At 45.9% G+C, this 144179-nt stretch overlaps 8 protein-coding genes and 1 long non-coding RNA gene across 10 annotated transcripts; 4 read left to right on the top strand and 5 right to left on the bottom strand.

The window, feature by feature from the left end:
• The first annotated feature begins 36291 nt into the window (after positions 1–36291).
• LOC147985918 (uncharacterized) lies at positions 36292–41695 on the top strand. 2 transcript variants are annotated; one of them, XR_015616942.1, is made up of 4 exons: positions 36292–36720; positions 37918–37992; positions 40648–40824; positions 41491–41695. It is a non-coding gene; the product is annotated as an uncharacterized LOC147985918 (long non-coding RNA). The 2 variants fall into 2 exon arrangements; XR_015616941.1 differs by having other exon boundaries at positions 40640–40824.
• Positions 41696–53006: 11311 nt separating this feature from the next.
• On the top strand, positions 53007–55750 carry LOC125531474 (uncharacterized). The gene is made up of 2 exons (XM_048695866.2): positions 53007–53144; positions 55097–55750. The coding sequence occupies exons 1-2, from the start codon at positions 53052–53054 to the stop codon at positions 55748–55750; spliced, it is 747 nt and encodes a 248-aa protein (XP_048551823.2). The 5' UTR covers positions 53007–53051.
• Positions 55751–61496: 5746 nt separating this feature from the next.
• On the bottom strand, positions 61497–66437 carry LOC147985917 (BAG family molecular chaperone regulator 3-like). Its single transcript, XM_087539958.1, has 2 exons — positions 66121–66437; positions 61497–61726 (listed from the first exon to the last, which is right to left on the bottom strand). The coding sequence occupies exons 1-2, from the start codon at positions 66407–66409 to the stop codon at positions 61497–61499; spliced, it is 519 nt and encodes a 172-aa protein (XP_087396084.1). The 5' UTR covers positions 66410–66437.
• Positions 66438–72820: 6383 nt separating this feature from the next.
• On the bottom strand, positions 72821–87636 carry LOC147985916 (uncharacterized). Its single transcript, XM_087541797.1, has 6 exons — positions 87595–87636; positions 73697–73791; positions 73494–73604; positions 73344–73410; positions 73125–73229; positions 72821–73023 (listed from the first exon to the last, which is right to left on the bottom strand). Exons 1-5 carry the CDS (start codon positions 87634–87636, stop codon positions 73212–73214), a joined length of 333 nt encoding a protein of 110 aa, XP_087397923.1. The 3' UTR covers positions 72821–73023; positions 73125–73211.
• LOC125533656 (BAG family molecular chaperone regulator 3) lies at positions 87342–89202 on the bottom strand. The gene is made up of 2 exons (XM_048697031.2): positions 88840–89202; positions 87342–88026 (listed from the first exon to the last, which is right to left on the bottom strand). The coding sequence occupies exons 1-2, from the start codon at positions 89117–89119 to the stop codon at positions 87797–87799; spliced, it is 510 nt and encodes a 169-aa protein (XP_048552988.2). The 5' UTR covers positions 89120–89202; the 3' UTR covers positions 87342–87796.
• Positions 89203–93352: 4150 nt separating this feature from the next.
• Positions 93353–94837, bottom strand: LOC125533655 (BAG family molecular chaperone regulator 3-like). The gene is made up of 2 exons (XM_048697030.2): positions 94555–94837; positions 93353–93582 (listed from the first exon to the last, which is right to left on the bottom strand). The coding sequence occupies exons 1-2, from the start codon at positions 94835–94837 to the stop codon at positions 93353–93355; spliced, it is 513 nt and encodes a 170-aa protein (XP_048552987.2).
• Positions 94838–105789: 10952 nt separating this feature from the next.
• On the bottom strand, positions 105790–107681 carry LOC125533653 (BAG family molecular chaperone regulator 3). Its single transcript, XM_048697029.2, has 2 exons — positions 107241–107681; positions 105790–106518 (listed from the first exon to the last, which is right to left on the bottom strand). The coding sequence occupies exons 1-2, from the start codon at positions 107521–107523 to the stop codon at positions 106289–106291; spliced, it is 513 nt and encodes a 170-aa protein (XP_048552986.2). The 5' UTR covers positions 107524–107681; the 3' UTR covers positions 105790–106288.
• Positions 107682–111714: 4033 nt separating this feature from the next.
• LOC147985915 (uncharacterized) lies at positions 111715–113586 on the top strand. Its single transcript, XM_087541796.1, has one exon. The coding sequence runs from the start codon at positions 111715–111717 to the stop codon at positions 113584–113586; it is 1872 nt and encodes a 623-aa protein (XP_087397922.1).
• A 21995-nt stretch (positions 113587–135581) lies between these two features.
• Positions 135582–138512, top strand: LOC125538753 (uncharacterized). The gene is made up of 3 exons (XM_048702034.2): positions 135582–135863; positions 135982–136116; positions 138183–138512. The coding sequence occupies exons 1-3, from the start codon at positions 135594–135596 to the stop codon at positions 138360–138362; spliced, it is 585 nt and encodes a 194-aa protein (XP_048557991.2). The 5' UTR covers positions 135582–135593; the 3' UTR covers positions 138363–138512.
• The last annotated feature ends 5667 nt before the right edge of the window (positions 138513–144179 follow it).

Raw genomic sequence — 144179 nt, 5'->3', positions numbered from 1 at the left:
CTACATGTTCCATGATGATCTCATCGGATGAACCACGATGTCGAGGATTCGATCAATCCCGTATACAATTCCCTTTGTCTAGCGGTACGATACTTGCCCGAGATTCGATCGTCGGTATCCCGATACCTTGTTCAATCTCGTTACCGGCAAGTCTCTTTTACTTGTTCCGTAACACATCATCCCGTGATCAACTCCTTGATCACATTGTGCACATTATGATGATGTCCTACTGAGTGGGCCCAGAGATACCTCTCCCTCACACGGAGTGACAAATCCCAGTCTCGATTCGTGCCAACCCAACAGACACTTTCGGAGATACCTGTAGTGTACCTTTATAGCCACCCAGTTACGTTGTGATGTTTGGCACACCCAAAGTATTCCTATGGTATCCGGGAGTTGCACAATCTCATGGTCTAAGGAAATGATACTTGACATTAGAAAAGCTTTAGCATGCGAACTACACGATCTTGTGCTATGCTTAGGATTGGGTCTTGTCCATCACATCATTCTCCTAATGATGTGATCCTGTCATCAACGATATCCAATGTCCATGGTCAGGAAACCGTAACCATCTATTGATCAACGAGCTAGTTAACTAGAGGCTTACTAGGGACATGGTGTTGTCTATGTATCCACACATGTAACTGAGTTTCCTATCAATACAATTCTAGCATGGATAATAAACGATTATCATGAACAAGGAAATATAATAATAATCAATTTATTATTGCCTCTAGGGCATATTTCCAACAGTCTCCCACTTGCACTAGAGTCAATAATCTAGTTCACATCGCCATGTGATCGCCATGTGACCAACATCCAAGAGTTTACTAGTGTCACTAAACTAGTTCACATCATCATGTGATTAAGACTCAATGAGTTCTGGGTTTGATCATGTTTTGCTTGTGAGAGAGGTTTTAGTCAACAGGTCTGCAACATTCAGATCCGTATGTACTTCACAAATCTCTAGGTCATATTATAAATGCTGCTTCCACGCTCCACTTGGAGCTATTCCAAATGGTTGCTCCACTATACGTATCCGGTTTGCTACTCAGAGTCATTCGGATAGGTGTTAAAGCTTGCATCGATGTAACCCTTTACGCCGAACTCTTTATCACCTCCATAATCGAGAAACATGTCCTTATTACTCCAAGGACAATTTTGACCGCTATCTAGTGATCCACTCCTGGATCACCTTTGTACCCTCTTGCCAGACATGTGGCAAGGCACACATCAGGTGCGGTACTCAGCGTGGCATACCGTATAGAGCCTATGACAAAAGCATAGGGGACGACATTCGTCCTTTCTCTTTCTTCTGCCGTGGTCGAGCTTTAAGTCTTAACTTCATACCTTACAACTCAGGCAAGAACTCCTTCCTTGACTAATCCATCTTTAACACCTTCAAGATCATGTCAAGGTATGTGCTCATTTGAAAGTACCACTTAGCGTTTTTGATCTATCCTCATAGATCTAGATTCTCAATGTTCAAGTAGCCTAATCCAGGTTTTCTATTGAAAAACACTTTTCAAATAACCCTATATGCTTTCCAGAAATTCTACATCATTTCTGATCCACAATATGTCAACAACATATACTCATCAGAAATTCTATAGTGCTCCCACTCACTTCTTTGGAAATACAAGTTTCTCATAAACTTTGTATACACCCAAAATCTTTGATCATCTCATCAAAGCATACATTCCAATTCCGAGATGCTTACTCCAGTCCTTAGAAGGATTGCTGGAGCTTTGCATACTTATTAGCATCTTTTAGGATTGACAAAACCTTCCGGTTGTATCACATACAACCTTTCCTCCAGAAAATCGTCGAGGAAACAATGTTTTGACATCCTATCTGCAAGATTTCATAAATAATGCAGTAATCGCTAATATAATTCCAATAGACTCTTAGCATTGCTACGAGTGAGAAAGTCTCATCGTAGTCAACTCCTTGAACTTGTCGGAAAACATCTTAACGACAAGTCGAGCTTTCTTAATGGTGACACTTACCATCATTGTTCGTCTTCCTTTTAAAATCCATATGTACCTAACAGCCTTACGACCATCAAGTAGTTCTTCCAAAGTCTACACTTCGTTTTCATATATGGATCCTCTCTCGGATTATATTGCCTCGAGCCATTTTGGAATCCAGGCCCACCATCGTTTCTCCATAGCTCGTAGGTTCATTGTTGTCTAGCAACATGACTTCCAAGACAGGATTACGTACCACTCTGAAGTAGTACGCATCCTTGTCATCCCACGAGGTTTGGTAGTGACTTGATCTGAAGTTTCATGATCACTATCATAAGCTTCCACTTCAATTGGTGTAGGTGCCACAGGAACAACTCCCTGTGCCTTGCCACACACTAGTTGAAGAGACGGTTCAATAACCTCATCAAGTCTCCACCATCCTCCCACTCAATTCTTTTGAGAGAAACTTTTCCTCGAGAAAGGACCCGATTCTAGAAACAATCCCTTATTGCTTTCGGATCTGAGACAGGAGGTATACCCAACTGTTTTGGGTGTCCTATGAATATGCATTTATCCGCTTTGGGTTCGACCTTATCAGCTTGAAATTTTTTCACATAAGCGTCGCAGCCCCAAACTTTTAAGAAATGACAGCTTAGGTTTCTCTAAACCATAGTTCATACAGTGTCATCTCATCGGAATTACGTGGTGCCCTATTTAAAGTGAATGTGGTTGTCTCTAATGCCTAACTCATAAACTATTGTGGTAATTCGATAAGAGACATCATGGTATGCATCATATCCAATAGGGTGCAGTTATGATGTTCGGACACACCATCACACTATGGTGTTCCAGGCTGTATTAGTTTTGAAACAATTTCCATAATGTCTTAATTCTGTGCCAAACTCGTAATTCAGATATTCATCTCTATGATCATATCATAGATATTTTATCCTCTTGTCACGACGATCTTTCAACTTCACCCTGAAATTACTTGAACCTTTCAATAATTCAGACTCGTGATTCATCAAGTAAATATACTCAACATCTACTCAAATCATCTGTGAAGTAAGAACATAATGATATCCACTACACGCCTCAGCACTCATTGGACTGCACACATCAAAATGTATTACTTCCAACAAGTTGCTTTCTAGTTCCATTTTACTGAAAATGAGGCTTTCAGTCATCTTGCCCATGTGGTATGATTTGCATGTCTCAAGTGATTCAAAATAAAGTGAGTCCAAACGGTCCATTTGCATGGAGTTTCTTCATGCATATACACCAATAGACATGGTTCGCATGTCTCAAACTTTTCAAAACGAGTGAGCCCAAAGATCCATCAACATGGAGCTTCTTCATGCGTTTTATACCGATATGACTTACGTGGCAGTGCCACAAGTAGGTGGTACTATCATTACTATCTTATATCTTTTGGCATGAACATGTGTATCACTACGATCGAGATTCAATGAACCATTCGTTTTAGGTGCAAGACCATTGAAGGTATTATTCAAATAAACAGAGTAACCATTATTCTCCTTAAATGAATAACCGTATTGTGATAGACATAATCCAATCATGTCTATGCTCAATGCAAACACCAATCTCGATGGTAGAGGGAGCGTGCGATGCTTGATCACATCAAGCTTGGGAAAAACTTCCAACACATATCGCCAGCTCACCTTTAGCTAGTCTCCGTTTACTCCGCAGCCCTTTATTTCGAGTTTACTAACACTTAGCAACCGAACCGGTATCTAGTACCATGGTGCTACTAGGACTACTAGTAAAGTACACATTAACACAATGTATATCCAATATACTTCTATCGACCTTGCCAGCCTTCTCATCTACCAAGTATCTAGGGTAATTCTGCTCCAGTGGCTGTTCCCCTTATTACAGAAGCACTTAGTCCCGGGTTTGGGTTCAACCTTGGGTTTCTTCACTAGAGCAGCAGCTGATTTGCCGTTTCATGAAGTATCCCTTCCTGCCCTTGCCCTTCTTGAAACTAGTGGTTTCATCAACAATTGATGCTCCTTCTTGATTTCTACTTTTGTGGTGTCAAACATCGCGAATATCTCAAGGATCATCATATATGTCCCTGATATATTATAGTTCATCACGAAGCTCTAGCAGCTTGGTGGTAATGAGTTCGGAGAAACATCACTATCTCATCTGGAAGATCAACTCCCACTCGATTCAAATGATTGTTGTACTCAGACAATCTAAGCACAAGCTCAACAATTGAGCTTTCCTCCCTTAGTTCGCAGGCTAAGAAAATCGTCGGAGGTCTTATACCTCTTGACGTGGGCACGAGCCTGAAATCCCAATTTTAGCCCTCAAAACATCTCATATGTTTCGCGACGTTTCAAAACGTCTTCGGTGCCTCAACTCTAAACCGTTTAACTGAACTATCACGTAGTTATCAAAATGTGTATGTCAGATGTTCGCAACATCCACAGACAACGTTCGAGGTTCAGCACACTGAGCGGTGCATTAAGGACATAAGCCTTCTATGAAGCAATGAGGACAATCCTCAGTTTACGGACCTAGTCCGCATAATTGCTACTTTCAACTTTCAACTAAATTTTCTCTAGGAACATATCTAAACAGTAGAACTGAAGCGTGAGCTACGACATAATTTGCGAAGACCTTTTGACTATGTTCAGGATAATTAAGTTCATCTTATGAACTCCCACTCAGATAGACATCCCTCTAGTCATCTAAGTGATTACATGATCCAAGTCAACTAGGCCGTGTCCGATCATCACGTGAGACGGACTAGTCAACATCGGTGAACATCTTCATGTTGATCGTATCTTCTATACGACTCATGTTCAACCTTTCAGTCCTCCGTGTTCCGAGGACATGTATGTACATGCTAGGCTCGTCAAGTCAACCTAAGTGTTTCGCATGTGTCCCGAGGCCATGTCTGTACATTCTAGGCTCGTCAACACCCGTTGTATTCGAACGTTAGAATCTATCACACCCGATCATCACGTGGTGCTTCGAAACAACGAACCTTTGCAACGGTGCACAGTTAGGGGGAACACTTTCTTGAAATTTTAATGAGGGATCATCTTATTTACTACCGTCGTTCTAAGCAAATAAGATGCATAAACATGATAAACATCACATGCAATCAAATAGTGACATGATATGGCCATCATCACTTTGCTCCTCTTGATCTCCATCTTCGGGGCTCCATGATCATCATCGTCACCGGCATGACACCATGATCTCCATCATCATGATCTCTATCATCGTGTCTTCATGAAGTTGTCTCGCCAACTATTACTTCTACTACTACAGCTAACGGTTAGCAATAAAGTAAAGTAATTACATGACGTTTATGTTGACACGCAGGTCATAAATAAATTAAGACAACTCCTATGGCTCCTGCCGGTTGTCATACTCATCGACATGCAAGTCGTGATTCCTATTACAAGAACATGATCAATCTCATACATCACATATATCATTCATCACATCCTTTTGGCCATATCACATCACATAGCATACCCTACAAAAACAAGTTAGACGTCCTCTAATTGTTGTTTGCTTGTTTTACGTGGCTGCTATGGGTTTCTTGCAAGAACGTTTCTTACCTACGCAAAACCACAGCGTGATATGCCAATTGCTATTTACCCTTCATAAGGACCCTTTTCATCGAATCCGATCCGACTAAAGTGGGAGAGACAGACACCCGCTAGCCACCTTATGCAACTAGTGCATGTCAGTCGGTGGAACCAGTCTCACGTAAGAGTACGTGTAAGGTCGGTCCGGGCCGCTTCATCCAACAATGCCGCCGAATCAAGATTGGACTAGTAACAGTAAGCAAATTGAACAAAATCAACGCCCACAACTACTTTGTGTTCTACTCGTGCATAGAAACTACGCATAGACCTAGCTCATGATGCCACTGTTGGGGAACGTAGCAGAATTTTAAAATTTTCTACGCATCACCAAGATCAATCTATGGAGTCATCTAGCAACGAGAGAGAGGAGAGTGCATCTACATACCCTTGTAGATCGCTATGCGGAAGCGTTCAAGAGAATGGGGTTGAAGGAGTCGTACTCGTCATGATCCAAATCACCGGAGATCCTAGTGCCGAACGGACGGCACCTCCGCGTTCAACACACGTACAGCCCGGTGACGTCTCCCATGCCCTGATCCAGCAAGGAGAGAGGGAGAGGTTGAGGAAGACTCCATCCAGCAGCAGCACAATGGCGTGGTGGTGGAGGAGCGTGGTACTCCAGCAGGGCTTCGCCAAGCACCGCAAGAGACGAGGAGGAGAGAGGTAGGGCTGCGCCAGGGAGAGATCAAATCGTGTGTATTGCAGCCCTCCTAACCTCAAGTATATATAGGGGAAGGGGAGGGGCTGCGCCCCCATCTAGGGTTCCCTCCCTAGGGGGGCGGCAGCCCCCAAAACCCATCTAGGGTGCGGCCAAGGGGGGAGAGAGGGGGGCGCACCTAGGGTGGGCCTTAAGGCCCATCTGGACCTAGGGTTTGCCCCCTCCCACTCTCCCTGCGCCTTGGGCCTTGGTGGGGGGGCGCACCAGCCCACCTGGGGCTGGTCCCCTCCCACACTTGGCCCACGCAACCTTCTGGGGCTGGTGGCCCCACTTGGTGGACCCCTGGGACCCTCCCGGTGGTCCCGGTACGTTACCGATAAAACCCGAAACTTTTCCGGTGACCAAAACAGGACTTCCCATATATAAATCTTTACCTCCGGACCATTCCAGAACTCCTCGTGACGTCCGGGATCTCATCCGGGACTCCGAACAACATTCGGTAACCACATATATCTATTCCTTATAACCCTAGCATCATTGAACCTTAAGTGTGTAGACCCTATGGGTTCGGGAACCATGCAGACATGACCGAGACGTTCTCCGGTCAATAACCAACAGCGGGATCTGGATACCCATGTTGGTTCCTACATGTTCCACGATGATCTCATCGGATGAACCACAATGTCGAGGATTCGATCAATCCCGTATACAATTCCCTTTGTCTAGCGGTACGATACTTGCCCGAGATTCGATCGTCGGTATCCCGATACCTTGTTCAATCTCGTTACCGGCAAGTCTCTTTTACTCGTTCCGTAACACATCATCCCGTGATCAACTCGTTGATCACATTGTGCACATTATGATGATGTCCTACCGAGTGGGCCCAAAGATACCTCTCCCTCACACGGAGTGACAAATCCCAGTCTCGATTCGTGCCAACCCAACAGACACTTTCGGAGATACCTGTAGTGTACCTTTATAGCCACCCAGTTACGTTGTGACGTTTGGCACACCCAAAGTATTCCTATGGTATCCGGGAGATGCACAATCTCATGGTCTAAGGAAATGATACTTGACATTAGAAAACCTTTAGCATGCGAACTACACGATCTTGTGCTATGCTTAGGATTGGGTCTTGTCCATCACATCATTCTCCTAATGATGTGATCCCGTCATCAATGACATCCAATGTCCATGGTCAGGAAACCGTAACCATCTATTGATCAACGAGCTAGTCAACTAGAGGCTTACTAGGGACATGGTGTTGTCTATGTATCCACACATGTAACTGAGTTTCCTATCAATACAATTCTAGCATGGATAATAAACGATTATCATGAACAAGAAAATATAATAATAATCAATTTATTATTGCCTCTAGGGCATATTTCCAACACTTTCCCCCTCCGGTTCGCCTGTCTAAAAACGCAAAACACCGGGAATACTTTCCCGGATGTTTTCCCACCTTCATCGGTACCACCTCGTACCGCGTTAGGGCACACCTAGAATCACTCTTTGTCATGTCATGCATCGCCATGCTTTTGTTTGCCTTATATTTATTGTTTCTTCCCCCTCTTCTCTCGCTAGACACCGAGACCAACGCCGCTGGTACCCAGTACGACTGCGGTGTTGACGACCCCTCTCTCTTGCCAGAGCAACCAGGCAAGCCCCCCTTTCATCACCAGATATCACCTATTCTTCTCCCTACTGCTTGCATTAGAGTAGTGTAGCATGTTACTGCTTTCCGTTAATCCTATTCTGATGCATAGCCTATCATTGTTGCTCCAGCTGTTGATACCTTACCTGCAATCCTAATGCTTAGTATAGGATGCTAGTTTATCATCAGTGGCCCTACATTCTTGTCTGTCTGCCATGCTATACTATCGGGTCGTGATCACTCGGGAGGTGATCACGGGTATATACTATATACTTTATACATGATACATGTGATGACTAAAGTCGGGTTGGCTCGAGGGGTACCCGCGTTTGATTAACGAATTTGTTGGAAATATGCCCTAGAGGCAATAATAAATTGGTTATTATTATATTATATTTCATTGTTCATGATAATCTTTATTATCCATGCTAGAATTGTATTGATAGGAAACTCAGATACATGTGTGGATACATAGACAACAACATGTCCCTAGTAAGCCTCTAGTTGACTAGCTCGTTGATCAATTGATGGTTACGGTTTCCTGACCATGGACATTTGATGTCGTTGATAACGGGATCACATCATTAGGAGAATGATGTGATGGACAAGACCCAATCCTAAGCCTAGCACAAAGATCATGTAGTTCGTATGCTAAAGCTTTTCTAATGTCAAGTATCATTTCCTTAGACCATGAGATTGTGCAACTCCCGGATACCGTAGGAATGCTTTGGGTGTGCCAAACGTCACAACGTAACTGGGTGGCTATAAAGGTACACTACAGGTATCTCCGAAAGTGTCTGTTGGGTTGGCACGAATCGAGATTGGGATTTGTCACTCCGAGTAAACGGAGAGGTATCTCTGGGCCCACTCGGTAGGACATCATCATAATGTGCACAATGTGACCAAGGAGTTGATCACGGGATGATGTGTTACGGAATGAGTAAAGAGACTTGCCAGTAACGAGATTGAACAAGGTATCGGGATACCGACGATCAAATCTCGGGCAAGTATCATACCGATGGACAAAGGGAATTGTATACGGGATTGACTGAATCCTTGACATCGTGGTTCATCCGATGAGATCATCGTGGAACATGTGGGAGCCAACATGGGTATCCAGATCCCGCTGTTGTTTATTGACCGGAGAGTTGTCTCGGCCATGTCTGCATGACTCCCGAACCTGTAGGGTCTACACACTTAAGGTTCGATGACGCTAGGGTTATAGGGAATAGATATACATGGTTACCGAATGTTGTTCGGAGTCCCGGATGAGATCCCAGACATCACGAGGAGTTCCAGAATGGTCCGGAGGTAAAGATTTATATATGGGAAGTCCTGTTTTGGTCACCGGAAAAGTTTTGGGTGCTATCGGTAACGTACCGGGACCACCGGGAGGGTCCCGGGGGTCCACCAGGTGGGGCTACCTGCCCCGGAGGCCTACATGGGCCAATAGTGGGAAGGGACCAGCCCCTAGGTGGGCTGGGGCGCCTCCCACCAAGGCCCAAGGCGCCTCCAAGAGGGGAAGGGGGCAAACCCTAGGGCAGATGGGCCCTAAGGCCCACCCTAGGTGCGCCTCCCCCTCTCCCCCTTGTGGCTGCCACCCTAGATGGGATCTAGGGCTGCCGCACCCCTTGGGGTGGGAACCCTAGGTGGGGGCGCAGCCCTCCCTCTCCCCTATATATAGTGGAGGAAAAGGGGCAGCCCAACACGCGATTCAATCTCCCTGTTGGCGCAGCCCTACCCCTCTCCCTCCTCGTCTCTCGTAGTGCTTGGCGAAGCCCTGCTGGAGTCCCGCGCTCCTCCACCACCACCACGCCATCATGCTGCTGCTGGATGGAGTCTTCCCCAACCTCTCCTTCTCCCCTTGCTGGATCAAGGCGTAGGAGACGTCACCGGGCTGTACGTGTGTTGAACGCGGAGGTGCCGTCCGTTCGGCACTAGGATCATCGGTGATTTGGATCACGATGAGTACGACTCCATCAACCCCGTTCACTTGAACGCTTCCGCTTAGCGATCTACAAGGGTATGTAGATGCACTCTCCTTCCCTCGTTGCTAGATTACTCCATAGATTGATCTTGGTCATGCATAGAAAATTTTGAATTTCTGCTACGTTCCCCAACAGTGGTATCAGAGCTAGGTCTATGCGTAGTTTCTATGCACGAGTAGAACACAAGTTGTTGTGGGTGTCGATTTTGTCAATTTTCTTGCCGTTACTAGTCTTATCTTGATTCGGCGGCATCGTGGGATGAAGCGGCCCGGACCGACCTTACACGTACTCTTACGTGAGACTGGTTCCACTGACTGACATGCACTAGTTGCATAAGGTGGCTAGCGGGTGTCTGTCTCTCCCACTTTAGTCGGATCGGATTCGATGAAAAGGGTCCTTATGAAGGGTAAATAGAAATTGGCATATCACGTTGTGGTTTTGGCGTAGGTAAGAAACGTTCTTGCTAGAAACCTATAGCAGCCACGTAAAAACTTGCAACAACAATTAGAGGACGTCTAACTTGTTTTTGCAGCATGTGCCGTGTGATGTGATATGGCCAAAAGGATGTGATGAATGATATATGTGATGTATGAGATTGATCATGTTCTTGTAATAGGAATCACGACTTGCATGTCGATGAGTATGACAACCGGCAGGAGCCATAGGAGTTGTCTTAATTTATTCATGACCCGCGTGTCAACTTAAACATCATGTAATTACTTTACTTTATTGCTGAAGCGTTAGCCATAGTAGTAGAAGTAATAGATGACGAGACAACTTCAAGAAGACACGATGATGGAGATCATGATGATGGAGATCATGGTGTCATGCCGGTGACAACGATGATCATGGAGCCCCGAAGATGGAGATCAAAAGGAGCAAAATGATATTGGCCATATGATGTCACTATTTGATTGCATGTGATGTTTATCATGTTTTACATCTTATTTGCTTAGAACGACGGTAGCTTAAATAAGATGATCTCTCGCTAAAATTTCAAGAAAGTGTTCCCCCTAACTGTGCACCATTGCGAAGGTTCATTGTTTCGAAGCACCACGTGATGATCGGGTGTGATAGATTCTAACGTTCGAATACAACGGGTGTAAGCCAGATTTACACACGCAATACACTTAGGTTGACTTGACGAGCCTAGCATGTACAGACATGGCCTCGGAACACGGAAGACCGAAAGGTCGAGCATGAGTCGTATAGAAGATACGATCAACATGAAGATGTTCACCGATGTTGACTAGTCCGTCTCACGTGATGATCGGACACGGCCTAGTTGACTCGGATCATGTTTCACTTAGATGACTAGAGGGATGCCTATCTGAGTGGGAGTTCATTAAATAATTTGATTAGATGAACTTAATTATCATGAACATAGTCTAAATTGACTTTGCAAATAGGTTGTAGATAAATAGCTCACGTTGTAGCTCCCTGTTTCAATACGTTCCTAGAGAAAGACCAAGTTGAAAGATATTGTAAGCAATGATGCGGACTGGGTCCGTAGTCCGAGGAGTGTCCTCACTGCTACACAGAAGGCTTACGTCTTTGATGCACCGCTCGATGTGCAAACCCCTACAAAGTCGTCTGTGGATGTTGTGAACACCTGACACACACATCCTGATGACTACTTGATAGTTTAGTGCACCATACTTTACGGCTTAGAATCAGGATTCCAATGACGTTTTGAACGCCAAAGAACATATGAGATGTTCCAAGAGCTGAAATTGGGAATTCAGGCTCATGCCCGTGTTGAGAGGTGTGAGGCCTCTGACAAGTTCTTTTGCCAACAAGATGGAGGAGAATAGCTCAGCTAGTGAGCATGTGCTCAGAATGTCTGGGTGCTACAATCACTTAAATCAAGTGGGAGTTAAACTTCCAGATAAGATAGTGATTGATAGAGTTCTCTAGCCACTATCACTAAGCTACTAGATCTTCGTGATGAACTATGACATGTAAGGGACGGAGTTGATCCCGGAGCTGTTCGCGGTGCTTAAGACCGCAAAAGGTAGAAATCAAGAAGGAGCATCAAGTGTTGATGGTTTGACAAGACCACTGGTTTCAAGAAGGGCAAGGGCTAGAAGGGAAACTTCATGGATGGCAAACCAGTTGCCGCTCCAGTGAAGGAACCCAAGGTTGAACCCAAACCCGAGACTAAGTGCTTCTGTTGTAAGGGGAACGATCACTGGTAGCGGAATTACCCCAAATGCATGGTAGATAAGAAGGCTGGCAACTTCAACAAAGTATATACGTGTTATTAATGTGTACCTCGCTAGTACTCCTGGTAGCACCTGGGTATTGGATACAGGTTCAGTTACTATTATTGGTGACTTGAAGCAAAAGCTACGGACTAAACGGAGACTGGCTGAGGGCGAGGTGACGATGTGTGTTGGAAGTATTTCCAAAGTTGATGAGATCACCATCGCACGCTCCATCTGCCTCTGGGATTAGTATTGAACCTAGATAAATGTTATCAGGTGTCTACGTTGAGCATGAATATGATTAGATCATGTTCATTGCAATACGGTCATTCATTTAAGTTAGAGAATAATGGTTATTCTGTTTACATGAATGATACCTTTCAAGGTCATGCACCCTATGTGAATGGTTCATTGAATCTCGGTCGTGGTGACACACATGCTCACGCCAAAAGATGTAGAGTTAATAATGATAGTACCACTTTCTTGTGGCACTGCCGCTTAGGTCATATTGGCGTAAGATGCATGAAGAAACTCCATATCGATGGATGTTTAGAGTCACTTGATTTTGAATCGCTTGACACATGCGAGCCATGCCTCATGGGCAGGATGACTAAGACCCTGTTTTCAGGTACAATGAAACGGGCAAGTGACTTGTTGGAAATCATACATGCAGATGTGTGTGATCCAATGAGAATTGAAGCATGCGGTGGATATCGCTATTTTCTCATCTTCACAGACGATTTGAGTAGATATAGGTATATTTACTTAATGAAGCACAAGTCTGAGACGTTTGAAAGGTTCAAGTGATTTCAGAGTGAAGTTAAGAATCATCATAACAATAAGATCATGTTCCTGCGATCTGATCAAAAGGGGATTTTCTGAGTTGTGAGTTTGGCAATCACTTAAGACATTGTGGAATTGTTTCACAGTTGAGGTCACCTGGAACACCATAGGGTAATGATGTGTCCGGACGTCGTAATCGAACCCTATGAGATATGGTGCGATCTATGATGTCTCTTACCGATCTACCGCTTTCATTTTGAGGTTATGCGTTAGAGACAGCTGCATTCACTTTAGATAGGACACCATCTAAGTCCGTTGAGACGACATCGTGTGAACATTGGTTTGGCAAGAAACCAAAGATGTCGCTTCTTAATGTTTGGGGCTGAGATGCTTAAGGCTTCAGCCGGAGAAGCTCGAACCCAAAAGCGGACAAACACATCTTCATAGGATACCCAAAGGTGACAGTTGGGTATACCTTCTATCTCAGATCCGAGGGCAAATTGTTTGTCGCTAAGAACGGGTCATTTCTCGAGAAGGAGTTTCTCTCGAAAGAATTGAGTGGGAGGAAGATAGAACTTGATGAGGTTGTCGAACCTTTACTTCAACCAGAGAGTGATGCAACACAGAAAGATGTTTCTGTGGCACCTACGTCTGTTGAATAGGAAGTTAATGATAGTGATCATGAAGCTTCGGATCAAGTTGCTATCGAACCTCGTAGGTCGACAAGGATATGTACTACTCCTGAGTGGTACGGTAATCCTGTCTTAGATATCATGTTGTTAGACAACAATGAACCTACGAGCTATGGAGAAGCAATGGTGGGCCCGTATTCCGACAAATGGTTAGAAGCCATGAAATCCGAGATAGGATCCATGTATGGACTTTGGTGGACTTGCCCGTTGATCGGCAAGCCATTGAGATAAATGGATCTTTAAGAAGAAGACGGACGTGGGCAGTAATGTTACCGTCTATGAAGCTCGACTTGTGTGAAATAGTCTTTTCACAAGTTCAAGGAGTTGACTACGATGAGAATTTCTCACCCGTAGCGATGCTTAAGTCCGTCGGAATCATGTTAGCATTAGCTGTATTTTTCGATTATGAAATCTTACAGATGGATGTCAAAACAAGTTTTCTTACCAGTTTTCGTAAGAAAAGTTGTATGTGATATAATAAAAGGTTTTAACGATCCTAAGGATGCTAAAAGGTATGCTAGCTCCAGCAATCCTTCTATGGACTAGAGCAAGCATCTCGGAATCAGAATATATGTTTTGATGGAGTGATCAAAGCTTTTAGGTTTATACAATGTTTGCAAGAAACTTGTATTTACAAGAAAGTGAGTGGGAGCACTACAACATTTCTGATAAGTATATGTGGATGACATATTGTTGATCCGAAATAATGTAGAATTTTTGGAAAGCATAAATGGTTGTTTGAAGAGTGTTTTTCAAAGGAAGACCTGGATAAAGCTGCTTACATATTGGGCATCAAGATCTATAGAGATAGATCAAGATGCCTGATGATACTTTCAAAGAACGCACACCTTGACATGTTTTTGAAGGAGTTCAAAATAGATCAGTCAAAGAAGGGGTTCTTACCTGAGTTGTAAGGTGTGAAGTTGAGTAAGACTCAAAAGCTTGACCACAGCAGAAGAAAGAGGAAGGACGAAGGTCGTCCCCTATGCTCTTGTCATAGGCTCTATACGGTATGCCATGCTGAGTACCGCACCTGATGTGTGCCTTGCCACATGTCTGGCAAGAGGGTACAAAGGTGATCTAGGAGTAGATCACCAGATAGTGGTCAAAATTATCCTTAGAGGAATAAGGAAATGTTTCTCGGTTATGGAGGTGATAAAGAGTTCGACATAAAGAGTTACGTCGATGCAAGCTTAACACCTATCCGGATAGCTCTGAGTAGAGATACCGGATACGTATAATGGAGCAATAATTTGGAATAGCTCCAAGTGGAACGTGGTAGCAACATCTACAATATAAAGTTTTGCGAAATACATAGGGATCTGAATATGGCAAGACCCGTTGACTACAACCTCTCTCACAAGCATAACATGATCAAACCCAAAACTCTTTGAGTGTTTATCACATAGTGATGTGAACTAGATCATTGAGTCTAGTAGACTCTTGGATGTTGGTCACATAGCGATGTGATCTGTGAGTGTTAATCACATGGCGATGTGAACTAGATTATTGACTCTAGTGCAAGTGGGAGACTGTTGGAAATATGCCCTAGAGGCAATAATAAATTGGTTATTATTATATTATATTTCATTGTTCATGATAATCGTTTATTATCCATGCTAGAATTGTATTGATAGCAAACTCAGATACATGTGTGGATACATAGACAACAACATGTCCCTAGTAAGCCTCTAGTTGACTAGCTCGTTGATCAATTGATGGTTACGGTTTCCTGACCATGGACATTGGATGTCGTTGATAACGGGATCACATCATTAGGAGAATGATGTGATGGACAAGACCCAATCCTAGGCCTAGCACAAAGATCGTGTAGTTCGTATGCTAAAGCTTTTCTAATGTCAAGTATCATTTCCTTAGACCATGAGATTGTGCAACTCCCGGATACCGTAGGAATGCTTTGGGTGTGCCAAACGTCACAACGTAACTGGGTGTCTATAAAGGTACACTACAGGTATCTCCGAAAGTGTCTGTTGGGTTGGCACGAATCGAGACTGGGATTTGTCACTCCGTGTAAACGGAGAGGTATCTCTGGGCCCACTCGGTAGGACATCATCATAATGTGCACAATGTGACCAAGGAGTTGATCATGGGATGATGTGTTATGGAACGAGTAAAGAGACTTGCCGGTAACGAGATTGAACAAGGTATCGGGATACCGACGATCGAATGTCGGGCAAGTATCATACCGATGGACAAAGGGAATTGTATACGAGATTGATTGAATCCTTGACATCGTGGTTCATCCGATGAGATCATCATGGAACATGTGGGAGCCAACATGAGTATCCAGATCCCGCTGTTGGTTATTGACCGGAGAGTTGTCTCGGCCATGTCTGCATGACTCCCGAACCCGTAGGGTCTACACACTTAAGGTTCGATGACGCTAGGGTTATAGGGAATAGATATACGTGGTTACCGAATGTTGTTCGGAGTCCCGGATGAGATCCCGGACATCACAAGGAGTTCCGGAATGGTCCGGAGGTAAAGATTTATATATGGGAAGTCCTGTTTTGGTCACCGGAAAAGTTTCGGGTGCTATCGGTAACGTACCGGGACAACCGGGAGGGTCCCGGGGGTCCACCAGGTGGGGCTACCTGCCCCGGAGGCCTACATGGGCCAATAGTAGGAAGGGACCAGCCCCTAGGTGGGCTGGGGCGCCTCCCACCAAGGCCCAAGGCTCCTCCAATAGGGGAAGGGGGCAAACCCTAGGGAAGATGGGACCTAAGGCCCACCCTAGGTGCGCCTCCCCCTCTCCCCCTTGTGGCCGCCACCCTAGATGGGATCTAGGGCTGCCGCACCCCTTGGGGTGGGAACCCTAGGTGGGGGAGCAGCCCTCCCTCTCCCCCTATATATAGTGGAGGCAAAGGGGCAGCCCAACACGCGATTCAATCTCCCTGTTGGCGCAGCCCTACCCCTCTCCCTCCTCGTCTCTCGTAGTGCTTGGCGAAGCCCTGCTGGAGTCCCGCGCTCCTCACCACCACCACGCCGTCGTGGTGCTGCTGGATGGAGTCTTCCCCAACCTCTACTTCTCCCCTTGCTGGATCAAGGCGTAGGAGACGTCACCGGGCTGTACGTGTGTTGAACGCGGAGGTGCCGTCCGTTCGGCACTAGGATCATCGGTGATTTGGATCACGACGAGTACGACTCCATCAACCCCGTTCACTTGAACGCTTCCGCTTAACGATCTACAAGGGTATGTAGATGCACTCTCCTTCCCTCGTTGCTAGATTACTCCATAGATTGATCTTGGTGATGCGTAGAAAATTTTGAATTTCTGCTACGTTCCCCAACAGAATTGGGGGCTGGAAGTACATACTTTCCCGACGGCCCTCTGTGTGGATCTTTGTGGCGAAGAGACAGGGCAGGTTGAGACCACCTAGGAGAGAGGTGGGCCTGGCTCTGGTCGGCGTTTGAGGTTATTCAAAGATAACACATTTAACGAGATCTTGGTATTTGATCTGAGTCTGGCCACTGGCCTATACGCACTAACCATCTACGCGGGGGCAGTTATGGGCACTCGACGTCGTGGTATCAGCCGAAGCCTTCGTGATGTCAGCGATTGAGCGTCTCGTGCTGGGTTGGACTGGAACGCCTGTTCTTGTATAAGGGAGGCTAGGTCCGCTCACCGGCCGCGTACGCAACGTGCAGGTGTGCAATGGGCGATGGGCCCAGACCCCCGCGCCATAGGATTTAGACCGGTGTGCTGACCTCTCTGTTGAGCCTAGGTAGGGCTACGACGTGTTGATCTTCGGAGGCCGGGCATGACCCAGAAAAGTGTGTCTGGACAAAGGGGATCGAGCGTGTTGGGAAATGTGGTGCACCCCTGCAGGGAAGTTAATCTATTCAAATAGCCGTGATCTTCGGTAACAGGACGACTTGAAGTTGTACCTTGACCTTATGACAACTAGAACCGGATACTTAATAAAACACACCCTTCCAAGTGTCAGATACAACCCGGTGGTCGCTCTCTAACAGGGCGACGAGGAGAGGACCGCCGGGTAGGATTATGCTACACGATACTACTTGGTGAACTTACCATCTACTCTCTTCTTCTGCTGCAAGATGGAGGTTACCAGAAGCGTAGTCTTCGAAAGGACTAGCTATCCCCCTCTTATTCCGGCATTCTGTAGTTCAGTCCATGTATGATACCCTTAATCCATTTGATACCAATGCATACATATGTAGTGTAGCTCCTTGCTTGCGAGTACTTTGGATGAGTACTCACGGTTGCTTTGATCCTCCTTTTCCCCTTCCTATACCCGATTGTTGCGACCAGATGTTGGAGCCCAGGAGCCAGACGCCACTGTCGATGACGACTACTACTACTCGGGAGGTGCCTACTACTACGTGCAGCCCGCTGACGACCACCAGGAGTAGTTTAGGAGGATCCCAGGCAGGAGGCATGCGCCTCTTTCGATATGTATCCCAGTTTGTGCTAGCCATCTTATGGCATCTTGTTTAACTTACGTCTGTACTCAAATATTTTTGCTTCCGCTGACTCGTCTATGATCGAGCTCTTGTATTCGAGCCTTCGAGGCCCCTGGCTTGTAATATGATGCTTGTATGACTTATTTTATTTGTAGAGTTGTGTTGTGATATCTTCCCGTGAGTCCCTGATCTCGATCGTACACGTTTGCGTGTATGATTAGTGTACGGTCAAATCGGGGGCGTCACAAGTTGGTATCAGAGCCGACTGCCTGTAGGAATCCCCCTTCCACACTCCTTGGCCGAAGTCAAGTCTAGACATTGCAAAACTTTTTACTAACTTGGCTGTGTGTCTTACGGACCCACGTCGCCATTTGGGTGGTCTTAGGATCTTTTATTTCTCATCTATACTCTGGGACTCTGATCTCTCTTCTATTTGGGTTAAATGATTTTGCTAAAATCTAACATTAGGATCTCGTTATCACTTTCACCCAGAGAGCCTCTTATTACTGATGATCGTCTGCTGCACGTGAAGACCCTGAAGATACTCTCCTCTGTTAACCCGAGAACTTGTGTTCACCGCGTTTGCAATTCCCCTCCCACCGTCAACCCTTATGGATAACTACTTGCAGTTGTTATTCTTACATTCATCCACAGTTGGTCTTGTTATTACAAGATACCCCAAAATACTCGTCGTTGTTTCGATATTCCTTTGAGCTTACCGCCTTGCTGTTCTTTGTCACCTGAATACCCCTACGGATAATTCCTCGCACTTATCGAGTATCCGCTCATTCCCAGTTGTTCATGTGTTTCGAAAAAGACTTCGAAATACCATTCGATCTCCCAAAAATCTTGAGCAGCCTATTTGCTCTTGAAATTCTTGCTTGCTTGCATTATGGTTAATCCCATAAGTCTCGTAATCTTATTGGCATCCCTTGTATTTATCATTTTAAGTCCGTTGATTCAATATGTTGAGGATGCTCGCATCCCTCAATCGAATCCTAGAATTCATCCTTCCGGCTCAGTGTCAGTTTGAACATGAGCTGGTTCTCAACCAATTAAATTGCCGTCGGTTGTACCCCTAAGTCTATTCAACTATTCCATCCTTAATCAGAGCATTTGCTTCTGATCCCTTGAATTGGAAATCATAAATCCTTTGCGATTGAGCTTTGAATTAGTCAGTTTCTTCTATCATATGATCTCCTTGCATTCTTTCTTCTTCTGGTTGAGTACCGATGCTCACATCAGATCCCTTATGGACCACCAGATCCTTTGTTGGATTTTATTTGACAACGCCCTTCATATTCAATAACCTTGTGAGCCTTTCCTCGGATACATAATGCCTTTGGTAAATTGTATCCTCTGCTTTCTCAACCATGCTCTGCCTTCGAGCTTGAGTTAAATTACTCCTAAAGATTGTGGTATATGATTCTAAGATGCCCCGATGTGTTGAACCTATACCTTTTCTAATCTGTGTAAACCCAGAAACTTCTACGGGTCATACTGTACTGGTGTTATGCTAGATAAAATTTCAACACTGCAACTTCGTCGAAAACGAGAAGTGAATGAAAGTTTATGCATTGGAAAAGTGGGAGTCGACCTTGAACTTTGTGTTCATTACCATGGACACGATGTAGATCTTATCATGAAAGCTTCTCTTAAATTAATTATTCCCCGGGTATAAGTTCATCTTATATCTGGGATCTGGCCTTTGCAAGCGTGGTTCCGGCCATGTTCTCCTTTAAATACCATTTCTCGTGCAAGTTTAAACACTTCTCTTCTGCAGAGCAATGCCCTAGTCCAACCTCTACCTTGATCTGTCGTCGAGCATTACCCCCTGGTATCTCGAGATTATCATGGAACTGCATAACCTCTTATGAGTTCTTCATCAAGTATTACATTCTCACTGATTCCAATTTTCACACGCTCTGAGTTATGAAACACTCAAAGACATCGGTAACTGAACCGAGTCCGACTACGGTTCAACAACTCTTAGTAATCTTATTTACATACGAGTTTCTACCCGATCACACCATTCCTAGCCTGTTTGGCTATAATATTGTCATGATGATTTTAACTATGCTACCTGGTCCTTCTTCTCGGAGCACAAATTTTGATGATGAGCTAATCTTACGTCGATCTTCCTCGTCATATCACTTCTCCTTGAACAATAAACTTGATTTCGAGTTTGTGTCGTACCCATGGTTCCAATAACATTTTGCTTCATCATCCCTTCAACTTGATGTCATCGCCGATCAATTACATCTTCATGAGGTCTCTTGACAAATGTGCCGTGATCATCATTAGCATTCTGAGCTCTTCTAGTATATCAATTGAATTCTTGATGAGAAATACCATCCTTGCCCCTCGATGATTTGTGTTATCATGAACAACATTATTGCCTTCCCTACAACACAAACTTGTTCATGTTATGGAGCTCCTTGCTATCCAGAATTTGTTCTTTACCTTGGAGTATTACCATCTTTTATGTCAAGAATGTCATGAGAATTTCACCACCTCTTAAGAATTCTTGATACAGGTGATACTTCTTGCCATATCCGTTCACTTCTAGTAACCCTATTGCTTTGAAGATTAATGGTTGATGTTTCACTCTAAGTCTATTGCTTATTGAATCATAATTCAAACATTGATCGTGCTACCTAGTCCAGATTTCCGGGTGCACCCTTCTATCATTGTTAAATTGTGTATGTTTTCCTCGAGCATACATCATTATATCATTTGATCCGACAAATGTTATCTCCTTGTTCACATAATTGTGGAAATCGATCCTTTGGAAATCTCGATGATTTGTCGCCGAGTCCATCAGCCATCTCCTCATCCTCTCCTTGGTTTACTGATGAACTCTTATTTCGGAACTCACTTCCATAGTTCATTTCCCGAGAATCTTATGCCGACTTCTCGTCAATTCATGTCGCACCTTTCTATCTCAGGTTCCTAAGTCTGAGGTATCCTGACACCAATCAGATCTGAATCTCGGTCAGATATGATGGTTGGAACATATTTCCAATAGTTATAACATTGGTCTTTATATGGCCCGGTAAGGTGATGTCATGCCTAGCACACCTGGCCAGAGGACCTATTGTTATAGTTTCCTTTTGGCAAGGTTAGTCATTCTTCCGTGAGGAAATTGTAAGACTTATTCTATAAGTTGTTCCTGATGGATCCTTTTTGTTTCCAAAGTCTGATCTTCACCTGTTGACCATGTCAATGCTATCTCGAAGCATGCCTATTGTCGGGGATATACCAATTTGTGTAAACCGCTCTGGAGGGGCCGGGTTATGAAAAGAGGATTATCATACAAAGCCCATGATCAATCATGAAGATGGAGGGTCAGTAAAGGGTCTAAAGCCCACGGGTGACTTATGGCCCGTAGTGATAAACCGCCGTAGTGGCGTGACTTGTATCATAAGGTAGAATTAACTAGTCACCGAGCCGGACACTGTTTATGGGCCGGCCGGGACCCTGTAGGCCACCGGGCGTCAACCCATGTTTATAAGGGGACGACCCGGTGGCGGCTTAGGGCAAGAAATAATCGATCGAGAACCAAGCCGGCGAGTTGAGCCTCTTGGAGATCGAAACCTCAGAAATACCAATCCCAACTAGACGTAGGCTTTTACCTTCATTGTAAGGGGCCGAACTAGTATAAAACTCTCTCGTGTCCCTTGTCCCAATTAACCCCTTTAAGCTTCCTAGTGCGATGGCCCTACGACTAAGTCCTGGCTCTAGGACATCTGCCGTGACAATTCCACGACAGTTGGCGCCCACCGTGGGGCCAGCGCACGGTGGATTTGAGTTCTTGAAGGGCAACTTCGAAGGGCTCAAGGGGTACGCTGTGGGCCGGATGACCAAGAGTCGTCGCGGCAAACTCTACATCGACGACGAAGGCTGGGGCCCCGAGGCCGGCTCAATCGAGTACGGGTACTGGGTCCCCTTCGGTAGAATTCACGTCTTCATCGGCCAGATCGGCGAGTCGGGCCCTGAGCCGGACTTCCACACCAACCTCATCGAAACGGCTCAGCGCGTCAGGACCAGCCGTGTTCAATCTGTCGTGAAACATGCCTTTGTAGGCTGCATCCATGGCGGTGAATACTCCAAAGGATCGGTGGAAGGTGGGGAGACGGCCATCTGCTCTAATACTGCTTCGTCAACAGGTGAGACGGACTCGTTGTACCAACTTCAAGACGGCATGCTCGGGGGCTGTTCCGATGGCAACAGTATTCCGGACCCCCTTGAGCCGCTGAATTGGGCCGGAGTCTTCATGGCGGGGACACAACCTGGGCAGAACTCCACTGCAGCGGCGGCAGCAGCTACCGGGTCGGCAGTAGCCAGGTCAGGAGACCCCGCGCGCCCCCGGCTCAGATTCTAATGGACCTCATGGATAGGCTGACGACTATGTTAACCGCTGTGGTAGAACCGACGGATAAAGCCCGGCACGACGCAAAAGTGGCACGCGTGCGTGAGGAGATGGTGCAAGCTAAGGAAAATCTAGCCGCGGAGGAAACCCGGATGGCAGCAGAACGAGCAGCTCTGGATGCTCGTGGTCAGCAACTTCAAGCAGAAACTTTCCGGCTCTCGGTGGATCTTAATGCGTCAAACGAGATCATGAGGAGGAGGCATCAGAAAACTCAGTCGCGCCTACCTTTAACGCTGGATCCGAGGAACCTGTTCCATACACCCGGGGCTGGGGGAGCAACCCGCCGGAGGCAAACCGGATCACAACACCCGGTGCACCAGTTCAGCCACGCACCATGGAGCCAGCTCGTATAAATACAACTCCTCCTTGTTATGTATCAACACCTCCGGGTCACTTCTCCAACCCTTTAGAAAACCTCATCGCAGCATCGGCTCGTTTGGCGGTTCTCCCAATGGAAGGCGACTCGCGAGCAGCCATTGAAACCCGGAGGGTGAGAGAACTACTTCAGACAGCTCTGGCCCAGCAGGATGCATACTCTTACACTGGAGACATGATTCATTCAACTCCTCGCCCAAGCCGGAGCCCGAGTTACAGTAGGCACATGGAGTCTGCAGAGATGTCAAGTAATGCTCAACGCCACAACCGGCCATACAGGCATGAGCCGATGCGGGCTGGAGCCCTTAACTTGGCGGATCAGGAGAGGATTCGTCAAGAGGCGGAGCGAGCGGCTCAAATAGCGGCAGAGCAGGCGGCTCACCAAACCTTTCCGGCTTATCCAGCAACCTCGGTTGAGGCAGGAGTGGTCACGAGAACCAGAGGCGTGCCTTGCTTAGTACCAGCCATACGCAATGAGCGGTTGCCAAAGGATTTCAAGAGGCCTCGTAAGGTGCCTAACTACACGGCCAACCTACAGCCGGGGGCTTGGATTGAGAGTTATGAGATGGCTATGGAACTATTGGAGGTGAGCGACGCTGCAATGGCCAAGTATTTTACCATGATGTTGGATGGAACAGCTCGGACTTGGTTGAAGGGATTGCCACCCAATTCTATCGGCTCATGGGAAGAGTTGAAAGCGCGGTTCATCCAGAACTTTAAAGACACATGTAAGCAACCAATGTTGATTATGGATCTGACCAATTACAAGCAAGAGGATGGTGAATCTACAACTCATTGGGTGCGCCGGGTCAACGAGATAATACATTCATCTGATAAGATGGATGCCGGCTCAGCAGTTTTGATGTTGGAGAAAAAAATGCTGTTTTGAGTCTCTGAAGCAGAAGCTGGGGCGGCTTAAATGTGACTATAATGACATGGGAATGTTGATGGCGGCTCTTGTCAAGTACGCTGATTCTGATACCACCAAGGACCCAGTGTCTGACGAAGAAAAGGCAACGAAGGGAAAGAAGAACGGCAACGACAAGGGTCACCAGCATAACCCGGCGAATCAGGGAGGTAATAAACGTAAGACTGATGAGTTTGTTGATAATACTAATGCACAGGGTGGTAATCAGCGGCACAAGGGAAGACAACCCCCTCGATCGGGCGGGTCAGGCCCTACCCTTGAGCAACTGTTGAATGAACCTTGTCCGAAACACGACACCCGCGAGAAGCCGGCCACCCACCTGTGGAAGGACTGCACGATCATGAAGGCGTTTAAAAATTCAAACATGTTTGATGGGGGACAGGACCCAGGTGGCGGCGGCTTTCATGGCCCGGGCACCGGTTCAAGTGGAGGAGGTTTTCACAGTCAAGGTCATCCTGGTCACCAAGGTGGATATAATCAGCAACCCGGCCAAGGGAATCAGCAGCAGCAATCCGGTTATCAGAGCAACCCGAAGCAGTTGAGTAGTGGACAATATCATGTATTTACTACCAGTTTATGCAAGAGGGACCAGAAGCTTCACAAGAGGGCCGTCAATGCCGTTGAGCCGGCAATTCCACGTTATCCACGTTGGTCAGAGCAGCCTATTGTGTGGAGCAGAGAGGATCACCCACCCCGGGTTGATAATCCAGGTCACTTGGCTCTGGTAGTGGCACCTCAGGTTGGTGGATACAAGTCTACTAAGGTACTCATGGATGGGGGCAGCAGCATCAACATCCTCTACTATGAGACATTCCGCCGGATGGGATTGACGGATAAGAATCTTAAACAATCCAACACTATTTTTCACGAGGTGGTACCTGGTAAGTCGGCATACCCAGTTGGTAAGATTGAGCTGGAAGTAGCTTTTGGGGATGAGTATGATTCCAGAGCGGAGAAATTAACCTTTGAGGTGGTTAAGGTCAAGAGCCCATATCATGCTCTGTTTGGGCGACCGGCTTATGCCAAGTTCATGGCTCGGCCGTGTTACGTATATTTGCAGCTCAAGATGCCGGGTCATAAGGGCACCATTACAGTACATGGGAGCCGGAAGATAGCCTTGGAATGTGAAGAAGGTGATGCTGCCTATGTTGAATCTGTTTGTGCAACAGATGAGTTAAAATTCTACAAGGATCATGTTGACCCGGCAGACATGACGTCATTAAAGAAACCAACAACAGAGCATGAGCCGGAGTTGAAATTCAAATCAGCCGATGACACCAAGATGGTTGACTTTATACCTGGCGACTCATCCAAACAGTTCATCATCAGTGCAAACTTGGATCCGAAATAGGAAAGCGCGCTCATCGAGTTCATCCATGAGAACCGGGACATCTTTGCATGGAAACTTTCAGACATGCCGGGTGTCCCGAGGGAACTCGCTGAGCACACTCTTAACATCGATCCAAAGTTCAAACCTGTCAGACAGTTTCTCCGACGGTTCAATGAAGAAAGGCGCATGGCCATTGGGGAAGAGGTAGCTCGGCTCTTGGCAGCTGGGTTCATTGTGGAGGTCTTTCACCCAGAGTGGTTGGCTAACCCGGTGCTTGTACTCAAGAAGAATGGCACCTGGCGTATGTGTGTGGATTACACAGATCTGAACAAGGCTTGTCCGGCTGATCCTTTTGCTCTCCCCCGTATTGATCAGATCATTGATGCTACGGCGGGTTGCGCATGGTTGAGTTTCTTGGATGCTTATTCCGGTTATCATCAGATTAAGATGGCAGTCAAGGATCAAGAGAAGACAGCTTTTATAACTCCTTTTGGAGCTTTCTATTATGTGTCTATGCCTTTTGGGCTTAAGAGTGCCCAGGCGACTTACCAACGGTGTGTACAGAATTGTCTTCACAATCAAATTGGACACAATGTTCATGCTTATGTGGATGATATAGTGGTGAAATCCAGCAAAGAAGAAACTTTGGTCACGGACCTGAAAGAGACTTTTGGTAATCTCCGGGTTTACAAAATGATGCTTAACCTGGCCAAGTGTGTTTTTGGAGTGCCAGCCGGCAAGCTCTTGGGTTTTTGGTGTCTAACCGAGGTATTGAAGCTAACCCGAAGAAAATCAAGGCAATTACATCCCTAGACAAACCAACCCGCGTCAATGATGTTCAGCGACTGGCGAGTCGTGTGGCTGCTTTGAGCCGTTTCATAAGCCGGTTAGGGGAAAAGGCTATGCCCCTGTATCAGTTGATAAAGAAAACGGATGTTTTTGTTTGGAGCGATGCTGCGAACGCTGCTTTTGAAGATCTGAAGGCACAGCTGGCTGAACCACCGGTCCTGGCTGCTCCAATTGAGAAAGAGCCGCTATTGTTATACGTGGCTGCCAACTCACGGGCTGTTAGTGTGGCTATTGTGGTAAAGCGAAAGGAGGCTGGCAAGGAGCATCCGGTTCAACGGCCGGTTTATTATGTCAGTGAAGTGCTAATTGAGTCTAAGCAACGATATCCACATTGGCAGAAGCTTGTTTATGGGGTGTGCATGGCAAGCCGGAAGCTTAAGCATTACTTTCAGGGACATCCCATCACTGTGGTTAGCTCTGCTCCTTTAGGAGACATTATTCAAAACAGAGAAGCCACTGGGTGAGTCGCCAAGTGGGCAATTGAGCTTGGGTCTCATGGGTTGAAGTATGTTCCACGTACTGCAATTAAGTCTCAAGCCCTGGTTGACTTCATCAATGACTGGACAGAGATGCAGATGCCAGAAGAGAAGCCAGACAACACGTATTGGACTATTCATTTTGATGGGTCCAGGCAATTGGAAGGCTCGGGGGCTGGAGTCGTGCTAACTTCCCCACGAGGTGACAAATTTTGTTATGTGTTACGATTGATGTTTCCTTGCACTAACAACACAACATAGTATGAAGCCTTGCTCCATGGTCTTCGAGTGGCAAAAGAGATGAGCTTGAGCCGGGTCAGATGTCTTGGTAACTCGGATCTAGTGGCTCAACAGGTATCTGGCAAGTGGGATTCTAAGGACCCTCTCATGGCGGCTTATCGCCGAGAGGTTGATGCTGTTGCAGGATATTTTAAAGGTTATCAGGAGGAACACATTGACCGTCGAAAGAACGAAGCAGCTGATGCTTTAAGCCGGCTGGGGTCTCAGCGTAAGCCGGTGCCACCTAACACCTTTTTGGATGTTTTGCATAACCCCTTTGTCAAATTTCCCACCGAAGAAGATTTAGATGTTCCTGACCCGGAGGTGCAGTTGGTACCGGCTCTTCATGTCATCCCAGATTGGACGGTGCCGTTCTTGGCTTACATGACCCGGGGAGAGTTGCCAGCGGATGAGACCCTGGCTCGACAGATAACCCGGTGGTCTAAGTCCATGATGATTTCAGATGGAGAGTTGTTTCATCGCAGTGTTTCTAGAGCGTTTCAGCGCTATGTTTCCCTCGAAGAAGGTCAAGAAATCCTTCGTGAGATCCATGAAGGCGATTGTGGTCATCACGCCGGGTTAAAATCTTTAGTGGTCAAGGCGTTTCGTCACGGTTTTTACTGGTTGACGGCTCACGCTGATGCAGAAGATCTGGTCAGTAGATGTGATGGATGTCAGAAGTTCGCACGACGAGCGCATGTGCCGGCTCAAGAACTCCAGATGATTCCAATCACATGGCCGTTTGCGGTCTGGGGGCTTGACATGGTGTGACCTTTCAAAAGGTCTAAAGATAAAAAGACGCACCTCCTAGTAGCAGTTGATAAGTTCACTAAGTGGGTTGAGGCGGAGCCTGTGAGTAAGTGTGACGCAGCCATGGCGGTTCAGTTCATGAAAAAAGTGATCTTCCATTTCGGTTTTCCACACAGTATCATCACAGACAATGGCACCAATCTGTCTCAAGGAGCTATGGAAGAGTTTTGTCAGCGAGAGCACATCCGGCTTGATGTTTCTTTTGTGGCTCATCCTCAATCCAATGGAAAAGCTGAGAGAGCCAATCAAGAAATTTTGAAAGGGCTAAAACCCTGGCTTATAGTTCCTTTACAGCGAACGCCGGCTTGTTGGGTAGAGGAATTACCTTCAGTGTTATGGAGTATCAATACTACACCCAATAGGTCTACAGGTTACACACCTTTCTTCATGGTTTATGGAGCGGAAGCAGTATTGCCTAGTGACATCCGCCATGACTCGCCCCGTGTGGCGGCTTATGTTGAAGCTAACAACGAAAAAGCCAGACAGGATGCACTTGATTTATTGGATGAAGAAAGAGACTTAGAAGTGGCCCGGTCAACAATTTATCAACAGGACCTGTGTCGTTATCACAGTCACCGGGTCAAGTCCAGGACATTTCAGGAAGGCGACTTGGTGCTCCGGCTCATCCAGGATCTGTCAGACGCACACAAGCTATCCCCACCTTGGGAAGGACCCTTTGTGGTCAGTAAGAATTTAAACAACGGGTCATATTACCTCATTGACGTTCGAGAGCACAAAGACTCACATAAGTCGGAGGAAGAGATCCGCCGGTCGTGGAACATTGCTCAACTTCGGCCATACTACACCTGAGCCACCGGCTCTCATCATGTACATACGTTCACGTTGTATATACTATGATAAGCAATAAAGTAAGACCATCGGTCTCTCTTTTCTTTTCAAAGACTATGCATCTTTATTATTTTTTATTCACAAATGACTATTAAGGAGCTGATCATATTTGAATCAAGTTTAACCTTTTTGGTCCAGCTCATGATCGTATCCGAATCTAGCTGCAAATCTCATGGTCACTTCGGGGCTTCCTCTTCAAACATAGGTCGTATTCGAACCAAAGAGAACATAGCTGTCATAACCCTCTTGATCGGCTCAAGGCCAAACTCACTTGGGGGCTTCTTGATCGTATTCGAGTCATAGCTTAACCCCTTTTGAGTCCGACTTGGATCGTATTCGAATCAGGGTCATTAAAAACCTCTCAAGGTCATTTGGGGGCTTCCTGTTCAAACATAGGTCGTATTCGAACCAAAGAGAACATAGTTGTTGGTACCCTCTTGATCGGCACAACGCCAAATTGGGGGCTATATGGTCGTATTCGAACCTTAGCTTAACCCCTTTGGTCCAGTTTACTGATCATATTCGAATCAGAAACCCCCAACCTTTTGAATACAGAGTTAAAATTATGTTGCTTGCCCTTTAGCTTTTGTTGTTTCAATATTACAATAAGATAGCCCGGTTTTCTTCACCGGCTCAATTATTGGACAACACAGCCGCCCGGGTTATTCAAGCCGGTGGTTCAAGGATCCAAAGGTACGAGCTACTAAGATATGATGATCATTGGGTATTCAAGAAGTATTAACTTTTCATACATATCGAATTATCAAGTTCATCACCCGGATTATTTAAACCGGCGATCTAAGGATCAACAAGGACAAGGTATGGTTCTTACTCATACGCACTTACCTGCTGCGTTAACTCAAGAGTTAGCATTAAACCTTATCCTTTATTTATATTTGTCTCTGCTTTTTATTGAGGTGCATATATGGGCTGTAAATTAGGCACGTTTGGTTCTAAACCGCCTTGCTAGTTTTTTTCCTTGTATTCACAGGAACAGAGTTCAAACATTGCAGAGACAAACATTAAACAATGCATACATTGACATCTGAAACACAGATTCACATATAAGTATTTTATGCACGATGGCACAAGAAAACAGGTGGTGTTTTAAACAGCTAAGCTATTACAAGGCTTTATAAGCCCATGAAGATGATCATTGTCCCTCCCTCGATGGTTCACCATCTTGAGTCTGCTGGAAGTTGGGTTTTGACCAATCAAAGCCGTTCATGGCGACAAATTCGGCTTCGTCGTCAATCAGGCCGACCGGGTCAACCTCCGGGGCAAATGTATCTTCTCTCACTAGTGGGATCAAGTCTGTTACTTTATATGAGGGAGGGGCCATCTTCTTATTCTCACTATCAAAACCCGGCTGATACTTGTCCACATTGGTGTCATCTCCAAGGCTAGTCGCCTGAGGCCGGACTTCACGGACGCAGGCTATAAAGTCATCCTGATCAAAAGGAGACCCGTCCTCCTTCACGGTAGGATAGCCCCTTGCCACGTCCGTTGGGTCTAGGTCTGGCACCCAAGCCTTGGAGCGGCTTAGGGTAGTCAAAGCTCCGGCTTGCGCGCAAGAGCGTTTTACTTCTTGGAACCTGGCAGGAAGGATGGAGAGCTTCTTCAGGATGTCACTGATCTGGTTAGATCCTTGATTAGCAGGAGAGATGGCAGCCAGAGCCCGTTGTGCGCCGATATACAATTGTGCAACTAAAGTGTATACTGCCTTCAGCTTAATCAACGGGTCTTGGTTCAGATTCTTACTTCGCTGACCTACATATATTTTTAACAGAGTCAATTGGCAGATTATACTCTGGTTTGACAAAAAATATATGAAAGGTCAAATCAGGAAGCTTACCAAAGATAACAGCGACCATCTGAGACACCCGGCCCTTTAAACCATTCAACTCTGTTGAAATTTCTTTCAGAGCTGTTTCGGCTGTCTCAGCTCGTCGGGTAAGAAGTGTTTTTTCATTTTCCCAAGTCTTCTCCTTGGCAGCAAAGCTGGTTTTCAAATTTTCCGTTGCAGAAAGGCTTATTTGCAGTTTTGAGGAGGAAGATTTGATTTCTGACTCCTGACTCGCTAGCCGGGTCTTGGAGTCAGTCAGTTGAGAGTTTAATTCAGACAAGGCATTCTGTGGAAACATTCAGATGAGTCAAGACTTGGTTTCAAAATCAAATATCCAAATTCAAGATTCAAGTCTCAAGTACTTTACGAATAAACCACTTGACACTTGGGGCCTAATGTATGCCAAATCAAATTTTAACGACTCGACAAACATATTTAAAGTCCCAAGTCCTTTACAAAGTAACAGCACTTGGCACTTGGGGGCTAATGTATGCAGTTCAGCAAGTATATCAAGGTTAAGCCGGAGTGTTAAGTACTTTGAAGACGGTTTTAAATTCTAAAGTACCGATTCATTAATAATCAAAATGAACCGGTCCTTAGGGACTATAGGTGAAGTTTTTTGTTCTATCAATATCAAGCAAAGATTCAGAGGTAAAAGTCTTGGCCTATATTTTAAGTCTACAGGTTATTCTGTTTCTCTCATAATCTGAAGACTTGGGGGCTGAAGGCATACTAGTAACCCGGAAACAACGTACCTCATACTTCAACTGAAGTTGCTTGACCATCTCGATCTCAGACTCACGACTAGAGTGTACATGACTCAGATAGCCAGATAAAATGTCACTGGCATTGAGATGGTCATAGTTGGCAACGTCAAAGGGAACCTTCTGCCTTTCCAATGCTTCTTGCTTTGCTGTGCACCGATCCAGTACCGTTGGGTTCCCCGGCTCAACAAAGCGGCTCCCAGTAATTTGAACATCTTGAGTAGGTGGAGACGGCGGGTTGGTTGAGCTTGACGGTCCAGCTGTAGAAGGATTTATAGTGGCTTCGTCAAAAGACAGCTCCAGAGGATTTGCTTCATTGACAATAGGCGGGTCTTCTGGAGCGTCAGTTAATGGAGAAGGCGGCCTAGTCGGGCCAGATGCCAGCACTAGCGGGTCTTCCACCGGTTTTACTGCCTTTGCCTTCTTGGATTTAGCCTGGCCGCTAAGGAAAAATATTGCAGGATTGTCAGCATAAAGATACAATTGAGCAACTCGAAAGAAAGGAGGATTTCTGATTACCCAGAAGCAGTCTTGAAAGCCGGAAATTGTGTTTGTGATGAGTCGCCCGAGGAACGAGACACCTCCTGAAAGAATAAAAGAAAAGAGTTAAAAGAAATATGAGGAGCAGGATTCATTAAAGCGAGTTAAAGATAGCAATAAGTAAACCTTGTTCGGACGTTTCCGAGGGGTCTGTTGAAGGACGACAGCCGGTTCATCTTCAATCCCAGCTTCACGGCGGCTTTCTGTTGCTGCTTTTTCAAATGAAAGTTGGGATCTAAGTGAGCTAAGGGGTTAGAAAACCTTACTTTACGGATCACTCGTCGAACTTTGTGTTTTGGTAAGGGCTCTGAGTCGTAGGAAATGATAGTTACCTCTGCTTCCCCGGCCTGACTAGCCCCAGTTTCATCCTGGTAAGGATCAGTGTCAATAATATTGTTAAAAAATTGGCCAAGGGAATCAAGGGCTACCTCTGAGTCAGACATGTCATCAAGTTTCATTAAATCTTCAGCAGTGGGTTTCTTTTCTTTTTCGACTTCCGGGTCGTCTTCTTGGTGTTCATGGCGGCGGCTTTCGCCTTCTTGGCAGCCTCGTGGTCATATTTCACCTTCCAAAAGTCAGAATTGACCTGCAAATACAAGAAGAAAGATCAGTGCTAATGCAATAATAGCTGAGCAAAACACAAAGGAAAAGAGATCAGAATATACTTACTTCTGGTACCGGGTTAAGCTTGCAGAAGGGATTTAACCCAACAATGTTTCAGTCTTCATATTTCCCATTCACCAAAAGGGTTGACATTGAAACAATGTATTCTTCAGTGAGTTCAACTGGCCTGTAACGAAGAGAATCGTCCGGGCCTCCACCGTATTCATACATCAGTTTTGACCGACGGCTTAATGGAATAACCCGCCATGATATCCAGCAGCGGGTTAGATCTACTCCGGTTAAACCATTCCGCAACAAAGCGTTGATTCTTCTGATAGATGGAAAAAGCTTCTTGCGTTCGGCAACAGTAAGTTTATCTGGCAGTGTGAACTTGGAGTCAAGATGATCGGGGCGGTAACCCGGCAGTGGCTTCTCGTTAGCGGGTGAGATGTCCTGACAGTAAAACCAAGTTTGATTCCAATCCTTTGGGTGACTTGGCAAAACTATGAGAGGGAAGACAGCACCCTGCCGGCGCTGAATTGAGATGCCTCCAAGCTCTAAACTAAGGCCATTGGTGCACTCATTTTGCCGGTTCAGATAGAAGTATTCTCTAAATAGTTCCACAGTCGGCTCTTGCTGAAGATATACCTCACAGAGCACTTGGAAGTTACAAATATTGGATATGGAATTGGGACCAATGTCCTGAGGATGGAGTTTGAAAAAATGAAGAACTTCTCTGAAAAACTTTGAACCGGGCGGTGAGAAGCCACGGTTCATGTGGTCAGTAAAGACGATCACTTCGCCGTCTTTTGGATTGGGTCGTTTTTCTTCCGGGTCAGGAGCACGATAAGACATGATTTTTTTAGGGCAGAAACCCGATGAGGAAGAACTCTTTTAAGCGATCCTCAGTTATGGTTGAGGGGACCCAATTGCAGATGGTGGGTGTCTTTGACGGCATGATGTGCAAGGGACTGAAAAAAGAAAAAACACAACATGTCGGTTCAGTTTACGGTAAAATTAACAATTAAAGGTTGAAGATGAAAAACAAGTAACGACGGCTTAACTAAGGGCTAATGACATATAAGGAAAAGAAAGCCGGAGTGGTAAGCCGCCATGACTACAGATTTTCTCAGAAAGCAGATTCTGCTAAGTGTTGGCATAAACAAGTTTCACCAAGCTATCATTATTATTTTGGATCAAATGGCTGTCTCAAAAAGAAAATATTCTAGACCTAAAGATCTAGTACAGATGAGTTCGCCAGCTATAATGAAGCATCTATACAGGAAAAAGGGATCTATTTGCATTTAAAATGGGTGTGAAACAACCACAGCAGCAGTTTTGTACTTTCTTAAGATCAGAAAGAGGCGTCGGAGGTGGAATCTATCAAGGGTTCATAACGGATGGCGACGAACACCGACGAACTCGAAAAATCCTAAAACGGATCTGAGGTACAGGAAGGAAGAAACATACAGATGCGGAGTGGTTGCGGAGGTTCGTCGCGTTTTTCTGGTCAAGTCAGGTTGATGCAGCGGCCTGAGTTGGTGAAGACGAGGAGATCTGCGGCGGCGGAGACGAAGCTCGAGCAGCAGAGAGACAGCGAGAGGAACAAGACGACCGAAGGGGGAGAATGGAAAAGACCTAGGTCGTGCCTATTTATAAGGAAGGGCCGACTGAGAAGGCGCAAGAAACGAGGAGGCCAGGAATCATTATCCAACGACTCCGACGCCTCGGTTCTCAGAATGGTCAGTAAAGATAGAGATCCGTTCAAGATATGACAAAATAAAATAGGAATTTAATGAAAGATTACGTCACGACGGGTTATCATGGATCCATAAGATGACGTAACGGCGGGTTATAACTTATCCACGGACAGAAGATAGAAGGCTTGTTTCTTAAAGGTATTTTAAGATTGACATGATCCGGTTCAAATCAATCTGGGGCCTAATGTCGGGGATATAACAATTTGTGTAAACCACCCTAGAGGGGCCGGGTTATGAAAAGAGGATTATCATACAAAGCCCAGGATCAATCATGAAGATGGCAGGTCAGTAAAGGGTCTAAAGCCCACGGGCGACTTATGGCCCGTAGTGATAAACCGCCGTAGTGGCGTGACTTATATCATAAGGTAGAATTAACTAGTCACCGAGCCGGACACTGTTTATGAGCCGAACGGGACCCTGTAGGCCACCGGGCGTCAACCCATGTATATAAGGGGACGACCCGGTGGCGGCTTAGGGCAAGAAAGAACCGATCGAGAACCAAGCCGGCGAGTTGAGTCTCTTGGAGATCAAAACCTCAGCAATACCAATCCCAACTAGACGTAGGCTTTTACCTTCATTGTAAGGGGCCGAACTAGTATAAAACTCTCTCGTGTCCCTTGTCCCGATTAACCCCTTTAAGCTTCCTAGTGCGATGGCCCTACGACTAAGTCCTGGCTCTAGGACATCTGCCGTGACAATTCCACGACATCTATGGTACTCCGATTTTCAACAGGAACATTTAAAGCCCAATGTTAAATGTTTCCTGCTCAATTATCCAAACACCGCTGTATGGGTAATGTCATGAAAATTGTCTCCCGTACCTAAAGAGTTTTCTACATTATATCCTGTCACGGATATCATGCTCTGTTTGTCCTTGGGAAGGAAATACCCCTGAATTATGTGTTTTAACACATTTTCCTTTCCACTGTTCTGTTTAATCTGATAATCATATTTTCCTTTCCATTGTTTGGTCTAACCTTTCTTGTGATCTACATGATCTAAGCAGTAATATTCTCCTGCTTAGGTAAACACCTCGTTGTACAATTCTGACAGCAAGACCCTATTACTATTGTTAATGACATTCCGGTAGCCACCGATGGACGAGAACTTTGCCTATTGGTCCGCCTCGTTCAACGAGCAGGAAAATGGTTCTCTTCGTCCCTCTCCCTTGGTATCGATGTTGTTGCCGACACAACTGACAGGCTACCCTCTGACATGCCTTGCTAACATGATCACGCAAGACGTCTCCGCCCTTCCTACTTTTAACCCACATGGTGGGCCCATAACCCACAGTTCCACATGATCGAAACCTGACTCTCCTGTACACCCCCTGTTCCCAAGGTTGTTCCTCGCGCGTGGCCTCGTATGTAATTCACGAGCCACCTTCCGAGGGATCATCAATCCTGTTATCAAATACAATACTTATCCCCGTTGCTCTGGACCCCTTTCGCATGTTGTTTCAGACATCGAACGATTGCCTATCTGTTTTGAAACTTCTCATGGTACCTTTTTACTTTACTCTCGATATTTTCTTAAGTATCAATTCGAGAGTTACTTTCTACCACATTCCCTAAGTTATCTGCTAGATAGCCAACCTTGTAAGGTCCATTCTTCCGCAGTTACCCCTACCTATTTGTAAGTATGTTGGAGTTCCCAAAGAAAATGACGAATTCACCATGATGACCTGAAGCAGAGAAATGAAGACGTCAATGTAATGGATCGACCTGTTCGAGAAGAGCAACCAAGACCGAGAAGATCCGTTAGAATTTTCGTAACCCAATCCCTTCCCCCTTACTCCCCTCCTAAATCTCAGGACGAGATTTCTTGTAGTGGAGGAGAATTATGACGTCCGGATAGTTAAGCTACAGTAATTCCCTGCAATGATGACACATCACCGCGATTACTCATGTTAGACTCACGATGATTCAATCCCGTTCGAAATCAAAATTCAACACCAAGTCAAACGGTAAAATTTTCAAACGTTAAAACTAAAAATGTTCAGAATGGGACAAATAAATCCTAAGTCATAATGGTGGAGGAACCACATTTTAGTAAAAAGATTAAAAGCACTAAAGTGATTTAAACAGTAGCAAAACAACTATTTGAATGACTTTGGTATTTTATAAAATACTAAACTATTTTATATCAGGGTAAAACTTTTTGTAGTAGTGGATTGTTCTGCAACGTTATTTTAGGGGCTATAGATATATTTTACTAAGTTAAAATTAATGTGTAACTAAAATAAAACAGAAAAGAAAAATTAATAAAAACAAAATACAAAGAAAAGAGAACACCCCCCCTCTCGCTGGGCCACGGCCCAGATGGCCTCGGGGCCAATCGGACCGGCCCGGCCGCACCTCTCCTGGCCTATATGGCCCCTCCCTCGTGACCTAACCCCTGAATGACCCACTCCCCTCACGATCCCCACCTCCCCCTCGTCTCCCACACCGCCGCCACCACACGTAACACACACACACGCACGCCTCGTGCCTGGGGAGGGGCGCCCCTGCTCGATCCCCTCCTCCCGCACGGCCGCGCCCGACGCAAGTCGCCGCGCCGCTAAGGCCACCGCCAGCCGGGCTCGGCGCCGCCCCTTAGGGACTCCTCTGCGCCCCCTCCTCTCCCTCGCGCGGCGCCCGCCTGACGCCGTGGCCTCGCCTCATCACCGACCCCGACCCCGTCGCACCTCGCAGGCGCCTCGACGCCTACCGCCGTCGCCGCCCGTCTTCGTCCTCCTCCATGACCGGAGCTCCTACGCCTCGTCGGACGCCGTCGTCCTCTTCGTCGTCAGACCTCCCTGAGCCCTCCCCGAGCTCACTCTCGCACACCTGCAGGGCCCAGTGAGCCACCACCCCTCCCCTTCTCCTCTGCCCTCTCATAGCGTCTCTCCCCATCGCCGCTCACTGTCTGAACGCGCCCCGACCGCGGTCACCCCGCGCTGGCCGCGCCCAGCGTGCGTGCCCGGCCACGCGACCCGCGCGCCCGCGCCTCGACAGCTCCACCCGCCGCAGCCGCTTACGTCGCAGCTCCCCTCCGTCGCCCCTACTACCCTACAAGCACGCCGCCTTGCCTGCACCCCGGCCTTGCCTCGTTCGCCCGCGGCACCCCGCGCTCACCAGGGCGGCCACTGCCGGGGCCGCGCCCTGCCTTCCCCCCTCCCCCGACGCGCTGCGAGCTGGCCGCCGGCGCTCCTCCGTGAATGATCGTGTGCACAAGCCCCGCTGTGGCCTGTCGGGCGGGCTGGTGCCCGACGCCCAGCATCGCCCGTTGCCCGAAAACCGCGCCCGACCCGCTAAGGCCCTTGGGGCCACATACATGTGGGGCCCGCCCCCAGAACGTATTTAAAAATAAAAATAAAAATAAATAATAAATAATTAGTTAATTAATTAATTAAAGAAATAATTAACATAATTAATTCTGATTAATTAAATTAAACAACTAATTAAACCAATTACACATTAGTTACCTAATTAACCTGATTAGTTAATTAGTTAATTAAGTAGTCAATGACAGTGGGGCCCACCCCTAACTAATCCTGATTAGGTTAATTAATGTGTTTAATTAAAATGTGCCACTGACAGGTGGGACCCACACGTCAGTTGACCAGTCAACACCTCTGTTGACTGCTGATATCATGCTGACGTCAGGAAACACTATTCTGGATAATGTTGAATTTAAATAATTAAATAAATCCTAAAAATGATTTAAATATTTTAAAATTAATATAAAATAAACCGTAGCTCGGATGAAAAAACTTTGTACATGAAAGTTGCTCAGAATAACGAGACAAATCCGAATACGTAACCCGTTCGTCCGCCACGCATCCCTAGCATAGCGAACACACAACTTTCCCCCTCCGGTTCGCCTGTCCGAAAACGCGGAACACCGGGAATACTTTCCTGGATGTTTTCCCACCTTCACCAGTACCACCTCGTACCGCGTTAGGGCACACCTAGCATCACGCTTTGTCATGTCATGCATCGTCATGCTTTTGTTTGCCTTATATTTATTGTTTCTCCCCCCTCTTCTCTCGCTAGACACCGAGACCAACGCCGCTGCTACCCAGTACGACTACGGTGTTGACGACCCCTCTCTCTTGCCAGAGCAAGCAGGCAAGCCCCCCCTTTGATCACCAGATATCGCCTATTCTTCTCTCTACTACTTGCATTAGAGTAGTGTAGCATATTACTGCTTTCCATTAATCCTATTCTGATGCATAGCATGTCATTTTTGCTCCAGCTGTTGATACCTTACCTGCAATCCTAATGCTTAGTATAGGATGTTAGTTTATCATCAGTGGCCCTACATTCTTGTCCGTCTGCCATGCTATACTATCGGGCCGTGATCACTGGGGAGGTGATCACGGGTATATACTATATACTTTATACATGATACATGTGATGACTAAAGTCGGGTTGGCTCGAGGAGTAGCCGCGTTTGATTCACGAATTGGGGGCTGGAAGGACATACTTTCCCGACGGCCCTCTGTGTGGATCTTTGTGGCGAAGCAACAGGGCAGGTTGAGACCACCTAGGAGACAGGTGGGCCTGGCCCTGGTCGGCGTTCGCGGTTATTCAAAGATAACACGTTTAACGAGATCTTGGTATTTGATCTGAGTCTGGCTACTGGCCTATACGCACTAACCATCTACGCGGGGACAGTTATGGGCACTCGACATCGTGGTATCAGCCAAAGCCTTCGTGACGTCAGCGATTGAGCGGCGCGCGCCAGGTTGGACTGGAATGCCTGCTCTTGTATAAGGGAGGCTAGGTCTACTCACCGGCCGCGTACGCAACGTGAAGGTGTGCAATGGGCGATGGGCCCAGACCCCTGCGCCATAGGATATAGACCGGCATGCTGACCTCTCTGTTGTGCCTAGGTAGGGCTGCGACGTGTTAATCTTCCGAGGCCGGGCATGACCCAGAAAAGTGTGTCCGGACAAAGGGGATCAAGCGTGTTGGGAAATGTGGTGCACCCCTGCAGGGAAGTTAATCTATTCGAATAGCCGTGATCTTCGGTAACAGGATGACTTGGAGTTTTACTTTGACCTAATGACAACTAGAACCGGATACTTAATAAAACACACCCTTCCAAGTGCCAGATACAACCCGGTGGTCGCTCTCTAACAGGGCGACGAGGAGAGGACCGCCGGGTAGGATTATGCTACACGATACTACTTGGTGAACTTACCATCTACTCTCTTCTTCTGCTGCAAGATGGAGGTTACCAGAAGCGTAGTCTTCGAAAGGACTAGCTATCCCCCTCTTATTCCGGCATTCTGTAGTTCAGTCCACATATGATACCCTTAATCCATTTGATACCAATGCATACATATGTAGTGTAGCTCCTTGCTTGCGAGTACTTTGGATGAGTACTCACGGTTGCTTTGCACCTCCTTTTTCCCCCTTCCTATACCCGATTGTTGCGACCAGACATTGGAGCCCAGGAGCCAAACGCCACTGTCGATGACGACTACTACACTACTAGGAAAAGGGCTAAAGATAGGATTGACACTAATGGTGCACCAGAGTAGTGGTGCGCCACTACTATATACTAATGGCGCACCAGGCAAACGGTGCGCCACTAGTAAAACAATTTTTTTTTCATTTTTCCAAACATACTAATGGCGCACCGGCGACAGAGTGCGCCAGTATTTTTTTTTACTTTTTGGAAAAAAAACATTCTAATGGCGCACCGCTATTGGGTGCGCCATTAGTAAGCTTCCCCCCACTCCACCTATTCTCCTCCCTCCCTTCCTCCCCACTCGACCTAACCGTACGCCCCCTCCGCCCCAACCGTACGCCGCCGCCGCGCCTGCACGCCCCCTCCGCCCCCTCCGTCCCCTGCCGCCGCCTCTCCTTCCCTGCCTTCTTCTCCACCCCGCCGCCCCGACCCCCGCCGCCCCCGCGCCCCCACGCCCCCACTACTGCAGCTCCCCCGCACCGCCGCCCCCGCGCCCCGCGCCCCCACTACTGCAGCTCCCCTGCCCCGCCGCCCCGCGCCCCCTCGCCCCGAGCCAGAGGAGGAGGACGAGTAGGAGGAGGAGACGGAGGCGGCCGACGCGGAGCAGGAGGCCGCGGAGGACACACTGCTGGACCGCGCGCAGGCCCTCATCTCCCGCGTCGTCGAGCAGGAGGCCAACCCCAACCTGCGTCTCATCCACACCCTCGCCACCATCCACGTCGTCGAGCAGGAGGCCAGGTAGTCCACCCATCCCCTCCCTCTCCCCCTTCCGCATGCTGGTAGATAGGAGTAGGAATAGCTTACTGCCGAATCGACCAGCGTAATTAGGCACACAAACTTGTGCTTGCTTGTGCTCATCTAGTTCCGCAACTACTCGCGAGCAACGCCGGGATTTCACCTGTGTAAGCCTGAAAGAAGCCATTCGTCTATGTAGGTGTGCTCTGCTTCCTGTATATCTGTTCACCCACCAGTTAGCAGTCGCATCTTGCTTCTCGTTCAAACAAGCAAATTAACGGAGCAAACTCGTGTGCGGTCAGCGATCGAGTTTCAGGCCATCCTGTTCCTATAGACACTCTGCACAAGTTCTTGGATCCTGTTCTTATAGACAGTCTTCACAAGTTCTTGGCTTTTGGGTCAATACATTGCTGCTCTAGTGCATTTTATTGGTAGTGCATTTCACTGCATTTTATATCTATAAGCAAGGTCTCAGTTCTGTAGTTATATTGCAACTGGAGTACTAATCTTGACAAAGGGAGTAACTGATAAAAAGCTCATGTTTCTGTACTCTGCTTCTAGTGTCACAGTGAACTAGCGGTAAATTGTAGAAAGTTGTAGCAGGCATTGGCTATTGCCCAGCTGGGGTGTTGGCTAAATTCTTCATTGCATCCTGGACCACCGCCTCCACCGCCTCGCCGCTCTTGGTGCATTAGGCTGAGGAAGGAGAAGGAGAAGAACAATGCATGAGAACTGAACTTTGTCAGGTATGTCAGATCTCCAAAATGATATATATATACTTAGTTACCTATGTTATCTCTAATATGCTTAGTTTCCTATAGGTTAGCTTCATTTTACCTAAGTTGGCTCTAATATGCTAACTTAGAGCTTATATGCTTAGTTTCCTATAGGTTAGCTCCAAAATAACTTATGTTAGCACAAAATGATCAAGTTTACATAATAAGCTTATAGTCTTTTTCTTATTCTTCTTCTTTTCCAAAATGACATAGGTTAGCTTCATTTTACCTAAGTTGGCTCTAATATACTAACTTAGAGCTTATATGCTTAGTTTCCTATAGGTTAGCTCCAAAATAACTTATGTTAGCATAAAATGATCAAGTTTACATAATAAGCTTATAGGCTTTTTCTTATTCTTCTTCTTTTTCCAAAATGACATAGATTAGCTTCATTTTACCTAAGTTGGCTCTAATATACTAACTTAGGGCTTATATGCTTAGTTTCATATAGGTTAGCTCCAAAATAACTTATGTTAGCACAAAATGATCAAGTTTACATAATAAGCTTATAGTCTTCTTCTTATTCTTCTTCTTTTCCAAAATTCTTCTTATTCTTCTTCTAGTGTTCTTCTTCTTCTAGTATTCTTCTATTCTTCTTCTTTTTCTTCTTCTAACTTCTTGTTTATCATTTTGCAGATTTGATTTAATTCACGGCAGCTTGCATGGATGGAGTGCTTCTTTTCCATTTGTGTTTTTATTTTGTATCAATGTGAAACTTTTGTGAATTGATGGATAACGGTGTTGGATGAACAATGTGAAACTTTTGTAATATGTAACGATGGAACTATGTGTTGGCTGTGTATGTATATATGATGGAACTTGTGTGTTGGCTATGTATGTATATATGATGGAACTTGTGTGTTGGCTATGATTGTTATATGGATGCTTGTTGTATATATATATGTTGGATATCTCATAGGTGAAATAGTGACCTGAGATTAAGAAAAAAATTAAAAAAATTGTTACTAATGGCGCACTACCATGTGGTGCGCCATTAGTATAGCAGACACTAGTGGCGCACCGTGGGCAAAACTAATGGCGCACTTCTAGGTGCGCCATTAGTATACCAGATACTAATGGCGCACCAGTGGTGCGCCATTAGTAAAAATTCTAGTGGCGTGATACTAATGGTGCACCAGTGATGCGCCATTAGTAGGCAAAATTGGTGCGCCATTAGTAGCCCTTTTCCTAGTAGTGCTACTACTCGGGAGGTGCCTAGCTACTACTACGTGCAGCCCGCTGACGACGACCAGGTGTAGTTTAGGAGGATCCCAGGCAGGAGGCATGCGCCTCTTTCGATCTGTATCCCAGTTTGTGCTAGCCATCTTATGGCATCTTGTTTAACTTATGTCTGTACTCAAATATTGTTGCTTCCGCTGACTCGTCTATGATTTAGCTCTTGTATTCGAGCCTTCGAGGCCCCTAGCTTGTAATATGATGCTTGTATGACTTATTTTATTTGTAGAGTTGTGTTGTGATATCTTCCCTGAGTCCCTGATCTTGATCGTACACGTTTGCGTGTATGATTAGTGTACGGTCAAATCGGGGGCGTCACACCTGTAGAGCACCTTTATAATCACCCAGTTACGTTGTGAAGTTTGGTAACACACAAAGTGTTCCTTTGGTATCCTGGAGTTGCATGATCTCATAGTCATAGGAACATGTATAAGTTATGGAGAAAGCAATAGCAACAAACTAGACGGTCATCATGCTAAGCTAACGGATGGGTCAAGTCAATCACATCATTCTCTAATGATGTGATCCCGTTAATCAAATGACAACTCACGTCTATGGTTAGGAAACATAACCATCATTGATTCAACGCGCTAGTCAAGTAGAGGCAAACTAGTGACACTCTGTTTGTCTATGTATTCACACATGTACTAAGTTTCCGGTTAATACAATTCTAGCATGAATAATAAACATTTATCATGATATAAGGAAATATAAATAACAACTTTATTATTGCCTCTAGGGCATATTTCCTTCAGTCTCCCACTTGCACTAGAGTCAATAATCTAGATTACATTGTAATGATTCTAACACCCATGGAGTCTTGGTGCTGATCTTGGTGCTGATTATGTTTTCATCAATATATGAGAGTTCTTGATCCTATCTTGCAAGTCTATAGTCACCTATTATGTGTTATGATCCGTTAACCCCGAAGTGACAATAATCGGGATACTTATCGGTGATGACCGTAGTTTGAGGAGTTCATGTATTCACTATGTGTTAATGCTTTGGTCCGGTACTCTATTAAAAGGAGGCCTTAATATCCCTTAGTTTCCGTTAGGACCCCGCTGCCACGGGAGGGTAGGACAAAAGATGTCATGCAAGTTCTTTTCCATAAGCACGTATGACTATATTCGGAATACATGCCTACATTACATTGATGAATTGGAGCTAGTTCCGTGTCACCCTATGTTATGACTGTTACATGATGAACCACATCCGGCATAATTCTCTATCACCGATCCATTGCCTACGAGCTTTCCATATATTGTTCTGCGCTTATTTACTTTTCCGTTGCTATTGCTATCATCACTACAAAATACCAAAAACATTACTTTTGCTACCGTTATCTTTTGCTACCGTTACCACTATTATCATATTACTTTGCTACTAAACACTTTGCTGCAGATATTAAGTTTCCAGGTGTGGTATAATTGACAACTCAGCTACTAATACTTGAGAATATTCTTTGGTTCCCCTTGTGTTGAATCAATAAATTTGGGTTGAATACTCTACCCTCGAAAACTGTTGCGATCCCCTATACTTGTGGGTTATCAAGACACGTCTCCGGTCAATAACCAATAGCGGAACCTGGATGCTCATATTGGTTCCTACATATTCTACGAAGATCTTTATCGGTCAAACTGCATAATGCTACCTCTTGAGCACTGCATTGGATTTCCCTTGAAGAGGAAAGGGTGATGCAGCAAAGTAGCATAAGTATTTCCCTTCGTTTTTGAGAACCAAGGTATCAATCCAGTAGGAGACTACACGCAAGTCCCTCGTACCTACACAAACAAATAAGAACCTCGCAACCAACGCGATAAAGGGGTTGTCAATCCCTTCACGGTCACTTATGAGAGTGAGATATGATAGAGATAATAATGATAAGATAAATATTTTGGTATTTTTATGATATAGATTTAAAGTAAAGATTGCAAAATAAATGGTGCCAGAAATAACTTGTTGACGAGAGATTAATATAATGGATAATAGACCCGGGGGCCACAGGTTTCACTAGTGGCTTCTCTCAAGATAGCATAAGTATTACGGTGGGTAACAAATTACTGTCGAGCAATTGATAGAAAAGCGAATAATTATGAGAATATATAGGTATGATCATGTATATAGGCATCACGTCCGTGATAAGTAGACTGACTCCTGCCTGCATCTACTACTATTACTCCACCCATCAACCGCTATCCAGCATGCATCTAGAGTATTAAGTTCATAAGAACAGAGTAACGCATTAGGTAAGATGACATGATGTAGAGGGATAAACTCAAGCAATATGATATAAATCCCATCTTTTTATCCTCGATGGCAACAATACAATACGTATAATTTCCCTTTCTGTCACTGGGATCGAGCACCGCAAGATTGAACCCAAAGCTAAGCACTTCTCCCATTGCAAGAAAGATCAATCTAGTAGGCCAAACCAAACTGATAATTCAAAGAGACTTGCAACGATAACCAATCATACATAAAATATTTCAGAGAAGAATCAAATATTGTTCATAGATAGACTTGATCATAAACCCACAATTCATCGGATCTCGACAAACACACCGCAAAAAAATTTACATCGAATAGATCTCCAAGAAGATCAAGGATAACTTTGTATTGAGATTCATAGAGAGAGAATAAGCCATCTAGCTAATAGCTATGGACCCGAAGGTCTGAAGTAAACTACTCACACATCATCGGAGGGGCCATGGAGTTGATGTAGAGGCCCTCCGTGATCGATGCCCCCTCCGGCGGAGCTCCGGAAAAGGCCCCAAGATGGGATCTCTTGGGTACAGAAGGTTGCGGCAGTGGAAATATGGTTTCATGGTGCTCCTGGATGTTTTCGGGGTATATGAACATATATAGGAGGAAGAAGTAGGTCGGTGGAGCCATGAGGGGCCCACGAGGGGGGAGGGCACGCCCAGGGGGTAGGCGCGCCCCTGCCTCGTGGCCACCTCATTGGTTGCTTTACGTCTACTCCAAGTCCTCTGGATCATGTTTGTTCCAAAAATCATGCTCCCAAAGGTTTCATTCCATTTGGACTCCGTTTGATATTCCTTTTCCGCGGAACACTGAAATAGGCAAAAAACAACAATTTGCACTGGGCCTTGGGTTAGTAGGTTAGTCCCAAAAATAATATAGAAGTGTAAAATAAAGCCCATTAACATCCAAAATAGATAATATAATAGCATGGAATAATCAAAAATTATAAATACGTTGGAGACGTATCACATAACAATATACGTTGTTCCCTTTGTCATCGGTATGTTACTTGCCCAAGATTCGATCGTCGGTATCTCAATACCTAGTTCAATCTCGTCACCGGCAAGTCTCTTTACTCGTTCCGTAATGCTACATCATGTAACTAACTCATTAGCTACATTGCTTGCAAGGCTTATATTGATGTGCATTACCGAGAGGGCCTAGAGATACCTCTCCGACAATCGGAGTGACAAATCCTAATCTCGGTCTATGCCAACTCAACAAACACCAACAAAGACACCTATAGAGCACCTTTATAATCACCCAGTTACGTTGTGACGTTTGGTAGCACACAAGGTGTTCCTCCGGTATTCGGGAGTTGCATGATCTCATAATCATAGGAACATGTATAAGTTATGGAGAAAGCAATAGCAACAAACTAGACGATCATCGTGCTAAGCTAACAGATGGGTCAAGTCAATCACATCATTCTCTAATGATGTGATCCCGTTAATCAAATGACAACTCATGTCTATGGTTAGGAAACATAACCATCATTGATTCAACGAGCTAGTCAAGTAGAGGCATACTAGTGACACTCTGTTTGTCTATGTATTCACACATGTACTAAGTTTCTGGTCAATACAATTCTAGCATGAATAATAAACATTTATCATGATATAAGGAAATATAAATAACAACTTTATTATTGCCTCTAGGTCATATTTCCTTCAGTCTCCCACTTGCACTAGAGTCAATAATCTAGATTACATTGTAATGATTCTAACACCCATGGAGTCTTGGTGCTGATCATGTTTTGCTCGTGAGAGAGGCTTAGTCAACGGGTCTGCAATATTCAGATCCGTATGTATCTTGCAAATCTCTATGTCTCCCTCCTTGACTTGATCGCGGATGGAATTGAAGCGTCTCTTGATGTGCTTGGTTCTCTTGTGAAATCTGGATTCCTTTGCCAAGGCAATTGCACCAGTATTGTCACAAAAGATTTTCATTGGACCCGATGCACTAGGTATGACCCGATGCACTATGTATTCCACTTCACACGTAGATCCCGCCACGACGCTCTGCTTGGAACTGCACCAACTGACAGCTCCACCATTTAATAAAAACACGTATCCGGTTTGTGACTTAGAGTCATCCGGATTAGTGTCAAAGCTTGCATCGACGTAACCGTTTACGACGAGCTCTTTGTCACCTTCATATATGAGAAACATATCCTTAGTCCTTTTCAGGTATTTCAGGATATTCTTGACCGCTGTCCAGTGATCCACTCTTGGATTACTTTGGTACCTCCCTGCTAAACTGATAGCAAGGCACACATCAGGTCTGGTACACAGCATTGCATACATGATAGAGCCTATGGCTGAAGCATAGGGAACACCTTTCATTTTCTCTCTATCGTCTTCTGCAGTGGTCGGGCATTGAGTCTGACTCAACTTCACACCTTGTAATACAGGCAAGAACCCTTTATTTGCCTGATCCATTTTGAAATTCTTCAAAACTTTATCAAGGTATGTGCTTTGTGAAAGTCCAATTAAGCGTCTTGATCTATCTCTATAGATCTTGATGCCCAATATATAAGCAGCTTCACCGAGGTCTTTCATTGAAAAATTCTTATTCAAGTATCCTTTTATGCTATTCTGAAATTCAGTATCGTTTCCGATCAACAATATGTCATCTACATATAATATCAGAAATGCTACGGAGCTCCCACTCACTTTCTTGTAAATACAGGCTTCTCCAAAAGTCTGTATAAAACCATATGCTTTGATCACATTATCAAAACATATATTCCAACTCCGAGAGGCTTGCACCAGTCCATAAATGAATCGCTGGAGCTTGCACACTTTGTTAGCACCTTTTGGATCGACAAAACGTTCTGGTTGCATCATATACAACTCTTCTTTAAGATATCCATTAAGGAATGCAGTTTTTGACATCCATTTGCCAAATCATAAAATGCGGCCATTGCTAACATGATTTGGACGGACTTAAGCATCACTACGGGTGAGAAGGTCTCATCGTAGTCAACTCCTTGAACTTGTCGAAAACCTTTTGCAACAAGTCGAGCTTTGTAGACAGTAATATTACCGTCAGTGGCAGTCTTCTTCTTGAAGATCCATTTATTCTCTATGGCCTGCCGATCATCGGGCAAGTCAACCAAAGTCCATACTTTGTTCTCATACATGGATCCCATCTCAGATTTCATGGCCTCAAGCCATTTTGCGGAATCTGGGCTCATCATCGCTTCCTCATAGTTCATAGGTTCGTCATGGCCAAGTAACATGACTTCCAGAACAGGATTACCGTACCACTCTGATGCGGATCTTACTCTGGTTGACCTACGAGGTTTCGCAGTAACTTGATCAGAATTTTCATTATCATCATCATTAGCTTCCTCACTTACTGGTGTAGGAATCACTGGAACTGATTTCAGTGATGAACTACTTTCCGATAAGGGAGAAGGTCCAATTACCTCGTCAAGTTCTATTTTCCTCTCACTCACTTCTTTCGAGAGAAACTCCTTCTCTAGAAAGGATCCATTCTAAGCAATGAATATCTTGCCTTCGGATCTGTGATAGAAGGTGTACCCAACATTCTCCTTTGGGTATCCTATGAAGACACATTTCTCCGATTTGGGTTCGAGCTTATCAGGTTGAAGCTTTTTCACATAAGCATCGCAGCCCCAAATTTAAGAAACGACAACTTGGGTTTCTTGCCAAACCACAGTTCATAAGGTGTCGTCTCAACGGATTTAGATGGTGTCCTATTTAACATGAATGCAGCCGTCTCTAAAGCATAACCCCAAAACGATAGCGGTAAATCAGTGAGAGACATCATAGATCGCACCATATCTAATAAAGTGCGGTTACGACGTTCGGACACACAATTATGTTGTGGTGTTCCAGGTGGCATGAGTTGCGAAACTATTCCGCATTGTTTCAAATGAATTCCAAACTCATAACTCAAATATTCACCTCCACAATCAGATCATAGAAACTTGATTCTCTTGTTACGATGATTTTCCACTTCACTCTGAAATTCTTTGAACTTTTCAAATGTTCCAGACTTATGTTTCATTAAGTAGATATACCCATATCTGCTCAAATCATCTATGAAGGTCAGAAAATAACGATATCCGCCGTGAGCTTCAATGTTCATTGGACCACATACATCAGTATGTATGATTTCCAATAACTCTGTTGCTTGCTCCATTGTTCCGGAGAACGGAGTTTTAGTCATCTTGCCCATGAGGCATGGTTCACAAGTACCAAGTGATTCATAATCAAGTGATTCCAGAAGTCCATCAGAATGGAGTTTCTTCATGCGCTTTACACCAATATGACCTAAACGGCAGTGCCACAAATAAGTTGCACCATCATTATCAACTCTGCATCTTTTGGCTTCAGTACTATGAACATGTGTATCACTACTATCAAGATTTAGTAAAAATAGACCACTCATCAAGGGTGCATGACCATAAAAGATATTACTCATATAAATAGAACAACCATCATTCTCTGATTTAAATGAATAACCGTCTCGCATCAAACAAGATCTAGATATAATGTTTATGCTCAACGGTGGCACCAAATAACAATTATTTAGGTCTAAAACTAATCCCGAAGGTAGTTGTAGAGCTAGCGTGCCGACGACGATCACATCGACTTTGGAACCATTTCCCATGTGCATCGTCACCTCATCCTTAGCCAATCTTCGCTTAATCCGTAGCCCCTGTTTTGAGTTGCAAATATTAGCAACTTAACCAGTATCAAATACCCAGGCACTACTGCGAGCATTAGTAAGGTACACATGAATAAAATGTATATCAAATATACCGTTCACTTTGCCATCCTTCTTCTCTGCCAAATACTTGGGGTAGTTCCGCTTCCAGTGATTAGTTCTTTTGGAGTAGAAGCACTCAGTCTCAGGCTTAGGTCCAGACTTGGGTTTCTTCACTTGAGCAGCAACTGGCTTGCTGTTCTTCTTGAAGTTCCCCTTCTTCCCTTTAACCTTTTTCTTGAAACTGGTGGTCTTGTTGACCATCAACACTTGATGCTCCTTCTTGATTTCTACCTCTGCGACCTTTAGCATTGCAAAGAGCTCGGGAATCGTCTTATCCATCCCTTGCATATTATAGTTCATCATGAAGCTCTTGTAGCTTGGTGGCAGTGATTGAATAACTCTGTCAATGACACTATCATCAGGAATATTAACTCCCAGTTGAGTCAAGTGGTTGTGGTACCCAGACATTCTAAGTATATGTTCACTGATAGAACTATTCTATCAATCCGGGCATTTGCTTGAAATATTAACGTCAACTCCTGAAACATCTCATATGTTCCATGACGTTCAAAATGTCGTTGAAGTCCCGGTTCTAAGCCGTAAAGCACGGCACACTGAACTATCGAGTAGTCATCAGCTTTGCTCTGCCAGGTGTTCACAACATCTGGCGTTACTCCTGTAGCGGGTTTGTCACCTAGCGGTGCTTCCAGGACGTAATTCTTCTATGCAGCAATGAGGATAATCCTCAAGTGACGGAACCAGTCCATGTAGTTGCTATCATCATCTTTCAACTTAGCTTTCTCTAGGAACACATTAAAATTCAACGGAACAACAGCATGGGCCATCTATCTACGACAACATAGACATGCAAAATACTATCAGGTACTAAGTTCATGATAAATTAAAGTTCAATTAATCAAATTACTTAAGAACTCCCACTTAGATAGACATCTCTCTAATCATCTAAGTGATCACGTGATCCACATCAACTAAACCATGTCCGATCATCACGTGAGATGGAGTAGTTTTCAATGGTGAACATCACTATGTTGATCATATCTACTATATGATTCACGCTCGACCTTTCGGTCTCAGTGTTCCGAGGCCATATCTGCATATGCTAGGCTCGTCGAGTTTAACCCAAGTATTCCGCGTGTGCAAAACTGGCTTGCACCCGTTGTACGTGAACGTAGAGCTTATCACACCCGATCATCGCGTGGTATCTCGGCACGACGAACTGTTGCAATGGTGCATACTCAGGGAGAACACTTATACCTTGAAATTCAGTGAGAGATCATCTTATAATGCTACCGTCGAATTAAGAAAAATAAGATGCATAAAGGATAAACATCACATGCAATTAATATAAGTGATATGATATGGCCATCATCATCTTGTGCCTTTGATCTCCATCTCCAAAGCACCGTCATGATCACCATCATCACCGGCTTGACACCTTGATCTCCATCGACGCATCGTTGTCGTCTCGCCAACTATTGCTTTTACGACTATCGCTACCGCTTACTGATAAAGTAAAGCAATTACATGGCGATTGCATTTCATACAATAAAGCGACAACCATATGGCTCCTGCCAGTTGCCGATAACTATGTTACAAAACATGATCATCTCATACAATATAATTTAGCATCATGTCTTGACCATATCACTTCACAACATGCCATGCAAAAACAAGTTAGACGTACTCTACTTTGTTGCTGCAAGTTTTACGTGGCTGCTACGGGCTGAGCAAGAACCGTTCTTACCTACGCATCGAAAACCACAACACGGTGTAGTGGTTGCTTTTTGATCTTCAGAAAGAACCCAGCTCATTGAATCCGATTCAACTAAAGTTCGAGAAACTGACACCCACCAGCCACCTATGTGCGAAGCACGTCGGTAGAACCAGTCTCGCGTAAGCGTACGCGTAATGTCGGTCTGGGCCGCTTCATCCAACAATACCGCCGAATCAAGAATCAACTAGTGACGGCAAGTAATATGTATATACCCACGCCCACAACTCCTTTGTATTCTACACGTGCATATAACATCTACGCATAAACCTAGCTCGGATGCCACTATTGGGGAACGTGGTAATTTCAAAAAATTTCCTACGCACACGCAAGATCATGGTGATGCATAGCAACGAGAGGGAAGAGTGTTGTCCACGTACCCTTGTAGAACGTAAGCGGAAGCGTTATGACAACGCGGTTGATGTAGTCGTACGTCTTCATGATCGACCGATCCTAGCACCGAAGGTACGGCACCTCCGCGATCTGCACATGTTCGGCTCGGTGATGTACCACGAACTCACGATCCAGTAGAGTGTCGAGGGAGAGCTTCGTCAGCACGAGGCGTGATGATGGTGATGATGATGCTACCGGAACAGGGCTTCGCCTAAGCACCGCTACGATATGACCGAGGTGGATTATGGTGGAAGGGGGCACCGCACACGGCTAAGAGATCAATGATCAACTTGTGTGTCCATGGGGTGCCCACTCCCCCGTATATAAAGGAGTGGAGGAGGGGGAGGGGGCCGGCCTCCTAGGCGCGCCCCAAGGGGAGTCCTACTCCCACCGGGAGTAGGATTCCCCCTTCTCTAGTTGGATTAGGGGAGAAGGAAGGGGAAGGAAGGAGGAAGGAAAGGGGGGAACCCCCTCCCAATTCGGATTGGGCTTGGGGGGGGCACCCCTGCTTTACTCCCTTCTCCTCACTCCCACTATGGCCCAATAATGCCCATATACCTCCGGGGGGTTCCGGTAACCTCCCGGGTAAATGCCTGATCTCACCCGGAACCATTTCAATGTCCAAATATAGTCGTCCAATATATCGATCTTTATGTCTCGACCATTTCGAGACTCCTCGTCATGTCCGTGATCATATCCGGGACTCCGAACTACCTTCGGTACATCAAAACAAATAAACTCATAATATGATCATCATCGAACGTTAAGCGTGCGGAGCCTACGGGTTCGAGAACTATGTAGACATGACCGAGACACGTCTCCGGTCAATAACCAATAGCGGAACTTGGATGCTCATATTGGTTCCTACATATTCTACGAAGATCTTTATCGGTCAAACCGCATAATGATATACGTTGTTCCCTTTGTCATCGGTATGTTACTTGCCCGAGATTTGATCGTCGGTATCTCAATACCTATTTCAATCTCGTTGCCGGCAAGTCTCTTTACTCGTTCTGTAATGCTACATCCCGTAACTAACTCATTAGCTACATTGCTTGCAAGGCTTATAGTGATGTACATTACTGAGAGGGCCTAGAGATACCTATCCGACAATCCGAGTGACAAATCCTAATCTCGATCTATGCCAACTCAAAAAACACCATCGGAGACACCTGTAGAGCACCTTTATAATCACCCAGTTACGTTGTGACGTTTGGTAGCACACAAAGTGTTCCTCCGGTATTTGGGAGTTGCATGATCTCATAGTCATAGGAACATGTATAAGTTATGGAGAAAGCAATAGCAACAAACTAAACGATCATCGTGCTAAGCTAACGGATGGGTCAAGTCAATCACATCATTCTTTAATGATGTGATCCCGTTAATCAAATGGCAACTCATGTCTATGGTTAGGAAACTTAACCATCATTGATTCAACGAGCTAGTCAAGTAGAGGCATACTAGTGACACTATGTTTGTCTATGTATTCACACATGTACTAAGTTTCCGGTTAATACAATTCTAGCATGAATAATAAACATTTATCATGATATAAGCAAATATAAATAACTACTTTATTATTGCTTCTAGGGCATATTTCCTTCATTTACTCCGCTGGTTCTCTGTTTTTTTTGGTCGCCGCTCATTTGTGTTCTAGGGTGTTACTAGTTCTGTTGAGTTCTGCTTGATTTGAACAAGTTTGTGTTGGATTGCCCAGATCCCAGCTACAATTGATGACCCGTTGTTCGAGCGTGCTGCTGACGATTTGATGGTGATGTGTGAGCATGGGAATCCAGGGAGGAAATGTGTTGCATTTGAGGGGATAAGCACTGGGAGGAGGTTCATTACCTATGCCACGGAAGTAAGTATGAAGTTGTAGCTTTGCAGCAGTCGAATTCATCATCTAGGGTTCATAGTTACTGTTCATGTTCTAGGTTTCATAGTTACTATTCATGTTCTATTGAGTTACTCTGTTCTATTCTTGGGTTCATAGTCATTGTTGTATTGTTTATAGTAACTCTTCATTAACTGAATCAGGTAGATTGACTTAACTGAATCTTGTAGATTAAATTAACTGAATATGGTAGATTAACATAACCGAATCTAATCGATTAACTTAACTGAATATGATGGATTAAGCTAACTAAATCTGGTACATTAATGATAACCCACAAGTATAGGGGATCGCAACAGTTTTCGATAAGTAAGAGTGTCGAACCCAACGAGGAGCTAAAGGCAGAACAAATATTCCCTCAAGTTCTATCGACCACCGATACAACTCTACGCACGCTTGACATTCGCTTTACCTAGAACAAGTATGAAACTAGAAGTACTTTGTAGGTATTGTTGGATAGGTTTGCAAGATAATAAAGAGCATGTAAATAAAAAGTAGGGGCTGTTTAGATAAAGACACAACTAAATTAATTTTAGTAAAGAGCTTTTTGTTACGAGAAATTTATTTGTCCCTAGGCAATTGATAACTAGACCGGTAATCATTATTGCAATTTTATATGAGGGAGAGGCATAAGCTAACATACTTTCTCTACTTGGATCATATGCACTTATGATTGGAACTCTAGCAAGCATCCGCAACTACTAAAGATCATTAAGGTAAAACCCAACCATAGCATTAAAGCATCAAGTCCTCTTTATCCCATACGCAACAACCCCCTTACTCAGATTTGTGTTTCAGTCACTCACGCAACCCACTATAAGCGAATCATGAACGTATTGCAACACCCTACAGCGGGGATCCCTCACGCTTGCGCAACACGGAGAGCACCATAGGACAGCACCAATAATAAAACATGCAACTCAAACCAATCACGATCATCAAATAACCATTAGGACAAAACAGATCTACTCAAACATCATAGGATAGCCATACATCATTGGGAAATAATATATAGCGTTAAGCACCATGTTTAAGTATAGATTACAGCGGGTAAGAGAGAGGTTACCCCGCTGCATAGAGGGGGGAAGAGTTAGTGATGATGGCGGTGAAGTTGTTGGTGAAGATTGCGATGATGATGATGGCCCCCGGTGGCACTCCGGTGCCACCGGAAGCGAGGGGGAGAGGGCCCCCCTTCTTTTTCTTCTTCTTCTTCTTCTTCCTTGGCCTCCTCCCTAGATGGGAGAAGGGTTTCCCCTCTGGTCCTTGGCCTCCATGGCATGGGAGGGGCGAGAGCCCCTCCGAGATTGGATCTGTCTCCCTGTCTCTCTCTGTTTCCGCGTTCTCAGATTCTACCCTTTCACCGTTTCTTATATTCCCGGAGATCCGTAACTCCGATTGGGCTGAAATTTTAACACGATCTCTATCCGGATATTAGCTTTCTTGCGGCGAAAGAAGGGCATCAACCGCCTTACGGGGTGGCCACGAGGGTCAGGGGCGCGCCCCCTGCCTCGTGGGCCCCTCGAGCATCGTCTCGCGTTGATTTCACTTCCCAAAAATCACATATATTCCAAAAAAATCTGTCCGTTTTTATCTCGTTTGGACTCCGTTTGATATGGATTTTCTGCGAAACAAAAAACATGCAACAAACAGGAACTGGCACTAGGCACTGGATTAATATGTTAGTCCCAAAAATAGTATAAAAAGTTGCCAAAAGTATATGAAAGTTGTAGAATATTGGCATCGAACAATCAAAAATTATAGATACGACGGAGACGTATCAATTAACTTAATTGAATGTGGTACATTAACTTAAATGAATTTTTCTGTAACTAATTTAATCTGTAACTTCATTGCATATGGTACATTAACTTAATCTGTAACTAATGACTTAAAGTTTGAACTGATTTTTTCTGTTGCAGGGTGCTAATGATTGTGGATTAGTGCAGTGGGTGGATGAGGAGTGGCCAGATCATCTGCAGAATGCTCTTCATGAGCTGTGGCTTATGTATGAGGATAGCCAGCATAACAATAGGATGGCATGCCTAGAGCATTCATGTACTATACACAATCTCACACCACAGAAAAATAAGTTGCAGGAGACATATGAGAAGCTTGTTGAAGATGTGAACAACCTCCTGGATTCACAGGATAACCAGCCTGAGGTAAATCATGTGAATGATGCTGAGAACATTACAATCAGTGTGGAAAGCAGCATGGCAAAGGATGCTGAGATCAAAAAAAGGAAGGCTGCTCATGACCAGTTAAAGTTAATTCATGTAGCTCAAGCCACTGTCATTAGGAATTTGAAGTTCAATCATCTTAAAGAGAAGGAAAAGATGAGCTCTGATAAGAGGACTTTGGAGATTTGCTATGCCGACCTGAAGAAAGAGAAGGATGACCTGAAGAAAGAGAAGGATCAGGTGGGTGGTTGCATTGCTGAGCTGATGAAAGAGAAGGAGAAGTTGACCATGGAGAAGAGTACTCTTGCTTCCTGCATTGTTGAGCTCAAGACAGCAGGTGACAGTAACAATAGGAAGCTTCACGAGATTAAGGTTATTTGTGATGAAGACTAATTCTGTAGCACTCCACCAAGTTGAGTTGTTGCCTGACCATGTGGGTCATTGCCTTTTGTAATAGCTTTGGACTAAAGCTCGTAATGTGTTAAGTTTGACTGTGTTGAACTCTAGTAATTCTGTAGCACTGAACCTTCGTTTGTATGTTGTTTGTTGAATCTTTTAATTAAGATCAGTTTGTAGTGTTATTTAAGGGTTGGTTTGTGATGAATTATTGGCCTGTGAGGAATTATCAGTTTGTCATGTATTATTACTAAGTTGGGTCATTTGATGTGTTCTTTCATTTATGTTATGGTTTGTGATTAATGTTGTGTGAGGAAATTTTTGGCCCAATTAAGGTGAGACCTAGGTTGTGTTTTGGCCTAAACTCACTCATTTGTGGTTTTGTCAACCTCGATCCACCCCAAATGACCAACTTACTCATTTGGTGTTCTGTCGACCTCGATCCACCCCAAATGACCTAACTCACTCATTTGGGGTTTTGTCGACCTCGACCCACCCCAAATGACCTAACTCACTCATTTGGGGTTTTGTCGACCTCTAGCCACCCCCAAATGACCAAACTCACTCATTTGTGTTTTGTCGACCTCGATCCATCCCAAATGACCAAACTTACGCATTTGGTGTTTTGTCGACCTCGACCCACCCGAAATGACCAACTCACTCATTTCTGGTTTTGTCGACCTCGACCCACCCCAAATGACCAAACTCACTCGTTTGGTGTTTTGTCGACCTCGACCCACCCCAAATGACCAAATTCACCCATTTGGTGTTTTGTCGACCTCGATACACCCCAAATGACCTAACTCACTCATTTGTAGTTTTGTCGACCTCGACCCACCCCAAATGACCTAACTCACTCATTTGGTGTTTTGTCGACCTCGATCCACCCCAAATGACGTAACTCACTCATTTGTGGTTTTGTCGACCTCGACCCACCCCAAATGACCTAACTCACTCATGCATCAAAGTCTTGAACACAACAACAAGCATCATAAGAACCATCATCAACAACAGAGAAGCAAATCACCATAACAACCAACACTCATGCATAAAAATCTTGAAGCAATGATCATAACAAGCATCATAAGAATCATCATAAGAACCATCATCAACAACAATAGAGAAGCAATGATCATAAAAACTAGCACTCATGCATCATAGTCTTCAACACAACCATAAAATAGGTATCTTACAACCATAAATAGTTCAACATAACCATAAATAGTTCAACCATCACCAGTTCCAGAGTTCCAAACAGTACTGTGCCAACATAGGCAACATGGTTCATAATGTTTTTACCATCAGCAGGTCACCACAAATGTACCTGCTTCCCTTAGAACAATTGAACCACTCAGACATCTTAAAAGATGGTTTTCTGACTCTTCCAGTACCTGCTGGTCTTGGAGGCAAGAAGTTTTTCTTTTGCCTAGCAGCAACAGCAGTAGTAGAGGTACTTGGCCCAGCAGCTATAGAGGAACTAGGCCCAGCAGAAGATGCACTAGTAGTAGCTGCCCTTGGAGCTCTCCTAGATGCAAGAGGAGCTGATGGAGCTTTGCTTGCAGCTGGTGTATCTCTTGTGGGTGACCTTGGAGCAGGAGGAGCTGATGGAGCTGTCCTTGGTACTGATGGTGTAGCTCTTGTTGGTGCCCTTGGAGCAGGAGGAGCTGATGGAGCTTTGGTTGGTGCTGTTGTTGTTGGTGCCCTTGGAATTGTCCTAGCTGATGCATCAACTCTTCTATTTTCCTGGAATTACAACATAGATAGATTACAAGATAAGAAACTTGCATAAACATAGAGAGATTACAAGATAGTCACAAAGTTACCATATGCTGGTCTTCTGATTGCCAGAGCTAGCTTAAGAGTCTTGTGGAAGTTAGTGTACCTATGCCCAGCCAGGTTGCAATTGCTACAAGTGATTGTGCCCATCCTAGAAGTATCCTTGGGAGCTGGCTTCTCAAACCTACTCTTCCTCCTCTTAGTTTGTTTCTGTCCTGGCTTTTCTTTGAAAACTGGTGGCTCTATGTCAGGGGTACCAGTCTTTCCATAGATCAGGCCTAGGCACAGGGTAAACTACTACACTGTAGGCTGCTTGGTACATGGGTTTCTTGAAAAAAACATTGCAACATCGTCTGGATGTAATTTTGCCTTGTTGATTGCAGAAACTGAATGATTGCAAGGAACCCCTATCATGTCCCATTTCCTACAACCACATGTGTGTGCTTGCAAATTAATTGCAAGGATGTGCCCTCAAATGCTTTGTTGTAACAATGCATCTACTTTCTGGATTGGTATCCAATACAGCTTGGAGGTAATCCCTTATCCTTGTATACTGTGCCTTTTGATCTCCTTGGACCACACTCTTAGCAACTTTCCTTGCTCTGTAGGCCATGTGAATGGACACTTCTATGCCATGTTTCTGCTTCAAATTCTCAATTATGGATTGGACTGGTGTGTTAATGTCTGCCCTCAACTGTTGCTCACACTCATGTGCCAACCACTTGGCAGTTACTTTGGTGCTCTCTCCTACTGCAGCACAATTGTGGTACAGGTTCATTTTCTTTATGCAAAATGTCTTCTCATGTGTTATCCGAGAGGCTACAATGAAAAAAGGACACTCTGCACTACTGCAAACTGCAATAACCCTATCAGACCAATTCCTATGAAAGGAATAGTTTCTATTCTGTGAGATGTGGAATGTTTGAAGTGCCCTCCTGAATTGGCTCACATCTAGGAAACATAGTTTCTTCACAAATTGCTCCTGTGCGTTCTCTCTCTTCTCATCATACCAAACCGTTGGTTTCTTCTTCTTGGCCCTACTCTTCCTACCACCTGGAATCTTAAAAGCTGGTGCCTGAGCCCCATCATTGTCTTCCTAGCTTAAGTCACCTGGATTGCTCTCCTCATCAGAGGAAGGGTACCAGTCCTCTTCTATAATTTGATCTAAACTTGCATGAGATCTGGTTGTTGGCCCCTTTCTCTTACTGCCTCCTGTGCTGCTTCCTCCTGTAGTGTTTCCTCCTATGCTGCTATTCACTGCTGCCTCCTGCTCTGCTGCTTCATCAACTCCCTCCTCCTCATCTGGTTCATATAGCTCTTCAACATCTGTGTCACCTTCAAAGTGGTTGAGTGGATCATGTCTATGCCTCTTCATTGCCTGTAGCCTAGCAATTATATCCTCATCTGCTGGAATCTCACTATCAGTATCACTGTCGGTACAATCTTCAGCAAGCAACTCTGGAAGTTTCCTTTTAGCTGCTATGTATTTCTCTTTTCTTTTCTTATTGCTCTTGAACTTCTCAATCTATTTATTCCTATTCTCCTCCATCTGTTGCTCTATTTGCTCTTGCTCCTGATCAATGTCCATGAAATACTCATGCCTCTCCTCACCATTGTCCACTACAAATTCTGGTTCAATGCTATCATGTGTGTGCATGACCTGGACTGGCTCTGGCTGTGGCTTCACTGGACTAGGGAAAAGAACTCCAGATGTATCTATTTCATACACAAGTGGCACACCTATTTCAGACAAGGGAACCTGGTCTTCATACATAATGCCTCTGTTCAAATCAGCTAGTGTTGGAGCATCACTTCTCATTATTGTAATATTAACCACAGTTTTTCCTTTACTAGCTAGCTCATCCAACATCTCCTCCACCTTGTCATCATCTGTTAACTCTACCATTCCTGACACCCCAACACCTGGATCTCTGACATAATACATATAATCTCTACAAGAATAGCCTTCTACCTCTACAAGTGCAACTAGAATCCAGAAAGTTATGTCTGACAGGATTATATTTCTTTCCAAGTTATCTCTATCAAAGAAATGAAATCTGACTTCCCAGACTTCATCGTCCAAATTACAAACAAAATTACAGTAAACTATTCAGTAAAAAGTTACTTTAAATGTTATATTCAAAGTTCAGTTAAAAGATTATTTATAAATGCAGTTACAAGTTAAGTCAAATGTTCAGTTACAAGTTAAGTTAAATGCCAAAAAATTAACACTTCAGACAAATGTTCAGTTAACAGATAAGTTAACACTTCAGTAAAATTCAATTCACAAATGTTTAATTACTAATTCAACTAAAACAGTAAACTTAACACTTCAGTTAACTAAAAATTCAGACAAATGAGTAAACTAAACACTTCAGTTTGCTGAATATTCAAACAAATGTTCAATTAACAGATAATTTAACACTTCAGTAAGATGTTCAATTAACAAGTGTTCAGTTACTAGTTCAACTAAAACAGTAAACTTAACACTTCAATACCCTAAATATTCAGACAAATGTTCATTTAAATATTCAGACAAAATTTCTGTTAACATATATAAAGTTTTAGTTAACCCAAGAACACTAACGCAGGAACACTAGCCCTAGAACCCTAACACAGGAATAGTAGCCCTAGAACACTAACCCTACAACCCAACCGGACGAACACCGGCCCTAGAACCCTAACCCTAGAAACCTAAACTACAAACCCAATCTAGAAAAAAGAAAGAATGCGGATGCATTACTTACCAGACGCCACCGAACGAGGATGCCCAGTTTTGACTGCCCGTCAGATCTTCCTTCACAACTCGGGCGAACACGGCGGCCGCCGCAGATTCAACTGATAGGTTTGCCACCGGCAGTTGGGGAGGAAGCTGTGGCTGAGATGGATTTGTGCTACCACAGAACTCTAGTCAGCGCCACACCTAGCATCAGCAGCGCCTCCGTCGCGGGATTTCGCCGTCGCCATGAGTGGGAGTATGAAGGACGAAGAGAGAGTGCGGGCAAGATAGTGAGAGAGCTGGTGCGGTCAGGCGAGCCGACCGCGTCGGTTTGACCAGGTAGTGAGTAACGGCGCCGTCTGCCTCGCTATTACGCCATGTCACCTGTTTTGGGTCCCACCTCTCAGAAACACCCTCAAAGGCTGCAAATCAAGCGATCAGTGCTTTTTGCAAAAGGTTTACCGAATGCGCTGTGCTTTTTGCAAATGATTAGGGACCTGGTGGTTTTCTGCAGAAGAAGCCCCAAATGTGGTGGTTTTTTGCAATTAACTCCGGCGTGAGAGAAAACCCTAATCAACGGATCGAGAAGAAGACTATCTAGGGAAGCTGGTCAACACGATAGGCGGACGAACCCTAGGTACGGGCGGCGCGGCCGCCGGCGGCGGTCATGGAGGCTGACCTCCACGGGGGCGGCGCGCGGAGCGGAAGCAGGGGACGGCGGCCAGGGTTTGGATCGGTTAGGCTGATACCATGTTAGGAGGGAGAGAGAGATTGGCGGAATATTTGTTGTTTTGCTTGAGCTTCGTGGGCATATATATAGGAGTACAATGACCAACTTGGAGTACAAGACAAGGCAGGAACAAATCCTAGTCTATCATATACTTCCTAATATACATTATACTCAACACTTGGACTTGCAACTCTCGGAGCCTAACCCTTTACATTAACTTAAAAAACTTGCAACCGGCTACAAATTGCACAATCATGCAATTAACTAGTTAAAAGTTGGTAGTACCCTAACTCTCACACGAGGAGGTTCTTTGCCCTTCCATTCCATGGAGTGGTACTCGTACTCAAGTTCAGATGATCAACAGCAGCGAACCACACCATGCATCAGCTCCCAAAAAAATTCCTCTCAACAACTTTTTCTGAGACTAACTGGCTGATGGTATGACTGATTTGATTTACCTTTTTTTTGAGACAATTTGATTTACCTAACTGTTAGCGAGGTGGGCGAGGCGGGCCGGCCTACACCTTGATAAAAGTATGATACGGGCTCTGCACAGCCCGGCCCGCGAGCGCGGCATGGAGCTTCATGTCCTTGAGGGCAGGGTCCTCGAGGAGCAGCACCTTATCCTTGTCCCTCACCCCAACCATGTGGAGGTGGTCGCTGTCCTCCTTCTCCTTGCCCCTGAAGAGCAGCCTCTGCTCCCTCGGCTCCAGCCCCGTTACCATGGACACTACCACCTTCAGCTCACCTGCACAAATAAATTTCAAAACACATATTAGACCTTGATCAACTCCGCCTATGTTGTCTCAACATAGCCGGTCCCAAGCCCGGGTAAAGGAGGAGGGTTGGGATAGTCTTGGCGAGCCAACGTAAAAACTCAGCCACTCTTATGGAGATGAAACCCAAAAGATTTTCGTTGGGGCGTAACCCTCTCAGCGACGCGCTACATCGGAACCCGGGTGTGGTGGAAAATGGGCAATGGCCGGGCCGTCACCCTAAAGGTGGCACGCTGTATCTTGATCCGGATACAGTGGCAAGTGAGCGAGGATCGGGTCGTCGCATCCTTAGTGGCGCTCTACATCGGTGCCCGGATGTAGTGGAAAATGGGCAAGGGTCTTCGCATTTGACTCGACGAGTGCGAAGGGTAAGGAAGCTAGCCGAGCCTAGGAGGATTCGCTTAGGTAGCTGGAACGTAGGGTCTCTGACAGGGAAGCTTCGGGAGCTAGTTGATGCAGCGGTGAGGAGAGGTGTTGATATCCTTTGCGTCCAAGAAACCAAATGGAGAGGACAGAAGGTGAAGGAGGTGGAGGATACCGGCTTCAAGCTGTGGTACACAGGGACGGCTGCAAACAGAAATGGCGTAGGCATCTTAATCAACAAGAGCCTCAAGTATGGAGTGGTAGATGTCAAGAGACATGGGGACCGGATTATCCTGGTCAAGCTGGTAGTTGAGGACTTGGTTCTCAGTGTTATCAGCGCGTATGCCCCGCAAGTAGGCCACAATGAGAACACCAAGAGGGAGTTCTGGGAAGGCCTGGAAGACATGGTTAGGAGTGTACCGATTGGTGAGAAGCTCTTCATAGGAGGAGACCTCAATGGCCACGTGGGTACATCTAAGACAGGTTTTGCAGGGCGCACGGGGGCTTTGGCTATGGCATCAGGAATCAAGAAGGAGAAGATGTCTTAAGCTTTGCTCTAGCCTACAACATGATTGTAGCTAACACCCTCTTTAGAAAGAGAGAATCACATCTGGTGACTTTTAGTAGTGGCCAACACTCTAGCCAGATTGATTTCATCCTCTCGAGAAGAGAAGATAGGCGTGCGTGCCTAGACTATAAGGTGATACCTGGAGAGAGTGTTGTACCCCAGCATAAGCTGGTGGTTGCTGACTTCCGCTTTCGGATTCGTGTCCAGCGGGATAAGCGTGCCAAAGTTGCTAGAACGAAGTGGTGGAAGCTCAAGGGGGAGGTAGCTCTAGCGTTCAAGGAGAGGGTCATTAAGGAGGGCCCTTGGGAGGAAGGAGGAGATGCGAACAATGTGTGGACGAAGATGGCGACTTGCATTCGTAAGGTGGCCTCGGAGGAGCTTGGAGTGTCCAGGGGGAGGAGAAGCGAAGATAAGGATACCTGGTGGTGGAATGATGATGTCCAGAAGGCGATTAAAGAGAAGAAAGATTGCTTCAAACGCCTATACCTGGATAGGAGTGCAGACAACACAGAGAAGTACAAGATGACGAAGAAGGCCACAAAGCGAGCTGTTGGTGAAGCAAGGGGTCGGGCATATGAGGACCTCTACCAACAGTTAGGCACGAAGGAAGGTGAAAGGGACATCTATAAGATGGCCAAGATCCGAGAGAGGAGGACGAGGGATATTGGCCAAGTCAAATGTATCAAGGACGGAGCAGGCCAACTCTTGGTGAAGGACGAGGAGATTAAGCATAGATGGCGGGAGTACTTCGACAAGCTGTTCAATGGGGAGAATGAGAGTTCTACCATTAAACTGGACGACTCCTTTGATGAGACCAGCATGCGTTTTGTGCAGCGAATCCAGGAGTCTGAGGTCAAGGAGGCTTTAAAAGGGATGAAAGGAGGCAAGGCCATGGGCCCTGATTGTATTCCCATTGAGGTGTGGAAAGGTCTCGGGGACATAGCGATAGGATGGCTAACCAAGCTTTTCAACCTCATTTTTCGGGCAAACAAGATGCCAGAAGAATGGAGACGGGGTATATTAGTACCAATCTTCAAGAACAAGGGGGATGTTCAGAGTTGTACTAATTACCATGGAATTAAGCTGATGAGCCATACAATGAAGCTATGGGAGAGAGTCATTGAGCACCGCTTAAGAAGAATGACAAGCGTGACCAAAAATCAGTTTGGTTTCATGCCTGGAAGGTCGACCATGGAAGCCATTTTCTTGGTACGACAACTTATGGAGAGATATAGGGAGCAAAAGAAGGACTTGCATATGGTGTTCATTGACTTGGAGAAGGCCTATGATAAGATACCGCGGAATGTCATGTGGTGGGCCTTGGAGAAACACAAAGTCCCAGCAAAGTACATTACCCTCATCAAGGACATGTACGATAATGTTGTGACAAGTGTTCGAACAAGTGATGTCGACACTGATGACTTCCCGATTAAGATAGGACTGCATTAGGGGTCAGCTTTGAGCCCTTATCTTTTTGCATTGGTGATGGATGAGGTCACAAGGGATATACAAGGAGATATCCCATGGTGTATGCTCTTTGCGGATGATGTGGTGCTAGTTGACGATAGTCGGACGGGGGTAAATAGGAAGTTAGAGTTATGGAGACAAACCTTGGAATCGAAAGGGTTTAGGCTTAGTAGAACTAAAACCGAGTACATGATGTGCGGTTTCAGTACTACTAGGTGTGAGGAGGAGGTTAGCCTTGATGGCCAGGTGGTACCTCAGAAGGACACCTTTCGATATTTGGGGTCAATGCTGCAGGAGGATGGGGGTATTGATGAAGATGTGAACCATCGAATCAAAGCCGGATGGATGAAGTGGCGCCAAGCTTCTGGCATTCTCTGTGACAAGAGAGTGCCACAAAAGCTAAAAGGCAAGTTCTACAGGACGGCGGTTCGACCCGCAATGTTGTATGGTGCTGAGTGTTGGCCGACTAAAAGGCGACATGTTCAACAGTTAGGTATGGCGGAGATGCGTATGTTGAGATGGATGTGTGGCCACACGAGGAAGGATCGAGTCCGGAATGATGATATACGAGATAGAGTTGGGGTAGCACCAATTGAAGAGAAGCTTGTCCAACATCGTCTGAGATGGTTTGGGCATATTCAGCGCAGGCCTCCAGAAGCTCCGGTGCATAGTGGACGGCTAAAGCGTGCGGAGAATGTCAAGAGAGTGCGGGGTAGACCGAATTTGACATGGGAGGAGTCCGTTAAGAGAGACCTGAAGGATTGGAGTATCACCAAAGAGCTAGCTATGGACAGGGGTGCGTGGAAGCTTGCTATCCATGTGCGAGAGCCATGAGTTGGTTGCGAGATCTTATGGGTTTCATCTCTAGCCTACCCCAACTTGTTTGGGACTAAAGTCTTTGTTGTTGTTGTTTTGTATATTAGACCTTGATCCAATAAAGTGTACTTGGTTTATATTCAGTGATTGCTTTGTATTACTCCCTCTGTCCCAAAATATAAGAACGTTTTTTACACTATACTAGTGTAAAAAACGTTTTTATATTTTGAGATGGAGGGAGTAGCAAACAAGGTGGAGGAAATTTGCACTCAGGTTCCTACTCTGAACCATCGTGTGTACATTATTTAGTGATAAAAACACAATGAGCTTATGCTTTGTAGTAAAAAACTCTGAACGATCGTGTGCACGCTGTCACAGCAGGAAGCCTGCCACATTGCAAGTCGTTGTTCAGACATGTCCGTGCATTTTCTTGAAAAACAATTTCAAGGACAACTCCATGATTTAGTAAGGAGAGGGTGGAGCTGTGAGGAAGGAGAGGGTGGCATAACACTGATCCTTGTCATCAGTTGTTTTATTACAGAAGCAAGGAGGAGACCTTGCTAATGGACATGCATATCTCCCAAGTGATATCTCCACATCAGTATTCAGTAATACTATACACAAGACGGAACTAGCCAGCTAGGCACCATAGTTGCTGTGAATCTACATGTACTACTACATGTTCTTGTAAAAATGCTCCTTAACTAGTTTCAGTGTTCAGTGAGACGTTGCACAAGATGGAAGTACTGTGAATCTACATGTACATGTTCGCAAAATAAAAATAAATCTACATGTACAGACTGGTTGCACAGTGAAACAACTGAACTAGCATTGTTGAACTTGTCTGAAAATTCGAAGTTTATCGTGCCTAACACAAGTGAATCATGTAAGGGAGTGCCATTGTGCATGGATGCCACACCCACGATCACTCCTCAAGCTTTTATCGTGCGTAAGCTTGGGGTATATTCATTCAACTTTGACGACATAAAGATGTGCTTAGTACTTTAGTATGTGAGGGAAGCCCCGAAAGGAATCATGACCAAATGAACCACCTTCCAAGAACACATACATTCTACTATAATCACACACTAGTCACATTCATATATTCTCAAAAAAATATCAAATCAGCTTTGCAAAGACTAGAGTACTCACCAAAGGTGCTGGTGGCTCCAATGGAGACCTCGTGCCAGGAGTAGCCGGTGGCCACCCTGACGGTGATGATCTCGACGTCCCCCCTCCCGTCCCTCCTCTGCACCAGCATGCCCCCCGGCCGCACCTCCCACTCGATCTCCCCGCTGCCGCCGCCACCACGGATGCCACCGGAGGCATCGCTGCCGTTGTCGCTGCTGCTCCTGCTGCTGCAGCTGCTACTAGACCTGCTGATCTTGGAGGAGCTCCTCCTGAAGAGCCTCTTGGGGTTGGGGCACCTCAGCTTCATCATCGTCGTAAATTGGATGGCTCTGCTGTTGTTCCTTGCAGTTGGTGTTGAGGCAGTTAAGCTGGTGGTTTTTTTTTGGAAAAGGGGCGCAGCCCGGCCTCTGCATCAGAAAGAAGTTATAGGAACAGGGCTTTGTTGTGTATATATAGGAGGCGAGCTAGGTATAGGGATCAAAGGCGTCAACGTAGGGGACACTGCGACAGGCGAACTTGGCACAGTCCAAACTCCAAAGCCGCAAGAGCTTGCGAAAGTGTTCCTCGACAGAAGAGAAAGTGAAGGAAAAGTGAAAGTGCGATGGAGAGCGTCCATGAAGCCACGCCGCTGACACGCGGGCCCGTGTCGACTCAACATCGTCACAAGATCGTTTCAGACGGCCAATGACAAGCGGGCCCCAACGAAATGTGATTTTATGCAGATATCAATTTATCCTTACCACAGCGCCGCCACCCCTCGAGTCTCCTCCTCCCCTCGCCGCCGTCCACAGCGCCGTCGGGCGAAGCCTGGCCGGCTGGGTGGCGGCGGGGCTTCTCCCCATCCTCTCCGTCTTGGCTGGCGCGGGACAGCGGGATCCAGAGGAACGCCGGGCGAACGTGGGGTCCGGTGGCGCGGCGGGCGGGTCTCCCATCGGCGTCGTGCGCGGCGCGGCGGTGGCGACCTGTGTGTTGTGAGGTGGTGGCTGCGTTGGCCTGAACGGTGGTCGCGGGTGCCGCCGGATCCAGATCGGATCCATCTGGATCCTATCTTCGGACTCCGTCGGCCGCCGCGGGGTGGTGATGATCGTCGCTGGCCACGTCGGATCGTTGGATTCGGCGTCTGGAGATCTACAGGAGTTCTTCTCGATCCTCCTTTCTGGTGGGTTGAGCCCCATGGCTCTTTCATCTTCGCATGTTTCGGATCGTGGCTTGCCGGATCCGGAGTACACGGAGGTTTGGTGGCATAGGATGGGGACCGGAGGAAACTTTGGTCGGTGTGTTTAGCCCGGCATCGGCGACGTCACTTGACGCCGTTACCCTTCCTGGAGGCGAAGCCGAGGTCCCCCCTATCCACTCCTGAACCCTTCCTGGACGAAAGTCCAAAATTCAGTCTGGATTGGACGGTGGCGGCGTCCTGCGCGTCGTATCCTCCATGGAGGCGCCATCTTGGGAGGAGTTGTTCGGGAGAGAGATGTTGTGGATGGTGGGCTCCGAGTAGCTCCAGCAGTGGCGATGGTGCGGAGGTTGCTAGGTGGTGCGGCGTTGTATCTACCGCGTCACTGGCGACGAGTGTTGGCGGCATGGTGCAGCTGCATTTCGATGACGGATGCGGTTGGATGGACGAGCGCAGGGTGGTCGAGCTGTCTGGCGCCATGGTGGCGTCGACGGCAGGCCTGGCAAGGTCTGTGCGTCAGTGCCTGCTCTGAAGATGGATCGGTGGAAGAAGGCGGCGGTAGCCTCGGTGAGTGCGCCGGACCGGTGTGTGACCCAGTCCCGGTATGTGGCTAGGATGGGGCATCCGGCATTAGATGTTAGGATTTGGTGTGATGTCTGTTTGGTATTAGGCTCGGACATTCGGCACCACTGCATCAAGGGGATAGGAGTAGCGACAGATGTTGTCTAGATGGTGGCTTCAGGCTCACTGATGTACTACTTTGTAAGGTTTTTTGTGCTTAATAATTAATAAAGTGGCCGTATGCATCGTCGAGATGCAGAGGCCGGGGATGCATCCTCCTTCTCTAAAAAAATAAAAAAAAATCAATTTATCCTTACCACCGGCACTCTATCCCTGGAGTTAGAGCCATAGTGTCAAGTGCTCAAGTATCTCTCAGTCACAGGGCATATGATCTAGCCCTACTTTGATTTTCTTTGAATGTGCGTGTTCACGTCAAAGTGGTCAACCGGATTTGGCCACTGCTTTGTAACCTTTTTTTTAAATGGAGGTAAACCCCTGCCTCATGCGGCCCTTTTATTAAAAATCTAGAAAGTATTTTTGAAAGGTCTTACAGCTCGTAAACGAAGCAAAATCAAAGCATATAAATCTGAAAAAATAAAAAAGGCCTAAAAACAACCGAAAAACCTAAAGTGAGTGAAATGTTTTGGGAGTTGCAAAATGGTCATGCATGCATATGGTTGGATTGTACTCCCTCTATTCGTAAATACTCACTCTGTCCGAAAAACTTGTCCCTAAGCTTGTCCCTTAAATGGATGTATCTAGCACCAATGCTAGATATATCCATTTAAAAGACAAGCTTGGAACAAGCTTTTTCGAACGGAGAAAGTATTTATCTTTTTAGAGATTTCAAATGGACTATCGCATACAGATGTATATAGACATATTTTAGAGTGTAGATTTATTTATTTTGCTTCGTATGTAGTCATTTATTGAAATATTTAGAAAGACAAATATTTAAAAACGAAGCGCGCCGCTCAGTTACTGACGTCAAGAAGACTTTGGCTGATACCACGACGTCGAGTGCCCATAATTGTTCCCGCGTACTTGGTTAGTGCGTAATATGGCCATTGGCACATATTATGTTATCACCTCTCATTAATTACTTGCCACATAAGAAAAAGTTTCTTAGAATGCGCTATGTTACTAGCTAAGTTACTCCCACTATGACTAGTCTTAAACCTGTTCCTACCTATAGGCTATAGCTAGGTATAGTATTAGTAGTATTTGGTTGGATTCTCATGTTTTGGAGCGTCTAGCGGTGGTTAGGGCGGCATGTGGGGCTTCAAGTAGGTACTTCCTCCGTCCAAAAATACTTGTCATCAAAATGAATAAAAAGTGATGTATCTAGATGTATTTTAGTTTTAAATACATTTCTTTTCATCCATTTTGATGACAAGAATTTTCGGACGAAGGGAGTATATTATTAGGGTTTGGACCTTGGAATTGTCCAAAACATCTGTTCTGATAATTGTGTGTCATTCACTTATAAGCGTAAAGGTATAGCTCGGCTTGCTTGCACTGAACAAAACAAAGATAATATGTACTGATAAGCAAATTAATTTATCTATGCAAGTCAATTGAGATTCTGAGCTTATAACAATCTTTTTTTAAGGAAGGGAAATATCATCTTGACCTCCTAAAAAAACATAATATCATCTTGAGAAAGGAAGAATAGTATGGTTAACGAAAGGTACTTCACGGTTGGTTCTGACAATGAAAAACTAACGGCATTCCCCTAGCAACGAGAGAAATTCTAGTTCTTTAAGATGAGTCATCAGCATTGCACACCTCACATGGATTAGGGGCTTTGGATTGGTTAGTCCAAAAGCAGGTGCCCTGGCCCAGGTTTTTTTTTCTTTGGAAAAGAAGAATCACCCCAATCTCTACATAGATTGATGCATGCGGCCATATTATTAAAAAGATATCCAAAAGATTTTCGTTGTAGTACAAGCTCGCTCAAAGCTTCAAAAATAAATGAAAAAGAAGACAAAAGTTGCCCCAACCATCAAAAATAGGTCGAGATTACTAAACATTTAGCCTATTATTCGACCGTCATCCAACCCGGTTGTAGATATACCGAGCTACCATCTCTCAACGGGTAATCCAAAAGCTTCCTACCTTCTGTAGGAGTGAGTAATGATGAAATCCAAATAGTGACCCTGCCTCAGGTATGAAACTGAAGAAATTAATTACCAACCTTAATAAAACACACCCCCCGGACAGAATCAAACTAGCTCGACGCATGCAAAGACCCAATTGCACATCTAGCTAGTAGAAGGCGACATCGATCGATCCTAAAGAGCAGATCGATTATCACCTAACTCATCAACACGCATGCACTAGCATCTTTCCGATTTCTGTCCTACGTGATATAGTTACCGTACTACTAGCTTCCAAGGATCGCCTCCACCAACCACATGCATGTGGTCTACAGAACGATCGATCGAACGTGTGCAGGATATACTAACTAAAAACGATGCTCTTTGGTTTGTCCTGGTGCCTCGAAATCTGCATTATCCCCGAGCTAAGCTTCTGTCTCCATGACACGGAGGCTCCCAAGCCACATGCGCGCGGGCGGCGCCTGCCATTGATTCGGATTCCCCGGCCCGTCGTGTGCGGCGGCGATCTTGGCTGGTGGCTCCATCCACCTGATGAGGATATCGCGCCACGCAGGTATGTTGATCCTTGTGATGCATGTCCCTCTGAGATTATAGAAGTGTAGAAAATAGTAGCGCAGATGGTTAGCCGCACACTGGATTGGATTGTATCAATAGCCGCAGATGAAGGGGAAGGTTAAATTCTATATTTGGTTGCTCCTGCAGAATAGAAATTGGATGGCAGATCGGCTGTTGGCCAAAAGTTGGGCACACAATGATAGGTGCAGTCTCTGCGAGCAAGAGATAGAAATAGCTGAACACCTAATTAACACTGCGATGTTGTTTTGCAAAGGAGACCTGGTTCCTCTTCCAGGGATCAAATCACACAATGTGTGAGACCCCATCTTCGGCCAGCTCTATTGGGATTGGTGGACCAAACTCTGTTCCGGTCGCGGTAATGCTTGGTGCCATGATCAGGGATGATGTAAAATTGTTTTATGATGCGAGTCGCGTGGCGGGAACGGCTATAACTTAAGGGTCTGTTTGGTTTACAGCCTAAGGTTGCCACGTCTAACCTTAGTCATGCCATAACATCTTAGGCATGTGTTTGGTTTGTTGTCACACTTTTCTAACTACATGGTCCATATGTCATAGGTTCAATTTTTTGCCAAATCTTGCCACACTTGTGGTGGCCATTTTGTTAGCCACACTTTTTGTGGCAGCCAAACTTTGCCTAAGCTTAGTTATGGCAAAGTTAGTCATGAAGCAAACAGACTCTAAGCGCCGCTTTACATACAGTGTGCGTCGAGTTTTATATGAATGGGTGTGTCTAAAACCTGGGATCTGTCCTGGTTTCGGTTTTGTAAATGTTAAACCTCATTTTCTCCTATAATGCAAAGGCGGACCTGCTGCTATTCCCGTCAAAAGTCAAAGCTCTGTCGTAGGTGCTATCAAGGATTCAAGGTCGTTGAGTTGCATGGTGACTCACATTTTTGGGCTGGCCTAATGATGTCAAAGAAACATTTCTTTCGTTTTGGGTCTTTCACAATAAAGGATGATGCGGAGATTCATTTCTGGGAAGACATCTGGATAGGCAATGGCGGCCCCAGTGAGCAGTATCCAGCCTCATATAACATTGCTCGCAAAAAGAATAATATTATTGCGTATGTGCTCAGTTCTTCTCAATCGAATATTTTGTTTAGGTGGGATTTTATTGGCCCTCGACTTGTGTCATGGCATAATCTTTTATCCCGACTGAATTCGATTAACCTGATACAAGGCCGTGATGTGTTTCGCTGGAACCTTACTACATCAGGGTCTTTTAGAGTATACTCTATGTACTCCCTCCTTCCATCTATATAGGGCCTAATGCGTTTTTAAGACCGCTTTTGACTACTGATAAGGTTGATAGTACATGAGATGTATAATGTGAAAAGTATATAATTGGAAACTCCTTTCACATACGAATTTGACGGTATGCTTTGTGTAACTTGCATGTTATATATTATTGCTCTAAAATTTGGTCAAAGTTAGTCTCGAAAAACGCATTAGGCCATATATAGATGGAATATAGATGGAAGGAGAGAGTACCTTGCACTCACGCACTCTAAGGTACCAACGTGTAATAATAAGACAATTTGGAAGTCTAAAATTCCACTAAAAGTGAAAATCTTCATGTGGTATCTTCGTAGGGGAGTTTTGCTAATCAAAGACAATCTCGCACGGCGCAAGTAGCCATGAAGTAAAAAGTATTCTTTTTGTACTCATGACGAGACAATCAAACATCTTTTTTGCCAATGCAAATTTGTCCGTTCTACGTGGTCAGTCATCCAAATAACGTTAAATTTGTATCCGGCCACAAGTCACTGGTAGAAAAAGGGCCTATAGTCCCGGTTCGTAAGGGCCTTTAGTCCCGGTTCAGGAACCGGGACTAAAGTGTCGGTACTAATACCTCCCCTCTTTAGTCCCGGTTCAATCCAGAACCGGGACTAAAGGCCCTTCACATGGGCAGTGCGCAGAGCCCAGTCAGGAGACCCTTTGGTCCCGGTTGGTGGCACCAACCGGGACCAATAGGCGTCCACGCGTCAGCACTTCTGTGGCTGGGGTTTTTGTTTTTGTTTTGAAAGGGGGGGGGGTTGGGGGTTTTGGGGGGTTAATTTAGGTGTTTCATATATTCTGTTAGCTAGTTATAATTAATAGAGAGAAGTGTCCTCTGTTATGTCCGTGCTTGGTCGACGCTACGTACTATACATACGTATATAGAGAGGACTAGACACGCTAGCTAGCTAGTAAGCAAACGAAGGAAACAGAAGATCGTCATGAACATATATGCATATATACAGAGAGAAGTGATATCGACCACCTCTCCTTCTCCGAGAGATTGGTCGAACAACAAGTTCTCGTATATCTATCTGACACTACCGGCTACATATATACAATAATTATCTCTTACAAATATAATCATACGGACTCAGGGTCCACATAGAATTCTCCGTCTTCAGGGATCACGTGGTCAAGAAAGAATGCCGCCAATTCCTCTTGAATTGCTCGCATGTGAGCTGGTGCTAGGAGTTCATCCCGCTTCCAAAACATCTAATTTGAAGAAGGGGGTCAATACATATATATATAAATGAATGAAACTCAACACAAATGATGGTAATAAAATTAAATTATGAATGTTGTTATTTACGTACTTCATATTGTTCGTTAGAGTACCCGCCCCGCTCACAGGTCGTGTGGCGGATGGACTCGCAGATGTAGTATCCACAGAAATCATTCCCTTATTCCTGCCACAACCACTTTACAAGAAATAGAGGTCAATCAAACTGATAAGAAAGAATGCTAAATGGTATTGATGAAACTAGCGCTTGAATCACTAGGAGATGCGCGGAACATGCTACTATAGTACTTACTTTCGGGTGTCTAAATTCCAGGTCCTTCGGCAGTCCCGGAACTGTTTTGGTGAATTTTCTCCAAACCCTGCCGGACAAAGAAAACAATTACTTGATATCAGGAAATGAACAAAGTTGTTGATATGGTGGATAATGATCGATTTAACTTACTTCTTGAGGATTTCAGTCATGTCCGCATACTCTTTGGGATCTTTTCGTTTAGAGTCCAAGACGGTTACTACTCCCTGCTCAAGCTTAATCTCTAGGAGAATATAGTGGTAACTGCACACACATGCATAACTCATGAATTACATTACTATAACCTTGACTAATATATAAGGGAAACCGAATACGCACAAGACAGTAACACTCACCTGAAGTTGTAAGGAAAGAGTATTATATCTTTGTTTTGATTTATTACGAACGACCGTAGCAAGCTGGCCTCGGTAGCTGCAGCATGAAGTTTAACCTGAGTTGCATCTATGAGATGTGTGTTAATGAACCCAATATCACCGACTTGTCTTTTCTTCAATTCGGCGATCTTCAATCTGCATAATATAGTGAGGATGATTATAAATACATGCAATGAAAGAGCTAAGCTATATAGAGAAACTTAATGACAGAAGTAGTACTACTTACAGACAGTAGCAGGCGACCGTTGTTTTATCAAGGGCCAATTGATTGAAAAACTGATAGAACTCCTCAAATGGAACAGGCAACAGATCAATTCCAATGAGGTCATGCTCCTTTTTAACTTTCACATACAAGGTACTCCTCCCCCCAGAATCTCTGCAGATTTTCAAGTACCAATCATGCAATCTTCGCATCATCGTTGATAGAGATCTTTCATCTTTGACGAGAGGCTTCCCGTACTCGTATCTTTGTATCTGCACCTCCATGGGTTCATAATGTACTTCGTCGGGCAGGTAATCTGCAAGATTGCTATAACCGGGCACCATCCTCGGATCATTATCGACGTTGTGGCTAGGCACCTTGAGCGGGGGGCACGATTGCTTCGCTTGTTCGCCGAGCTGGGCAATTTGTTTCCTAGCTCGTCGTTCTTTCAGCCTTTGATCACTGACAGTACTTCCCGACCGCTCCGCTTCGGCAAATTCCTTTCCAATAATGCGGTCATAGTTTCCTTTCGGCGAATCAGACTTCGGTGGTTTTGTCAGGGCAGCCAGAGTGCGCTTCACTTTCACCCGATCTACCTTCTCCTCCGGAGGTGGATGTTTCTTTGCTTTCACCCCTTCAAAGAATTTCTTCACTTCTTCTTGCGCGATCTCGGCGTTCTCCTCCTGGGTCCTCTCGTATGGTAACTTCTCTGGAGTCTTCAGAGAAGGACCAAATCTGTATGTCCTCCCGCCTCTGGTTGTACTGCTAGACGCCGACCGAGCAGACGTAGCGGTTGTCTTCTTTACTTGCTTAAGAGGCGGAGGAGAAGGACTACGACGCGCCGGAGCAGCTGGAGCGGCGGCAGGTCTTTCCGCCCTTGCTGACGAGGCGGAGAAGGAGGAGGCTGGCTGCTCGGGCGCGTCGGCGCAGGCGGAGAAGGAGGCGGAGTGCCGCCACGCGTCGGAGAAGGAGCCGGCCGAGGGCCCTGATCGTCACTCGCCGGAGGAGGAGGCGGTGGAGGCGGAGTGCCCTGACTCGCCGGAGGAGGAGGAGGAGGCGGTGGCGTCTAGTTCGGAAGGTTGATGAGCTCCTTCCGCCATAGGCATGGAGTCTTCAGAGCAGACCCCAGCCGAGTCTCCCCTTCACCGGTAGGGTGGTCAAGCTGGAGGTCCTCAAATCCCTCCATTATCTCATCCACCATCACCCTAGCATATCCTTCTGGAATCGGCCGGTAGTGAAAAGTTGCGCCGGGTTCAGTAGGAAAAACAGAGCCAACAGCCGCCTTGACCTTCAAATTCATCCATTGCGTCATAAGGTGGCAATTTTGAGACTCCGTTATAGCATCCACAGGATAGCTGGCAGGAGCCGTCAAGGCATGCTCCGGCTGAAGCAGCTCGGTGGAAGCCACGCTGCTTCTGCGCTGAGATGGCGGGGTAGTTTCGGGGGAGGCATCGGCAGCACGTTTGCTGCGATTTCCTTCTCGTTCCTCTATCGCGTCTACCCTTGCTTGCAGCGCCTGCATTTGGGTCTGCTGCACTTTTTTCCTCCTCTCATGGGATTTGTAACCGCCTGCGTCCGGAAACCCAACCTTCCACGGAATGGAGCCTGGCGTGCCTCGTGTCCGTCCAGGGTGCTCAGGATTCCCGAGGGCCATTGTGAGCTCGTCGTTCTCTCTGTCTGGAAAGAACGTCCCTTCCTGCGCTGCTTCGATATACTGCTTAAGCTTACTGACTGGTATGTCCATTTGATCGTTCGTCCAAATGCACTTCCCTGTTACAGGGTCCAGTGTTCCGCCAGCCCCGAAGAACCAAGTCCGGCAATGGTCTGGCCAGTTAATTGTCTCTGGTTCGATCCCTTTATGAACCAAATCATTCTCAGTCTTGGACCACTTAGGCCGGGCTACGAGGTAGCCACCTGACCCCGTGCGATGGTGAAGCTTCTTCTTCGCAGCATTTTGCTTGTTTGTCGCTGACATCTTCTGACTCTTTTCCAATGTCTTGTAGGCCACAAATGCGGGCCAGTGATCTCTGATCTTCTCATATCTGCCCTTGAATTCTGGTGTCTCGTTATTTTCGACAAACTTATTCAGCTCTTTCTTCCACCTCCTAAATAGTTCTGCCATCCTCTTCAGAGCAAAAGACTTGATTAATTTCTCTTTAACTGGGTTCTCTGGATTATCCTCAGGCGGTAGGGTGAAATTTGACTTCAGCTCAGTCCAAAGATCATTTTTCTGCATATCATTGACATAAGACACCTCAGGGTCTTCTGTAGCCGGCTTAAACCATTGCTGGATGCTTATCGGGATCTTGTCCCTAACCAGAACCCCGCACTGAGAAACAAATGCGCTCTTTGTCCGGAGGGGTTCAATAGGTTGGCCGTCGGACGCGATTGCTATGATCTCAAACTTTTTATCCGAGCTCAACTTTTTCTTCGGGCCTCGTCTCTTTACCGAAGTTGTGCTCGATCCGGAGGGCTAGAAAAAAGAACAAAGACTTAATTAATATGTGTACATACCAAAACAATGAATGCATCAATCATCTAGTCAGCATAGGCTTAACTAATATATATACCTGGCCGGACTCGGTTCGGTCACCGGAGCCGTCATCACGGTCTCCTTCTTGCACCGGCATTGGGTCACCGGAGCCGTCCTCATGTTCTTCTTCTTGCACCGGCATTAGGTCACCGTAGCCAGCTTGTTCATCCTCTCCTTCCAGACCATCGGTTTCGTTGAGAAACAACGAGATGGCATCACTTCCTTCTGCGATTATGTCCCTCAACAACGCTTCTTTTGTTGCTTCGTCTAGGGCGGTGTCCATAGTTTCTACAAATATTTACAACATGGCAATTATTATTCAAACATGACAGATGGATATATTAGTGCCAAACGTAGAACTAGCTACCTAATCATAGTAAGCTATCGGGAGGGGGTATATATCGACAACGACGACACTACATCTATGTCCCTCGACGACCCTCGTTCCCGATAAAAAAAAGAGGAAGAAGAAGAAAAATAAGAGGAGAAGAAAGAATAGAGGAGAAGATCTCCTCTATTCTTTCTTCTCCTCTTTTTTTTCTTCTTCCTCTTCTTTTTTTATCCTCTTCTTCCTCTCATGTTCGATAGGATCGCCGAGGGGTCGGGAGGTTGCGTAGTGTCTCAGGATTCAACAAAACCATGTCTTCATCATTAGGCGAAAGTAACATGTGCATGATGGTACGAAGCTCTTCAAAGTTGTTCTGGAACGGACTCCCAGATAGGATAATCCGCCTTTTGGTACAAAGTTCAGCAAGAGCCTTCCGAATATCGCTATTTGGAAGGCCTTTGCTGAATTGGTATCAAAAGGCGGATTATTCTATCCGGGACTCCATTCCAAAACAACTTTGCAGAACTTCGTACCAACATGCCCTGGTTACTTCCGGTTAATGATGAAGGCATGGATTTCTTCAATACTTTGACACTAGGAAACCTCTCTCGACCCCTCGGCGATCCTCGACCCCTCGATGACCCTGGAACCCTCGACCCCTCGACGGTCCTCTTCTTCCTCTCATGTTCGAGAGGATCGCCGAGGGGTCGGGAGGTTGCGTAGTGTCTCAGGATTCAACAAAACCATGTCTTCATCATTAGGCGAAAGTAACATGTGCATGATGGTACGAAGCTCTTCAAAGTTGTTCTAGAACGGACTCCCAGATAGGATAATCCGCCTTTTGGTACAAAGTTCAGCAAGAGCCTTCCGAATATCGCTATTTGGAAGGCCTTTGCTGAATTGGTACCAAAAGGCGGATTATTCTATCCGGGACTCCATTCCAAAACAACTTTGCAGAACTTCGTACCAACATGCCCTGGTTACTTCCGGCTAATGATGAAGGCATGGATTTCTTCAATACTTTGACACTAGGAAACCTCTCTCGACCCCTCGGCGATCCTCGACCCCTCGACGACCTTGGAACCCTCGACCCCTTGACGATCCTCTTCTTCCTCTCATGTTCGAGAGGATCGCCGAGGGGTCGGGAGGTCACAGATCCTCTCTCTACTTCCGGCTAATAAGAATAAGAAGAAGAAGAAGAAGAAGAAGAAAAGAAGAAAAAAAAGAGGAGAAGAAGAAAGGAATAGTGGAGAAAAGAGAAAATAGAATATATTCTATTTTCTCTTCTTCTCCACTATTCCTTTCTTCTTCTCCTCTTCTTTTTCTTCTTTTTCTTCTTCTTATTTATTTCTCCTCTTCTTTTCGGTAGAGGAAACCCTAAATAGCTAGCAAGTATCGTGGGTGTGAGATACATGTGGCCTTCGGTGTCGGACACTACATCCACGTCCCACAAGTGACGTGGGCGTCGAAGCCCGTGCCACTTGTGGGATGTGGGTGTAGTGTCCGACACCGACGGTACATGTATCTCACACCGACGATACTTTCTATTTAGGGTTTCTCCTCTACCGCTCCTCGACCTCTCGACGACCCTCGTTCCCGATAAAATAAAGAGGAAGAAGAAGAAGAAGAAAAAAGAAGAAAAGAAAGAATAGAGGAGAAGACTTCCTCTTCTTCCTCTCCTCTTCTTCTCCCTCTTCTTCCCCTTCTTTTTTCTTCTTCTTATTTATTTCTCCTCTTCTTCCTCTCCTCTTCTTCTTCTTATTTAGTTCTCTCGACCCCTCATCCCTCTCTCGACCCCTCGATGCCCCTCGTCCCTGATAACATATTTTTTCTCCCCTCGACACCTCTCGACCTCTCGTCCCACTCTCGACCCCTCATCATCATCTATCACCCCCTCGCTTTCTTTAGCATATATCCATGAACAAAGTAGAGGAGAAGATCGAAGAAAAAAAAAGAAGCCTTCCTCTTCTTATTTTCCTTTTTCCACTCCTTCCTTTTCTTCTTCTTCTTCTTCCTTCTTCCTCTTTTCTTCCTTTTCCTTATTTTACTTTTTCCTCTACACTAACCTAAAATCGATATCTACTAATTAACAACCTAAATAAAAAAATGAATACATATATGAAAAAAACATCATATAAAAAACATTTTTGACATATTTAGCATATTCTAATCCATAGTTCAAAATTTTCAAATTTCATTCAAATGAAATTTGAATCGGATTCAAATAACTTGTTGAAAACCTATTCTAAACCTCTCCAAAAATTCTGAAATTTTGCCATCGCCTTTGTCTTGCATCAGTACCTCACCACAAATTTTTCTTAAATATTCCAAAAATGCCCAAAGCCATCTAGCATTTCATCAAACACCTTCTATATGGACAAAAAAATTCCTCCTGTTCCAAAAAATTCAGAAAAGTGGATAGCGCGTTGCTGCTGCTCCACTTCTCCTCTCCTCTACTTCTCCTCGGGCGCTCGGGGCCAGCGGAGCAGGGGCGGAGCAAGGGCGCAGGGGCGGAGCCGGGGCGCTCGGGCGGCGGCGACCATGGAGCAGGGGCGGAGCAAGGGCGCTCGGGCGCAAGAGTGGCACTCGAGAGGGGGGCTCACTTTGAGGGGGCGGCGACGGCTGGAGTCCGGCGACGAGGACGGCGGGCTCGGGGACGCGGTGACGGGGACGGTAGCCGGGGCGGCGGGCGTCGGGCAAGGGGCCGGCGCGGGCGACGGCGAGGGCGGGATGGGGCGGTGCGCGTCGGGGCAGGGACGAGGGCGACGGCGACGGGGGCGGGCCGGGGCGGCGCGCGTCGCGGGCGACGGCGACGATGGGCGCGGGCGACGGCGACGATGGGGGCGGGCGGCGTCGGGGTAGCCTGGCGGCGTCAGGGGCGGCAACTGCAAGATGAGAATGAAAAATTCCAAAGTGTGGCCTTATATAGAAGAGGCTTTAGTCTCGGTTCGTGGCAGCAACCGGGACTAAAGGTGGGCATTAGTCCCGGTTGGTGCCACGAACCGAGACCAATGGCCTCTTTTCGGCAGCCCAAAGGGTGGGAAGCGAAGCCCATTAGTCCCGGTTGGTGGCACCAACCGGGACTAAAGGGGGGCAATGGTCACGGCTGGTGCCACCAACCGGGACCAATGCCACCTTAAGTCCCGGTTGGTTCCACCAACCGGGACCAATACCCTTGTGCTGTCCCGCGCCCATAAGTTTAGTCCCACATCGCTAGTTGACAGCGCCCAACACCAGTTTATAAGCTCTGCTGCCTCCTCCCTCTCGAACTCCTCTGAACTGCAGGCCTATGGGCCTAATTTGACACTGCTTTGCCTGTGGGCCTATTGGGCCTTCTGCGGGCCTGAATCCTGGCTCATGTAGGGTTTCTAGTCGTATTCAGGCCGTGGAGGCCCAGTAGGTGGCATTTTTTTTGGTTTTTTCTTTTTTATTTCTACATTTTTTTGGTTTTTTATTTTTTTATTTCTACTTAAAACTAAATACTTACAGTTTTTTAGTGATTTCTTTTTGCTTTTAGGTCACAAAAATTATAAACTTTCTGCTAGTGCCATTAGTTTTAAATTTTAAATAGTTTAAATTTGAATTTTTAAAAATTTGTGTGAATCACTAGTTTATGAATAACTTTACTATAAAATTAGAATTTTTTTCTATTTATTTTTTATTTCTACTTAAAACTAAATACTTACAGTTTTTTAGTGATTTCTTTTTGCTTTTAGGTCACAAAAATTATAAACTTTCTGTTAGTGCCATTAGTTTTAAATTTTAAATAGTTTAAATTTGAATTTTTAAAAATTTGTGTGAATCACTAGTTTATGAATAACTTTACTATAAAATTAGAATTTTTTTCTTCTTTGCTATTTATTTTTTATTTATACTTACAATTAAATACTTATAGTTTGATTTTAGGTCACACAAATTATATTCTTTTTGCTATTGAAGAATATTATAGTTTTATTTTAGTTGATCATAACATAATATTTAATTAATTGTTTTTATTTTCATAAAAGTTTTGTAGTTCATTCTGTTTGCTATTAATTCATTCTTTCAGCTAAATGACTCTGAAATTGGAAAGCATTTCAAAATGAACTCTGAAAAGGTTGAAAGTTGGCATGGTATCATCATTTCACCCACATAGCATGTTCCAAAAAGTAGAGAGGGTTACGACAAAAACTTGATGCACTTCGTGTACAAAATGGACAATCACTTTCGAAGTATCAAAGTTTCGAACCATAAGACATGAAAGCATTTCAAATGAACTCTGAAAAAGTTGAAAGTTGGGATGGTATCATAATTTCACCCACATAGCATTTGCTTATTGCGGGAGAAAGTCTTCACTTTTTCTTCGCTTGTGTCATTTGCTTATTGCGCCGTAACCATGGATAATCTTCATTGTTTATCAGGATGCTTGGGTCAGCCTTGACATTGAAGGGAGGAATTTCATGAAACTTTTCATAATCTTCAGACATGTCTGTCTTGCCATCCACTCTCAGGATGTCCCTTTTTCCTGAAAGAACTATGTGGCGCTTTGGCTCATCGTATGATGTATTCGCTTCCTTATCTTTTCTTTTTCTCGGTTTGGTAGACATGTCCTTCACATAGATAACCTGTGCCACATCATTGGCTAGGACGAACGGTTCGTCAGTGTACCCAAGATTTTTCAGACCCACTGTTGTCATTCCATACTGTGGGTCTACCTGTACCCCGCCGCCTAACAGATTGACCCATTTGCACTTAAACAAAGGGACCTTAAAATCAGGTCCGTAGTCAAGTTCCCATATGTCCACTATGTAACCATAATATGTGTCCATTCCGCTCTCGGTTGCTGCATCAAAGCGGACACCGCTGTTTTGGTTGGTGCTCTTTTGATCTTGGGCGATCGTGTAAAATGTATTTCCATTTATCTCGTATCCTTTGTAAGTCAATACAGTCAAAGATGGTCCCCTGGACAACAAGTACAACTCATCACAAACAGTGTTGTCACCTCTGAGACGTGTTTCCAACCAACTGCTGAAAGTCCTGATGTGTTCACATGTAATCCAGTCGTCGCACTGCTCCGGGTGTTTGGAGCGCAGACTGTTCTTGTGTTCATCGACATACGGGGTCACCAAGGTAGAGTTCTGTAGAACTGTGTAGTGTGCTTGAGACCAAGAATATCCGTCCCTGCATATTATTGAGTCTCTTCCCAGAGTGCCTTTTCCAGTCAGTCTCCCCTCATACCGCGATTTAGGGAGACCTATCTTGTTAAGGCCAGGAATGAAGTCAACACAAAACCCGATAACATCCTCTGTTTGATGGCCCATGGAGATGCTTCCTTCTGGCCTAGCGCGGTTACGGACATATTTCTTTAGGACTCCCATGAACCTCTCAAAGGGGAACATATTGTGTAGAAATACGGGCCCCAGGATGACAATCTCGTCGACTAGATGAACTAGGACGTGCGTCATGATATTGAAGAAGGATGGTGGGAACACCACCTCGAAACTGACAAGACATTGCGCCACATCACTCCTTAGCCTTGGTACGATTTCTGGATCGATCACCTTCTGAGAGATTGCATTGAGGAATGCACATAGCTTCACAATGGCTAATCGAACGTTTTCCGGTAGAAGCCCCCTCAATGCAACCGGAAGCAGTTGTGTCATAATCACTTGGCAGTCATGAGACTTTAGGTTCTGAAACTTTTTCTCTGGCATATTTATTATTCCCTTTATATTCGACGAGAAGCCAGTCATGACCTTCATACTGAGCAGGCATTCAAAGAAGATTTCTTTCTCTTCTTTCGTAAGAGCGTAGCTGGCAGGACCTTTATACTGCTTCGGAGGCATGTCGTCTTTTCGTGCAAACGTTGCAGGTCCTCTCGTGCCTCGGGTGTATCTTTTGTCTTCCCATACACGCCCAAGAATCCTAGCAGGTTCACGCAAAGGTTCTTCGTCACGTGCATCACGTCGATTGAGGAGCGGACCTCTAGGTCTTTCCAGCAGGGTAGGTCCCAAAATATAGATTTCTTCTTCCACATGGGTGCGTGTCCCTCAGCGTCATTCGGAACAGCTAGTCCACCGGGACCCTTTCCAAAGATTACGTAGTGTAAATCATTGACCATAGCAAGCACGTGATCACCGGTGCGCATGGCGGGCTTCTTCCGGTGATCTGCCTCGCCTTTGAAATGCTTGCTTTTCTTTCGACATTGATGGTTGGTCGGAAGAAATCGACGATGGCCCAGGTACACATTCTTCCTGCATTTGTCCAGGTATATACTTTCAGTGTCATCTAAACAGTGCGTGCATGCGTGGTATCCTTTGTTTGTCTGTCCTGAAAGGTTACTGAGAGCGGGCCAATCATTGATGGTCACGAACAGCAACGCCTTAAGGTTAAATTCCTCCTGTCTGTGCTCATCCCACGTACGTACACCGTTTTCATTCCACAGCTGTAAAAGTTCTTCAACTAATGGCCTTAGGTACACATCAATTTCATTGCCGGGTTGCTTAGGGCCTTGGATGAGAACTGGCATCATAATGAACTTCCGCTTCATGCACATCCAAGGAGGAAGATTATACATACATAGAGTCACGGGCCAGGTGCTGTGATTGCTGCTCTGCTCCCCGAAAGGATTAATGCCATCCGCGCTTAAAGCAAATCATACATTCCTTGGGTCCTTTGCAAACTCATCCCAGTACTTCCTCTCGATTTTTCTCCACTTCGACCCGTCAGCGGGTGCTCTCAACTTCCCATCTTTCTTTCCGTTCTCACTGTGCCATCGCATCAACTTGGCATGCTCTTCGTTTCTGAACAGACGTTTCAACCGTGGTATTATAGGAGCATACCACATCACCTTCGCAGGAACCATCTTCCTGAGGGGCTCGCCGTCAACATCACCAGGGTCATCTCGTCTGATCTTATACCGCAACGCACCGCATACCGGGCATGCGTTCAGATCCTTGTATGCACCGCGGTAGAGGATGCAGTCATCAGGGCATGCATGTATCTTCTCCACCTCCAATCCTAGAGGGCATACGACCTTCTTTGTTGCGTATGTACTGTCGGGCAATTCATTATCCTTTGGAAGCTTCTTCTTCAATATTTTCAGTAGCTTCTCAAATCCTTTGTCAGCCACAGCATTCTCTGCCTTCCACTGCAGCAATTCCAGTACGGTACCGAGCTTTGTGTTGCCATCTTCGCAATTGGGGTATAACCCTTTTTTGTGATCCTCTAACATGTGATCGAACTTCAACTTCTCCTTTTGACTAATGCATTGCGTCCTTGCATCGACAATGACCCGGCGGAGATCATCATCATCGGGCACATCGTCTGGTTCCTCTTGATCTTCAGCAGCTTCACCTGTGGCAGCATCATTGGGCACATCGTCTGGTTCCTCTTGATCTTCACCAGCTCCCCCCGTTGCAGCATCACCGTATTCAGGGGGGACATAGTTGTCATCGTACTCTTCTTATTCGCCGTCTTCCATCATAACCCCTATTTCTCCATGCCTCGTCCAAACATTATAGTGTGGCATGAAACCCTTGTAAAGCAGGTGGGAGTGAAGGATTTTCCGGTTAGAGTAAGACCTCGTATTCCCACATTCAGTGCATGGACAACACATAAAACCATTCTGCTTGTTTGCCTCAGCCGCATCGAGAAACTCATGCACGCCCTTAATGTACTCGCGGGTGTGTCTGTCACCGTACATCCATTGCCGGTTCATCTGCGTGCATTATATATAATTAAGTGTCCAAATTAATAGAAGTTCATCATCACATTAAAACCAAAGTGCATACATAGTTCTCATCTAATAACATATATATAGCTCTCCAGAGCATCTAATTAATTAAACCATACATTGAAACTATGTAAAACATTTCAATGCAAAACAAATGCGATCATAATCGCAACCAAGGTAACAATTGATCCAACGGCATAATGATACCAAGCCTCGGTATGAATGGCATATTTTCTAATCTTTCTAATCTTCAAGCGCATTGCATCCATCTTGATCTTGTGATCATCGACGACATCCGCAACATGCAACTCCAATATCATCTTCTCCTCCTCAATTTTTTTTATTTTTTCCTTCAACAAATTGTTTTCTTCTTCAACTAAATTTAACCTCTCGACAATAGGGTCGGTTGGCATTTCCGATTCACATACATCCTAAATAAATATCTATGTCACGTTGGTCGGCATAATTTTCATAAACAATAAATGAACCAATAGTTATGAAGATAATATACATACCAAATCCGAATCATAGACAGGACGAGGGCCGACGGGGGCGGATACCAAAACCATCGCACTATATAAGATGCAATAATAAATGTAAGAAAATGATACAAGTATCTATCTAAACAGACAAGTAAGAATATTTTTCCTTCCAGAAAGAAGATAAGAACAAGAGGCTCACCACGGTGGTGTCGGTGATGAGATCAGCGCGGGTGATCGACGGCGGTGAAGACGGGGACGGGGCGTGACGGACCGCTAAATCTAGACAAATCTCGAGAAAAATGAAGCTTGGAGGTCGAGCTTCGAGAGGAGAAAGTTTAAGTAGTGTGGCTCGGGCATTCCATCGAACACCTCATGTGCATAGGAGGTGAGCTAGAGCACCACAAACCCCTCCCCTCGCCGGCCAGAGAAAAACAGAGCACTGGAGTGCTCTGCTCGCGGGCGAGGGTATATATAGGCACCTCATTGGTCCCGGTTTGTGGCATGAACCGGGACTAAAGGGGAGCCTTTGGTCCCGGTTCAGGCCACCAACCGGGACCAATGGTGGTGGGCCAGGAGCTAGGCCCATTGGTCCCGATTCGTCCCACCAACCGGGACCAAAAGGTCCAGACGAACCGGGACCAATGGCCCACGTGGCCCGGCCGGCCCCCTGGGCTCACGAACCGGGACCAATGCCCACATTAGTCCCGGTTCTACACTGAACCGGGACTAATGGGCTGAGCCGGCCTGGACCATAGCCCTGTTTTCTACTAGTGAGTGTTGCCAATATTTTTGGTCATTGGTTGGACGGTATTACAAATAGGTTGAAAACGCTAATAAGGGTGGGAGTGTATGCCCTAATTTGGTCGTTTTGGCTATGTAGAAATGATTTGGTTTTTAATGACAAAAATGCTTCTCATCTGCAGGTTATTTTCCGGAACGCACTCGCTACGTACTGGTCTATACTACAACGGCCGGAGTATCAACCGTTGTTCATGGCGGTGTGTACGCGACTAGAGCAGGTGGCTACGGAGGTTTTTTCCCAACATGGTGGCAGCATAATCTACGGATCGATCCACCACCCCTTTGACATAGGCATAGTGTCAGTCTATAGGACTCTATTGTTGCCGATTTGTCGATTTTATTTCATGAATTTTGCCAGACTTCTGAATAATCTACGGATCGATCCACCACCCCTTTGACATAGGCATAGTGTCAGTCTATAGGACTCTATTGTTGCCGATTTGTCGATTTTATTTCATGAATTTTGCCAGACTTCTGAATTTGGCTGTGTGCATCCTAATTATATAGAGGCCGAGTATTACTCATAATGCTTTGTATCCGCTTGTTGCTACATTTTGAGGAAATAAAGTCCCCCTTTATCGAAAATGGTAAATTGTCAAGAGCATCTACGATGCGGGCGCAGGTACTGAACTCATCCTATTTGGAAATTTCTTTCAGATGAGATTTGTATGGCCCTTGGCTTTTCTATGGAAAAATCTTCTCTTTAGATTGAATTTAATAAAGAGCTCTTTTACGTAACAGTTGTGATTAACCTCACACAAAGATGATATGTCTTTGGCTGAAATCTCACCACATATGGGTCCTTCACAATTAACTTTATGGACCGTGCACTTTCGCATTTAGAAATTTTAGTAGATAATAAAAAGCAAATATAAAGGGTCAAGATTCCAACCTCGCTAGTCGAAATTGGCAAGGAGGCAAGAAGAGATCAAAACTTTCTGGTTCTAACAGTGATTTGTTAAACAACTTGACGATCTATCATAATCTCACCGGCACTTGCAGTACATGACCATTGCTCGTCCCGATCTCTCATACATTGTTCAATGAGCTTGATCATGCAAGCTCCGCTCTTCCCACTTTAATCTCATCAAAAGGATCGTCCTGTATCTCGAGGGAACCTCGGATTTCAGCCCCCACATATATCCTTTTCCTCTCTCTACACTCCTAGCTTATTCAAATGCAAGCTGGGCCGATCTCCCTGGCACTCGACACCCCACCTCGGGATTTTGCGTATTTCTTGAGATTAATTTCATATCTTGGTCGTCAAAACTTTAACTTGTTGGTTCTAGGTTGAGCGCCGAGGCGAAGTATCGGGTCGTCACCCATGTCGTTGCCGAGACCTCTTAGTTGTGCCAACTTCTTCAGGAGCTCCATCACCCATCACAAAGTATCTATTGTGATAAGATGTGATTGGTTTAACAACCGTGTACATGACACATGGGTAAGAGTTGATAAATTTGGCATCACAAATGTGAACTCTAAGCATTTATTTTACTCTGGTGTCCGATGAACCATTCATTCTGGCTTCGCAAGCAACTCAAGTGTATTATGCCCAAGATCCCGTTGACAAATCTCATCCACAACTTAAGTGTGAGCACGTCTCATGACACATTGATACATCTCATCCATCTAAGTTTGCACTCTCCGATCTAACTTGTTAACATGCATGACATCAACACTTAGACTTGCAACTCTGAGAGCCTAACCCTTACATTATCTAAAAAAGAAAGAACTTAAAAACTTGCAACCGGCTACAAATTGCACAATCATGCAGTTAACTAGTTAAAAGTTGGTAGTACCCTAACTCTCACACGAGGAGGTTCTTTGCCCTTCCATTCCATGGAGTGGTAGTCAAGTTCTGATGATCAACAGCAGCGAACCACACCATGCATCAGCTCTCAAATAAGTTCCTTTTAACAACTTTTTCTGAGACTGACTGGCTGATGGTATGATTGATTTGATTTATCCTAACTGTTAGCGCGGTGGGTGAGGCGGGCCGGCCTACACCTTGATAAAAGTATGATACGGGCTCTGCATGGCCTGGCCTGCGAGTGTGGCACGGAGCTTGATGTCCTTGAGGGCAGGGTCCTCGAGGAGCAGCACCTTGTCCTTGTCCCTCACCCCAACCATGTGGAGGTGGTCGCTGTCCTCCCTCTCCTTGCCCCTGAACAGCAGCCTCTGCTCCCTTGGCTCCAGCCCCGTCACCATGGAGACTACCACCTTCAGCTCATCTGCACAGATTAATTTTGCAAAACACATGTTAGACCTTGATCCGCAGAAATGTACTTAGTTTATATTCGGTGTACAAGCAAACAAGGTGGAGGTAATTTCCACTCATGTTCCTACTCTGAACCATCGTGTGTACATTATTTATAGTGATAGAAAAACACAATGAGCTTATGCTTTGTACTAAAAAAACTCTGAACCATTGTGTGCACGTTGGCACGACAGGAAACCTCCCACATTATTGCAAGTCCGTGCATTTTCTTGATAAACAATTACAAGGACAACTCCATGACTTAGTAAGGAGGAAGGAGGGGGTGGCACAGCACTGATCCTTGTCATCAGTTGTTTATTACTGAAGCAAGGAGGTGACCTTGCTCATGGACATGCATATCTCCACATCACCTTGCGAAGGTTCAGGAGCTCAGTATTCAGTAAGACTATATATATACACAAGATGGAACTAGCCAACTAGGCACCATAGTTGCTGTGAATCTACATGTACTACTACATGTTTGCAAGATCAAATCAGCACCATAAAGATGTGCACCAGCATGTGCTTACTACACTTTCTGTGAAAAGATGAGTGCTCGGGGGATTTTTTTTTTGAAATGATGAATAATTTTTTTTGAAATGAGCTTGGGGGATATTCATTCAACTTTGGCAACATAAAGAGGTGCTTGCTACTTTAGTACTCACACCAAATGAACCACTTTCCAAGAACACATACATTCTACGAGTTACACACTAGTCGTGTTCATAACTTCATATACATTCTCTAAAAAAAATCAAATCAGCTTTGCAAAGACGAAAGTACTCACCAAAGGTGCAGGTAGCTCCAATGGAGACCTCGTGCCAGGAGTAGCCGGTGGCCACCCTGACGGTGATGACCTCGACGTCCCCCCTCCCGTCCCTCCTCTGCACTAGCATGCCCCCTGGCCGCACCTCCCACTCGATCTCCCCGCTGCCACCGCCACCACGGATGCCACTGGCGTCGCTGCCGTTGTCACTGCTGCTGCTGCAGCTGCTGCTAGACCGCCTGATCTTGGAGGAGCTCCTCCTGAAGAGCCTCTTGGGGTTGGGGCACCTCAGCTTCATCATGGTCGCTTGGATGACTCTGCTGTTTTTCCTTGCAGGTGGTGTTGAGGCAGTTGAGCTGGTGGTGGCTCTAGGAACAGGGCCTTGCTGTGTATATATAGGAGGCGAGCTAGCCGGGGAGGCAATGGGGTGTGGCATGCAATGCGACAAGACAAGCTTTGGAAGCGTGCGGCTGTTTGTCAAAGGCGCAACGAAGGGGACACTGCGACAGGCGAATTTGGCACAGTCCAAAGCGGCGAGAGCTTGTGAAGTGGAAGTGTTCCTCGACAGAAGAAAAAGCAAAGGTGAACAGAGATTATTTTTAGTCCGAACAAGTAGCTCTACTTTGACTTTCTTTTCTTTCCCAGTAACCCAATCTCCAGTTCTCCATATTTCTGTCCCAGCTAGGATGATCCACTGAATGTGCGTGTTCACGCCGAAGTGGTCAACCGGGTTTGGCACTTGGGTCAGACCACCACTGCTTTGTAACCTAAAGTGAGTGAAATGTTTTGGGAGTTGCAAAGTGGCCATGCATGCAATGATGCATATGCATGGATAGTACTACAGAATAATACTACTGCAGTGCGCGCGCAATGGAATTATGGAACACTAGGGGGTTGGCAAATGAAAATTAAACGCATGATGCGCGCGACGATTAGGGTGGTCGGTTAGGACACAAACCTAGCGGGATTAATGTAATGGCGGTTGGTCGCAAGTTTTTCCGGCTTGTGTCTCGCGGCTGATGAGCACGCACAGCACAGCACAGCACAAGGGCAAAAAGGGTTCGATTCATGGCGTGATGATTGAGACGAGACTGTACGTGTAAACATCTGAAATTATTAACCCAGTTGCTACCTATAGGCTATAGCCGGCCAGGGTTTGTATTTGGTTGGATTCTCATGTTTTGGGGCGTCTAGCGGTGGTTAGGGCAGCATGTGGGGCTTCAAGTATATATTATTAGGGTTTGGACCTTGGAATTGTCCAAACATCTGAAATTGTTTAGGTTTCATCGTTTTTTATACTGTTCTGATCTTTGCGTGTCAATCATTTATAGGTGTAAAGGTATAGCTCGGCTGGCTTGCACTGAACAAAACAAAGACAATATGTAATAAGCAAATTAATTTATCTATGCAAGGCAATTGAGATTCTGAGCTTATAACAATCAGATCTGAAGTAGGGGGGAAAAGGAAGGGAAATATCATCTTGACCTCCTAAAAAAACATAATAGCAAAGAGAGAAATTCTAGTTCTTTAAGCACATTCATTAGTGATGAGTCATCAGCATTGCACATCTCACATTCTCACATGGATTAGGTGCTTTGGTTTGGCTAGTCCAGATGCAGGCGCCCTGGCTCAGTCGCTCAGGTATGAAACTGAAGAAACTACCAACCTTAATAAAAACATCCCCGGACGAAATCGAACTAGGTTTTTTTTTTTGCAGGTGAAGGAACCAAACTAGCTCGACGCATGCAAAGTCCCAATTGCACAGCTAGCAAACAAGCATCAACTCCACAGCTAGCAAACAAGCATCGACTCCATCAAAACAAGTAGAAGGCGACATCGATCGATCCTCAAGAGCAGATCGAACATCGCCAAACTCATCATCACGCATGCACTAGCATCTTTCCGGTTTCTGTCCTACGTGATATAATTACTGGTAGTACTAGCTTCCAAGGATCGACTCCACCAGCCACATGCATGTGGTCTAGAGAACGATCGACCAAACGTGTGCAGGATAACCCTAAGAACGATGATCTTCAGTTTGTCCTGGTGCCTCAGAAACTGCATTATTCTCGGGCTAAGCCTGTGTCTCCATGACACGGAGGCTCCGAAGCCACATGCGCGCGGCCGGCGCCTGCCATCGATTCGGATTCCCCGGCCCGTCGTGTGCGGCGGCAATCTTGGCCGGTGGCTCGATCCACCTGATGAGGATATCGCGCCACGCAGGTATGTCGATCCTTGTTGCAGAGCGATCCGTCTGAGATTGTAGAAGAAGCGTAGAAAATATTAGCGCAGTTGGTTAGCCGCAGATTGGATTGGATTGGATTGTATGGGTAGCTCTGTCGTAGGTGCTATCAAGGATTCAAGATCGTTGAGTTGCATGGTAAATTGGTAAGAGCATCTGGAATGCAGGCGCATGTGCTCAGCTCATCCTCTCCGGATATTTCTTTGACATGGGATTTGTGTGGCCTTTGGCTTTGTCATGGCAGAATCTTCTCCTTAGATTGAATTTGATTAACCTCGCACAAGGATGAGATGTCTTTCACTGGATCTCACCACATCTGAGTTTTTCACAGTCGACTCTATGGATTGTGCGCTCTTGCATTCAGAAATTTCAGTAGATAATAGAAAGCTAATTTGAAAGGCCAAGATTCCCACCTCGCTAGTCGAAATTGGCAAGGAAGTAAGAAGAGATCTAACTTTCTGCTTCTTTCGGTGACCTATTAAACAACTCGACAATTTATCATAGTCTCACCGGCGCTGTTGCAGTACAGGACCATTACTCGACCCCTCTTCATCAACGGCGGCAGACTCCGGGGTCGTGTGGGCGACTCGGGGTCTGGATCTCGAGGTGGCGATAGCCTTCTGAGGCTGGTGGCAGTATGGGACGTCCCTTCCATCAACAGATCGGGTTCAATGCGGCTCGGCAGGTGACACATATGACTCTTTCGGAGTTGTCAGGCAGTGCCTGTCGCCGGCAGGTGAAGCCACCGGTGGATGCGCTATCGGCGGATGTTATGCACGTCGTCTTATGTGGAGACATCAAGTCATGCCTGCTATCGGCATATGATGCACGGTGGCTCTGGTGGAGGGCTCATGTTTAGCCTGTTGTTATTGGATCTAAGGTGGTGCGGCAGTAGAGGGAGGCAGGCGGTATGGGACATCTTTGTCTTCCGTTGTCTTCTCCAGAGATATCTGGCTATCGAGGCGTCGATCGAAGGATAAGGGCGGATGGTACAGGAGGCTTCAACGACGATTTTATGCACTCCGGTGGAAACACAAGATCTCAGATCGGGCTATGTCGTTGCGTGCCTGCGTCGTGTCCTTGTTGAAGGTGGCGGATTGAAGCTTGACTTTGGGGATGAGAATCCGGAGTTCTACCTTGTAGTGGACTCGCCATCATCGGCGCACGTGCGGCGATTCCTTCTTGAAGGCGTAGCCTAGTAGTTATGTATTTTTCATTTCTGTTGTGTCTTGTAACATAGGGTTAGTGGATATCTGGGGAAGTTACTGTCGCGAGGTATTCGGCCTCAGAGTTTGTTTTTCATCTTATTTTCGAGTCGAGTTTGTTTAGCTGCTAGATTTTGCATTTTTAATAATATATAGCTGCATGCATCATTCTGATATAGAGGCCGGGGATTATCCTCCTTTAAAAAAAAACATTGTTCAACAAGTTTGCTTGTTCATGCAAGCTCCTCTCTTCTCACTTAAATCTCGTCAAAAGGATTGTCATGTATGGTGAAGGAACCTTGGATTTTTTTTTTTTTTGAGGAAAGGAACCTTGGATTTCTGTCCTAACACTCAACGCCCCACCTAGGGGTTTTGCGTATTTTTTGAAATAATTTCATATCTTGGTCATCAAAACTTCAACTCATTGTTTCCAGTTGAGCGCCGAGGTGGAGTATGGGGTCATCGCCAATGTCGTTGTCGAGACCTGTTAGTTGTGCCAGCTTCTTCAGGAGCTCCATCACCCCATCACTATGTATCTATTGTGATAATATCTGATTGGTTTGACAACCCTGTACATGACAAGTGGGTAAGGGTTGATAAATTTGGCATCACAAATGTGAACTCTAAGCATTTGTTTTACTCTGGTGTCCGATGAACCATTCATTCTGGCTTCGCAAGCAACTCAAGTGTATTATGTCCAAGACCCCGTTGACAAATCTCCACAACTTAAGTGTGAACACATGTCATGACACATTGATACATGTCATCCATCTAAGCTTGCACTCTCTGATCTAACTTGTTAACATGCATGACATCCACACTTAGACTTGCAACTCTGGGAGCCTAACCCTTACATTATCTAGAAAAGAACGAACTTAAAAAACTTGCAACCGGCTACAAATTGCACAATCATGCAATTAACTAGTTAAAAGTTGGTAGTACACTGATGATCAATAGCAGCGAACCACGCCATGCATCAGGCTCCCAAATAAGTTTCTTTTAACTACTTTTTTTGAGACTGACTGGCTGATGGTATGATTGATTTGATTTACCCTAACTGTTAGCGAGGTGGGTGAGGCGGGCCAGCCTACACCTTGATAAATGTCTGATACGGGCTTTGCACGCCCTGGGCCGCGAGCGCGGCCCGGAGCTTGATGTCCTTGAGGGCAGGGTCCTCAAGGAGCAGCACCTTGTCGTTGTCCCTCACCCCAACCATGTGGAGGTGGTCGCTGTCCTCCCTCTCCTTGCCCCTGAACAGCAGCCTCTGCTCCCTTGGCTCCAGCCCCGTCACCATGGACACTGCCACCTTCAGCTCACCTGCACAAATTAATTTTCATAACACGTGTTAGACCTTGATCCAACGAAGTGTACTTAGTTTATATTCTGTTTTTTTTTTGCGAATCTACTTAGTTTATATTCAGTGGTTGCTTTGTACTAGCAAACAAGGTGGAGGTAATTTCCACTCGGGTTCCTACTCTGAACCATCGTGTGCACATTATTTAGCTATAGAAAAACACAATGAGCTTATGCTTTGTACTAAAAAAACACTGAACCATCGTGTGCATGCTGGCACGGCAGGAAGCCTGCCACATTGCAGGTCGTTGTTCAGACATGTCCGTGCATTTTCTTGGCAAACCATTACAAGGACAACTCCATGATTTAGTAAGGAGAGGGTGCAGCTGTGAGGAAGGAGGGCGTGGCACAGCACTGATCCTTGTCATCAGCTGTTTTATTACTGGAGCAAGGAGGAGACCTTGCTCATGGACTAGCACATCTCCACATCACCATGCGAAGGTTCAGGAGCTCACACGGTTCAACTCGGAGAAACGGTAGGAGTAGTAAAATCAGCGCATCTGGCTGTGCGAACAGGGACGTGCCTAGTTGTCAAAATAAACGTTTAGACCTGTCTAGTTATTCTTGTAAAGATGCTCCTTAACTAGTTTCAGTGTTCAGTAAGACTACAAGATGGAACTAGCCAACTAGAACTAGGTACGTTGCACAGTGAAACAACTGAACTAGCATTGTTGACCATGTCTGAAAATTCGCTGTTTATATCGTGCCTAACACAAGTGAATTATGTAAGAAGTTTGCCAGAGTGCATGCATGGCACACCCACGATCACTCAAGCTTTTATATCGTGCCTAAAGCCCCGAAAGGAATCATGACCAAATGAACCACTTTCCAAGAACACACACATTCTAACAATCAGACACTGCTCACATTCATATATTCTCTACAAAAATCAAATCAACTTTTGTTAATTAGCTTTGCAAAGACAAAAGTACTCACCAAAAGTGCAGGTAGCTCCAATGGAGACCTCGTGCCAGGAGTAGCCGGTGGCCACCCTGACGGTGATGACCTCGACGTCCCCCCTACACTCCCTCCTCTGCACCAGCATGCCCCCCGGGTGCACCTCCCACTCGATCTCCCCGCTGCCACCGCCGCCCCGGATACCACCAGAGGCATCGCTGCCGTTGTCGCTGTTGCTGCTGCTGCTGCTACTAGACCTGCTGATCTTAGAGGAGCTCCTCCTGAAGAGCTTCCTGGGGTTGGGGCACCTCAGTTTGATCATGGTCGCAAATGGAAGCTAGTCTCACTCCGATGACTCTGTTGTTCTTCCTTGCAGTTGGTGTTGAGGCAGTTGAGCTGGTAGTGGTTGTAGAGAAACAGGGCTTTGCCGTGTATATATAGAAGGCGAGCTAACTATAGGGAGGCAGATTAAGGGGGTGGCATGCAAAGCAACAAGACAAGCTTTGGAAGCGTGCGGCTGTTTGTGAAAGGCGTCAACGAAGGGGACACTGCGACAGGCCAACTTGGCACAGTCCAAAGCGGCAAGAGCTTGTGAAAGTGTTCCTCGACAGAAGGAAAAGGAAAGGTGATGTTGTAGATCCTGGATGAGGCTCGGGTGAGAGGAAGGTCACGAGAGAGAGGAGGAGAAGATTTCTCTGGAGAACTCTATCTGATTCATTCCCAGATGCAAGATGTATATACAGGTGCTTTTACAGTTTTCACCCTCTACAGTTCCACAATTACAAGTAAGTCCTACCAACACTCCCCCTCAAGATGGGGCAAAGATATCAATAAGCCCCATCTTGCTACAATTCTTAACAAAAGATACAACATTCAACCCCTTTGTCAATACATCTGCTAACTGATTTACAGACTTAACATAAGTAACTTGCAGAATCCTCACATCTAGTTTTTCTTTGATGAAATGTCTATCTATTTCTACATGCTTAGTTCTATCATGGTGAACTGGATTGTGGACAATGTTAACTGCAGCTTGATTGTCACAATATAGTTGGAGGGGTACACCACCAAGCAGATGAAGTTCTGTTAGTAGCATTTTTAACCACATTAACTCGCATAACCCAGATGCCATTGCTCTAAACTCAGCCTCAGCCGTAGACCTTGCAACTACACTCTGCTTCTTGCTCCTCCAACTAACTAGATTGCCACCAACAAACATACAATAACCTGATGTAGACCTTTGTCATCTAAACACCCAGCCCAATCAGCATCGGTATATCCCTCAATATTCAGATGTCCATGAGCAGAAAACAGTACTCCTTTCCCAGGACAACCCTTAAGATATCTAAGGATTCTGTTTAGTGCATCCATATGAATAGACCGTGGGTCATGCATATATCTACTCACCACACTTACGGCATATGCAATATCTGGTCTAGTGTGTGATAAGTATATAAGTCGCCCAACCAATCGCTGGTGCTGTTGTTTATCCACAGAATCCCCAGAGTCAGCAATTATGCGATGATTAAGTTCAATTGGTGTGACTCCTGGTTTACAATTTAACATTCCAGTTTCATTGAGTAAATCTATCACATATTTCCTTTGTGAGAGATAAATACCTTGTACACCATATGCTACTTCGATCCCAAGGAAATAGTGAAGATAGCCCAGGTCTTTAACTTCAAATGACCTTGCCAGTGCCTTCTTCAACCAAGAGATCTCACCATCATCATTCCCTGTAATGACTATGTCATCAACATATACAATAAGCATAGTAACTCTATCATGATTATGCTTGTAAAATAAGGTATGATCAACATTGCTTTGTTTAAATCCCATAGAACAAATCTCATTTCTAAATCGTCCAAACCATGCTCTAGGTGACTGTTTCAAACCATATAGAGATTTTTTCAGCCTACACACTTTTCCCTCTGTCTCTTGTGTACCAAACCCTGGGGGAATCTCCATATAAACCTCTTCATGCAGATCCCCATGAAGAAAAGCATTTTTAACATCCATTTGAAATAATTTCCACTTATTATTTGCAGCTATAGATATGAGAGCTCTAATGGTGTTCATTTTCGCCACTGGTGCAAAGGTCTCATCATAATCGACTCCATAAGTTTGACTATACCCCTTTGCCACTAATCTGGCTTTATACCTTTCTACCTGTCCCTCTGAATTTTGTTTCAAGGTAAATACCCACTTACAACCAACAACCCTTTTATTAGGAGGAAGAGTAGTGAGTACCCAAGTATTGTTCTTGTCAAGTGTTGTCATCTCCTCTGTCATAGCTGCCCTCCATTTTGGGTTCGACTTTGCCTCCTGCCAGTCCCGTGGTAAGGGTCCTGCAGAATCCAGTGCTGCGATAAAGGATTTATAAGAAGGACCAACAGTGTCATAAGAGACATAGCTAGAGACATTATATGGATCCAATTTAGAGGGCAACTTCCCAGCCTTAGACCGTGGCTGCTTTCTATGAGCTATTGGAACATCAAGGTCATCATATTGAGAAGAGATGTTACCACTGTCTGAGGAAGGTATGGAGTCATCAGGTTGACTTTGAGTATCATCTTGTTGGTCAGCTTCCTGCTCTTGCTCATGTTGTTGTCCATAAGCCTCAGCTTCAGGTTCCAACACTTGCATTTGTTCCTGGGTATGTCGTTTTCGTGTATACACCTGCATCTCCCTTTCCTCGTTTGGTTTTGGCCATCGGGGTGCTGCATTTGATGTATCATACTGCTCCCCCTTTCTTTGTTCTTCTTCAGTTTCTGCACGGATTACCCCAATTATCATCCCTTTTGATGTTGTGTCATCATCTCCCTCTTCCTTGTCTCCCCCTGTCCCACAATCTGCATCTAACATGTTATCAGTAAACAAATCAGGAAACACATCAGTTAAGTCTGTTGGTTCCCCATAAAATGGTTCATGTTCTCTAAATACCACATCCATACTCACGAACATTCTTCTTTCCGAAGGACACCAACACCTGTAACCTTTTTGCTTACTAGAATACCCCACAAATATACACTTTAATGCCCTTGGATCTAGCTTACCAACTGAAGGCCTATAATCCTTCACAAAGCATGTACACCCAAATACTTTTGGTGGAACCACATATGTAGTGTCCCCGGTTAGACATTCGATTGGTGTCTTGTACCCAAGCACCCTGGATGGCATCCTGTTCATCAAGTAGGCCGCAGTCATGACTGCTTCACTCCACAAAAACTTTGGGACATTCATGGCAAACATCATACACCGAGCAATCTCTAGGAGATGCCTATTTTTCCTTTCTGCTAGTCCATTCTGTTCAGATGTACCCGGACAGGTAGTCTGATGGATAATTCCTTAACTTGATAGATATTCATCAAGTTCTTTGTTCACATACTCGGTACCATTATCCGAACGTAGTACCTTCACACATGCACAATATTGGGTCGTAATCATATTATGAAAAATCTCTAAAGCATTCAAATACATCACTCTTATGACGCAAAACATAGACCCAAGTAGTTCTAGTGCAACAGTCGATGAATGTAACAAAATAGTGATAACCATTTATCGATGTCACCCCACTGGGACCCCATACATCTGAGTGTATAGTTTGTAGAGGTACATCACTTCTATTATCAGATGACAAATAAGAGCTCCTAGTTTGCTTTCCGAACTGACAAGCATCACACATTAGTTGTTCCTTGCTAATTTTACAATAAAGATTAGGGTAGAGCTGACCCAGAGTAGCAAAAGATAGATGTCCCAAGCGACGATGTTGAAGTAGAAATTCTTCTAGGGGTGAGGAGGACACCGCAGCAGCCACAGTAGGGAATATCTTATTATCCAGGTAATATAACCCATCACGCATGCTCCCCGTCCCAAGCTTTCTTCCAGTCCCAAGTTCCTGAAATATGCACCAGGTAGGAAAGAATATAGCAGCACAATTCAGCTCTTCAGTAATACAGCTGATCGACAAAAGGTTAATTGGAAATGCGGGGACATGCAAGACAGAAGAAAGTGACATATTTGGACTGCACTTGACCATTCCAGACCCCACAATCGCTTGAGTAGAACCATCAGCTAATTTTACACTTTCCCTTCTTAGATTAGAAATATAATTGTAAAAATCCTTATTAGATCCAGCCATATGTCTAGATGCACCAGAGTCAATTAACCATTGTGCCCCTGTTGTAAAATTATCACTACACCCCATAATAGAAGAGTTGTTACCAGCGAAGTTGGCTAACGAAGATGATGCATGTGTCTCCGAGGGCCGCAGATCACCAAGGCTCAAATTCTTTAGTTGACGCCATTTCTCTAACTCATCGACGGTCATCTTGATGCTCACAGTCCTACATGGTTCTTCAGCAACAGCAGAAGTGTGTGCCCTTCCTATTGACCGCATACCTCTTCCACGACCACCACCACGTCCATCAAGCCCGCGACCACGTCCTCTGCCATGCCAGTCCAGGCCTCTACCACGACCTCCTCCTATTAGTTGTGGGCAGGCTGCCTTGAAGTGTCCTGGCTGGCCACATTCAAAGCACTTCTTCTCATGAGTATTTGCTCCTGGTCTTGGATAATTACCACTCTCGACAGCAAGGAGAGCTGAACGCCTTTGTGAGACACCTTGGGCCATGGGTCCTGTTATCTCCAATTTCAACCGAGTTTCCTCGCTTATAATTGCAGCAATTGCTTGCTCTAGACTGGGCAACTTCTCACTACCATAAAGTGCTGCTCTCCTATTCTCGAACTTAGGATGAAGACCATTTAAGAAGTCCCTAACACGCCTTCTTTCAGTCCATTTACTATGTTTCTCAACACATTTCCCACATTCCATCTCAACTGGATCATAGTAATCAAGATCACTCCACAACCTTTTCAGTTCTGACACATATTCCACAACAGTCTTCTCACCCTGGCCTAGCTCCTGTAGTTCCTTTTGAATCCTACATGCCAACATCTCATTCCCTACACCTGAATATGTCCCCTTCAGGAGCCTCCAAATTTCTGAGGCCTCCTTGATCCTTTCAACTTGCTTTGCAATCTGAGATGATATTGAGCTTAAAAGCCAAGCTCTCACCAATGCAATTATTGCTTTCCACTTCTGGGCCTCTTTCGAATTTTTCTCCATAGGCTTCTCCATTGTTCCCAGTATATACCCCTCAAGGTTCCTCGAGATCAGGATGGTCTCGGCATGCTCTGCCCAACTGGAATAATTTTCCGCACCCTCTAGCTTCACATGTGGCATTTGCAACGGGTGAATCTCTTCCTTGGCTTCAGTCTCTGGTCTTGAGTTTCCAGCCTGCTTGCTGATTGCATCAAAGAGTGCTCTGTATTTCTCATCCATAGACTGAAGCACAGCTGCAAGTTCCCCGGCTGTAACTGCCGCAGGAGCATTTACATTTTCTCCCATCTTGCAAGTTCTTCAAGGGTCACACTGCAGTACTGTACAGCCCTCAATCACCACCTCAAAGCGAGTAATCTCCCCTGTGAATCCCTGCAGCCTACCTTCTAGCTGCACCTCAACCTTGCACCCAAGAACCAACTCACCACTCTCACCTTCACCTGAATAAATCCTACTCAACCCCTCAACAATGGATGTACTACACCTCCTGGGTACCACTCACCTCTGTCTCCAGTCCCTTGGCTATTTGCCTTGCTCGCAGCTGGCTCCCCTGGTCCACTGCAGCCGCCGCCGGCCCCCTACTCCACTGCAGCAGCAGCCGGTCCCCTTCTCCACCGCAGCCAAGCACACAATCAGGCAGCCCTGATTTGACTCTCTGCCGCACCAAATTGGGCCCCAGAACCTCTGCCTTTACCTCCCAACACTCAGTGCCGTCAATCTGAGCGATTCTGGAGCGAATCCCCGACCTGCTCTGATGCCATGTTGTAGATCCTGGGTGAGGCTCGGGTGAGAGGAAGGTCACGAGAGAGAGGAGGAGAAGATTTCTCTGGAGAACTCTATCTGATTCATTCCCAGATGCAAGATGTATATACAGGTGCTTTTACAATTTTCACCCTCTACAGTCCCACAATTACAAGTAAGTCCTACCAACAGGTGAACAGAGCTTTTATAGTATTATTAGTCCGAACAAGTAGCTCTACTTTGAATTATTTTCCCCAGTAACCCATTCTCCAGTTCTCCACATTTCTGTCCCAGCTAGGAGCTACTCGATGCTTGTGTTCACGCCAGAGTGGTCAACCGGGTTTGGCACTTGGGGGTCAGGCCACTGCTTTGTAACGTAAAGTGAGTGATAACAGTAGTAGAATAATACTGCAGTGCGCGCGCAATGGAACTAATTAAGCACATGAGAGTTGGCAGAAACGCATGATGCGACGATTAGGGCGGTCGGTTAGGACACAAACCTACCAGGATTAGTGTAAATGGCGGTTGGTCTGGTCGCAACTTTTCCCGGCTTGTGCCTCGCGGCTGATGAGCACGCACAGCACAGCATGCACAGGGGCAAAAAGGGCTTGGTTCATGGCTTGATGATTGAGACGAGACTGTGCGTGCAATTTGTGCGGATCATTAACCGAGTTGATAGCTAGCCAGTAGGCCCTAGCTAGGGTATAGTATTAGTGGTATTTGGTTGGATTCTCAGGTTTCGGGGCGTCTAGCGGTGGTTAAGGCAGCATGTGGGGCTTCAAGTTTATTATTAGGGTTTGAACCTTGGAATCGTCCAAAACATCCGAAATTGTTTAAGTTTCATTTTTTTCTTGATACAGGTGTACTGCTTTTATCTTTGTATGACAATCATTTATAAGGCGTCAGGTATACTGGCTTGCAATGAACAAACAAAGATAGCATATACTCCCTTCGTTTCAAAATAAATGTTTCAAGTTTAGCACAATTTTGTATTAGAGTTAGTATAAAATTGAGACACTTGGTTTGGGACAGAGGGAGTATAAGCAAACTAATTTCTCTATGCAAGTTAACTAAAATTCTGAGCTTAACAATCAGACGTGAAGTCATGAAAAACGAAGGATAGTGTGGTTAACAAAAGGGTACTTCACGGTTCTGACAATGAAACATTAACGACATTTCGCTAGCAAAGGGAAAGAAATCCTACTTCTTTACACTGAGTCATCGTTCATCAGCGTTGCACATCTCATATGGAATTAGGGGCTTTGGTTGGGTTAGTCCAGATGCAGGTGCCCTGGCTCAGTTAACCGCGGGCCGGCCGGCCGGTCAGTCAGGTATGAAACCGAAAAAACTACCAACCTTATAATACAGTACGTAAAAAGGAATAGTCCTCCGGGCCGAATCAAATTAGCTACGTAGACGCATGCCAAAGTCCCAATTGCACAGCCTTTTTTTCTAGCTACCCGACATCGATCCTCTAGAGACGATCGAGATTATCACCCAACTCATCATCACGCATGCATTAGCATCTTCCCGGTTCGTGTCCTACGTGATATAATTACTGGTACTACTAGCTCCCAAGGATGGACTCCACCAGCCACATGCCCACATGCATACGATGTGCAGAGCGATCTATCGAACGTGTGCAGGATAAACTAAGTAGTAGCAACGATGCTCTTTGGTTTGTCATGGTGCCTCGGAATCTACATTATTCTGGAGCTAAGCCTGTGCCTCCTTGACACGGAGCTCCGAAGCCACATGCACGCCGCCGGCGCCTTGCATTGATTCGGATTCCCCTGCCCGTCGTCTGCGGCGGCGATCTTGGCTGGTGGCTCCATCGACCTGATGATGCAGGTGCATGCATGGAGTGGCGTGCAGGATATCGCGCCACGCAGGCATGCCAGTCCATGTGATACATGGCCATCTGAGATTATAAAACAGGAAATGTTAGGCGACCTTCTTTTCTTAGATTTTCAACGTCGATAATCAAATCGGCTACTCATAAAAAAAATCGGCTAGTAACATGGCCATCTGACATTTAAAACCGGCTAGCCACACACCAAAATCCACCTACGAGTTAGTACCAGTGATTCGGCCGTCCGTTTTTTTTACATTTTCACCGTCGATAATCATATCAGGTTGGAGTTATTCGTACATCCGAAAACCCACAGATAGGTCCCAAATCGGAGAAGCTCAAGGAAAGTTTGGACGTCTATCACGTTGGACCAAAACCTCTAACCCACCCAAAAACCCTATCCGGCTTTTTGGCTCTAGAACCCCTCCATGCATTCACGTCCGACTGGACCAGTCATCCGCCCATCCGCATTCACATCGGACATGATTGGCCCGCCGCCTATCCGCATTCACCCTCTCGCACTGTCTGAGAAGCCTATTATGGCTACCCACATTCACACCTCTACCGCTCCATGCGTACCTTGGTTATTTAAAACCAGCTAGCCACACCCCATAACCTACCTCCGTTCCTCTTCCCCCATTGCCCAAGATGTCGTCCGCCGTCCAGCCACCCCTAGTTTGCATCTGTGTTTGTTGTCCGTTGTATCAATGTTTGGCTCCACGACTCACTGGTTCAAGCAGTTGTCCCCGGAGTGGTTTTTGGGGCTGACACATGGTGTCGGCGGAACCGATGCCATGCCTTGCAACCGCTCTCTCCTCACCCGTCCCACGCTCCCCTTCACCCACATCAACTAACATGGCTCGTCAGCGTCAGTGGTCACTCCGGCGGCACCCCCTCCTTACTCACTCCCAGCTAGAACCACTCCCACTAGCCCACTCCACCTACATGCCACTTGTGGCGGTTGCGTGCAGAGTTCCTTCTCACCCAAAACTGGACAGTTCGAACTTTAGATTCCATGTCGCTTCTACCACCATTGCTAGATCCTCCTCCAACAAGAACCGAGACACCATATAAACCTCCTTTTCTCCTTCCATCCACTCCCTGGTGATCCTACACAACATCCTCTTTCGCAACGCCACATTAGTGCCAAAGCCTAACCCAACTAATAAGGGTACCACATGATCTCTGTGGGTGAGTGGTGGGATTGAGCCCATGACTAGCCCCGCACGAGTCCAAGGAGTCCTTCCTGAGACATTTAGTCCAACCCCGCAACAAGTTCACGTCTGGCAAGGAAGGACGCGAGGCAGGTACCCCTCGAACTCCTCGAAAGGAGGCAGAGCATGCCCCAATGAACAAAGTGAAGGAAATATGCCCTAGAGGCAATAATAAAGTTGTTATTTATATTTCCTTATATCATGATAAATGTTTATTATTCATGCTAGAATTGTATTAACCGGAAACTTAGTACATGTGTGAATACATAGACAAACAAAGTGTCACTAGTATGCCTCTACTTGACTAGTTCGTTAATCAAATATGGTTATGTTTCCTAAACCATAGACATGAGTTATCATTTGATTAACGGGATCACATCATTAGAGAATGATGTGATTGACTTGACCCATCCATTAGCTTAACACGATGATCGTTTAGTTTATTGCTATTGCTTTCTCCATAACTTATACATGTTCCTATGACTATGAGATTATGCAACTCCCGAATACCGGAGGAACACTTAGTGTGCTATCAAACGTCACAACGTAACTGGGTGACTATAAAGATGCTCTACAGGTGTCTCCGGTGGTGTTTGTTGAGTTGGCATAGATCGAGATTAGGATTTGTCACTCCGTGTATCGGAGAGGTATCTCTGGGCCCTCTCGGTAATGCACATCACTATAAGCCTTGCAAGCAATGTGACTAATAAGTTAGTTACGGGATGTTGCATTACGGAACGAGTAAAGAGACTTGTCGGTAACGAGATTGAACTAGGTATTGAGATACCGACGATCGAATCTCAGGCAAGTAACATACCGATGACAAAGGGAACAACGTATGTTGTTATGCGGTTTGACCGATAAAGATCTTCGTAGAATATGTACGAACCAATATGAACATCCAGGTTCCGCCATTGGTTATTGACCAGAGATGAGTCTCGGTCATGTCTACATAGTTCTCGAACCCGTAGGGTCCGCACACTTAACGTTCGGTGACGATCGGTATTATGAATTTATGTGTTTTGATGTACCGAAGATAGTTCGGAGTCCCGGATATGATCGCCGACATGACGAGGAGTCTCAAAATGATCAAGACATAAATATTGATATATTGGACGGCTATATTCGGACACCAGAAGTGTTCCGGATGACTTCGGAGAAAACCAGAGTGCCGGAGGGTTACCGGAACCCCCCCCCCCCCCCCCCCGGGGGGGGGGGGAACTAGTGAGCCTAGATGGGCCTTAGTGGAGAGAGGGGCTGCCAGGGCAGTCCGCGCGCCCCCTCCCCCTTGAGTCCGAATTGGACTACGAGGGGGGTGGCGCCCCCCCCTTTCCTTCCCCTCTCCCACTCCTTCCTTTCCCCTCCTAGTAGGACTAGGAAAGGAGGAATCCTACTCCTACTAGGAGGAGGATTCCTCCCCTCCATGGCGCGCCCTAGGGCCGGCCGGCCTCCCCCTTGCTCCTTTATATACGGGGGCAGGGGGCACCCTAGAACACACAACAGACAACTGTCTTAGCCATGTGTGGTGCCTCCCTCCACCATAATCCATCTTGATCATATTGTCGTAGTGCTTAGGCGAAGCCCTGCGCCGGTAACTTCATCATCACCGTCATCACGCCGTCGTGCTGACGAAGCTCTCCCTCGACACTCATCTGGATCGAGAGTTCGTGGGACGTCACTGAACCGAACGTGTGCAGATCACGGAGGTGCAGTACTTTCGGTATTAGGATCGGTCGGATTGTGAAGACGTATGACTACATCAACCGCGTTGTCATAACGCTTCCGCTTACGGTCTACGAGGGTACGTGGACAACACTCTTTCCCTCTCGTTGCTATGCATCACCTAGATGGATCTTGCGTATGTGTAGGAAATTTTCTAAAATTACTGTGTTCCCCAACACAAAGAATTAAGCTGCTCAGAACTAGGAGACCAAGATAGGAAGGGATCATACCGACCGAAGAGAGGGTATAAATAACCACACGCCAAGACCAGGATGAGGAGCCTAAGATGACGGAAACGAAGCGTTAGTTTTAACCTAGATTAGATTCAATCTTAGACAACCCGTCAAGATCGACCACCAAATTTTCCACTGACTTCGTGCCAATGTCAGTGGACCCCTAATTTGTACTTGTTGATATATATAATTTCGGACAAGCAAGATTAGGGTTGTTACTTGAATCCCAAGGGCCCAATCCTAGGTAAAATTGTCCCGAGCCCATCAGTAACTTGAGTTTACGTCCCGTTATCATATAAATCCATATACACTACTGGACCGTTGTTGTTGTTTGGGTACTATGCGAACACTGTCAACATCTAGCGCCAACTCCAGAAAAAAAATTCTAAATGGAGAAAAGGACCACAAAAATGTGGTCTCATAACTTCATGGGTCACGGTACATTGATACATCTCATCCACAACAGAACTGCATGTACTCCATCTAGCCCACACTATGCAACAGGGCACAGGCTTTATCCAAGATTGCACTCTCCAATCTAACATAATACCACGCATGACATCCATAGTTAGACTAGCAATTCCTGGAGGAGGCTGGCCCTTACAGCATCTAGAAGAAAGGACTTAAACTTGCAACTAGCTACAAATTGCACAACCATGCAATTATAATTAATTAAAAGTTGATAGTACTCTAGCTCTCACACAAGGAGGGTCTTTGCCCTTCCATTCCATGGAGTGGTACTTAAGAACTGATCAGCATCCGCGAACAACGCCATGCATCAGGTTCCAGATATGCTTTTTGTTAGCAATCTTGTGAGACCTGACTAGCTGATGCCTGATAGTGTGGTTGATTTAGATAACTGTTAGTGCGGTGGGCAAGGCTGGCCGGCCTACACCTTGATAAAAGTTTGATACGGGCTCTGCACGGCCTGGGCTGCGAGCGCTGCCCGGAGCTTCATGTCCTTGAGGGCAGGGTCCTCGAGGAGGAGCACCTTGTCCTTGTCCCTCACCCCAACCATGTGGAGGTGGTCACTGTCCTCCTTCTCCTTGCCCCTGAACAACAGCCTCTGCTCCCTCGGCTCGAGCCCCGTCACCATGGACACTAACACCTTCAGTTCACCTGCACAAATTAATTTTGCAAAACATATGTTAGACCTTGATCCAATGAAGCGTACTTGATTTACTATATTCGGTCATAGAAAAACAAGATGGAGGAAAGTTCCACTCATGTTCCTACTTCGAACCATCGTGTGTACATTTTTCAATGATAAAAAACAGATTGAGTTTATGCTTTGTACTAAAAAACTATGAACCACCGTGTGCACGCTGGCAGGGCAGGAAGCCTTCCATTCAGCAGGTCTGTGCATTCTTTTAAAAAAATCACAAGGACGACGAATGACAGTATGATTTGAGCAACTCAACTAAGGCAAATGTGGCAAGTGTGGCAAAAATTATGTGACAATATATGGCAAAGATAGCACAATCCAAACAGCCCCTTAGTACTCTACTCTACTGATGGAGCTGCTAGGAAGAAGATGGTGGCACAGCCCTGGCCATCAGTAGTTTTATTACTGAAAGCCAGGAGACCTTGCTAATGGACATGCATCCATCTTCACAACTCCATGATAAGGTTCAGGAGCTCGAGGGTCCACTACTCAACTCCAAGTAATGCTAACTTGTCTGAAATTTTGCAGGTTATGCATGCTACACCCACGATCACTCCTCGAGCCATTATCCAGCAAAAAGATGGGATGACCCGCTTAGCATATGAGAGAAGCCCAAATATTCTCTAACAAATCTAATCAACTTCTGTTAGCTTTGCAATATTGTACAGTTACTCACCAAAAGTGCAGGTAGCTCCAACGGACACCTCATGCCAGGAGTAGCCAGTGGCCACCCTGACTGTGATGATCTCGACGTCGCCCCTCCCGTCCCTCCTCTGCACCAGCATGCCCCCCGGCCGCACCTCCCACTCGATCTCCCCGCTGCCGCCGCCGCCACCGATGCCACAGGAGGCATCGCTGCCGTTGTCGCTGCTGCTGCTGCAGCTGCTACTAGACCTGCTGATCTTGGAGGAGCTCCTCCTGAAGAGCCTCTTGGGGTTGGGGTACCTCAGCTTCATCATCGTCGCAAATGGCACCTAATCTTTCCCGGATAATTGTGATGTTCCTTGCAGTTGGTGGTGAGGCGCAGTTGAGCTGGTGCCTGGTGGTGGTTGTAGGAACAGGGCTTTGCCGTGTATATATAGAAGGCGAGCTAGCAGCTATAGGGGGGCAGATTAAGGGGGTGGCATGCAAAGCAACAGGACAAGCTTTAGAAGCGTGCGGCTGTTTGTGAAAGGCGTCAACGAAGGGGACACTGGGACAGGCGAACTTGGCACAGTCCAAAGCGGCAGGCCAGGCTCTCAAAAGGAGAAACAACTTGTGAAAGGATATAGTTTCCCGACAGAAGAAAAACAAAGCTTATATTATTAGTCCGATCGAGAGCTTCCGTGAAACCACGGCGCTGACACATCACACATGGCCCGCGTTAACTCAATGTCGCAACGAGATCGCTTCAGACTGTCACTGATGCGTGGGCCAACGAAATTTGTCAATAGTCTACGCACGTATCAGTGTGTCCATGCATCTACAATCGGACTAGTCAAATTTAACTGGCAACATCAGGCCCCGCGGCTCTCGCGTGGCCCGTCACGGGCGACACGAGAGCGACTTAACCCTAGCCTCTCCGTCCCCTCCCTCCCCCTTCCCCGCCCCGCCGCCACCCGAGGCTCTCGCCGGCGCGGCTGCCGGTGAAGGTGGCGGCGAGGCTCTGCTGCTCTGCGCTGCCGGGGGTGTTGGATCTTAGGGTGGCGGCCCTGATTAGCGAGGGCGGCGTCGATCTCGTCCGGCGGATGGCGCCGCCGGTGCTGGCCGTCCCCACTGGCCGTGTGGGCGGCGGTGGGGCGGTGGAGGCTCGTTGCTGCTACGGGATGTGCCGCTGGCCTCGGCTGGCTGCTTCCTGGTCTCCTCTCCTCTGCTGTGGTCCTCCCTCGACCGATCTGGGCGCTGCTCCTCAGGGCCGCCAGATCTGGCACATGAGGGTGGGTGGTGGCCATCCTAGAACGGGGGAAACCCCTGGTCGACCTCCCGTCGACCCCGACGACGGCGGCGCTCCAGTGTCGATCTCCCTCCTGAGGGCGTGTCGGGCTTCTTCGTCACCTCCTTCCCCCTCTCCCACAATCCCGGGCGAAAGCCTTGGCCTTGCTGGCCGAACAGCGGTGGCGCTGTGGCGTCTCGGTCCTCCTTGGAGGCGTCGTTCAAGGGAGGGCGAGGTTGTGGTCTCGCGGCAAGGTGCTTGGTGGCGGCAGCGTTGCTCTGCTCTCCGGGATGGCGGCTATGGTGGTGACGAGGTGGCCCCCCTGCAATCCTTCATCGGTTCTTCATCTTGTTCGGCTCTGGGCAACCGGCCGGTGGACGGCGTCTGCGTGTTGTGGCACGGTTCAGACGTAGGGGCGATTGGATCCCCCCTCCGGCAAGGCTCGGGGCGGCCAGATCTGGAGCCATGCTTTTCTCCACGCAGCCCGGGTCCTCTCGGCCTCCACTTGTGTAGTCTACTGATTGCAGCTGTTCCGCTGTTCTAGCTTGCGTTGAGTTCTCCGGCAGCTTGATCCTGTTTTCGCTATGGTGGTGCCCTGCTCGCCATTGCTCTGCTTAGCTCTGTATTGTGCGTGCACGCCGCCTTTTATCTTTCAGTTTTTCTTCAAGCTTTCGCCTTTGTATCAGCACTATTGTATCCTAGCCGGTTGATGGCTTCATTAATTTGAAGTCGGGCTTTTCGCCTTTTCTCTAAAAAAAAGTCAAATTTAACACCTATATGTCCGGACGCCGCGTCCATGCCAGATTGATCACCCTCATTTCTCTGGTTCACACAGCCGCCCACCTCATAGCCGCCCCCTAAATTCATATACAAGCCATGCAACATGAATAACATTTTATTTTATTTTTTGAAAAAGAAGGATGACCCTCAACCTCTCCACATGAATAACATTTAACGTAGATAAAAGTTCAACATAGCAATAGCAAACATATAGATCGGGATAGCAACTTTTAGACAACCGAATCCAAAATGTTCATCACCTAGATACTATAAAGCATAAATAAAACTAGATTGCTATCTAGTTGCGGAGAGAGGGTGCCAAATTTCACCATTTTCTTGCTAGGCCTTCCCTTTGGGGTCCCCGAAGCGCCGATAGTAGTTTTTGGCATACACGTTGGCGACCAGTGGGCAGGACTCGTCGTTGTCGGTAGTCGTGCCATTGTCTGACAAGGAGGAGAAGATCCCGACAAGACGTCGGGCGACATGCGCCTTCTCCTTGACGAGGCGGGCGCGGTGACCGCCTTATCCTTTGCAATGCACTTCGACTCCTCGATGATGAGCTGGAGCTCCTTGGCATTTTTTGGTAGCGCTACCTATCGTCTGTGTCCGCCGAGGTCACCGACCTACGGATGGCGTCGCGGAGGAGGTAGTCCACTTTACATGCGCTAATCTCCACGACCCGCGGCTGGAAAGGCTAGGCCTCCGTCGCCCTCTATGCAGCCCGTTGCCTCGTGCGGCAAGCGACCCATGCCTCCAATTTGGGTGCCCTTTGCCGCGAGCTTGGCGGTACGGGGACGAGAACCGATCATCGGATGGGAGTAGGAGGCAGGAATGGCACGACCAGGGGTGTACCTGCCTCGTCGGGTGACTAGGATGGCCGGAGCTCGGACTCCCGTCCTTGTCCATCCGTGGCCGGTGGATGACAATGTGGAGCGCGTGCTCCTCCTCGTCTTGGGGGTCACTTGAATCCTTCCTGAGCAGCGCGTCCCAGTCGGTGGGGTCTGCCTCGCTACCGGATTAGCCGTTTGTTATGGTTGAAGATGCTCCTACCACCATTACCTTTCCATGGAGTTACCGGGCTAGTCTTAGGGCATACGCGGAGAGAATTTGTGGCACGCAACCCCTTTTTTTTGGTTTTGATTTACAATATTTCATATCTTTTGAACCAAAAGTCTAAATTAAATTTTGTTTGCATATTTGCATTTCTTGCGATCAGGGCTTTCAAATGAGATCCATTTTGAATATATTTTTTAAAATTTTTCTTAAGTTTCAACTTCTCATACTTGGTATGAGCGACCGATAAAATCATTAGTTTCAGATCCTGCGACCGACGAAAATGTTTGAACTTCTAAAACTTGATATGCGCGACCGACAAAATCGTCAAAACCTGTGAGCGGCAAAGTCGCAAATTTCAAAAACTAAAACTTTAAACTTTGCTCTCGAGTGGGATCCATCACAATGACTTTGTGGATTGCGAGGCGATCGTGGGCCAATGTAGCTGGACAGGTGCGTGCCTTCGCACTTATGTGTCCCTGAAATTTTAGGGCCATATGCTCTATTTTTAAATTTTCTACTCTATAATTGTACTTTGATTATCAGGGAAAAGGACGGAAGAAAAAGATGTGTCCGCCTACGCCCCCCTCCCTCCCGCGGCTGTGCCCACGTTCGCGGCGGCGGCGGCGGCCACGGCGCACTGCCTCGACTTCGCATCTGCGTCATGGTCCATGCCCCTGCCGCCTCCTCCTGCTGGTCCCCCGCCTGGTGTCCCTGCCTAGCTCGTGCTGCCTCGGGCACAGCTGGCCCCCACGTGTTCGCCTCCGCCAGATCTGGTCCAGTCGTCGGCTGGTCTGGGTCGTGCCAGCGCCGCTGGCTCCGAAGAGTTCGTCCTCGACTCGCTGCCCGCCGTGCCGCCTTCAGACCGCACCCTGGTCGGGTCGGAGCGTCCAGCTGCGGGCGCGCTGGTTGCGCGCCTTCAAATCGCGGCTCGCCATAACTGCGGGGCTGCTGGCTCGATCCCATCCGGCTGCGGACGCGCCTTCAATGCCGGCAGCGACGACGGGCGCGGGGCGCGAGGATGAGGTGACCGGCGGCTGGCAGTTGGTCACCTCGCGTAATGGCCCGCGCCGCCCGGCTTTGGCTGCCCCGGAATTCAAGCCGCTGCCCATCCCACGTTGGCTCTTCGGTCGATGCTGCCGGTGCCTCGTCCTGGGGCACAGAGCCTCGATCTGTCGCGAACCCATCTGCTGCTCCCGCTGCCTTCTGCCTTCAAAACGGGCACAAGTCAAGGGGCTGCCGCAAACAGTGGAAGCCGCTCCGCTTGCTGGACTCCCCTGTTGTGCCACCACCTCCACTGCCTCGCCCTGCTGCTGCTTCGGTTCAGGCATTGCCTCGCCCTGGTCGTGGCTGGGAAGATCCGTCGCTGCGCCCGCTGCTGCAGATCGCGGCTGTGCCGGCTAGGATGCCACGCCTTGGCGATGCTTCCCTTCGGCCGGTGGAGGACTTTGTCGTCGTGCCGGCTACACCAGAGATGCAAGCCGAGTCTGCCATCCTTTCTTCCAACGCTGCTGTGGCATGGCTGGAGGGCGCACGGCAGGACATTTCCTACCGGCAGGTCGCCACGGAGCTCGCCGCGGCTCTGGGCGCTCGCCCGGCTGATGTTGAGGTGGTGAAGCACTATCCAGAGCAGTTCTTTGTCAGGTTCGTGTATCAGCATCACTGTGCAGAGGTTGTGTCTCGCGGCAGCCTCCCTGGAGCTGGCTACAACATCTTCGTGCTCGAATGGCGGCTGGAGGCGCATGCCGATAATGAGGATATGCTGCTCCACGTCCGCCTGTGCATGGAAGACGTCCCGCTGCACGGGTGGAACGAGTACATCGCCACCTTCCTCATCGGCCGCAGCTGCTCGCTTGACTACATCGAGCCGCGCTCCCAACGCAAGGAGGACACGAGGGACTTGGCGCTCTGGGCGTGGACGGCCAACCCCAATGCCATCCCGAAAGTGAAGTGGCTCACGCTCCCTGCTTGTGGCCACCGTCACCGTGGGCGGCGCGGCCTCCGTCACCGCGTCATCATCCACCTCGACCTCCTCGAGGACCACTCCAAGGCCGCCGCTAACGATGACAACCCGCCGTCATTAGAAGTCCACGAGTTTACCTGGTTCCGCCGCGCCGTCGACGACACGGTCGTCCCTAGGGACCGGCGTGTGCCACAAGGGCGCGAGGTGCGACGCCAGGACAGGCGGGATGACGATGAGGGCGACCACGATGACCGACGCGGTCGCGGCGACCGTGCTCGCGAGGGTTGGGGCGCTAGGGTACGGCGCTCGCTCCCCAGCAACCCTCGTGAGCGCCAACGGGGGGTGGGTCAGGACCGCACCAGGGAGCGCTCTGGCGGCCACAGGCATGCCACCAACTCCAGCGCCCCTTTGTCGGCGGCCCTCGACGACGTGCCTGCACCGCTGCGCGGCTCGGGCTCGGTCAGCGGTGAGCATGTGCGTGCTCTCGAGCTATTGCCCACGCAGGTGCAGGGCCCTGCCGTGGTCTGGGGGCGCAGCCCCACTCGCCAGGCCTCTCCGCGCTCCACCAGACACCGCTCTCAGGCGAGCCTCACTCCCCAGGCATCTCCACCATTATCTCCGACTACGGTGCTGCCGGCAAGCCCGCGGTCCAAGCGCTCTGAAGATAGGAGTTCTCCCATGCGTCTCGCTGCGCCTAGCCCATCACTACTCGAGCTCTACTCGTCTGCGACCCTGCTGTGCCCCCTAGCGTCCCCTTCCAGGCCACCGGGGTTTGAAGCCTCTCCCACGCCACCGCTCGTCTCTGCTGGCCCCATGCAGCGCACACCGTCGCCGGTCCGCTGCCCGGTCATGCAGGACCAAAGCACTGCTATGGTGCCCCTGTTTGCGCAGCGGCAGAAGGGCCTCCTCGCCTCGCCTGCATCCTCTCGGCCTAGGCCACCGGCGGCTCGTCGTAAAACACTTGCAGGCGTCAAGATCTCCACCAAGGGAGGGTTATCACTGCAACGGGGCAGGCGTTCGGGTGCCAAGGTCCCTGCTGCCCCGGCGGCAGTGGTTGCCGAAAAACTTGTATGCCGCAGTCTGGGGATTACAAAGGACGATCAAGACGTCACGGAGGCCACACTAGCAGATTTCACTGCCAAGTTCAAAGACCAACTGGCTCCTGAAGTGATCCTAGCGATGCGCGCCTTCTTCCATCTGGATGATGCTGCTGTTAACGGCATCGAGGACGCCCTGCTCGGCCACGGGGGCAAAGAAGCCCTGGAGCTTGCGGCGACCCAGGACGGGGCGCTGGCTCAGGAGGAGTTGGTTTGATCAGCCAGCCTCCAAGTTAGGGTGTTGCAATAGTTGTCATGTTAATTCATCTTCGTACTTGGCCCGAGTGGTCTCCTATCGATGTTGTTTTTATTTGCTTGAGTTGTATCTAAGTGCTTGTGTTCTGTCTCCGATTAGGAGCTTCTCCGTGTTGTCAAAGCTAGTTGTGGTGTTCTCTGTTCTTTCCCCATGTTGTGTCCTTCATGCACACACACCCTGGAATTGGCCTATGGCCAAGCAAAAGTGCAAACCATGGTTTTCCATGTGGATACAACCAGTAAACACACTAAGCTGGAATGTACGTGGGCTAAATTGCCAGAAGAGAAGGGCAACTGTTAGTGCCACAATCGCTGCCTCCTCGTGTCAACTGGTCTGTTTACAAGAAACAAAATTAGAGAGTGTGGACAAGTGCGTGGCTGCATACCTTGGTGGCAACAGGCTGGAAGGTTTTGCGCAACGCCCAGCCATCGGGACTAGAGGCGAGATCCTGTTGCTTTGGGATGATGATGTCGTCGATGTCTCCGGTGTTTCAACATTGACTTACTGCCTTTCGGCCACGGTTACAATTCGTGCGTCTGATGTTAGCTTCATGCTCACCTCCGTATATGGGCCCATTGATCATGCTTGCAAAGACGCCTTCTTCACCGAATTAACCTCCCTCAAGCCGGTGTCGGGTGTTGCTTGGCTTGCCCTTGGAGACTTCAACCAAATTTACCGGGGCTAGGGACAAGAACAAGAGAAATGTGAACACGAGTAGGATCAACCGGTTCCGTGCAGCACTACAATCATGTGAGCTCAAGGAGATCCATCTTCAGAACAGACGCTTCACTTGGAGCAATGAGAGAGACCATCCGACCCTCTGCAAGCTTGACTCCTTTTTTTGCAATGCGGATTGGGACACGACTTTCAACACCCATGTGCTCCATGCTTTGTAGTCTTCCTTCTCAGACCATTGCCCTCTTCTGTTTGCAGACGACAAAGGACCCAGGAAGCCGCGATCTTTCAAATTCAAGAACTTCTGGGTTTCTGTGCCTGGATTCAATGAGGTGGTCCTCAAGGCTTGGAATGAGTGGGTGGCCCACACGGAGCCCTACCAAGTCTTGCATTACAAGCTTAAGAAGACCGCGCTTCACCTCATGGAGTGGAGCAAGTCCCTCTTCTCCAAGGCTAAGTTCCAGCTCCATGCGACCCTTTTGGTGATTCTACGCCTCGACACTGCCCAAGAAGAGAGGCTCCTTTCTCCTGAGGAACGCGACCTTCGCTCTAGGCTCAAGAGGAGGGTCATTATTCTTGCGTTGTTGGACAGGGCTAGGAAAAGCCAATGCGCCAGAATCGCAAATCTGAAGGACGGTGATGCCAACACCAAATTCTTCCACTGCCGCATCAACGCTAGAAGACGGAAAAACCACATCCATCAGATCAAGCACGGGCAGGGCTGGGTTACCGACCACAACGAAAAAGAGGAGATCATCCAGGAGCACTTTTCCGAGGTCATGAGTAGAGGAAATACGAGTACCATGGATTTTAACCGGGAGGATCTTGGCACTGAGCACCATACCTTGCAAGGCATCGACGATCCAATCACCGAGGATGAGGTACTCCAGGCCATCAAGGAGTTGCCCGGTGACAAAGCGCCTGGCCCGGATGGCTTCACGGGCATCTTCTTCAAGAAGTGTTGGGATGTCATAAAGGATGATGTCATGAGGGTTATCCAACGCTTTGATTCCTTAAACACTTCAAATCTTCAATGGCTTAACTCCGCCAATGTCGTTCTTTTGCCTAAGAAGGATGGGGCGGAAGGTATCACCGACTACAGGCCCATTAGCCTCATCCACACCGTCGCCAAGATCCTTTCTTTGAGGCTTGCTCCCCATATGGGCGACCTCATATCCAACGCTCAAAGTACATTCATAAAACGAAGAAGCATCCATGACAACTTCATGTACGTCCGGAGTTTTGCTAGACGCCTCCACAAGAGCAAGACCCCCGCCCTCCTATTCAAGCTTGACATAAAGAAGGCTTTTGACTCGGTCAAGTGGGAATACATCCTTGATCTCCTTCAACGCTTGGGGTTCCCTGCCAAGTTTAGGGATTGGATTGCCGCTCTTTTATCCTCGTCATCTTCGCGGATCCTCCTTAATGGGATTCTAGGCTCTCCCATCAAGCATGGTCTGGGCTTTCGTCAAGGGGACCCCATCTCGCCGCTTTTGTTTGTCCTCGCAATCAACCCTCTTCACCAAATCCTAGATTTGGCAACCCGGAAAGGATTGCTCCACAAGATATGTGGCCGTGGGGCTATGGTGAGGACATCGCTTTATGCGGATGACGCTGCTGTTTTTGTGGCTCCTATCAAGACGGATATCGACAACCTTGCCTCCATCTTTGAGGGCTTTGGCGAGGTGACGGGCCTATGCACCAACTTCCAAAAAAGCTCGGTCGTGCCGATATGTTGCAATCACCTTAACCTCGAGCACATTCTTGAAGGTGTTCCGACAGCTCGGTCTTGCTTCCCCATGAAATACTTGGGACTACCGCTCTCGGTGTGGCAACTCAAGAAGGTGGACTTTCAATATCTTGTGGACAAGGCAGCCGGAAAACTAGTGACTTGGGAGGGGCAAAATATCACTACAATCGGGCGCACGGCCCTAGTCAAGTCGGTCATCTCCTCCCAAGTGGTGTACTCCATCACGCCTCTTATCGTACCACTGAGCTCCCTAAATAGTGTGAACAAGATAGAGAGGGCCTTCCTTTGGTCTGGATCAGATAAGGCTACTGGTGCCAAGTGCAAGATGAATTGGGAGACAGTTTGCCGGCCAAAGGAGTATGGTGGTCTTGGCGTGCTGAACACTGACAAATTTGCGCGTGCTTTGCGCCTGCGGTGGCTTTGGTATAAACGGAAGGAACCTCAAAAACTTTGGGTGGGGCTTGGCAACCCTTGCACCAAGGATGACCGGGAATTTTTCTATGCGTCCACTACTATCACCGTCGGCAATGGCGCCCGAAATCCATTTTGGGACACCCCTTGGCTTCTGGTAATGGACATCGCACCGCTCATCTTCGAGGCCTCGAGGAGAAAAAAATGGAAGGTGCGTGAGTCCCTAAACGGGAGCGCATGGATTCTGTCAATCAGCAACAACACTGTCGTTTCCAGTGACCACATCCGGGAATTCTTCACACTTTGGATGCTCATTAATGACTTCCATCTCGACGACCACCTTGAAGATGATATTGTCTGGAAGCACGCGAATGATGGATTCTACTCGGCATCCACCGCATATAAAGCTCAGTTCCTTGGCATGTCGCTTTCCCCTATGGATCAAATGGTCTGGAAAGTTTGGGCACCACCAAAAGTGAAATTTTTCGCTTGGTTGGCTATTCAAAATAGGATATGAACTGCCGATCGGTTGGCGAAACGTGGTTGGCCAAATTGTGGCATGTGCCAACTTTGCAAAAGAGAACAAGAATCGGGCGCGCATCTTCTTTTCAGGTGTCGCTACACGCTCAGGCTATGGTGGTTAGTCATTGAGAAGTTTGGACTTGCTCACATGGACACAACCGATTGGCATCTTGCGGACTCCGTCAACGAATGGTGGGACAAGCGAACCAACAATCAAATCCCAATAGACATGCTATGGCCTCTCTTACCATGCTCGTCTCTCGGACAATATGGAATGAACGAAATGCTAGGGTGTTCCGCCACAAATGTGTGCCACCACCCGTTCTTCTTCACACCATTTTAGAGGAGGCGAAGCTTTGGATCACCGCGGGCGCTAAGAAACTAGGTCATATTATGTTGCGTGAGTAGTTGTCATGCCGTGTGTGGGTTTCTTGTAACACTCTAAACTCTATTCTCTCCTTAATTAATTGATGAGGCAAATCTTTTGCCTTTGTTTCAAAAAAAAAATCTATTCTTGCAGTAACCCAATCTCCACATTTCTGTCCTAGCTAGGAGCTACTGGATGACCTGTGCTGAATGCATGCGTTCACGGCAAAGTGGTCAATCGGGTTTGGCACTTTGGTCAGGCGGTCAGGCCACCGCTGTGTGTATGTTAAAATGAGTGAAACGTTTTGGGAGTTGCATCACGGCCATTCATGCATGGATAGTGGAATAACAGTCCAGTGCGCGAGCAATGGAAGCGGGGGTTGGCAAAAACGCGCATGAGCCTTGCACGGCAAAGGACCACGATGATCAGAGCATCTACAACCGGATTTGATAAATTCAATCCTTCAAACATCCGCGGACACATTCGGACGCGTCCATGGACAGTGATCAATCACTGCTTAAAAAACACATTCTATATCCGGATACCTTAAATTAAAAATCTCAAATTCATATTATTGCATGCAACGTGAAACCTAATCTAAGCGGAGCTCGTCCGGTTTCGCTCCCCGCTCGCTCGGCTCTGCCTTGGCCATGTCCGAAGGCCGACTGCGCTCCTCAAAGTGTTGGTTCAGTCGCCGGCAAGGTAGGGTAGGATATGGGACACGAGCTGGCTCACGGGGCTCAACGTCCCGCCGTCTCCTATGCCCTACTCTTCCTTGTCCGAGACCGTAACCCGAACGGTGCCGGTGGACGTCAGATTGATGACGGATCCGTCCGGGGACGAGCCGCCGACGTCCACCACGATACGGTTGCGGCGCCCAGACTGATGCGTCATACGGGGCGCCGGAGAATGCGTTTCCGCCTTGCCGACATCCGCCGTTGCGAGGGCCGCCACCGACTCCCGCGTCCGGTGCCTTGCACGGCGTGCATACCGTGCCATAGCCTCGTGGGACGATGGCGCGTTCCCAATATCGGCGCGCCATCGGGGGGTTGCGTGTCCGCCAGCGCGTTCGGACGCCAAACGGACCGCACGGCCTTTGCGGGGCAACTAAGGCCGGCCTAGCGCCGGATCCATCCGTCATTTGGGTGGACGCTGTGGATTCCCGGCGGATGGAGTCCGAGCGCAGCCGTCCATGGGCCTCCTCCTCCTCGGGGCAGCGTGGGATCAACTCAGGGACGACAGATCTGGAGGTGAAGAACTTGGATCCGCTGCCCACCATGCCGAAGACGAGTTTGGGTGGCGGAGTGGAGTGAAGGGGAGGGGAGTGAAGGGAAGGGGAGTGAAGTGTCTAGATTTGATCCGGCGAGCGGGTGGGGAGGATTTTGTGTGGGGTCGGGTGGGCCAACGTGGGCCAGGTCCAACATGGCGAGCGCGCCCGGGCGCCCCGATATCCATCCCATATTTGGGCTGGATATGAGGGTGCCGGTCAGACCGGGCGTTTGAGGGCCGGGTCAAACAATTATAATTGGACAGTGATCGCGTGGCCTGCACAGACATATAAGGCGGGTTTGAGGCGTCCGACTGTAGATGCTCTTTTTTTCGATAAAGGACTTTTCATTGAATAGATATATCGAGGTGATATAATCGTATTGAAAGAAAGTCCGGCCTCTGCATAGCTAGATACACACAGCCATAACATCCTAAGCACCCTAAAAATAAAATAATTCGATACAAAGCCAAGTAATAAATTGTGTCTAGCCTAAGGAACGGTAGATCCTATCCGTAAATCACACCGCCATCCATGGGGTAGAAAACCTCCCTGGCCATACGCTCCAGCTGTGTAGACGTCATCATAAAAAGGTCCATGTCCTCCTGCTTCTGCAGGATAGACCACATATGGAGCCATCGTGTACAAACATGCATAGGAGACGAGACACATTTATTGTTAAAAATCACATCATTCCTGGTAAGCCACATTGCCCAGCATAAGGCTGCTGCTCCCACATGATAAAAAGTAATTTGAGGCATTTATATTAACTTTTTTCTCCAATGCAAGCTATTACTAATGGGTCTCATTAAGAAATAAAAAAATAAAGAATCTAATATACATGCATCTCTACTTTTCACTCAACCTTTTCAGCTTTTGTCACCGGACCATACTTTTTCTGTTCAAGCACCCGCCTCCTGAAGAGGATCCCGCTTTCCTATCCAAACCTACTTTACGTCATCTCCGATCCTACATGGCATGCGAGACATCACCTTGAGGCTATACATTGTACATGCCCTCAGATTGGATTCTCATGTTTTGGGGCGTCTACCGGTGGTTAAGGGAGCATGTGGGCTTCAGGTTGGAATTCTCCAAGACATCCGAAAAAGTTTAGGCTTCATCATGACAATTATACACCTATAGGCAGGTACAGCTCGGCTGGCTTCGCGGCTGGCCTGCAGTAACTGAACAAAAAAAAGGAGAATATAAGCAAATTAATTCCTCTATATGCAAGTCAATTGAGAATGTGAGCTTAACAGACAGACACGAAGTCATGAAAAAGGAAACATAATATCATTTTGAATAGGGAAGGATAGTACGATTAGCAAGGACAATGAAAAATTTATGATATTTCCCTAACAAAAAAATCAACTATACTACTGTACTTCTTTAAGCTAATTGCTGAGTGATGAGTAAATGTATGCTCATGTATATGAGCGGGTCCGATTATATTGTGTTCGAAAAAGAAAAGCATAACACACCCCATATGGATTAGGCCTTTGGTTTGGTTAGTCCTGAACTCCAGATGCAGCTGCCCTAGTTCAATCAAGTCCCCGATCAGTCAGGTAATTTTTTTTAAGAGGAGGAAGACCCTCGGCCTCTGCATCTGGGTAATGCAAGGTCAGTTAGGTATGAAACCGAAGAAATTACCAACCTTAAAAAAACAGTCCTCTGGACCGAATCAAACTGATGCATGTCATCATAGTCCCAATTGCACATCTAGCTACACGTACCCGACACCGATCCACCAGAGGCTATCGATCAACACCTAACTCATCATCACGGATGCATTAGCATCTTCCCGATTCGTGTCTTGAGTGATATAATTTACTGGTAGTACTAGCTTCCAAGGATCGACTCCACCAGCCACATGCATGTGGTTGCAGATCGATCAAACGTGTGCAGGATAACGCCGGCGCCCTCGATTGATTCGGATTCCCCGGCCCCGTCGTGTGCGGCGGCGATCTTGGCTGGTGGCTCCGTCGACCTGATGACGCAGGTGCATGCATGCGGTGGTGTGTGCAGGATATCGCGCCACACGGGCATGTCGATCCATGTGATACATGGCCATCTTGAAGATTATAGAAGAGAAAGTGTAGAAAATATTAGCGCACTTGGTTACGCGCAGATTGGATTGTTGACAGCTTTGGTGGGTGATCTCAAGATCGTTGTGTTCATTTTTCCGAAAAAGATTGAATGCACACCATACTGCCCTCAGAAAGGATCTCAGAGCTCACCTTACATCTTTATCGCAGTAGCAGAAGGCCAATTGTATGCAAAAGGGCAAAATTAAATGGATAACGCTAGGCGGTGAAAATTCTAAGTTTTTTTTTATCAAAAAAGACTTTACGCCCCACTTTATAGATAAAGCAACAATGTTAGAGCCAAACCGAACTAACAGATGTCCACACATAGAAATACAGGGGTAAACAAGAGGAGAGAATGAAGTCTAGCTATGCTGCGGCAACAGCAACACATCAGCCCGCACAAAATGAAAGATACATCCTCAAGGGCAATAATAAAGTTATTATTTATACCCTAGAGGCAATAATAAAGTTATTATTTATTTCCTTATATCATGATAAATATTTACTATTCATGCTAGAATTGTATTAACCGAAAACATAATACATGTGTGAATACATAGACAAATAGAGTGTCACTAGTATGCCTCTACTTGACTAGCTCGTTGATCAAAGATGGTTATGTTTCCTAACCATAGACATGAGTTGTCATTTGATTAACGGGATCACATCATTAGGAGAATCATGTGATTGACTTGACCCATTCCGTTAGCTTAGCACTTGATCGTTTAGTTTGTTGCTATTGCTTTCTTCATGACTTATACATGTTCCTATGACTATGAGATTATGCAACTCCCGTTTACCGGAGGAACACTTTGAGTGCCACCAAACGTCACAACGTAACTGGGTGATTATAAAGGTGCTCTACAGGTGTCTCCGAAGGTACTTGTTGGGTTGGCGTATTTCGAGATTAGCATTTGTCACTTTGATTGTCGGAGAGGTATCTCTGGGCCCACTCGGTAATGCACATCACTATAAGCCTTGCAAGCATTGCAACTAATGAGTTAGTTGCGGGATGATGTATTACGGAACGAGTAAAGAGACTTGCCGGTAACGAGATTGAACTAGGTATTGAGATAACGACGATCGAATCTCGGGCAAGTAACATACCGATGACAAAGGGAACAACGTATGTTGTTATGCGGTTTGACCGATAAAGATCTTCGTAGAATATGTAGGAGCCAATATGAGCATCCAGGTTCCGCTATTGGTTATTGACCGGAGACGTGTCTCGGTCATGTCTACATAGTTCTCGAACCCGTAGGGTCCGCACGCTTAAAGTTCGGTGACGATCGTAATTAGGGTTTTTGTGTTTTGATGTACCGAAGGTTGTTCGGTGTCCCGAATGTGATCACGGACATGACGAGGAGTCTCGAAATGGTCGAGACATAAAGATTGATATATTGGAAGCCTATATTTGGATATCGGAAACATTCCGGGTGAAATCGGGATTTTACCGGAGTACCGGGGGGTTATCGGAACCCCCCCCCCCGGGGGGGGGGGGGTTATTGGGCCTACATGGGCCCTAAGGGAGAAGAGGAGGGACGGCCAGGGCAGGCCGCGAGCCCCCTCCCCCTAGTCCGAATAGGACAAGGAAGGGGGGGGCGGCGCCCCCCTTTCCTCTTTCTCCCTTCCCCCTTCCTTTTCCAACAAGGCAAGAGGGGGGGGGTCCTACTCTCGGTGGGAGTAGGACTCCTCCAGGCGCACCCCTTGGGCCGATCGCACCTCCCCCTCTCCCTCCTTTATATACGGGGGCAAGGGGGCACCCCATGACACACAAGTTGATCTTCGTGATCGTTCCTTAGCCGTGTGCGGTGCCCCCTTCCACCATATTCCACCTCGGTCATATCGTAGCGGTGCTTAGGCGAAGCCCTGCGTCGTTAGAACATCATCACCGTCATCACGCCATTGTGCTAACGAAACTATCCCTCAACACTTTGCTGGATCGGAGCTCGAGGGACGTCACCGAGTTGAACGTGTGCAGAACTCGGAGGTGCCGTACGTTCGGTACTTGGATCGGTCGGATCGGGAAGACGTACGACTACTTCCTCTACGTTGTGTCAACGCTTCCGTTGCCGGTCTACGAGGGTACGTAGACAACACTCTTCCCTCTCATTGCTATGCATCACCATGATCTTGCGTGTGCGTAGGAATTTTTTTTGAAATTACTACGTTCCCCAACAGTGGCATCCGAGCCTAGGTTTTATGCGTTGATGTTATGCACGAGTAGAACACAAGTGAGTTGTGGGCGATATAAGTCATACTGCTTACCAGCATGTCATACTTTGGTTTGGCAGTATTGTTGGATGAAGCGGCCCGGGCCAACATTACGCGTACGCTTACGCGAGACTGGTTCTACCGACGTGCTTTGCACACAGGTGGCTGGCGGGTGTCAGTTTCTCCAACTTTAGTTGAACCAAGTGTGGCTATGCCCAGTCCTTGCGAAGGTTAAAACAACACCAACTTGACAAACTATCGTTGTGGTTTTGATGCGTAGGTAAAAACGGTTCTTGCTAAGCCCGTAGCAGCCACGTAAAACTTGCAACAACAAAGTAGAGGACGTCTAACTTGTTTTTGCAGGGTATGTTGTGATGTGATATGGTCAAGATATGATGCTAAATTTTATTGTATGAGATGATCATGTTTTGTAACCAAGTTATCGGCAACTGGCAGGAGCCATATGGTTGTCGCTTTATTGTATGCAATACAATCGCGCTGTAATGCTTTACTTTATCACTAAGCGGTAGCGATAGTCGTGGAAGAATAAGATTGGCGAGACGACAATGATGCTACGATGGAGATCAAGGTGTCGCGCCGGTGACGATGGTGATCATGACGGTACTTCGGAGATGGAGATCACAAGTACAAGATGATGATGGCCATATCATATCACTTATATTGATTGCATGTAATGTTTATTTTTTATGCATCTTATCTTGCTTTGATTGACGGTAGAATTATAAGATGATCCCTCACTAAATTATCAAAGTATAAGTGTTCTCCCTGAGTATGCACCGTTGCGAAAGTTCTTCGTGCTGAGACACCACGTGATGATCGGGTGTGACTCTACGTTCAAATACAACGGGTGCAAAACAGTTGCACATGCGGAATACTCAGGTTAAACTTGACGAGCCTAGCATATAACAGATATGGTCTCGGAACACGGAGACCGAAAGGTCGAGCGTGAATCATATAGTAGATATGATCAACATAGTGATGTTCACCATTGAAACTGCTCCATCTCACGTGATGATCAGACATGGTTTAGTTGATATGGATCACGTGATCACTTAGAGGATTAGAGGGATCTCTATCTAAGTGGGAGTTCTTAAGTAATATGATTAATTGAACTTTAACTTATCATGAACTTAGTCGTGGTAGTGTTAGCATATCTATGTTGTAGATCAATAGCTCGCGTTGTTGCTTCCCTATGTTTTATATATGTTCCTAGAGAAAACTAAGTTGAAAGATGTTAGTAGCAATGCTGCGGATTGGATCCGTGATATGAGGTTTATCCTCATTGCTGCACAGAAGAATTATGTCCTTGATGCACCGCTAGGTGAGAGACCTATTGCAGGAGCAGATGCATACGTTATGAACGTTTGGCTAGCTCAATATGATGACTACTTGATAGTTTAGTGCACCATGCTTAACGGCTTAGAATCAGGACTTCAAAGACGTTTTGAACGTCATGGACCATATGAGATGTTTCAGGAGTTGAAGTTAATATTTCGAGCAAATCTCGAATTGAGAGATATGAAGTCTCCAACAAGTTCTATAGCTAAAAGATGGAGGAGAATAGCTCAAGCAGTGAGCATGTGCTCAGATTGTCTGGGTACTAGAATCGCTTGAATCAAGTGGGAGTTAATCTTCCAGATAAAATAGCGATTGACAGAATTCTCTAGTCACCATCACCAAGTTAGTAGAACTTCGTGATGAACTATAATATGCAAGGGATGATGAAAGTAATTCCCAAGCTCTTCGTGATGCTAAAATCGACGAAGGTAGAAATCAAGAAAAACATCAAGTGTTGATGGTTAACAAGACCACTAGTTTCAAGAAAAGGGCAAAGGGAAGAAGGGGAACTTCAAGAAGAACGGCAAGCAAGTTGCTGCTCAAGTGAAGAAGCCCAAGTCTGGACCTAAGCCTAAGACTGAGTGCTTCTACTGCAAAGGGACTGGTCACTGGAAGCGGAACTGCCCCAAGTATTTGGTGGATAAGAAGGATGGCAAAGTGAACAAAGCTATATTTGATATACATGTTATTGATGTGTACTTACTAGTGTTTATAGCAACCCCTCGGTATTTGATACTGGTTCAGTTGCTAAGAGTAGTAACTCGAAACGGGAGTTGCACAATGAACATATACTAGTTAAGGGTGAAGTGACGATGCGTATTGGAAGTGGTTCCAAGATTGATATGATCATCATCGCACACTCTCTATACTCTCAGGATTAGTGTTGAACCTAAAATAAATGTTATTTAGTGTTTGTGTTAAGCATGAATATGATTGGATCATGTTTATTGCAATACGGTTATTCATGTAAGTTAGAGAATAATTGTTGTTCTGTTTACATGAATAAGACCTTCTATGGTCATACACCCAATGAAAATGGTTTGCTGAATCTCGATCATGGTGATACACATTTTCATAATATTGAAGCCAAAAGATGCAAAGTTAATAATGATAGTGCAACTTATTTGTGGCACTGCCGTTTAGGTCATATTGGTGTAAAGCGCATGGATAAACTCCATGCTGATGAACTTTTGGAATCACTTGATTATGAATCACTTGATGCTTGCGAACCATGCCTCATGGGTAAGATGACTAAGACTCCGTTCTCCCGAACAATGGAGCGAGCAACTGACTTATTGGAAATAATACATACTGATGTATGTGGTCCAATGAGTGTCAAGGCTCACGGCAAGTATCATTATTTTCTGACCTTCACAGATGATTTGAGCAGATATGGGTATATCTACTTGATGAAACACAAGTCTGAAACATTTGAAAAGTTTAAAGAATTTCAGAGTGAAGTGGAGAATCATCGTAACAAGAAAATAAAAGTTTCTACGATATGATCGCAGAGGTAGAGTATTTGAGTTACGAGTTTGGCCTTCAGTTGAAACAATGTGAAATAGTTTCACTACTCACGCCACCTAGAACACCACAGTGTAATGGTGTGTCCGAACGTCGTAACCGTACTTTATTAGATATGGTGCGATCTATGATGTCTCTTACCGATTACCACTATCGTTTTGGGGTTATGCATTAGAGACAGCTACATTCACGTTAAATAGGGCACCATCTAAATCCATTGAGACGACACCGTATGAACTGTGGTTTGGCGAGAAACCTAAGATGTCGTTTCTTAAAGATTGGGACTGCGATGCTTATGTGAAAAAGTTTCAACATGATAAGCTCGAACCCAAATCGGAGAAGTAAATCTTCATAGGATACCCAAAAGAAAATGTTGGGTACACCTTCTATCACAGATCCGAAGGCAAGATATTCATTGCTGAGAATGGATCCTTTCTAGAGAAGGAGTTTCTCTCGAAAGAAGTGAGTGGGAGGAAAGTAGAACTTGATGAGGTAACTGTGCCTGCTCCCTTATTGGAAAGTAGTTCATCACAGAAATCTGTTCCTGTGACTACTACACCAATTAGTTAGGAAGCTAATGATGATGATCATGTAATTTCAGATCAAGTTACTATCAAACCTCGTAGGTCAACCAGAGTGAGATCCATACCAGAGTGGTACGGTAATCCTGTTCTGGAGGTCATGACCATGACGAACCTACGAACTATGAGGAAGCGATGGTGAGCCCAGATTCTGCGAAATGGCTTGAGGCCATAAAATCTGAGATGGGATCCATGTATGAGAACAAAGTGTGTACTTTGGTTGACTTGACCGTTGATCAGCAAGCCATAGAAAATAAATGGATCTTCAAGAGGAAGATGGCGCTGATAGTAGTGTTACTATCTACAAAGCTAGAATTGTCGCAAAAGGTTTTCGACAAGTTCAAGGTGTTGACTACGATGAGAGTTTCTCACTCATATCTATGCTTAAGTCTGTCCGAATCATGTTAGAAATTACCGCATTTTATGAAATCTGGCAAATGGATAAACAAAACTACATTCCTTAATGGATTTATTAAAGAAGAGTTGTATATGATGCAACCAGAAGGTTTTGTCAATCCTAAAGGTGCTAACAAAATATGCAAGCTCCAGCGATCCATCTATGGACTGGTGCAAGCATCTTGGAGTTGGAATATACGCTTTGATAAGTTGATCAAAGCATATAGTTTTATACAAACTTGCGGTGAAGTCTGTATTTACAAGAAAGTGAGTGGGAGCACTACAGCATTTTTGATAAGTATATGTGAATGACATATTGTTGATCAGAAATAATGTAGAATTATTCTGCAAAGCATAAAGGAGTGTTTGAAAGGAGTTTTTCAAAGAAAAACCTCGGTAAAGCTGCTTACATATTGAGCATCAAGATCTATAGAGATTGATCAAGACGCTTGATAAGTTTTTCAATGAGTACATACCTTGACAAGATTTTGAAGTAGTTCAAAATGGAACAGTCAAAGAAGGAGTTCTTGCCTGTGTTACAAGGTGTGAAGTTGAGTAAGACTCAAAACCTATAAAGTATGAAAGTCATTCCCTATGCCTTAGCCATAGGTTCTATAAAGTATGTCATGTTGTGTATCAGACCTATTGTATACCCTGCCCTGAGTTTGGCAAGGAAGTACAATAGTGATCTAGGAGTAGATCACTGGACATTGGTCAAAATTATCCTTAATGGAATAATGATATGTTTCTCGATTATGTAGGTGACAAAAGGTTCGTCGTAATGGGTTACGTCGATGCAAGTTTTAACACTGATCCGGATGACTCTAAGTCTCAATCTGGATACATATTAAAAGTGGGAGCAATTAGCTAGAGTAGCTCCGTGCAGAGCATTGTTGACATAGAAATTTGCAAAATACACACGGATCTGAATGTGGCAGACCCGTTGACTAAACATCCCTCACAAGCAAAACATGATCACACCTTAGTACACTTTGGGTATTAATCACATAGCGATGTGAACTAGATTATTGACTCTAGTAAACCCTTTGGGTGTTAATCACATGGTGATGTGAACTATTGGTATTAAATCACATGGCGATGTGAACTAGATTGACTCTAGTGCAAGTGGGAGACTGAAGGAAATATGCCCTAGCGGCAATAATAAAGTTATTATTTATTTCCTTATATCATGATAAATGTTTATTATTCATGCTAGAATTGTATTAACCGGAAACATAATACATGTGTGAATACATAGACAAACAGAGTGTCACTAGTATGCCTCTACTTGACTAGCTCGTTGATCAAAGATGGTTATGTTTCCTAACCATAGACATGAGTTGTCATTTGATTAACGGGATCACATCATTAGGAGAATCATGTGATTGACTTGACCCATTCCGTTAGCTTAGCACTTGATCGTTTAGTTTGTTGCTATTGCTTTCTTCATGACTTATACATGTTCCTATGACTATGAGATTATGCAACTCCCGTTTACCGGAGGAACACTTTGTGTGCCACCAAACGTCACAATGTAACTGGATGATTATAAAGGTGCTCTACAGGTGTATCCGAAGGTACTTGTTGGGTTGGCGTATTTCGAGATTAGGATTTGTCACTCTGATTGTCGGAGAGGTATCTCTGGGCCCACTCGGTAATGCACATCACTATAAGCCTTGCAAGCATTGCAACTAATGAGTTAGTTACGGGATGATGTATTACGGAACGAGTAAAGAGACTTTCCGGTAAAGATATTGAACTAGGTATTGAGATACCGACGATGGAATCTCGGGCAAGTAACATACCGATGACAAAGGGAACAACGTATGTTGTTATGCGGTTTGACCGATAAAGATCTTCGTAGAATATGTAGGAGCCAATATGAGCATCCAGGTTCCGCTATTGGTTATTGACCGGAGACGTGTCTCGGTCATGTCTACATAGTTCTCGAACCCGTAGGGTCCGCACGCTTAAAGTTTGGTGACGATTGTAATTAGGGTTTTTGTGTTTTGATGTACCAAAGGTTGTTCGGTGTCCCGGATGTGATCACGGACATGACGAGGAGTCTCGAAATGGTCGAGACATAAAGATTGATATATTGGAAGCCTATATTTGGATATCGGAAACGTTCCGGGTGAAATCGGGATTTTACCGGAGTACCGGGGGGTTACCGGAACCCCCCCGGGGGTTATTGGGCCTACATGGGCCCTAAGGGAGAAGAGGAGGGCCGGCTAGGGCAGGCCACGAGCCCCCTCCCCCCTAGTCCGAATAGGACAAGGAAGGGGGGGCGGCGCCCCCCTTTCCTCTTTCTCCCTTCCCCCTTCCTTTTCCAACAAGGCAAGAGGGGGGAGTCCTACTCCCGGTGGGAGTAGGACTCCTCCAGGCGCACCCCTTGGGCCAGCCGCACCTCCCCCTCTCCCTCCTTTATATACAGGGGCAAGGGGGCACCCCATGACACACAAGTTGATCTTCATGATCGTTCCTTAGCCATGTGCGGTGCCCCCTTCCACCATATTCAACCTCGGTCATATTGTAGTGGTTCTTAGGCGAAGCCCTGCGTCATTAGAACATCATCACCGTCATCACGCCGTCGTGCTGACGAAAATCTCCCTCAACACTTTGCTGGATCGGAGCTCGAGGGACGTCACCAAGTTGAACGTGTGCAGAACTCGGAGGTGCCGTACGTCCGGTACTTGGATCGGTCGGATCGGGAAGACGTACGACTACTTCCTCTATGTTGTGTCAACGCTTCCGTTGCCGGTCTACGAGGGTACGTAGACAACACTCTCCCCTCTCGTTGCTATGCATCACCATGATCTTGCGTGTGCATAGGAATTTTTTTGAAATTACTACGTTCCCCAACAAATTATGGATTTCGCTATACATTTCACAAGTCTTGTATTTGTACTCACAATCTTTTTAGAGCACTTATTTCTTTTAGCATGAGGCTGATATCTTTGACTCCATTCCAGTGATCTATATATGGACTGGACATTGCCAAAACAACCCGGATACGTGAACTGTGTCAGGGTAATATATTGAGCTTCCAACAACTGATGCATATGGTACCATATCTATTTTCAATCTGTTCTCACCAACTTTTGGAACACCATAGTTTCCAGTTCCATTACCCTTGACTATAAGAACAGGCATAGGTTTTCTCGCATGCATACTTTAGAGACCTTTCTTAGCATGTCCATGCGACATTCCTAATACCCTATTTTATTCTTTTCTTGATGAATCTCGATATTTATAATGAGAGACACTCTACCGAGAAAATTCTTTTGAACTTTGAGTACAAGAACTTATTTTCCCCTCCTACAGTAGATTGACATCACCACTAGCAAGTAGGACGTCATCCACATGCACAGGATTAGGAAATGAATTTCCCATTCTATAATTGTCCTCTCATTTTCTTTAACCCAAAATAACATATGATTCTTCTAACCTTAAATGCCATTGTCTAGAGACTTGCTCTAGTCCATAAAAGACTTCTTGAAGCAGTATCCCTTGTGTTCTTTACTTTCATCTGATGTAACTCAGATTAGGATGTGCCACTAACACTCATTGTAATTTGTTCATTCTCTTTGCACAAAATCTTTCGATTTAAGTCGCGCTTTACACCTTTACATATTTCCTTTGGAGTCACATTAACCTTGTAGACCCTTTACAACCTACTGTTTTGGCTCCATTGGAAATTACTTATGAGTCCCAAAGATCGTCGGGATTCACCAATTTTATTTCATCTCAAAGCTCGATTGAGCGCTTTAAATGAGGTGGAATCAACCTCCATATGAATTTCACTAACATAGACTTTATAGTAATCAGAAGTATCTAATTTTCTCATTCCTTGAGACCATCTGTGTCTCAGGTACTGGCACTTCTTTCATATGCGGCTGTTGTTGCTCTGTAATTGCCAAGAGGCAAATTAATTGTATAGTCTTTCATTTCCAAGAGGCAATAGGTTTTATAGGCACCTTTATCATAAGATCTGTGTTTACTCATTCCTCCTTTATAGAGCTAACAACAGGTGTTGTATAGGTCATACAACATGCTCCCCCGGATTACTCCGTCTTCACTAAAAATGGCGTATCTTTAAACTTTATTATTTGGGTTTATTCTGTTAAAACTTTCTTCTTTATGGCACTTTAAGCACTATCTTAGTATTCCTTAGTCTGCTTTCGGAACTGTAAAAGATCCAGGAATACAACTATTTCTTTTCTTTAGGGGTATTATTATGATCGTCATACTCCCCCAGATGATCACATTCTTCATTAATGAATCACTTCAGATGCATAATGTGCATCACATTATCGAAAGTATAGATGAGTTTCGTCATTCTTAATTTATCTCATATTTCTTTCTCCCCCTCGAAATGTGGCAAGAACTTTTCTGCCACAATTTCGAAAAACCATTCATAACTCTTGTGAATTGAGGAAACTTCGACTATCTACTTTATTTATCTAATTACTTCATACGAAATGAAGTTATCTGTTAACTTGTATGGGAGTATTTTTTTCTTATTCCATTTCAGAAACTCAACAGAGTTCTTTATCATTAGTACTTTTGCAAGTCACACTTGCATATCATTCTTATCTTTAGGTTTGTCTGCAACTTTTATTCTCTTTGGATTTATTGAGTGCTTAATGACCGTTACACATAAGGTGTACGGTCGATACTAGGAAAGCATAATAGGTACTCCATACTTTTCTCCCAGAGTGGGACACATTAAAAGCACATGAGTCATCATATCTTTCTCTTGTCATACATGATAAGTCCTTTGCCAGAATTTCTCCCACCATCCGGGATTTTTGACATAATATTATGTCAACTTTACCCCGTTACGCAGGTATTTTCCCAGACTTTTTCCTCCATGTGGGTTTTATTATAATCATCTTTTCCCGCTATGCGGGTAATTCCCTGTAAGGGACAAATGCCAGAAATTGGCTCCTTTGACTGCATATTCAGTCATCAAATTCAAAAATAAATCCAAATGCTCTTTGACACATATGCTTGATCCGACGTTGGTCAAATTAAAGACGCATGTTGCTTGTTTCATCTCAAATCATGTTGACTGAAAAATCTTACTCATAAAGAGTACATGAAAGACATTCATCAACCAAGACTCACAATGATCTATCTCCGTTTTTTGAAGCCATTCTTTAGAGAGAACATACTCCCTCACGTTATGACCTTTCTTCGTCATCTTTCGGGTCACAAGTACCCAACCATTCCCTTTCACGAATGAAAGTATGAAAAACTTTTAGTCTGAGAAAACTTAGCCAATAATCAACAATATTGAGCATAAAAAATAACCCTACGTTGGTCTGGTTAAAAATATGCACATTAAACATTTAAAACTTTCTTTTTATATTCTAAATCACCATTGTGGCAGAATTAAAATAAAACATCATCCTTCTACCTTAATTCCATATCACCGTTGGGCGGAAATGGAAATAATGCATATAACTCATAAACAATGTGATGATAGTATTTCTATTCAACAACTTTGCTAAGAAATCATCATCATCAACAACTTTATTGCAGCGGGAACAAGAAATATATGTTTCTCTATTCAAGAGCATTTCTTAATCTTTATCTGTTCTCTGAAAATTGATCACTTTGATACAAAAATTATCAGAGATTTAAGCTTTGAACATAAGACTCATAGAATTATAGTACTGTTATCATCAACGTTGGTCAGAAAATAACAATACCATATTTTAACTTTAAAACGAATATCTTTCTTTTGTCATAGAGGAAACTATCTGAATCTGATTTCACCCACAGGGGAAAAACATTGCTAAGAACATTTCTGCCAATTAAAATTTTCCGTTGGTTCCAATTTAATTGAAGGATAAAACTTTTACTTTGCAGCGGAAACTTTACAATATTCTATTCAGAAACTATTGTGTACTCTTTTGCTCTCTAAGCAATTTTAACCGGTTTGTTCAAAATTGCATTAGAGAAGCAACAATTTAATCTTTTACTTTAGTTCTATTCACTCTTTTTTAAAAGAGCACTTTTATTTTTATTCGCAGTGGAAAACATGAATAAAAAATCATGAACTTTATTCTTTCAAAAATATTTTTTCTTTTCTTTTTCTGTACTTTTTTGGATGAAACTGTATTAAAAAAATCAGACAAAATAACAAACAGCGGCTAGCCGGGCCACGGCCCAACGCGCGCGGCCTCTAGCCTTGAGTCAGCCTCGTCCAGCTGCCTTAGCCACCACTTTCAGCACAGCGGCCCAGCAGTAGTCTAGGGTTTTGATCTAAAGCGTTGATTATGATCGAACGGTGACCCGTGGCTGTCGCTGGAACAAAACTGCAGCGCCGCACGGCTCGGGGTGAACCCTAGACCATTTCGCCCCCTTCATTTGTTGCTCGCCCGCACGGCATTGTCGCTGGCCGCTGGGCCACCGTGTCGTGCCTATCGCCGGCGACAAAACGGCGCGTGGTGCCAGCCTCCTCTTCTTCCCCTTAGTTTCCCCCACGCACATCGCTCGGCCTGGCCTCCACCGTGGCGGATCTGGCAGCGGCCCTGTCGCACCGCCAGCGGGCCGACTACAGCGTCGACCACCGCGCCGCGCGTGCCCGGCCGCCTCCTCTTTCTCCACCCCCTTCCTGTTCTCCGTCCTATCCAGTCCACCGCCACAGAGAGAGAGAGAGATCTAAGCGCGATGGCCTTCTCTCCCCTTTGTGCCAGACGATGGCGGAGCATACTACAGCGGCGGTCGTTGGTCATTGCCATCCCCTTCGCCGGTGACGCGTTCCCCTTGAGGTGAGCGCGCCGCCGTCGAACGGTGTGGCGAGCGACGCCCTTTTCCCCTCTCGGGGTAGTGTTCTTTTTCCTGGATCCTCGGCATGCCGATGCGATTCGGGATCGAGAGGAACGGCGCGTCCGATGCGGCGGCTCTGTACTGCGAGATTTCTTTGCCCTTCTTTTCCCCTCTTTTTTGTTTTTGGGGTTAGGGTTCTTGGGCGGGAGGAGTAAACTTTCTTTTCTTTGTTCACTTACCAAAAATATCAACACAAGAAAGGCTCTAATACCATTGTTAAATCCATCGGGATCACATGTGTTGGATATCCACGGTAGTTGCGGGATCATATGGGGTATTACCTTCACCTTGGGTTGATGAACTCCCGCCGTTGCCATGGCGGGACAGTGACGGCGGTGTGGGCGTGCGGTGGTGTGTGTGTGGTGTGGCGGCTGCGGTGGCAGAGAAAGAGAGAGGTGGTGGCGGAGCTTCCCGTCAGCACTGCACTAACACTAAATCGGTAGGGGATGTAGGTGGGGTGTACGGCGTCGCGGCGAACCTCGTGGAGCGAGCCACGGCCCCCACCTATTTATATAGTGTAGGTGACAGGGGCCCGTCAATCATAGTGGGTTGAGCGCCTCCGATCAGGGCGCGGATCTAAGGGCCCGGTGGGCCTTTGGGCCCACACGGCGAAGATCATCCTAACATAGGCAACTATCATTGTTGAGTTGTACTATGAAGCTCCTGACTAAGCTTCTGGCCAACATGTTGCAATCCATAATCTTTGACTTAGTACATGCCAACCAATATAGGTTTCTCAGAACTAGGACCATTCAAGACCGTGTTGCATAGGCCTTTAAATATCCTTTTCAGTTCCACAAAAGGAAAAAAAATCAAATGTTGTTCTCAAGTTGAACTTTGAGAAAGCTTTTGACAAAATAAAGCATGGTATGATTCTATTTTAAGGGATCCAAGAGATCTTTTCTTTTGGCACATCTATAGTTCTATTATATGGAGTGCCTTGGACCCCTTTTAAATGCAGGAGGCGTGTCAGACGGGACCGTGGGGGGGGGGGGACTGTCTCCACTTTTATTTGTTCTGGCAGCAGACTTCTGCAACTTTTCCATTTTGCAGTATGCCAATGATACTCTTATGATCATGCAAGTTTGTCCTCGTCAGTTGGAACAACATAAGAGAATATTGACCTTTCCACAAGAGCTTCTGGTTTCAAAGTAAAATCTCAGAAATATAGCTTGATAGCTATCCATGTTCTTGATAATGAGGTGCATACTCTATCTCATATTCTTGGATGCCACATTGGAGAATTTCCATTTACTTTTTTTGAGTGTCCCTATAAGCCTTACAAAACCAAGGATGAAATTCTTCATGTTTATAGTGGACATAATACAGAAGAGATTGAATGTCTGCTCCCAATTCCTTAGCTATGATGACAAACTACTTATGATAAATTTAGTCCTCTCTTCCTTGCCCAACTTTCGATTCTACCAAAAAAGTCTCCTTATATTAATTAATAAGTACCACCTCACTAATTTACACGGGATCCCACCAATTTATGTATGTCCCCCTCTTCGGAAATAAACAAAATAAAGGATGAGGTATGACTATAATCTAACAATGACAGACCCAGTAAAAAGGAACAAAAGTTGTCATATGGATGTTTCCTCTCCGGTTGATACACACTGGCCATGCGTTTGAATTCAGAGCGAAGCGAGGATGGTAGCGTGACGATGTGCTAGAGGTCGTGACAGCGAAGCCAATGTAAACCGTAGTTTGCTTATAATACACTCCCTACGTCTCGTAATATAAAAGCGTTTTTTACACCAGTGTACGTTGCAACTCATAAGTCCTTTTGCTAGTTTATACTTAAAAAAAATTCTGCAGTGGGACATGGTACAAAGTGTGTTCCATCTTCTATTGATGGTAAATGGGATTTGCTAAGCCTTGCGCAAAAGTACAAACATGTTAGAAAGAAATTCAGAGAAGGGGGAAAAGACGAGGGGAAAATCAACGTTCTGACAGCGACTTGATCGGACCGATGGGCACGCGTGGCACACCTTCTTTCCACACCTCCCGGCTGAAGCTGCTGCAGAATCCTCAAACCAATCAACCACCATCCATCACCGGAGAGCAGAGCAAGGAAATCTGTGGACGATCTGCCCGTCCACCAAATCCCTTCAGCGCGCCGCCTCCCTCGCCCGCAACTCGCGAGGACTCTGCGGATCTCACTCAGCGGCAGCAGCAAAAAGAGCGGAGAGAGCAGCCCGCCATGGCCATGGTCGCCTCCACCTCCATCGCCTACCACAAGGTTAGCAGCATAGGAGCATACGTAGCACGATCGTGTCGGGCGATCGGCCGAGAGCGGCAGCGTTGCTGTCATGAGCTAGCTGACATCTTGCGTGCTCCTTTCTGCGTGCCGCGTGCAGCCGCGTTTGTCGGTGGTGTGCAGGAAGAAGGACCGGGACAGGGAGCTGGAGCGGGAGAAGGAGCACAAGCACCCCTTCAAGGTCGTCGAGATCACGCCGCCGCCGCGATGCCTCGGCGTACGCTGCTTCCCCACGGTAAGCGCACACGATCGATGTGTTCCTGTGAGTTCCGGTGCGTCCATCTCCCTACTCTGTTTCTGAATCTCTGTCTCTGCCATGCCATGTAGCGTAGTAGTACTCTCAAACTGTATGCAATTTTTCAAATTTGGTCTCCTATTCAAATCTTGAAACAAAACGTTGAACTTCGAACTAGAACATCAGGCTTTGCCTATTGTTCAAGCGTAGTAGTACACTCAAACTGTATGTCAACTTTTTTCGCAAAAAAAAACTGTATGTCAACTTGAGCTGTTTTCTAGATCTTTAATTCTTATTGATTTACTGCAATTTTTCAAATTTTGTCTCTTATTTAAAATTTGAACCAAAACGTTGGACTTCGAAGTAGAACATCAGGCTTTGCCTATTGTACTGTATTGTCCCCCTTCTATAACTAGTCAATGTGTACGTGCAATGCACGTTAATTTAGAAGTATATTAAGTGCATGCGGATATATTAAATAGGATATTATTTGCATATTATTACGATGATTAACACTATAGGGGGTGTTTGTTTCCAGGGATTTTTTTGTGTAGGGACTAGAAAAAATCCCTCTTAGAGACTTTTTTACCAAACGGGAGGGACTTTTTAGGGACTAAACTAGGCATTTGGGACTAAATGAAAAAGACTCTAAAGGAGAGTCTTTTTGAGACTTTTCCAACAATGCCCCTCCATGCATCCATTGGCCCGCCACCCCATGGTGTTGTTTGATTGTTATTTTTTTACATACTATGGGCAATATGATCATTTAATAACCTCTAGGAAGGGACTAGAGACTTTTTAGTCTCTGGAAACAAATATGGAAGGACTTTTTATGGACTATGGACTTTCTAGTTGGGACTAGAAAAAGTTCTAGGACTAGAGAACTAAACACCACCTATATTTGGCATGAAATTAACTGCACGCTAAACGTGTTGAGCGCTCGACATTGAAGCAGGCTAGCTCGTTGGATTGACATGATTTGATGACCGAGATAATTGGATCTGCTCATCTGGATCTTTTTATATTGGTATAGATAGATATAGATATAGATATAATCATATAGATGCAAAAGCAGAGCTCCTGGCTCCTGCTGCCCCCATTAAAAAAAGGTTCTCTCAACCCATATGTTTAATTTGGGCAGCAATTTTACCATATTCGTTGATCAACCCATAAATGATCGATTTGGCAGCAATTTTACCACATTAATCATTTATAGGTTGATCGAGCCAACTGAAATCAAACTCCTGTTGCCATATGTTCAATTTGGTTTACTGAAATTGTTCAATATTTTTACCTCTGAATGAGACAATCCGAAGTGAAGATGGCCTTCTTAAACCCTTCTTAACGAGTGAGAGCGACCGCACGGCGGGGCGCCAGTGCCTCAGCTTATTCCGGTGTGATGACCTCCTCAATACGCTCGTGGCAAGCCAGCAAGCATGCACGGTTTTCAGAGTTTAGTTAGGTAGAATGAACCAATAAAAATTTAGAGTTGTAATGGGAACCCTACGACACGTTTATCGGGTATAAAGTGGGCTTCTCTCTTGATCTGAGAGGTAGTTAGTCGTCCAAACTGTTTTTCCTGCAACAAACCGTGTAGCAGAGTTGATTGAGGTTGCTTCAGAAGCTTGGTTACAGTCTCACTGGGTGTGCAGGGCAACAAAGAACACAAATCCTGAACTGGCAAATTTAGGATTGAAATCGCTACCTAAGCAGTAACAGGTTCAGATGTTTGGCAGCAGTTTCAATGTATACCAGCCAGGCAGTAGTAGCATTGCAGCAAATGCCAGATCGGATAGACTGATACAAAGCCTTTGGCTATAGTAAGAGTTACTAGAACTGTTCATGGCTGGTGATAGTTGGGAGTTGATCTAAAGTTAAAACTGTCATTTTTTTCCATTTTTGTATTGTTATGGAACACTAAATCTTCTCCTAACTTGTTCCTCACAATTCAGAACTGTACGCATGCAGCAACGCACTCTGTCAGTCTGTATTTCTTGCTGCTGTTGTTCTTTTTGACAGTGTGTTTTCTTGTTGCTGCTTTTGTGGTGGACTACGCACGCACGCAGAACATCCACTGCGGAGAGAGCGTGACGATCGAAGGGCAGGCGTACACGGTGTCGGCGGTGACGCACCGGTACCAGCTGCGCAAGGGGCGGTACGAGCCGAGCGAGAAGCGCCTCGACGTTCTCTCCACCGGCAGATACATCCTCAACCTCTACCTCGACAGCCTCCTCGACAAGTCCTAGACTCCATGCTCTACTCTTTTTTTTTTGAGGTTGCTGGATGTGCAGACCGCACAGGTTGGGATGGATGTGCTCACTTTTTGGCACGACTCTATGCTCTACTCTATACTAAGTACAAATTTATTTATTCTACTACTCCAGCAAATTTATTTATGCATGTACTGTAACTGTACGTACGTACGCTACTTCTGTGATGAGGTCGAAATGATTTTTATACAGTAGCAAGTACATGCGCGCTGAGCCCTTGTGTGAAGGCCGCGCACGCATGCACGCATTTGGTCCGATACTCTTTGTGTGCATGGTGATCACCTTATGGGCAATATGGGGAGCAAGGAAAAAGGCCGTGTATAAGAATATTTTCCAAAGTCCTTTGTCAACACATGTCTTTATCAAGTCGTATTTGAATGATCATGAAGTGTTGAAGAAGTTGAGGGCAATGGCGGTGTAAGCCAGAACGACAAGGCTAACCATTGGATACAGCCGTCGGGGGATTTGGCAAAGTTGAATGTTGATGCTGCCATTGGGAAGGAGGGGGGGGGGGGGGGGGGGTCTCGGGTGTGAGAGCGGTTGCCGCGGTATGCAGAGATAGAGAGGGAGCCATTCTTTTTAGGGGCATCTCTGACCTTACTACATTGGAAGCACTCGCAGTTAGAGAATCAATGGCATTAGCAGAGGATCTAAACCTATATTTCATCCACGTGGCTTCGGATTGCAAGGTGGTGATTGAGGCCATCAAATGGAAGAGTGGATCCAGTTACGATGCTATTATACATGAAATCACAGAATACTCTAGTAGCTTTATTTTTATGTAATTTCATCCATGAATTTAGGAGCTTGAATTTCGAGGCTTACAATCCAGCGAAGCATGCATTGCAACTAGGGATCGATCGCCATGTTTGGGTAAGCCACCCCAGTGAACTTCTTTTTCGTCCTTGTAAACATTGTGATGGTTTAATAAAGCTTCGCATAATTGTCTCCAAAAAATTAGTAGCCTACAACGTTATTTCCTCTTTGCATCTATGGCTCACCTTGAACGGACTGAGTAAATGCATGTTGAAAACCATGTTGTGCACATGGTTTGGTATCCTGCATATGGTCTGCATGCATGATAGCACCAACTCTTCCCTATATTGGGTTGCATGCATATGGCTGTGTTGATGCATGTTGTCTGGTTGTATACATTCGACCAGATCTACTAACCTTATATGTAATGAGCTTACCATCTACCATCCTAATAAGTGCTCATTGCACCTTACATACAGTACAACAATAGAACAACACTATAATCACGACAAACTGGACGATGATGATGATGAAGTTTTTCATCCACACAACCCAAACTGACTAGTAGTCTTGCCTGCTTCAACATTGCTTTTCAGGTTTAGCACAAACTTGGAGTAAGCATCCTCTACCTCCTACCTAGTCATAAACACTTGGAAGAAGTTGTCTTTGTAACCGGTCACTTGTTCATGGCATGTCTGTCATGATCTGTAAATTTCTAGAACCCTCTCTATGTACACCACACATCACTCACCTAGCATCACAAAAGAGCACAACTGAAGCAATGGAAAAGGAAGAAAACACATGGAACAGAAACAACATAGGCATGAATGATCTTATACCCAAAAGCCATAAACATTTGTCCTAACTACTACGGTGTAATCCTACAACCACATCCAAAAGAGGGTGTAATCCTATCACCGCAAGTTCACTATCAGCATGAGGGGTTAGTATATACCGCCTCATCAAAATATACACGCCAACAACAGCTTTTAAGCCATGGCTACAATAAAATGTCATCACCACCATCATCACATGTCACCATCATGCCCGTTGTCACCACAACCAAAAAGAGCACTAGTAGTAGTGTTTGGATAGTCAGGTCCTAAGCTAGAGCACCCTATGGTCGTCCCCATGCCAACCAACCCAAGACCATGTGCCATATTGTCCAGCGTAGGTGGCTAAGAGCCGCCATCAAAACCTCCTAACTGAAGCCACCATGTTCCATGATGCCACTGTACAAGGAAGAATGGACGTCAATAAGCTTGTTATCCCTAATGGTGGTTGCTACCTCTTTGACGGCCTCAATCATGCTGCTAAAGACGCTCAACTCTTCGTCCATCAAGTCGCCCCTCTTCTTCTTCCTATCAAGCACATGAACATGATGAAAAACCTTCTGAGGACCATCAGGGACAATGGTCTCTAACTTCTAGGTGTCTGGATACTCAGACATAGGTGAATGCTACTTGTGAGCTGCGTTGGGATTTCCCCGAAGAGGAGAGGATAATGTAGTACAATAAAGATAAGTATTTCCCTCAGTTAAGAACCAAGGTTATCAATCCAGTAGGAGAACCACGCAATAACTCTTCAGCGGTACCTACGCACAAAATAACAAATACTTGCACCCAACACAAACAAGGGGTTATCAATCCCTTGACGGTTAATTGCAAGGATTAAATCTTGTAGTGATAGATAGATAAACAAAAAACACAAAATAAAATAAAAGTAAATAAATTGTAGCAATGTATTTTTGGATTTTTATTTATGATTAAAGTAGACCTGGGGGCCATAGTTTTCACTAGAGACTTCTCTCTCGAAAATAGCATACGATGGGTAAACAAATTACTATTGAGCAATTGATAGAAAAGTGAATAATCATGATGATATCTAAGGCAATGACATGTATATTGGCATCATGTCTGAGACAAGTAGACCGACTCCTGCCTGCATCTACTACTATTACTGCACACATCGACCGCTATCTAGCAATGCATCTAGAGTATTAAGTTCATAAAGAACGGAGTAACGCCTTAAGCAAGATGACATGATGTAGACAAAGTAAACTCAATCAATATGAATAAACCCCATCGTTTTATCCTTAATGGCAACAATACAAATACATGTCTTGTCCCCTTCTGTCAATGGGATATAGATCATCGCAAGATTGAACCCATCACAATGCACCTCTCCCATTGCAAGCTAAATCAATCTAGTTGGCCTAACCAAATCAATAGTTCGGAGAGAAATACAAAGCTATGATAATCATGCATAAAAGAGTACAGAGAAGACTCAAATAATATTCATGGATAATCTTATCATAAACCCACAATTCATCGGATTCCAACAAACATGCCGCAAAAAAGGATTACATCGAATAAATGTCCAAGAACATCGAGGAGAACATTGTATTAAAGATCAAAGAGAGAGAAGAAGCCATCTGGCTGCTAGCTATGGACCCATAGGTCTATGGTAAACTAATCGCACATCATCGGAAGGGTAGCAAGGTTGATATAGAGCCCCTCCGTGATCGATTCCCTCTCCGGTAGAGTGTCGGAAAAGGCCTCAGATGGGATCTCATGAGAACAGAAACTTGCAGCGGCAGAAAAATATGTTGGCTGGCTCTCTGATGTCTACTACGCAACCTTCTTCTTGTAGACTCATGTTGGGCTTCCAAGCACAGAGTTTTGTAGGACAACAAAAAATTTCCGTCAAGTGGATGAACTAAGGTTTATCAATCTGTGGGCGGCGTAGGATGAAGATGGTCTCTCTCAAGCAACCCTGCAACCAAATAACAAAGAGTCGCTTTTGTCCCCAACACACCCAATACAATGGTAAATTGTATAGGTGCAGTAGTTCGGCAAAGAGATGGTGATATAAGGGTAATATGGATAGTAGATATGGGTTTTTATAATCTGAATAAATAAAAACAGCAAGGTAGCAAGTAACAAAAGTGAGCAAAAACAGTATTGCAATGCTTGAAAACAAGGCCTAGGTTTCATACTTTCACTATTGCAAATTCTCTCAACAATGATAACATAATTAAATCATATGGAAATCCCTCAACATGCAACAAAGAATCACTCCAAAGTTTCTATCGAAGAACGTAGGACAAAAACGTGCATCAACCCCTATGCATAGGTTACCCCAATGTCACCTCAGGAATCTGCGAGTTGAGTGCCAAAACATACATCAAGTGAATCAATAGAACATCCCATTGTCACCACAGATATCCCATCGCAAAACATACATCAAGTGTTCTCAAATCCAATACTCAACCCAACATAACGAAACCTCAAAGAGCAAGACTCAATTCATCACAAGAAGATAGAGGGGAAGAAACACCATATGATCCAACTATAGTAACAAAGCTCGCGGTACATCAAGACCGTGCCAAATCAAGAACACGAGAGAGAGGGATCAAACACATAGCTACTGGTACATACCCTCAGCCCCGAGGGTGAACTACTCCCTCCTCGTCATGAGACCGCCGAGATGATGAAGATGGCCTCCGGTGATGATTTCCCGCTCCGGCAGGGTGCCGGAAAGGGCTTCCGGTTGGTTTTTCATGGCTACATAGGCTTACTACAGCAGAACTTCTGATCTAGGGTTCTTTTCGGGGGTTTCTATATTTATAGGAATTTTTGGCATCGGTTTCACGCCAGGGGGTTCCCGAGGGACCCACAAGCCAGGGAGCATGCCCTCCACCCTTGTGGTTGCCTCGGGACTCTTCTGGCCCAACTCCGATGCTCTGTGGGCTTCTTCTGGTCCATAAAAATCACCGTAAATTTTCAGTTCATTTGGACTCCGTTTGATATTCCTTTTCTGTAAAACTCAAAAATAAGGAAAAACAGAAACTGTCACTGGGCTCTAGGTTAATAAGTTAGTCCAAAAAATAATATAAAATAGCATATTAATGCATATAAAACATCCAAAACATATAATATAATAGCATGGAACAATCAAAATTATAGATATGTTGGAGACGTATCAAGCATCCCCAAGCTTAATTCCTGCTCGTCCTCGAGTAGGTAAATGATAAAAATAGATTTTTTTTGCTGTGGAATGCTACCTAACATATTTATCCATGTAATCTTCTTTATTGTGGCAAGAATATTCAGATCCATAAGATTCAAAACAAAAGTTTAATATTGACATAAAAACAATAATACTCCAAGCATACTAATAAAGCAATCATGTCTTCTCAAAATAGCATGGCCAAAGAAAGTTATCCCTACAAAATCATATAGTCTGGCTATGCTCCATCTTCATCGCACAAAGTATTAAATCACGCACAACCCCGATGACAAGCCAAGCAATTATTTCATACTTTTGTTGTTCTCAACCTTTTTCAACTTTCACGCAATACATGAGCGTGAGCCATGGATATAACACTATAGGTGGAATAGAATATGGTGGTTGTGGAGAAGATAAAATAAGGACATAGTCTCACATCAACTAGGCGTATCAATGGGCTATGGAGATGCCCATCAATAGATATCAGTGTGAGTGAGTAAGGATTGCCATGGAACAGATGCACTAGAGCTATAAGTGTATGAAAGCTCAAAAAGAAACTAAGTGAGTGTGCATCCAACTCGCTTGCTCACGAAGATCTAGGGCAATTTGAGGAAGCCCGTCATTGGAATATACAAGCCCACTAGTATATGAAAGTGACAAAATGGGAGACTCCCTATCATGAAGATCATGGTGCTACTTTGAATCACAAGTGTGGAAAAAGGATAGTAGCATTGCCCCTTGAGGGAGTCCTAGACTAAGGGGTCCTCGGGTGTCCGGCCTGTTAGCCATGGGACGGACTGATGGGCTGTGAAGATACGAAGACCGAACACTGCACCCGTGTCCGGATGGGACTCTCCTTGGCGTGGAAGTCAAGCTTGGCGACCAAATATGTAGATTCCTTCCTTTGTAACCGACCTTGTGTAACCCTAGATCCTCCCGGTGTCTATATAAGCTGGAGGACTTAGTCCGGAGGGGGAGATATTCATTACCATAGTCATACAGGCTAGACCTCTAGGGTTTAGCCAT

The sequence above is a fragment of the Triticum urartu genome, chromosome 2A (genome assembly GCF_056163025.1).
Source record: "Triticum urartu cultivar PI428250 chromosome 2A, HENAU_Tu73, whole genome shotgun sequence".
Taxonomy (NCBI): Eukaryota; Viridiplantae; Streptophyta; class Magnoliopsida; order Poales; family Poaceae; genus Triticum; species Triticum urartu.
This window is presented reverse-complemented; position numbering and strand designations above follow the sequence as displayed.

Excerpts from the sequence above, each read along its gene's own strand:
- LOC125531474 (XM_048695866.2), top strand. The coding sequence starts at position 53,052 with ATGGTGATGTGTGAGCATGGGAATCCAGGGAGGAAATGTGTTGCATTT. Across the intron at positions 53,145-55,096 it reads TCATTACCTATGCCACGGAA|GGTGCTAATGATTGTGGATT; the intron begins GTAAGTATGAAG and ends TTTCTGTTGCAG.
- LOC147985917 (XM_087539958.1), bottom strand. The coding sequence starts at position 66,409 with ATGATGAAGCTGAGGTGCCCCAACCCCAAGAGGCTCTTCAGGAGGAGC. Across the intron at positions 61,727-66,120 it reads TGGAGCCACCAGCACCTTTG|GTGAGCTGAAGGTGGTAGTG; the intron begins GTGAGTACTCTA and ends TTATTTGTGCAG.
- LOC147985916 (XM_087541797.1), bottom strand. The coding sequence starts at position 87,636 with ATGGAATGGAAGGGCAAAGAACCTCCTCGTGTGAGAGTTAGG. Across the intron at positions 73,792-87,594 it reads CTCCTCGTGTGAGAGTTAGG|GTTAAACTTCATGCTGCAGC; the intron begins GTACTACCAACT and ends GATGCAACTCAG. Across the intron at positions 73,605-73,696 it reads CTCTTTCCTTACAACTTCAG|TTACCACTATATTCTCCTAG; the intron begins GTGAGTGTTACT and ends ATGTGTGTGCAG.
- LOC125533656 (XM_048697031.2), bottom strand. The coding sequence starts at position 89,119 with ATGATGAAGCTGAGGTGCCCCAACCCCAAGAGGCTCTTCAGGAGGAGC. Across the intron at positions 88,027-88,839 it reads TGGAGCTACCTGCACCTTTG|ATGAGCTGAAGGTGGTAGTC; the intron begins GTGAGTACTTTC and ends TAATCTGTGCAG.
- LOC125533655 (XM_048697030.2), bottom strand. The coding sequence starts at position 94,837 with ATGATCAAACTGAGGTGCCCCAACCCCAGGAAGCTCTTCAGGAGGAGC. Across the intron at positions 93,583-94,554 it reads TGGAGCTACCTGCACTTTTG|GTGAGCTGAAGGTGGCAGTG; the intron begins GTGAGTACTTTT and ends TAATTTGTGCAG.
- LOC125533653 (XM_048697029.2), bottom strand. The coding sequence starts at position 107,523 with ATGATGAAGCTGAGGTACCCCAACCCCAAGAGGCTCTTCAGGAGGAGC. Across the intron at positions 106,519-107,240 it reads TGGAGCTACCTGCACTTTTG|GTGAACTGAAGGTGTTAGTG; the intron begins GTGAGTAACTGT and ends TAATTTGTGCAG.
- LOC147985915 (XM_087541796.1), top strand. The coding sequence starts at position 111,715 with ATGCCACGCCTTGGCGATGCTTCCCTTCGGCCGGTGGAGGACTTTGTC.
- LOC125538753 (XM_048702034.2), top strand. The coding sequence starts at position 135,594 with ATGGGCACGCGTGGCACACCTTCTTTCCACACCTCCCGGCTGAAGCTG. Across the intron at positions 135,864-135,981 it reads CCTCCATCGCCTACCACAAG|CCGCGTTTGTCGGTGGTGTG; the intron begins GTTAGCAGCATA and ends TGCCGCGTGCAG. Across the intron at positions 136,117-138,182 it reads GCGTACGCTGCTTCCCCACG|AACATCCACTGCGGAGAGAG; the intron begins GTAAGCGCACAC and ends GCACGCACGCAG.